Source organism: Engystomops pustulosus, chromosome 3 (genome assembly GCF_040894005.1).
Source record: "Engystomops pustulosus chromosome 3, aEngPut4.maternal, whole genome shotgun sequence".
Classification (NCBI taxonomy): domain Eukaryota; kingdom Metazoa; phylum Chordata; class Amphibia; order Anura; family Leptodactylidae; genus Engystomops; species Engystomops pustulosus.
The window spans coordinates 188,853,001-188,994,030 of record NC_092413.1 but is presented as its reverse complement, the minus strand read 5'-3'; the positions used below and the strand labels follow the sequence as shown (position 1 = coordinate 188,994,030).

General features: G+C 42.9%; 4 protein-coding genes and 1 long non-coding RNA gene across 9 annotated transcripts; 4 read left to right on the top strand and 1 right to left on the bottom strand.

The window, feature by feature from the left end:
- Window positions 1-26,015: 26,015 nt before the first annotated feature.
- On the top strand, window positions 26,016-50,026 carry LOC140122490 (apolipoprotein L2-like). 3 transcript variants are annotated; one of them, XM_072143417.1, is made up of 6 exons: window positions 26,016-26,201; window positions 44,372-44,425; window positions 47,819-47,885; window positions 47,993-48,025; window positions 48,383-48,475; window positions 48,973-50,026. In XM_072143417.1, exons 3-6 carry the CDS (start codon window positions 47,883-47,885, stop codon window positions 49,741-49,743), a joined length of 900 nt encoding a protein of 299 aa, XP_071999518.1. In that variant the 5' UTR covers window positions 26,016-26,201; window positions 44,372-44,425; window positions 47,819-47,882; the 3' UTR covers window positions 49,744-50,026. The 3 variants fall into 3 exon arrangements, with proteins under 3 accessions (XP_071999518.1, XP_071999517.1, XP_071999519.1); XM_072143416.1 differs by having other exon boundaries at window positions 26,016-26,303; XM_072143418.1 differs by lacking the exons at window positions 26,016-26,201; window positions 44,372-44,425 and adding an exon at window positions 44,561-44,842.
- A 16,371-nt stretch (window positions 50,027-66,397) lies between these two features.
- Window positions 66,398-72,890, top strand: LOC140120670 (uncharacterized). Its single transcript, XR_011853936.1, has 3 exons — window positions 66,398-66,438; window positions 70,972-71,039; window positions 72,101-72,890. It is a non-coding gene; the product is annotated as an uncharacterized lncRNA (long non-coding RNA).
- Window positions 72,891-75,433: 2,543 nt separating this feature from the next.
- WDR53 (WD repeat domain 53) lies at window positions 75,434-81,391 on the bottom strand. 2 transcript variants are annotated; one of them, XM_072143414.1, is made up of 4 exons: window positions 81,257-81,391; window positions 78,936-79,000; window positions 77,523-78,016; window positions 75,434-76,767 (listed from the first exon to the last, which is right to left on the bottom strand). In XM_072143414.1, exons 3-4 carry the CDS (start codon window positions 78,000-78,002, stop codon window positions 76,198-76,200), a joined length of 1,050 nt encoding a protein of 349 aa, XP_071999515.1. In that variant the 5' UTR covers window positions 78,003-78,016; window positions 78,936-79,000; window positions 81,257-81,391; the 3' UTR covers window positions 75,434-76,197. The 2 variants fall into 2 exon arrangements, with proteins under 2 accessions (XP_071999515.1, XP_071999514.1); XM_072143413.1 differs by lacking the exon at window positions 81,257-81,391 and adding an exon at window positions 80,691-80,857.
- On the top strand, window positions 80,915-86,456 carry FBXO45 (F-box protein 45). Its single transcript, XM_072143415.1, has 3 exons — window positions 80,915-81,424; window positions 82,677-83,033; window positions 83,837-86,456. Exons 1-3 carry the CDS (start codon window positions 81,140-81,142, stop codon window positions 84,020-84,022), a joined length of 828 nt encoding a protein of 275 aa, XP_071999516.1. The 5' UTR covers window positions 80,915-81,139; the 3' UTR covers window positions 84,023-86,456.
- An 8,472-nt stretch (window positions 86,457-94,928) lies between these two features.
- On the top strand, window positions 94,929-115,901 carry NRROS (negative regulator of reactive oxygen species). Of its 2 annotated transcripts, XM_072143411.1 has the most exons (4): window positions 94,929-95,013; window positions 106,978-107,119; window positions 110,293-110,419; window positions 113,492-115,901. In XM_072143411.1, exons 3-4 carry the CDS (start codon window positions 110,312-110,314, stop codon window positions 115,430-115,432), a joined length of 2,049 nt encoding a protein of 682 aa, XP_071999512.1. In that variant the 5' UTR covers window positions 94,929-95,013; window positions 106,978-107,119; window positions 110,293-110,311; the 3' UTR covers window positions 115,433-115,901. The 2 variants fall into 2 exon arrangements, with proteins under 2 accessions (XP_071999512.1, XP_071999511.1); XM_072143410.1 differs by lacking the exon at window positions 94,929-95,013 and having other exon boundaries at window positions 106,799-107,119; window positions 110,296-110,419.
- The last annotated feature ends 25,129 nt before the right edge of the window (window positions 115,902-141,030 follow it).

Sequence of the window (141,030 nt, the reverse complement as noted above, 5' to 3'; positions counted from 1 at the left end):
TTTAGAATTTTCACAGTCAGATCCCTCTCTATATATATCAGTGAATCCTGGTCTTGTTAAGTAGCTGGACACTGTTTACATCTTCTCCTTGCCAAATTCCAAGATTATGGTGCATATTGATTTATGAATAACAATAAAGATAGAAGTGGTTATTAACCCCTTAACCATTCGGCCTGAAAAGGCTTTAATGACTGGGGCATTTTTAGCACATTTTTGTATGTGGCGGCTTAAGGATCATAACTTCTTTTTTTAGAGTGCTACCTTTTGCTGTGTTTTTTTCCCACATACGGCTAGGTAAACATAACAAAAGTTTAACGGAAACTTACCACCACGGATCTACCGATCCGGTGGCAGGTTCCTCTATTGTAGAGTTGTATAGCCCTTTTTAGGGCTATTTCTTTTGTGGTCAATAACTTTTGAAATGTTAATTCCCCTAATATTTCTAAAGAGGCCACTGGGGCATGGAGTAGCGGGAGCTGAGGCTACACGGCGCGGCTACTCCACGCCCCAGTAGCCTCTTGCGTTCCGCCTACCCTGACATCTTCAGCGTGCAACTCCTGGTAGCTGCCCACACTTGTCTGAAAAGCTGGGTTCTGCGCATGCGCAGAACATAGGCTGCAGGTTGCGTAGTCACAGCTCTGAAGCTGAACCCAGCTTCACAGACAAGCTATAATAGGTAGATCCATGGTGGTAGTTCTCCTTTAAAGGGTTTTTTTTTTTAATACTTAGTTTTATTTTGGGTTAAAAGTGTTTTTATGTAATTTATAGTATATATATTTTTTTTTTCAACTTTCAAATTACCTCAAAAAGTTAAATCCTGCACTCAGTCCGCATCATACGGAACATCCGACGGCCCGCCCCACAACTTGTGTTGCATGGAAAGCAGCGCAACTGCGCCAAAATCTGATCACGTGCCACACAATCCCAGCGCAAACACCTGTCAGACACCAATCTCCAAAAGCGGCGCACAGTCCAACAAAAGAGCGATCCGCGACCTTTAGTAAATAAGCCCCAATATGTATAGTCTCAGGCAAACAGAGCAACTATGGCGATGTTTATTGTAGTGTAGCGGGGATTTCTTTTTCAGTATATTGGGAAATGTGAATGTATTTTTCTGAATATTTATTAACCCCTTAAGGACGCAGCCTGTTTGCAGGTTAAGGCTCGCAACTTTTTTTTGAAATTTGACCAGTGTCTCTTCCTGTGGTAATAACTTTTCAACGCTTTAAGATATCTCTGTGATTTTGAGATTGTTTTCTCGTGAGACATTGTAGTTTATGTTAGTAGTGTCATTTTGGTGATCCGTTCCTTTTTTGGGGGGTAAAAATTCAAAAATTTAGGAAAAATTTGAAAAAAATGACTATTTTCAAAGTTTCAAATGTACGGCAATACCAGACATGTGGATGTCAGCTGCTGTTTCCCCGCACAGCGATGTCCAGAACAGAGTTAGCGATACTGGGAATTTGGAAGGCCAATTTGGCTGCAAATATTTTGTGGTGCCACAGTGTAATTGAAGAGCCCCTGAAGTAAAAGTACAATAGAAAACCCCCCAAAATGTCACCATTTCGGAAACTAGACCCCTCAAAGAATTTATCGGTGGTTGTGGTGAGCATTTTAACCCCCGACACGCTGGTCAAAATTTAATGCAAAGTAAATGGTGCAGAGTAAAAATTGCGTTTTTATCTCAAAAAAGTCATTTTAGTGCCTCATATACTGTGCCCAACCCATGCCACTTTAGACAAACACCCCAAAAATCATTCTGCGGGTTGTCCCGAGTACAGCAATACCACACATGTGCCAATAATTTACAGACTGGGCACACAGAAGGGATGAGAACGGAAGGAGTGAAATTTTGATTTTCCATCTCCGTTTTCACACGTTTGGATTTGGAGTGCCATGTCATGTTGGCAGGGCCCGTGAGGTGCCAGTGCAATAGAAACCCCCAATAAATGATACCATTACGGAAACTAGACCCCTCAAAGAATTTATCGGTGGTTGTGGTGAGCATTTTAACCCCCGACACGCTGGTCAAAATTGAATGCAAATTAAATGGTGCAGAGTAAAAATTGCGTTTTTATCTCAAAAATGTCATTTTAGTGCCTCATATACTGTGCCCAACCCATGCCACTTCAGACAAACACCCCAAAAATCATTCTGCGGGTTGTCCCGAGTACGGCAATACCACACATGTGCCAATAATTTACAGGCTGGGCACACAGAAGGGATGAGAACAGAAGGAGTGAAATTTTGATTTTCCAGCTCCGTTTTCACACGTTTGGATTTGGAGTGCCATGTCATGTTGGCAGGGCCCGTGAGGTGCCAGTGCAATAGAAACCCCCAATAAATTATACCATTACGGAAACTAGACCCCTCAAAGAATTTATCGGTGGTTGTGGTGAGCATTTTAACCCCCGACACGCTGGTCAAAATTTTATGCAAAGTAAATGGTGCAGAGTAAAAATTGCGTTTTTATCTCAAAAATGTCATTTTAGTGCCTCATATACTGTGCCCAACCCATGCCACTTTAGACAAACACCCCAAAAATCATTCTGCGGGTTGTCCCGAGTACGGCAATACCACACATGTGCCAATAATTTACAGGCTGGGCACACGGCAGGGGTCAGGAAGAAAGAAGCACAATTTAGGTTTTCAAGCTTCGTTTTCACTAGATTGGTAATGGGGGGTACCCCCGAGGTACCAGTACAATAGAAACCCCCAAGTAGTGAACCCATTTTGGAAAGGGCACCCCTCAAAGAATGTATGTAGGCTTGTATGAGCATTTTAACCCCCAACACGCTGGTCAAAATTGAATGCAAAGTAAATGGTGCAGAGTAAAAATTGCATTTTTATCTCAAAAAAGTCATTATAGTGCCTCATATACTGTGCCCAACCCATGCCACTTTAGACAAACAACCCAAAAATCATTCTGGGGGTTGTCCTGAGTACGGCAATACCACACATGTGCCAATAATTTACAGGCTGGGCACACGGCAGGGGTCAGGAAGAAAGAAGCACAATTTAGGTTTTCAAGCTTCGTTTTCACTAGATTGGTAATGGGGGGTACCCCCGAGGTACCAGTACAATAGAAACCCCCAAGTAGTGAACCCATTTTGGAAAGGGCACCCCTCAAAGAATGTATGTAGGCTTGTATGAGCATTTTAACCCCCAACACGCTGGTCAAAATTGAATGCAAAGTAAATGGTGCAGAGTAAAAATTGTGTTTTTATCTCAAAAAAGTCATTTTTGTGCCTCATATACTGTGCCCAACCCATGCCACTTTAGACAAACCCCCCAAAAATCATTCTGGGGGTTGTCCTGAGTACGGCAATACCACACATGTGCCAATAATTTACAGGCTGGGCACACGGCAGGGGTCAGGAAGAAAGAAGCACAATTTAGGTTTTCAAGCTTCGTTTTCACTAGATTGGTAATGGGGGGTACTCCCGAGGTACCAATACAATAGAAACCCCCAAGTAGTGAACCCATTTTGGAAAGGGCACCCCTCAAAGAATGTATGTAGGCTTGTATGAGCATTTTAACCCCTAAGGTGCTGGCTCAAATGTAATACAAAGTGAGTAGTGCAGAGAAACAATTGTATTGCAATTTATCAAATATGCCATTGAAGTGACAAAAGTATTTTGCCCAACTCATGCCACTGGGGAAAAACACATCAAAAATCATTCTGCGGGTTACCGCGGTTAGGGCAATACCCCATAGGAGGCAATAATCTGTAGGATGGTGACACGGCAGGGCTCAAAAGGGAATAACTTGTTGGAGCACAGACATTGTACATTTTTTTTTATTTTTGGCATCATGAAAGATTTGTAGATGCCAATAGGGGCCAGTACAGTAGAAATCCCTAAGAACTGATCCTATTTTGGAAACTACACCCCTCCATGAATTAATCTAGGGGTATAGTTAGCATTTTAACCCCACAGGTGGACCCCTGAAAAAGTGCAGAATGGATAGTGCATAGTAAAAAATATCTATTATGTCATTTTGTGCCCAGCTGCTGCCATGGGAGACAAACACCCTAAAAATCATGATGCATGTTTTCCCGGGTAAAGCATACGGGACAGTAATCTACAGGCTGGGCACATGGCAGGGCTTAGAAGGGAAGGTGCGGCATGATGTATAAGCTGTGCGTCAGGGTAACAACAGGGTACTCTAAAAATCCAGGGATGTATGATAAATTCGGAAGCAATCTTTCATACATAACCCTGGTTTTTCTGGGCATGTCTCACAGTGATGAATGGTGTCCTTCCGAATGCCATTTTTGGAGCACACCCTGCACCTCTTTTGTGACCTTCCCTTGCTGGCTGTTTGGGGAACTACTCCTGGAAAATGCTGCCCTGGTACAATACGTGATGGGGCCTCACTTCCAGATGTGCTAGCACTCCCCCCTTCCTGGTCTCCAAAAAGAAAGTACTTTATTACCATCTCTTGAAATTCCAGGAAAGTTCCCCTTTGGCCGGCATATCGATGCAGCACATAAGCATTATACAATGCCATCTGCATGATGTGCACGGCCAGCTTCTTGTACCACACCCTCGACTTCCGCATGGCATTGTACGGCTGAAGCACCTGGTCAGACAAGTCCACCCCTCCCATGTATTTGTTATAATCTAAAATACAGTCTGGCTTGGGGGTTTCTGTACTGGCACCTCGTACTGGGACAGGGGTGGTGGTGTGCTCATGTATTGTGGTTAATACAAGGACCTCTCTCTTGTCCTTGTACTTAACACACAATACAGAGTCGCTGCATAGTGCCCTGCTTTCGTGCCTTTTAAGTTTTTGCCCAAGCAGCGACTTAGGGAGACCTCTCTGATTTCTGCGTACAGTGCCGCATGCTGCAGTATTTCTGGAAGTGAGGCACTTGAACAGGGTGGTGCTGGTGTAGAAATTGTCCAGGTACAGGTGGTAGCCCTGGTCCAGCAGTGGGTGCACTAAATCCCACACTATCTTCCCTGTAACACCCAGGAAGGGGGGGCATTCTGGGGGCACTATAGTGGAGTCCTTCCCTTCATATACCCTGAACTTGTATGTGTACCCTGATGAACTTTCGCACAGCTTATACATTTTCACACCATATCTTGCCCTCTTATTGGGCAGGTACTGGCGGAATTGAAGTCTCCCTTTGAATTGTACCAGGGACTCGTCTATGCTCACATGTTTGGCGGGAGTATATGCCTGGGCAAACTTGGCACTAAAATGATCTAATATGGGCCTGACCTTAAATAACCGATCATAACTGGGGTGGGCACTGTGTGTTGTCAGTGTAGTGCAAAAACTTATGGATGGCTTCAAAGCGCATCCTGCTCATTGCCATGCGGAACATGGGGGTGTGGTACAGAATGTCTGTGCTCCAGGAGTCCCTGATTGAAGGCTTCTTTACTATCCCCATAAGGAGTATTATGCCCCAATACTTGTGCATCTCTGCTGCAGTGACAGGGGTCCACCTGTAGGGTTGTGCATAAAAGGACGTGGGGTTTTGGGCAATATGTTGTGCAGCGTAGAGATTTGTCTGAAATATAATAATATTTAGCAGCTCCTCATCAAAAAAAAACTTAAAAAAGTCTACAGCTCCAAGCCCTGTCGTGTCAAAGTTAATGCCAGGATGGCCCAAAAAGTCAGGGACCTGAGGGGTATAATTATCTGGGGCTACCCATGTGGGGTCAGTGGAAGCCCCAGACGCTTCTCCTGCAGAAGTCCCAGAAACTTCTCCTGCAGAAGTCCCAGGCACTTCTCCTGCAGAAGTCCCAGGCACTTCTCCTGCAGAAGTCCCAGGCACTTCTCCTGCAGAAGTCCCAGGCACTTCAATTGCAGAAGTCCCTGGAACCCTACGGCGCCTTCTTGGGGGTCCTTCCAGGTCACTGGAAGATGAGCAGGAGGATGATGATAGGTAAAAGGGACCATCATCCCCACTAGCTGACTCGGTGTCAGAGGCAAGCATGTTATATGCCTCCAACACGGTGTACGTCTTCTGAGACATTGCACACAAAAAAAATAGAGAACAAGAAAAATTAGATAATGTGCACCAAACTACACGGATAAACCGTCTAGCAGGCACACAAAAAAAAAAATATAATGCACACCAAACTACATGGACCAGCCGCACAGATAGCACACAAAAAATAGCTAAGTACGGGTACACCTACGGCGTTCTGGAAAAAAATATTACCAGGCACCGAAAAAAAACCTATGTGCACCGCGCAAAAAGGCGCTACAAATGCACCTAGCTTACCCTAAGACAAACTAACTACCGCTAAGACTGCTAAAGATTCTGTGCAGTGCTATTCACACGGCGCACTGAAAAGTGCGTCCAGTGCAGAACAACGCTAACACCTCGCACTAAAAAGTGCGTTTGGGTTCAGAAGGGACAGACAGGGAAAAACGGAAGACACGTGGGATCACACAAGGCGATCACACAGGGAACACACAGGACACAGGAAAAAACAGATAGGGATGGGAATTTGTAGGGAACAATAGGGATCAGATAAGGATCAGAACACTATTTATAGTGTAAAAGTGTATTTTGGTGCACACAGTAACGCTCTTTCCTCTCTCCAGCGATACCAAACCAAAATGGTGCCGCTGGAGGAAGAGGAAAGTGCTAAAAGCACGTTTTTTAGCCTAAAATCGATGTGACTGGCCAATCACGGCGATCGGCGGGCGGGACCGATTTGATTGGTCGGGTGACGGAGACAGGAACTCCTCCTGCCTCTGTCACCCAAATCTCGCGACGTGGTGACAATTCTAAAATAGTATGCGCTCGCGCAGTAGCTGTACTGCGCTGAGCGCCAATAGTGGGAAGCTGCGCAGTACAGCTACGGCGCGGAGCGCTAAGGGGTTAATATTTTTTTGTGTGTGTTTTTAATTTATATATCCCCCATGATGTCATAAATGAACCCTGGGGAACATTTTCACTATAAGTGAGCCCCAGTTACAGGGGGAAACAACCCCCTGTGACTGCTGATGTTGATCGGATCAGTACTGGGTCTGATCAAACCCAGCAGCACTGGTTAACCCCTCAAGATCTGGTGGTCACTTGGCCTCCGGGTCTATAGAATCGGCAGTGGCGCCATCTCTGCTCTTCTCTGCATCACACTACCTCTCTACATCATTCCTGCTACTGAGACTATTGGGAGAGCAACATTGGCGATGTCACATCCGCATCATGCTCTCACCACAACCATTGGCTGTGACCTGTATAAGACTGACTGAACTGGAGAAATGGACCAAGTATTGTGGTTAAAGAGGACCTGTCACCCTGAAAAACGGCACCAGGAACTTCTTACTAAGGTAAGCAGCTCCTAGTGCTAAAACAAAAGCAGCAGAGTTATACTGTTATACCTCCGATAACGCTAACAAACACTGCTGCGCTGTACACTAGAAACGGCGGACCTCTCTCAAAGCGGTCTGGCATATTCATGAGGGGTTGGGATTAGGGGCGGTGACTGCCGCATGGCGCGCGTCAGTCATCGTTGGTCTATGGAGTGAGCGGGGCGATCCGGAGGTCCATTTTTCAGGATGACAGGTCCTCTTTAAGTATAGCATTCTGGCACTGTGGGGCACATTTACTAAGGGCTTTGCTCTGCACTTTTGTTGGACTTTGCACATTCTTTCAGGCTAAAACGACTTCCACAGGTTTCTAAAGAAGTGTCCAGCCTCCATGTGATGCAAATTAGTGGGCGTTGCGGCGCTTGGCCTGAGTTACACCGTGTGCCATATTTAACATGTAAATTGTTGCACGCTCAATGTTAAAGATAAACCAAAAAAAAGATGATGAACTTTGTCAGGCCAGTGCAGAGAAGCAACAGATTCATGATTTCTGGCACACGATCTTAGTGAATCGGAGCACCCAGCATTATAGACAGAAATGCCACTTGTATACCACTTCTTGAAGCTCTCTGCTGTCCCTGCTGTGACCAGAGCCTGAGGCAGGCTATTCCACAGTTCTCATAGTAATAAAGCCCTGACGCCTCTGGTGATTAAACCTTGTTTTCTCCAGATGCAGACAGTTCCCCTTTGATGTCCACTTGATGGTATACAGTATATTAGCAAAGTATTAGCATTGAATCAATTATTATTTCTTTATTATTTTAAACTACCTGGGGCCCATTGAATTAAAAATTACCAAAACTGTACATCCTTTTTAAGCTTAGGGTCTCTACTTATGCAGATCAACGCTTTAACCAGAGGGGGATAATTTATGACTATGTTAATGGTCAGCCATTAACTTACAGAGTAAAAGCTGCCTGCACATGAGACATGTAAAATATCAGGCTGAGAGGTCAGCGCACGTGCTGAGAACAATGGAAGAGGACTACCCAACCCAACAGCAAGTATAGCTAGCCTTGACCAACACTAAAACAGTTGCTGTGTTGTAAAAAATGACAATGAATGGTACTAATAAAAGAACCAATTACAATGTTTGGTGCTGCTGTTTAGCGGAGTAGAAGTAATATACATAACTTGGATGTAGTAGCACCCTGGGTGACAGAGCCTCAGTGGGTCCCTTTGCAATGAACTCAAGTGGCAGCATTCAAAATTGAGAAACTTAAACAGTCTCCTGTTCCCCAAAATATTCTGTAGTTTATCTTCCCAAACAGCTCCCTCATGTTTATTTTATGTAAGCCCCTCTCGCGCTCATGGATTCCTTATTTATATAGCCTTATGTGGGCCCTCAAGCAGCTCTGGGCCCCAGCACTTGACCAGGTATGCCCAGTGCTGATGCCGGACCTGGTCCTCGGCTTTAGAAATCAGGTGCAGTACAAGGTTTTGAAACCGAATATGCGATACATAAATGGCTGCAGCTGTGCCATGTGCATTCCACTGCTCGTATTCAATATAATGTGAGTCGTGTGAGTATAATAAGAAAATAAAATATTATACTTTTTAGATCCTTATACTTTTTAGATCCTGGTTTATTCTAGTATAAATTTCTGTCTTGACACTGTAATCTATTGTCAGGCACCAGGGTTAGTGGATTTACCGGACCACCGTGGATGATGACGTAAGTTGATACCTGGGAGTAGAGGTATTGGAGGCAAAGCAGGTTGGACTTGCTGCGGCGTGGTACTACTAGGTCACTCCACAAGCGCAACTTTGTCCGCAATGGCGGCCAAGGCAAAGTACAAAGTCGTATAGCAGAATCATAGCCGGAGACAGGCAGGAGGTCAGGACAGGCAGCACAGGATCGGAGTCAGGGACGTAGCTGCAGCTCAGGACAGTCAGAACGGGATTGAAGTCAGGGATGTAGCGGAAGCTCAGGAGAGGCAGCATGGGATCGAAGTCAATAACGAAACGGGGGTCACAACAGGAAATCGCAATATCAGCACAGGGCATAGGAAACACACTTTCTCAATGGCAACGAGGCACAAAGATATAATGATTTAGAATGACCTGTGATTAACCCTATGGTCCCTTTGCCTCTGAATAGGCTCCATAGGTTATTTGCCAGAGCAATGTTGTAGGTAAACTGCCATAAATAGTCTGTCCTGAATGATGTGAAATAAATGCCCCTTTTAAAAAAAAAAAAAAAACATTAAAAAATAATGTAGATTAAAACACTGTGTGAAGTAGGCCTAACTTCGACGTGAAGATTTTCTAGTAGATCGCAGACTTCAGCTGCTCTTTGAACCTTTGTTTGCATTGGCTTACTCAAACAGACAGCGCTGGCAGAGAATTCAGTCCAGAAATGTCAACTGGACATGTGTATGCAGGTGTTACAGAGAGAAGCCATTGACCTGCCTAGATATGACCTTTGCTTAGATAAACCTTTGATTTTTTTTTTCTTCTTTTTATAATTATTGTTGCAAAAATAATGTGTATTTATTACCAGTAATGTCAGGATATTCATCAACATTCTTCATGTGATGTGTGATAATAGTACAGAAACATTGCCATATTTTATTGCTTGTTGTTCGCCTTTCTCTCCTTAATTCCTATCCTTATTTACAAATCATAAATTACTTTTTAGATCCCTCTACTTGCCACCACCTATAAGTGGTAAGTGGATATAACTTCGGAACGCTTTAACATATTTTTGAAACTGTTTTCTCGGGACACTTTGTACTGCATATTAGGGCTCATTCACATGGCCGTCTGCGGAGACGTACATGCGGCCGCAAATTTGCAGCCGCATGTACGTCCCCATAGACGGCAATAGCGGCGCGGCGCAGCTTGCTCTATCTTTCGGCGTGTGTGGCCCTGGTCCGCTATTCTCTATGGAGGGAGGAGGGGACACCTCCTCCTCACATCCAGCACACGGCGGGCATACCGCGTGTGAATGGACCCTTAGTTGAAACATTTTGGTGGCATGTTTTGCATTTATTTATGAGAAAATCAGATATTTGGTGAAAATTTGGACTAATTCTCGATTTGTGAAATTCAAAATGTTCTACTTTTTCCACACATAGTCATAACAGCAAAAAAACTAACATTCACTGAATGTCTACATTATGTGGACATGGTTTTTTACACATTGGTGCACATTCAATTACCCAGTCCCTGCGAGATCCCCGATCCGGACTGTCCGACGAGGATGAACTCTGCCGCGATTCATGAAGATTGTGCGCCCGATATCCTACATGTGTCACTTCCACGATCAGGTCAGACAGAGTTCACCTTCTTCTTCCTGGTGTATGTAAGTGAATGGCTTGGGACATAATTTTTAAGTTAAATTCTGCGGTTTGTCCGAATCCGTCGGATCGTCCGACGGGCCACCCCTGATTTGCATGAAAGCCGGCGCTATTGCGCCAAAATCCGATCGCATGCGCCAAAAGCCCCTTTTAAATACCTGTCCCAGCGGCGCAAAACGGAAATCGTTGGGATGTCCGATGAAATTGCGGTCCGCTCACATTTCAAGTACAATTGAGAGTCCCCATAAATTACCCTCCATAAACTACCCCTCAATGTCCGTCAAACAACAAGTTTTTTAATCCTTTAATTGTTTTACAAGGGTTAAAACTAAATCGGATGCAATATTGAAATTAACATTTTTTGGGCTAAATGAGTGTGTTTTTCATAAAATGTACAAATTCTCAGTCAATAAAATACCAAAATGCTCCACAAAGTTTTATCCCCAATCTCTCCCGAGTATAACAATACCCCATATGTGGTGGTAACCTGCTGTATGGGCGCACACCAGGGCATCGGAGGGAAGCTGCGCCATTCACAGCAGATCATGCATTGTCACTTTTTCTTATACAATCTTTATATTTTTGGCATATAAGGGCTTATTTTTTGCGACATGAGATGCACTTTACAAATACTTCATTTTAGTGGGTCATTAGCTTATTGATGAGATTTTATTAAATCTTGAATGTATGGAGGAAAAGAAAATTGTCAATTTTGGTTTCTTTTATTTTTGTATATTTTGGGGGCCGTACACCGTTCACTAAAAATACTATATTATCTTTATTCTAAAGATCACTACGATTACGGTGATACATTATTTATATAGTTTTATATATATCTTTACAATTTTACTGGGAAAAAAATAATATAAAGAAAATCTAATTTGTTTTTGTATCACCATCTTTTTGGAGATAAAACTTTAATATTTTTTTGGTTGACAGAGCTGGTTTAGGGCTTATTTTTTACGTGTTTAGTTGTCCTGTTCAGTGGAATCATTTTCGGCGTGCATAACTTTTTTTGATCACTATTTGGAACATGTTTGTGAAGGGATTTTATGAAAAATTTAAATTTTTGGTGAGTTTTTCAGGTTTTGTTTTTATGCCGTTCACCGGGCGGGTCCAATAATGAGTTATTGTACAGATTGTTACGGATGCGGCAATACCAAATATGTAGGGTTTTTTGGTATTTTTGTGGTATTTTTACTTTATAAGATGTGTATAGTGAATGTTTGTGTTTAGGGGACTTTTAAGTGTTTTAAACTTTTATTTTTTACATTTTTTAACAGGTTGACTTGAACAAGCAATGCCGCGGGGGGGGGGGGGAGGGAGATTAGGGGGTTGGTCTGATTCAATTGAGATGCCCCTTACATGTCGCAGTCAAGCGTGACCGTGGCGTGTAAAGGGGTTAACACCTGCGATCAGAGGAATCTCTGATTGCGGGTGTTAGAGGCGGGTGTTGGCTATAATACACAGGAGCCTGCGCTACAAGCTTGACATAATAGTCCTGCAAAATCCAGAAACGCATCTCCCGCCATGCAGTACTATTACGTCACATGTTAGGAAGGGGTTAATAACATGCAATTGAAAAAATGTTTATATATGGCAGACGAATTCAATTACATATATATTCACAGATGAGAATTACCCTTTAACTTATTTACTAAGAAGGGCTAGGGGCCTATCAACATACGTTCCTATACAATATGATAACCCCAAATACAGTTAAGGCAATTGGTTACAAGATAAGAAGAAATTAATACTAGTTCTCTTAGTTCTTTAAGGTTTGTTAGAGACTTATTAAAGATTCAATACACATTCGTATTAAATTGCAGACAAAAGGTACAGTTGTCAGATAAAAAAATTATTACAAAAAATATGTAAACAATACAGATACAACATTTTTATGAAGTAAAAGGGGAAAAAACAAACAGCCTTACTAGATAGTAGTAGCTGTTCATGTTGTGGGGTTTCAGCAGAAAAGCCTCTCCGTGTGATACTGAATTCCCCAAAAGACTTGCATGGTGTGTTCTGCCCACTAATTTATGCCCGGTGGGCTTCCACCCGCTGGCTCGTGAAAATTGTGAAATTGATCTACTGTGCTGGTCCAGTTGATCATTATGTCATGTATGTACCAGAGCCATTCCTTAGAAAACAAGGTTCGGACCGGCACCCCACAGAAGAAGTTCACGGTTGTACTTGTGCCAAAGACAAATCTTCTTTATTGAGTTAAAATGCTTGAACAAACACAAAGAGACAAACTGGTTAACGCGTTTCGACGGCAAGCGTATTACTCATAACCTGATTTGTCTTTGATTTGTCTTTGGCACAAGTACAACCGTGAACGTGCAAACCTTATTTTCTACATGCACCTGACGGCTGTGGATGGAGCCTTTTCTGTGTACCATAAGATGGCTGGAGAATGTGCAGCCTAGAGTGATCCTAGAGTGATCTCAGTGGCGTAACTAGAAGCTGATGGCCCCAATGCAAAGTCTGTGCAAAGTCTGGTAGTTAGCAATATTTATAGGGAATCAACTGGGATCAGTGCAACTTGGATTTTGAACTCAAGTTCCTAGGGTCCCCGTAGTCCCCTCAAATCAGTGTAATGCAGATACCAAATACAAACTGCAGCCCAACTTCATATTCATTTCCATTTAAAGCAGTAACCTATCGGTAAGCAGCACCTGGTGTTTTGCATTGTTTACATTATTGATCATTATCAATCGTAAGCGTTTAAATGGAAGCGCATATGCGGTTGTGCCAAGCCCCTCCTTGTGGCATTTGTATTGTGCTTCTAGATGCAATGCAAAGGCCCCGAGTGACTCTGGGCTAACAAAGCCTATGTATTAAGGTCAAAACACAATGCAAACACTTGTGAACGCAGTGGTCAATAATTGCTACTACTGCGTTTACACGTGTGTTTTTTTTCTCAGTGTGTGAATGAGATTAATTCCATTTTCTATGCTGAGACCATAAAACACCATAGGTTAGGAGATTTCTCCAGATCTCTGGTGTGCGTACATTGCTCCATTATCATTATGATCTGATCCTATGTGGGGTAATGATTATTTATCAGCATCCATTAAAAAAAGTTTCAATATTAAATTAATAATTTATTGCTGATCTTTTTAGTGAGAGGGACTTTAAGAGAAAGAGGCACAGTGGGAGATGCCATTAGGAAGGGCAGAAAGAGTCAGAAAGATGAGATGAGATGCACAAAACATGTTACATGGCCGACCTGCATCAGTCTGGTATCTGCTTTTCCTGGATCTTCAAACACAGTCAGAGTGATCTGTGAAAAATGATTCTGACTAGGACATGCTCCACTTCGTGTTGGATTTCACAGTCTGTTCAAAAAATAGCTGTCAACATTGATCCATTTCAAAGTATTGCACATAGTGCAGCCACATGCTGGACCACATTGTATGCATCTAGCTGATGTGTGTAGTATGAAGTTCTGCAGCAGATGAGGTGGGTATTGGGATGGTCTGCTGCAGATGAGCAGTGTATTAGGAAGTTCAACAGATATGACGTTTAGTGTCAGCTGAGGTGTGTATTATGAGGTTCTGCAGTAGCTAGGGTGTGTGTTGGGATGTTTAGTAATATAAACAAAATATATAAAACAACATAAATAATGTCTGGTTTGACTACTTTGTTCTTCACGTTTTACTTGCATAAAATGGAACACTGCGCGTGTCACAATGCAACTCCCTGGCAACCAGAACCATGACATCATAAAGGGCGGGGCTCTGCTGGCAGCCATGATGGTCTCACTTCTCTGGCAGGAGATGGTTGGTGCTGCCCCTGTTATCTCAGGGTTCATGGAAACCCCAGGAGGGGTAATGGGTCATGTCAGTAACCGTGATGTAAGAAAACCTACAGGACAACATTATGCTAAAAGCCCAAAAGTCACGTCCTATTATCTGCCTGTGAGAGGACGACCATCAGACTGCGGTCAGTGTTTCCCTTGATCCAACCCCTTTATATTATATAACAAGGAGTTTTTGAGTCTATTTCCGGCAGCACAAGTCACAATCTTCAGCCCAACTCAAGGTAATCCCCGTCAGCCTGAGCTTCTCGCTGCTAAACACTAGTCTTTATTAAAGTGCCGGCTCTGTGTATTCCCCAGTACTAGAAAGTGGCCGTCTCTTAAGTGTTCCTAGACCTACTTAGTGCCCGGCTCTGGGGAGTCCCCAGCACTACAACAATTATCACAAAAATGGCCTCACTAAGAGCCATTGGTCAAGAAAGAACGATTGTGTGTATTACAATGAATATCTTTATTTGTATATTTTTAAAAAAAATGAGCTGATAGGAGTAACACTACACAAGAATTGTTATAACTCTACAGTCAGTAGAGCCCCTAGTATACAGGTTACTTAGTAAAGGTATCCAGTCGTGGCCAGAGTCATGTGTATTGTACTGGTTTGTTATTCACTTACACCTTATCAGCGTTTGACTGGACTGAATTAATCAAGGAAACTATGTCACACGGACACATATAACTACTTGGAGTTTGTTTGTTCCAGTATTGGGAGTCTGTTCTGGATTAATAGTATCAGCTAAGAAGTGATCCGGTGTTTATTTATTTCCATTCAGCATATCCATTCACATTAAGCTGAGTGAGGTGCACTAGTAAATGCACTAACTAGTACTGGGGTGACAACTAGGATGACTACTGCTATCAGCACTTACTAGTACTGAGTAGCCCCTCAGTACTAGTAAAATGCAATAACTAGTACTGGGGTGCCTAACTAGTACTGGGTGCCTAGTACTACTACTACTGGGTGACTAACTAGCACTGGGTAGCCCAACAGTACTAGTTAATGCACTAACTAGTACTGGGGGGACTAACTAGTACTGGGTTGACTAACTAGTACTGGGTAGTCCCTCAGTATGAGTAAAATGCACTAACTAGTACTGGGGGGGGGGGGGGACAACTACTAGTACTGGGGCGACAAGTACTGGGGACCCCTGCTAATGAACCAACTAGACCTGGGGTGACTACTACTAGTAGTGGGTAGCCCAACAGTTAATGCACTAACTAGTACTGGGGTTACTATTGCTAGTACTGGAGTGACTACAACTAGTACTGGGGTGATTACTACTAGTACTGGGTGACTAACTAGTCCATCAGTGCTAGTAAAATGCACTAACTAGTAATGCAGTGACTAACTAGTACTGGGGTGACTAACTAGTACTGGGGTGACTAAGTAGTACTGGTTGCCTAGTACTACTACTACTACTACTACTACTGGGTGACTAACAAGCACTGGGTAGCCCAATCGTACTATTTAATGCACTAACTAGTACTGGGGTGACTAACTAGTACTGGGTTGACCAGTACTAGTACTGGGGTGACTAACTAGTACTGGGTAGTTTCTCAGTATGAGTAAAATGCACTAACTAGTACTGGGGTGACTAACTAGTACTGGGTTGACCAGTACTAGTACTGGGGGTGATTACTACTAGTAATGGGTGACTAACTAGTCCATCAGTGTTATTAAAATGCACTAACTAGTAATACGGTGACTAACTAGTTCTGGGGTGACTAACTAGTACTGGGATGACTACTTCTAGTAATGCGGTGACCAACTTGTACTGGTGTGACTAACTAGTACTGGTATTACTACTACTAGTACTAGGGTGACTAACTAGTACTGGGGTGACTACTACTAGTAATGCGGTGACTAACTAGTACTGGGATGACTACTTCTAGTAATGCGGTGACCAACTTGTACTGGTTAGCCCCTCGGTACTAGTTAATGCACTAACTAGTACTGGGGTTACTACTAGTAGTACCGGGGTGACCAACTTGTACTGGAGTTACTACTACTAGTACTGGGGTGACTAACAAGTACTCAGTAGCCCCTCAGTACTAGTTAATGCAGTAACATGGGTGTGTATCATATGTTCTGCAGCTGCTGTGGTGTTAAAAGAAGTTTAAAGATTAAAAACAATATAAATGATGTCTGGTTTAACTAGTTTGTCCTTCACGTTTTACTTGGTAGGAAAAGGTGAGTCTAATTTGCATAAACACACACAATATTATCACCTACAAAGTGATATGGTGTTTATTTGATATTTCCATTCAGCATATCCATTCACAGTAAGCTGAGGGGGATGCACTATATAATTTGGACACTAGGCGTCAGTAATGAATAGTTACTTGTAGTTCTTAGAATTGATACAAAGTTGCTTTCTTCACTGGTGTTTACTAAATAGATGACACTAAGTATGTATCCATCCGGTATAGTGGTGGTCCCCAACAGACTTGTTCTGTATCTAGATAGATAGAACTTTCTCATGTGCCGGAGCACATACCAGTCTCCCATACACACACACTCACACATATTTTTGCACTCGTAATAACCTACTCTTATTCAATTCATTGGGCTCTATGACTGTTAAATAAAACTGAAACACTACGGCCCCCCCCCCCCCCCCCCCCGCCTCCGACATATTTCACCACCTCCGTGGCTTCCTCAGGGGTGCCGGGGCTAAGTGTGAGCAAAGCTGTTTAGCACACCACAGTTTCTTTCTTGACCAATGGGTCTTAGTGAGGCCCTTTTTTGTGATAATTGTTGAAGTTGAATGAGGACCCAGTCAAACACTCATCCACGATTTTACCCTTTATTAATATTCCTCAGTACTAGAAAGTGCCCGTCTCTTAAGAGTTCCTGGTACTAGTTAGTGGCCAGCTCTGGGGAGTGCCCAGTACTGGTAAGTGGCTGCTTATGGGGAGTTCCTAGTACTAACTAGTTAGTGCAGGGCTTTAGGTAGTCTCTGGGGTGCCCCCTACTACTTAGGAGCCCCAGTATAAGTTAAATGCACTAACTACTACTGTGGTGACTACTACTAGCACTACTTGTTCCAGGGTGACTACTGCTACCAGCACTAACTAGCACTGAGTAGCACCTCAGTATTAGTAAAATGCACTAACTAGTACTGGGGAGACCAACTAGTACTTGGAAGACGCTCAGTAATAATTAATTGCACTAACTTGGGAGCCCCAGTATTAGTAAAATGCACTAACTAATATTGGGGTGGCTAACGAGTACTGGGATGACTACTACTAGTACTGGGGTGACTAACTAGTACTGGGGTGACCACTACTCGTAAAGCGGTGACTAACTAGTACTGGGGTGACTAACTAGTACTGGGATTACTACTACTAGTACTAGGGTGACTAACTAGTACTGGGGTTACTAACTAGTACTGGGGTGAATACTACTAGTAATGCGTTGACTAACTAGTACTGGGGTGACTAACTAGTACTGGGGTGACTAACTAGTACTGGGGTGAATACTAACAGTAATACGGTGACTAACTAGTACTGGGTAGCCACTTGGTACTAGTTCATGCACTAACTAGTACTGGGGTTACTACTAGTTGTATTGGGGGACCAACTTGTACTGGAGTGACTACTACTAGTACTGGGGTGACTAACAAGTACTCAGTAGCCCCTCAGTACTAGTTAATGCAGTAACATGGGTGTGTATCATATGTTCTGCAGCTGCTGTGGTGTTAAAAGAAGTTTAAAGATTAAAAACAATATAAATAATGTCTGGTTTAACTAGTTTGTTCTTCACATTTTACTTGGTAGGAAAAGGTGAGTCTAATTTGCATAAAATAGAACACTGCGCGTGTCACAATGCAACCCCCTGGCAACCAGAACCATGACATCATAAAGGGCGAGGCTCTGCTGGCAGCCATGATGGTCTCACTTCTCTGGCAGGAGATGGTTGGTGCTGCCCCTGTTATCTCAGGGTTCATGGAAACCCCAGGAGGGGTAATGGGTCATGTCAGTAACCGTGATGTAAGAAAACCTACAGGACAACATTATGCTAAAACCCCAAAAGTCACGTCCTATTATCTGCCTGTGAGAGGACGACCATCAGACTGCGGTCAGTGTTTCCCTTGATCCAACCCCTTTATATTATATAACAAGGAGTTTTTGAGTCGTATATTTCCGGCAGCACAAGTCACAATCTTCAGCCCAACTCAAGGTAATCCCCATCAGCCTGAGCTTCTCGCTGCTAAACACTAGTCTTTATTAAAGTGCCGGCTCTGTGTATTCCCCAGTACTAGAAAGTGGCCGTCTCTTAAGTGTTCCTAGACCTACTTAGTGCCCGGCTCTGGGGAGTCCCCAGCACTACAACAATTATCACAAAAATGGCCTCACTAAGAGCCATTGGTCAAGAAAGAACGATTGTGTGTATTACAATGAATATCTTTATTTCTATATTTTTATAAAGAAATGAGCTGATAGGAGTAACACTACACAAGAATTGTTATAACTCTACAGTCAGTAGAGCCCCTAGTATACAGGTTACTTAGTAAAGGTATCCAGTCGTGGCCAGAGTCATGTGTATTGTACTGGTTTGTTATTCGCTTACACCTTATCAGCGTTTGACTGGACTGAATTAATCAAGGAAACTATGTCACACGGACACATATAACTACTTGGAGTTTGTTTGTTCCAGTATTGGGAGTCTGTTCTGGATTAATAGAATCAGCTAAGAAGTGATCCGGTGTTTATTTGTTATTTCCATTCAGCATATCCATTCACAGTAAGCTGAGTGAGGTGCACTAGTAAATGCACTAACTAGTACTGGGGTGACAACTAGGGTGACTACTGCTATCAGCACTAACTAGTACTGAGTAGCCCCTCAGTACTAGTAAAACGCAATAACTAGTACTGGGGTGCCTAGTACTACTACTACTACTGGGTGACTAACTAGCACTGGGTAGCCCAACAGTACTAGTTAATGCACTAACTAGTACTGGGTTGACTAACAAGTACTGGGTAGTCCCTCAGTATGAGTAAAATGCACTAACTAGTACTGGGGGGGGGGACAACTACTAGTACTGGGGCGACAAGTACTGTGGACCCCCTGCAACTAAACCTGGGGTGACTTCTACTAGTAGTGGGTAGCCCAACAGTTAATGCACTAACTAGTACTGGGGTTACTACTACTAGTACTGGAGTGACTACAACTAGTAGTGGGGTGATTACTACTAGTACTGGGTGACTAACTAGTCCATCAGTGCTAGTAAAATGCACTAACTAGTAATGCGGTGACTAACTAGTACTGGGTGCCTAGTACTACTACTACTACTGGGTGACTAACAAGCACCGGGTAGCCCAACAGTACTAGTTAATGCACTAACTAGTACTGGGGTGACTAACTAGTACTGGGTTGACCAGTACTAGTACTGGGGCGACTAACTAAAACTGGGTAGTTTCTCAGTATGAGTAAAATGCACTAACTAGTACTGGGGGGACAACTACTAGTACTGGGGTGACTACAACTAGTACTGGGGTGATTACTACTAGTACTGGGTGACTAACTAGTCCATCAGTGTTAGTAAAATTCACTAACTAGTAATGCGGTGACTAACCAGTACTGGGGTGACTAACTAGTACTGGGATGACTACTACTAGTTATGCGGTGACTAACTAGTACTGGTTAGCCCCTCGGTACTAGTTAATGCACTTACTAGTACTGGGGTTACTACTAGTAGTACCGGGATGACCAACTTGTACTGGAGTTACTACTACTACTACTGGGGTGACTAACAAGTACTCAGTAGCCCCTCAGTACTAGTTAATGCAGTAACATGGGTGTGTATCATATGTTCTGCAGCTGCTGTAGTGTTAAAAGAAGTTTAAAGATTAAAAACAATATAAATGATGTCTGGTTTAACTAGTTTGTCCTTCACGTTTTACTTGGTAGGAAAAAGTGAGTCTAATTTGCATAAACACACACAATATTATCACCTACAAAGTGATATGGTGTTTATTTGATATTTCCATTCAGCATATCCATTCACAGTAAGCTGAGGGGGATGCACTATATAATTTGGACACTAGGTGTCAGTAATGAATAGTTACTTGTAGTTCTTAGAATTGATACAAAGTAGCTTTCTTCACTGGTGTTTACTAAATAGATGACACTAAGTATGTATCCATCCGGTATAGTGGTGGTCCCCAACAGACTTGTTCTGTATCTAGATAGATAGAACTTTGCTCATGTGCCGGAGCACATACCAGTCTCCCATACACACACACTCACACGTATTTTTGCACTCGTAATAACCTACTCTTATTCAATTCATTGGGCTCTCTGACTGCTAAATAAAACTGAAACACTACAGCCCCCCCACTCCGACATATTTCACCACCTCAGTGGCTTCCTCAGGGGTGCCGGGGCTAAGTGTGAGCAAAAGCTGTTTAGCACACCACAGTTTCTTTCTTGACCAATGGGTCTTAGTGAGGCCCTTTTTTGTGATAATTGTTGAAGTTGAATGAGGACCCAGTCAAACACTCATCCACGATTTTACCCTTTGGTAATATTCCTCAGTACTAGAAAGTGCCCGTCTCTTAAGAGTTTCTGGTACTAGTTAGTGGCCAGCTCTGGGGAGTACCCAGTACTGGTAAGTGGCAGCTTATGGGGAGTTCCTAGTACTAACTAGTTAGTGCAGGGCTTTAGGTAGTCTCTGGGGGGCCCCATACTACTTAGGAGCCCCAGTACAAGTTAAATGCACTAACTACTACTGTGGTGACTACTACTAGCACTACTTGTTCCAGGGTGACTACTGCTTCCAGCACTAACTAGCACTGAGTAGCACCTCAGTACTTTTAAAATGCACTAACTAGTACTGGGGAGACCAACTAGTACTTGGAAGACGCTCAGTAATAATTAATTGCACTAACTTGGGAGCCCCAGTATTAGTAAAATGCACTAACTAATATTGGGGTGGCTAACGAGTACTGGGGTGACTACTACTAGTACTGGGGTGACTAACTAGTACTGGGGTGACCACTACTAGTAAAGCGGTGACTAACTAGTACTAGGGTGACTAACTAGTACTAGTAGTACTACTAGTAGTACTAGGGTGACTAATTAGTACTGGGGTGACTACTGCTAGTAATGCGGTGACTAACTAGTACTGGGGTGAATACTAACAGTAATGCGGGGACTGACTAGTACTGGGTAGCCACACGGTACTAGTTAATGCACTAACTAGTACTGGGTAGCCCCTCAGTACTTGTTAATGCACTAACTAGTACTGGGGTTACTACTAGTTGTATTGGGGGACCAACTTGTACTGGAGTGACTACTACTAGTACTGGGGTGACTAACAAGTACTCAGTAGCCACTCAGTACTAGTTAATGCAGTAACATGGGTGTGTCTTATGATGTTCTGCAGCTGCTGTGGTGTTAAAAGAAGTTTAAAGATTAAAAACAATATAAATAATGTCTGGTTTAACTAGTTTGTTCTTCACATTTTACTTGGTAGGAAAAGGTGAGTCTAATTTGCATAAAATAGAACACTGCGCGTGTCACAATGCAACCCCCTGGCAACCAGAACCATGACATCATAAAGGGCGAGGCTCTGCTGGCAGCCATGATGGTCTCACTTCTCTGGCAGGAGATGGTTGGTGCTGCCCCTGTTATCTCAGGGTTCATGGAAACCCCAGGAGGGGTAATGGGTCATGTCAGTAACCGTGATGTAAGAAAACCTACAGGACAACATTATGCTAAAACCCCAAAAGTCACATCCTATTATCTGCCTGTGAGAGGACGACCATCAGACTGCGGTCAGTGTTTCCCTTGATCCAACCCCTTTATATTATATAACAAGGAGTTTTTGAGTCGTATATTTCCGGCAGCACAAGTCACAATCTTCAGCCCAACTCAAGGTAATCCCCATCAGCCTGAGCTTCTCGCTGCTAAACACTAGTCTTTATTAAAGTGCCGGCTCTGTGTATTCCCCAGTACTAGAAAGTGGCCGTCTCTTAAGTGTTCCTAGACCTACTTAGTGCCCGGCTCTGGGGAGTCCCCAGCACTACAACAATTATCACAAAAATGGCCTCACTAAGAGCCATTGGTCAAGAAAGAACGATTGTGTGTATTACAATGAATATCTTTATTTCTATATTTTTATAAAGAAATGAGCTGATAGGAGTAACACTACACAAGAATTGTTATAACTCTACAGTCAGTAGAGCCCCTAGTATACAGGTTACTTAGTAAAGGTATCCAGTCGTGGCCAGAGTCATGTGTATTGTACTGGTTTGTTATTCGCTTACACCTTATCAGCGTTTGACTGGACTGAATTAATCAAGGAAACTATGTCACACGGACACATATAACTACTTGGAGTTTGTTTGTTCCAGTATTGGGAGTCTGTTCTGGATTAATAGAATCAGCTAAGAAGTGATCCGGTGTTTATTTGTTATTTCCATTCAGCATATCCATTCACAGTAAGCTGAGTGAGGTGCACTAGTAAATGCACTAACTAGTACTGGGGTGACAACTAGGGTGACTACTGCTATCAGCACTAACTAGTACTGAGTAGCCCCTCAGTACTAGTAAAACGCAATAACTAGTACTGGGGTGCCTAGTACTACTACTACTACTGGGTGACTAACTAGCACTGGGTAGCCCAACAGTACTAGTTAATGCACTAACTAGTACTGGGTTGACTAACAAGTACTGGGTAGTCCCTCAGTATGAGTAAAATGCACTAACTAGTACTGGGGGGGGGGACAACTACTAGTACTGGGGCGACAAGTACTGTGGACCCCCTGCAACTAAACCTGGGGTGACTTCTACTAGTAGTGGGTAGCCCAACAGTTAATGCACTAACTAGTACTGGGGTTACTACTACTAGTACTGGAGTGACTACAACTAGTAGTGGGGTGATTACTACTAGTACTGGGTGACTAACTAGTCCATCAGTGCTAGTAAAATGCACTAACTAGTAATGCGGTGACTAACTAGTACTGGGTGCCTAGTACTACTACTACTACTGGGTGACTAACAAGCACCGGGTAGCCCAACAGTACTAGTTAATGCACTAACTAGTACTGGGGTGACTAACTAGTACTGGGTTGACCAGTACTAGTACTGGGGTGACTAACTAAAACTGGGTAGTTTCTCAGTATGAGTAAAATGCACTAACTAGTACTGGGGGGACAACTACTAGTACTGGGGTGACTACAACTAGTACTGGGGTGATTACTACTAGTACTGGGTGACTAACTAGTCCATCAGTGTTAGTAAAATTCACTAACTAGTAATGCGGTGACTAACCAGTACTGGGGTGACTAACTAGTACTGGGATGACTACTACTAGTAATGCGGTGACTAACTAGTACTGGTTAGCCCCTCGGTACTAGTTAATGCACTAACTAGTACTGGGGTTACTACTAGTAGTACCGGGATGACCAACTTGTACTGGAGTTACTACTACTACTACTGGGGTGACTAACAAGTACTCAGTAGCCCCTCAGTACTAGTTAATGCAGTAACATGGGTGTGTATCATATGTTCTGCAGCTGCTGTGGTGTTAAAAAAAGTTTAAAGATTAAAAACAATATAAATGATGTCTGGTTTAACTAGTTTGTCCTTCACGTTTTACTTGGTAGGAAAAAGTGAGTCTAATTTGCATAAACACACACAATATTATCACCTACAAAGTGATATGGTGTTTATTTGATATTTCCATTCAGCATATCCATTCACAGTAAGCTGAGGGGGATGCACTATATAATTTGGACACTAGGTGTCAGTAATGAATAGTTACTTGTAGTTCTTAGAATTGATACAAAGTAGCTTTCTTCACTGGTGCTTACTAAATAGATGACACTAAGTATGTATCCATCCGGTATAGTGGTGGTCCCCAACAGACTCGTTCTGTATCTAGATAGATAGAACTTTCTCATGTGCCGGAGCACATACCAGTCTCCCATACACACACACTCACACGTATTTTTGCACTCGTAATAACCTACTCTTATTCAATTCATTGGGCTCTCTGACTGCTAAATAAAACTGAAACACTACAGCCCCCCCACTCCGACATATTTCACCACCTCAGTGGCTTCCTCAGGGGTGCCGGGGCTAAGTGTGAGCATAAGCTGTTTAGCACACCACAGTTTCTTTCTTGACCAATGGGTCTTAGTGAGGCCCTTTTTTGTGATAATTGTTGAAGTTGAATGAGGACCCAGTCAAACACTCATCCACGATTTTACCCTTTATTAATATTCCTCAGTACTAGAAAGTGCCCGTCTCTTAAGAGTTCCTGGTACTAGTTAGTGGCCAGCTCTGGGGAGTGCCCAGTACTGGTAAGTGGCTGCTTATGGGGAGTTCCTAGTACTAACTAGTTAGTGCAGGGCTTTAGGTAGTCTCTGGGGGGCCCCATACTACTTAGGAGCCCCAGTACATGTTAAATGCACTAACTACTACTGTGGTGACTACTACTAGCACTACTTGTTCTAGGGTGACTACTGCTACCAGCACTAACTAGCACTGAGTAGCACCTCAGTACTAGTAAAATGCAGTAAACTAGTAAAACTAGTACTGGGGAGACCAACTAGTACTTGGAAGTCGCTCAGTAATAATTAATTGCTAACTTGGGAGCCCCAGTATTAGTAAAATGCACTAACTAATATTGGGGTGGCTAACGAGTACTGGGGTGACTACTACTAGTACTGGGGTGACTAACTAGTACTGGGGTGACCACTACTAGTAATGCGGTGACTAACTAGTACTGGGGTGACTAACAAGTACTGGGGTGACTAACTAGTACTGGGTGACCACTACTAGTAATGCGGTGACTAACTAGTACTGGGGTGACTAACTAGTACTGGTATTATTAATACTACTAGTACTAGGGTGACTAACTAGTACTGGGGTGACCACTACTAGTAATGCGGTGACTAACTAGTACTGGTGTGACTAACTAGTACTGGTATTACTACTACTAGTACTAGGGTGACTAACTAGTACTGGGGTGACTACTACTAGTAATGTGGTGACTAACTAGTACTGGGGTGACTAACTAGTACTGGGGTGACCACTACTAGTAAAGCGGTGACTAACTAGTACTAGGGTGACTAACTAGTACTAGTAGTACTAGTCACCCTACTGTAGTACTAGGGTGACTAATTAGTACTGGGGTGACTACTACTAGTAATGCGGATAGCCCCTCAGTACTAGTTAATGCACTAACTAGCACTGGGTTTACTACTAGTTGTATTGGGGGACCAACTTGTACTGGAGTGACTACTACTAGTACTGGGGTGACTAACAAGTACTCAGTAGCCCCTCAGTACTAGTTAATGCAGTAACATGGGTGTGTCTTATGATGTTCTGCAGCTGCTGTGGTGTTAAAAGAAGTTTAAAGATTAAAAACAATATAAATAATGTCTGGTTTAACTAGTTTGTTCTTCACATTTTACTTGGTAGGAAAAGGTGAGTGTAATTTGCATAAAACAGAACAGTGCGCGTGTCACAATGCAACTCCCTGGCAACCAGAACCATGACATCATAAAGGGCGGGGCTCTGCTGGCAGCCATGATGGTCTCACTTCTCTGGCAGGAGATGGTTGGTGCTGCCCCTGTTATCTCAGGGTTCATGGAAACCCCAGGAGGGGTAATGGGTCATGTCAGTAACCGTGATGTAAGAAAACCTACAGGACAACATTATGCTAAAAGCCCAAAAGTCACGTCCTATTATCTGCCTGTGAGAGGACGACCATCAGACTGCGGTCAGTGTTTCCCTTGATCCAACCCCTTTATATTATATAACAAGGAGTTTTTGAGTCGTATATTTCCGGCAGCACAAGTCACAATCTTCAGCCCAACTCAAGGTAATCCCCATCAGCCTGAGCTTCTCGCTGCTAAACACTAGTCTTTATTAAAGTGCCGGCTCTGTGTATTCCCCAGTACTAGAAAGTGGCCGTCTCTTAAGTGTTCCTAGACCTACTTAGTGCCCGGCTCTGGGGAGTCCCCAGTACTACAACAATTATCACAAAAATGGCCTCACTAAGAGCCATTGGTCAAGAAAGAACGATTGTGGGTAGCCCAGTACTAGTTACTGCACTAACAAGTACTGGGGTTACTACTACTACTGGGGTGTGTAACTAGTACTGGGTTTACTACTACTAGTACTGGGGTGACTAATTAGAACTTGGTTGACTACTACTCGTACAGGGGTGACTAACTAGTACTGGGTAGTCCGTCAGTACAATTACATTGCACTAACTAGTACTGGGGTTGCAAGTACTGGGGACTAGTTAATCTGGGGTCCCTACTACTAGCACTAACTTGGAAGCTCCAGTAATAGTTAAATGCACTAACTAGTAATGGAGTGACTACTACTAATGTTGCATTAACATTGTATGTTCTCTATTTATTTGTGTGGTTCTCCTCCTAGTCCTCCGGTTTCCTCCCACACTCCAAAACTTACTGGTAGGATGATTAGATTGCGCTCTATAAATAAAGGAATGATTATTATTTTGAAATTTCATGTAGGCTACTAGTACTGGGGTAACTAACTAGTACTGAGTTGACTAGTTAAATGCACTAACTAGTACTGGAGTGACTACTAGTACTGGGGTGACTAACTAGTACTGGTGTGACTACTACTAGTACTGGGTGACTAACTAGTACTGGGGTGACTGACTAGTACTTGGTAGCACCTCAGTACTAGTAAAATTCACTAATAATGGGATGACTTCAACAAGTACTGGGGTAACTAGTACTGGGTAACCCCACAACTAGTTAAATGCACTAACTAGTACAGGGGTGACTACTTCTAGTACTGGTGTGACTACTACTAGTACTGGGGTAACTAACTAGTACTGGGGTGACTAACTAATACTGGTGTGACTAGTACCCCAGTACTAGTAGTAGTCACACAAGTATTAGTTAGTCACCCCAGTACCCCCAGTACTGGGTTGACTGACTAGTACTTGGTAATACCTCAGTACTAGTAAAATTCACTAATACAGGGGTGACTACTACTAGTACTGGGGTTTTAACTAGTACTGGGTAACCCCACAACTAGTTAAATGCACTAACTAGTAATGGGGTGACTACTACTAATACTACTTGTTGCATTAACATTGTATGTTCTCTCTTTGTTTGTGTGGGTTTCCTCCCATTCCTCCGGTTTCCTCCCACACTCCAAAACATACTGGTAGGATGATTAGATTGTGAGCCCCATTGGGGACAGGGACTGATCTGGCAAGTTCTGCGTAGTACTTCGTAATCTGTGTGCACTATATAAATAAAGGAATGATTATTATTTTGAAATTTCATCTAGGCTACTAGTACTGGGGTCAAAAACCACATCTTCATTTTGCTACATAGTGGGACCAGGCGTCAAGCCCTCCACCCTCAAATTACGGAATTGCTCCCAAACACATTAAATACCACAGGAAAAAATAAGGAGTCTCTCAATTCTCCAATAAAAATACATAACGTTTTTATTTCATTAATACATTAAAAATTAATTAATTACAATGGATGTTAAATGGAGGATATCCAAAAATATTGGTCTGAGCTAATTGCCCACCACACTAACAAAAGGGTATGTTCACCATAAATCTAACACAATTATTGCATGTTTCCCCAGTAGATAAGTAAAGTGCATGTGTGCCTGGAGAACACTTTCTTATATACAATATTTTAGCCTTGGTGAAACTTTAAATATAAGAGCAGTGTCTTACCCATGATGTAGTGTAAGTAGGAGCAATGCCCAGACGCCCCAACGCGCGTTTCGCCCACGCTTCTTCAGGGGGTACGAAACAGACGCTGGGGAGCCGAATTTTATATGTTTTGCTTAACCGGATGAACTGAGTTGCGCATGCGCCTCGAACCAATCCCCGGCGTGCTAACATGCCCCACTTCCGGTGTCAGGGAGCTGGTGCGCATGCTCGGAACCCGACAGCGCTATCGGACTTCCGGTCATGCGCAATGCGCCCAAGGCAACGGGGGATGCCAGCCCGCCGGAGATGTCTACTGCGCATGCGCCGTCATCCGGATTAGAATCAGTCAGGGGTAAGAGAACAATACATATAGAACAAAATACATCAATCGTGAGAAATCATTAATGATCAGAACAAACTAAGAATAACAATATGCATGCATATATCTCAAAAATGGGACGTCCTGGAAGGTATAGATTACCCTATAGTGAAATTTCAATTGTGGTATAACTTATATTATATATACCTATTGTGAACATTGTATCACAAAAGTAAAGTGCCCAACATGAATCAAAAATATACAATATCTCTCAGTGGTCTACAGTAATATATAAAGTGCAGATTATTAATATATAAATTGCCAATTTTAAAGTGCTATGTGCAATTTTGTAAAATATACAAACACCTATCAGAAATTTTATAAACTAACAATTTTTAGAAAAATATATACTTTCCCCATATCCTAATATTTATATCACCTTAAAAGAAGAAGAGGGGGGATGATAATATTCCCCCTATCTTTTCCAGAAAAAAGTGCTAATTATAGTGCAACCAATTAACTATTACCTTCCATTTTTTAATCCTCTGGAGTTGGGTGTTTTTTCTTTAAAAGACTATTCTGTTTACAATAAAGTGTCACATCTTTAGAAATATATACAAAAACACACTCCCCTCCACTCATAGTTTTTTCTTTCTTAAATATACAAAGCATATTATTCATAAAAAGCATATTGCAACTTCATTCCAACAACTTCTTATATTTTGTTCCATTATTTTCGTTCCGCAGTATGTAAAATATCTTCTATTGGATCATTAGTCCTTCTCCCATCTTGTTTCATTATAAAATCCAGCTCCTCCCAGCATGTAACCTTTCTACTCAATATAAGAGAAAATATAGTTAAAATCACATGAACGGATACAGACAGTTTTCCCACTTTATTTAACTCACAGAAATGGAGCAAAGCTCAAGGCTTCGTTAAGACCTACTGGGGACAAGGTGCCAAGTTGCACAATCCACCTACATTCCTTCTGGGCTAAAATTCTTTTCAGATTGCCCCCTCTGACTCCACAATGCACCACTTCTATGCCCCTTACCTGAAATCCCTTGGGGTCGCATCCATGGTGGTGGCGAAAATGGCGCGGCACCGGTTTTAGTTCCCTTATATTGGTCACACTTTTCGCCTTCATTATGTCCCTTACGTGTTCCCTCGCTCTTGTACCTAGATCTCTCGAGGTTAGTCCCACATAAATTTTTGGGCACTCACATGTCGCGTAATATATTACCCCCGTGGTGTTACATGAGATGTACTCCCTGATTTCATATGTCCTACTTCCATCTGCCGCATCAAAAGAGTGGGCGCGTTGTATGTTTTGACAGGATATAGAATAGAATAGAATAGAATAGAATAGAATGCTTTATTGTCCCCATAGGGGAAATTGACTTTGTCACAACGACAACAGCAACACCTCCATTCATGATCACAATTACACATATATACAAAACAGTGAGATACAACATACATATACATATAAATAATAACAATTATTATAAAAGAGTCAATAAAAAGTTAAAAAGGAGAAAAACACAATGGTTACAGATATTAATTACTAATTACTTGCCCATGTTAACTAATACAATTGCCCTAGGTATAAAGGAGTTTTTAAAACGATTCGTTCTACATTTCATATGCAGAAACCGGTCACTAAATGCGCTACGTTGACCCATCAGTGTGTTATGTAATGGGTTTTTCTCATTACATACAATGGACTTAAATTTGGAGAGCATACGTGCACACAAGATTGACTCCCAATCCTCTGTCTTAGTGCCAACAATTGAGTTCACCTTCCTAATCAGTTTCTTAAATTTGTTCAGGTCAGTCGTGCGAGCATTATTTCCCCAATAAAACACTTCCAATTACAGACTGGTAAAAGGACAGCAACATCCTACGGTCCACATCAAAAGACCTAAGCGATCTTAAAAAGTACAGTCTCCCAGACGCCTTTTTATACAATTTCTCTGAATTTATATGCCACAATAACTTATCATCCAGATAAACACCCAGATACTTATAGTTTGTGACGCGTTCCACTGCGACACCCCTAATCTTTGTAGGCTCACCATCAGTATCACGTTCTTTTCGGAAACTGATTACCATTTCCTTGGTCTTAGATAGATTCAATTCCAAGCCATTTGTGTCGCACCATTCCGAGAACAGGTCAATGGTCGACCTATACATTTGCCACACGGAAAACTACCTACCTTTTTTGTCCTCTGTCCGAAGGGATATTCTATCTTGGGGACATAATGACTTTGTACCAATAGGTCTTTTAGGTTTTTACTTCTCCTTGCCGTAAGCAATGGTCTCTCCGTCAGCAGTGTTCTCAATGTAGCATCTGTTTTCAAAACGGACCAGTGTTTACTAAGAATATCTCTCAAATTGTCCCATTGTTTGTTGTAAGTTGATATGAATCGGATATTGCGGTCGCTTTTTATTTCCTTTTTTGACTGTAATAGTTCCATTCGTCCTTTCTTTTTAGCATTACAGTACCCAATTTTGATACAGCGTCTGCTATATCCCCTGTTTTTGAATCTTTCCTCAAGGTCTCTGGCCTGATGTTCGAATTTTCCATCTGTGGAACAGATACGACGGGCTCTTAAAAATTGACCTCCAGGTATGGAACGTATGGTGGAAGGGGGGTGAGCCGAGGAAGCGTGCAGGAGAGCATTCACCGAGGTGGGCTTTCTGTACATATCGGTCTGCAAATATCCTTCATCATCAACCTCAATCGTGATGTCCAGAAAGTCCACCCTGGTCCTGCTGTACGAGTATGTAAGATGAATATTAAATCTATTATCATTAAGCTCTCGCATGAATTCAATCAGCTCTCCCTCCGTCCCTTGCCACACAACCAGCACGTCGTCCATATATCTAAGCCAGCACTGCACATGGGGGGACCCCCTGGCACCGTCATCGCCAAAGATGGTTCTCTCCCAGTAACCTAGGAATAAGTTGGCATAAGACGGTGCACAGGCGGCCCCCATGGCAGTGCCCTGCTTTTGCACATAAAACTGGTCTTTAAAAGTAAAAAAATTATGAGTTAAAATAAAGGACAACAGTTCCAATATCAGTGACCGGAGTTCCAGATCTAATGTGCTGTTTGAGAGGAAAAATCTTACCGCTTCTAACCCATCACGATGTCTAATACACGTGTATAGGCTCTCCACGTCAATTGCTACCAACAACATATCTGATTCAATACAGATCCCGTCGACCCTCAACAGTGCGTCCATACTGTCCCTAACATATGAGGGCAAAATTTCAACCAAAGGTTTTAAATAAAAGTCAATAAATTTGCAACTAGGGTCACAAGGGCCCCCAATGCCAGAGACTATAGGACGCCCCGGAGGGTCGACAGGGTCCTTGTGTATCTTCGGGAGAAGATAAAACGTCGGGACCTTAGGCTCCTTTACCACCAGTCCATCAAATACTTTTTTTGGGATCACTCCCGATTCCACTGCTGAATCCAGAATGGAAATAATTAGACCATTATATCCACGTATGGGATTAAAGGGGAGCTTCTCATAGGTGTCTTTTTTGCGTAATTGTCGTAGGGCCTCCTTCTCATATTTGTCTTTTGGCCACACTACGACGTTCCCCCCCTTGTCCGCCGCCTTGTAGACGACATCATCGAAGGACTGTAATTCCCTCAAGGCTGTCCGCTCCTGTGCTGTTAGGTTATCATTCCTCCTACCTCTCAGGTCTGATAGAGCTTTCAAATCCTCAGCCACAAGTCTAGTGAAGATCTCTATTTGGGGGCATAATGACAGGGAGGGGAACGTCCTAGATCTAGGCATTTCTTCCAGATCCCTCTCTGACGCACAATGTAGTCTACTAAGTAGGGGTTTGAATTTCTCCCCAAGTAACAATCTCGATTACTTTACAGCCTTAAAAGATCTACATCTGTTTTCAAGAAAATTACTTTTGGGGAAACTCCATGGTGGTGGCGAAGCAAGATTGGAGATTGATAATGAAAGAGAAAGGGAGGCACTACAAGCACTGGAGGAACTCCAACAAGAACAATCTATAGAAATTCAAGGTAGGTTCCCTCAAGCTAATATGCCTAGATCTAGGACGTTCCCCTCCCTGTCATTATGCCCCCAAATAGAGATCTTCACTAGACTTGTGGCTGAGGATTTGAAAGCTCTATCAGACCTGAGAGGTAGGAGGAATGATAACCTAACAGCACAGGAGCGGACAGCCTTGAGGGAATTACAGTCCTTCGATGATGTCGTCTACAAGGCGGCGGACAAGGGGGGGAACGTCGTAGTGTGGCCAAAAGACAAATATGAGAAGGAGGCCCTACAACAATTACGCAAAAAAGACACCTATGAGAAGCTCCCCTTTAATCCCATACGTGGATATAATGGTCTAATTATTTCCATTCTGGATTCAGCAGTGGAATCGGGAGTGATCCCAAAAAAAGTATTTGATGGACTGGTGGTAAAGGAGCCTAAGGTCCCGACGTTTTATCTTCTCCCGAAGATACACAAGGACCCTGTCGACCCTCCGGGGCGTCCTATAGTCTCTGGCATTGGGGGCCCTTGTGACCCTAGTTGCAAATTTATTGACTTTTATTTAAAACCTTTGGTTGAAATTTTGCCCTCATATGTTAGGGACAGTATGGACGCACTGTTGAGGGTCGACGGGATCTGTATTGAATCAGATATGTTGTTGGTAGCAATTGACGTGGAGAGCCTATACACGTGTATTAGACATCGTGATGGGTTAGAAGCGGTAAGATTTTTCCTCTCAAACAGCACATTAGATCTGGAACTCCGGTCACTGATATTGGAACTGTTGTCCTTTATTTTAACTCATAATTTTTTTACTTTTAAAGACCAGTTTTATGTGCAAAAGCAGGGCACTGCCATGGGGGCCGCCTGTGCACCGTCTTATGCCAACTTATTCCTAGGTTACTGGGAGAGAACCATCTTTGGCGATGACGGTGCCAGGGGGTCCCCCCATGTGCAGTGCTGGCTTAGATATATGGACGACGTGCTGGTTGTGTGGCAAGGGACGGAGGGAGAGCTGATTGAATTCATGCGAGAGCTTAATGATAATAGATTTAATATTCATCTTACATACTCGTACAGCAGGACCAGGGTGGACTTTCTGGACATCACGATTGAGGTTGATGATGAAGGATATTTGCAGACCGATATGTACAGAAAGCCCACCTCGGTGAATGCTCTCCTGCACGCTTCCTCGGCTCACCCCCCTTCCACCATACGTTCCATACCTGGAGGTCAATTTTTAAGAGCCCGTCGTATCTGTTCCACAGATGGAAAATTCGAACATCAGGCCAGAGACCTTGAGGAAAGATTCAAAAACAGGGGATATAGCAGACGCTGTATCAAAATTGGGTACTGTAATGCTAAAAAGAAAGGACGAATGGAACTATTACAGTCAAAAAAGGAAATAAAAAGCGACCGCAATATCCGATTCATATCAACTTACAACAAACAATGGGACAATTTGAGAGATATTCTTAGTAAACACTGGTCCGTTTTGAAAACAGATGCTACATTGAGAACACTGCTGACGGAGAGACCATTGCTTACGGCAAGGAGAAGTAAAAACCTAAAAGACCTATTGGTACAAAGTCATTATGTCCCCAAGATAGAATATCCCTTCGGACAGAGGACAAAAAAGGTAGGTAGTTTTCCGTGTGGCAAATGTATATCCTGTCAAAACATACAACGCGCCCACTCTTTTGATGCGGCAGATGGAAGTAGGACATATGAAATCAGGGAGTACATCTCATGTAACACCACGGGGGTAATATATTACGCGACATGTGAGTGCCCAAAAATTTATGTGGGACTAACCTCGAGAGATCTAGGTACAAGAGTGAGGGAACACGTAAGGGACATAATGAAGGCGAAAAGTGTGACCAATATAAGGGAACTAAAACCGGTGCCGCGCCATTTTCGCCACCACCATGGATGCGACCCCAAGGGATTTCAGGTAAGGGGCATAGAAGTGGTGCATTGTGGAGTCAGGGGGGGCAATCTGAAAAGAATTTTAGCCCAGAAGGAATGTAGGTGGATTGTGCAACTTGGCACCTTGTCCCCAGTAGGTCTTAACGAAGCCTTGAGCTTTGCTCCATTTCTGTGAGTTAAATAAAGTGGGAAAACTGTCTGTATCCGTTCATGTGATTTTAACTATATTTTCTCTTATATTGAGTAGAAAGGTTACATGCTGGGCGGAGCTGGATTTTATAATGAAACAAGATGGGAGAAGGACTAATGATCCAATAGAAGATATTTTACATACTGCGGAACGAAAATAATGGAACAAAATATAAGAAGTTGTTGGAATGAAGTTGCAATATGCTTTTTATGAATAATATGCTTTGTATATTTAAGAAAGAAAAAACTATGAGTGGAGGGGAGTGTGTTTTTGTATATATTTCTAAAGATGTGACACTTTATTGTAAACAGAATAGTCTTTTAAAGAAAAAACACCCAACTCCAGAGGATTAAAAAATGGAAGGTAATAGTTAATTGGTTGCACTATAATTAGCACTTTTTTCTGGAAAAGATAGGGGGAATATTATCATCCCCCCTCTTCTTCTTTTAAGGTGATATAAATATTAGGATATGGGGAAAGTATATATTTTTCTAAAAATTGTTAGTTTATAAAATTTCTGATAGGTGTTTGTATATTTTACAAAATTGCACATAGCACTTTAAAATTGGCAATTTATATATTAATAATCTGCACTTTATATATTACTGTAGACCACTGAGAGATATTGTATATTTTTGATTCATGTTGGGCACTTTACTTTTGTGATACAATGTTCACAATAGGTATATATAATATAAGTTATACCACAATTGAAATTTCACTATAGGGTAATCTATACCTTCCAGGACGTCCCATTTTTGAGATATATGCATGCATATTGTTATTCTTAGTTTGTTCTGATCATTAATGATTTCTCACGATTGATGTATTTTGTTCTATATGTATTGTTCTCTTACCCCTGACTGATTCTAATCCGGATGACGGCGCATGCGCAGTAGACATCTCCGGCGGGCTGGCATCCCCCGTTGCCTTGGGCGCATTGCGCATGACCGGAAGTCCGATAGCGCTGTCGGGTTCCGAGCATGCGCACCAGCTCCCTGACACCGGAAGTGGGGCATGTTAGCACGCCGGGGATTGGTTCGAGGCGCATGCGCAACTCAGTTCATCCGGTTAAGCAAAACATATAAAATTCGGCTCCCCAGCGTCTGTTTCGTACCCCCTGAAGAAGCGTGGGCGAAACGCGCGTTGGGGCGTCTGGGCATTGCTCCTACTTACACTACATCATGGGTAAGACACTGCTCTTATATTTAAAGTTTCACCAAGGCTAAAATATTGTATATAAGAAAGTGTTCTCCAGGCACACATGCACTTTACTTATCTACTGGGGAAACATGCAATAATTGTGTTAGATTTATGGTGAACATACCCTTTTGTTAGTGTGGTGGGCAATTAGCTCAGACCAATATTTTTGGATATCCTCCATTTAACATCCATTGTAATTAATTAATTTTTAATGTATTAATGAAATAAAAACGTTATGTATTTTTATTGGAGAATTGAGAGACTCCTTATTTTTTCCTGTGGTATTTACTAGTACTGGGGTAACTAACTAGTACTGGGGTGACTAGTTAAATGCACTAACTAGTACTGGAGTGACTACTAGTACTGAGGTGACTAACTAGTACTGGTGTGACTACTACTAGTACTGGGTGACTAACTAGTACTGGGGTGACTGACTAGTACTTGGTAGCACCTCAGTACTAGTAAAATTCACTAATACTGGGGTGACTTCAACTAGTACTGAGGTAACTAACTAGTACTGGGTAACTCCACAACTAGTGGAGTGACTACTGGGGTGACTACTTCTAGTACTGGTGTGACTACTACTAGTACTCGGGTGACTAACTTGTACTGGGTTGACTGACTAGTACTTGGTAATACCTCAGTACTAGTAAAATTCACTAATACAGGGGTGACAACTACTAGTACTGGGGTTCTAACTAGTACTGGGTAACCCCACAACTAGTTAAATGCACTAACTAGTACTGGAGTGACTACTACTCGTTCTGGGGTAACTAACTAGTACTGGGGTGACTAGTTAAATGCACTAACTGGAGTGACTACTGGAGTGACTACTAGTACTGGGGTGTCTAACTAGTACTGGTGTGACTACTACTAGTACTGGGGTGATTAACTAGTTAAATGCACTAACTAGTACTGGAGTGACTACTACTAGTACTGGGGTGACTTACTAGTACTGGGTAACCCCAGAACTAGTTAAATGCACTAACTAGTACTGTAGTGACTACTCTTAGTATTGGTGTAACTAACTAGTATTGGTGTAACTAACTAGTACTGTGGTAACTAACTAGTAATGGGGTGACTAGTTAAATGCACTAACTAGTACTGGACTGACTACTAGTAATGGGATGACTTACTAGTAGTACTGGTGTGACTACTGCTAGTACTGGGGTGACTAACTAGTACTGGGGTGACTGACTAGTACTTGGTAGCACCTCAGTACTTGTCAAATGCACTAACTAGTACTGGTGTGGCAACTACTAATACTGGGTTGACTAACTAGTTCTGAGGAATTCCTTATTTATTTGAACTAACTAGTACTGGGGTGACTGACTAGTACTTGGTAGCCCCTCAGTATTATTTACATGCACTAACGAGTACTGGTGTGACTACTACTAGTACTGGTGTGACTACTACTAGTACTGGGGTGAGTAGTACTGGGGAGCTCCCATTTATTTGAACTAACAAGTACTGGGGTGACTGACTAGTACTTGGTAGCCCCTCAGTACCTAGTAAAAGTACTAGGGTGACTACTACTAGTACTGGGTTGACTAACCAGTACTAGTTAAATGCACTCACTAGTACTGGAGTGACTAGTACTGGAGCTCCCCAGTACAAGCCAATTGCATTAACATCAGCAAAGAGCTTGTATGTTTTCTCAGTGTTTGTGTGGGTTTCCTCTGGGTCTTTCGGTTTCCTCCCACACTGCAAAACATCCTGGAAAGTTGATTAGACTGTGAGCCCCATGAGTCAGGGACTGATTTGGCAGCTCTGTGCAGCACTGTGTAATCCGTGTGCGCTATATAAAAAAAAGGAATTATAATTATTATTTTGAAATTTCATGTAGGCTATGTGGAGGGGAGCACACAGACGCTAGTCAAGAGCTTTCCTATATAAACCTAAGCAGCAGCTCAGTGCAATGTATGATGGGTTATGATGGGCTGCAGGAGAGGATCACATACTATTACATTTAATTGTACATGAACAAAACTTTAACCCTTCCTTCACACGAAGATCACACTTCAGCTGTAATACCACAAATACACACTAGGTGGTAGCATAGCATAAGGGATTATTGCATTACCAATATCTGAAATTACCTAGATTGATTTAAAGGAGATTTACCATCAATTTTACTGATTGTAGACGTGTCCTACTAAGAAGTTCCTGAGGAAGAATGTTCTTCAGGACTTCTTTTAGTACAACTTTATATGCCCGCTATATAGAGTTGTAAAAATGAAGCAAATTAGTCTGGGGCGATCCGGCTACATCACTGGAGTGCCTCAAAGCACCTCATCTTTGAATTTTTTCACTACCCCATAATTCCTGTCTGGTCCCCCCACATTTGTAGCATCATTCCCTTGGTACCCCAGCATCGCCATCTTGTTTGTATTTTAATCATTCTCATGATTTATATGGTGCATCATATTCCACAGCCCTTTACAATTCATGGAGGACATATACAAATAAATTAAGACAATACAGTTAAAAATATTGTCATATGGAAACAATAGGAGTGAGGGTTCTGCTCACAAGAGCTAACAGCTTTAGGGTCATTATATATTTTTTTGTATTGAGTATTTTATAGTTTTTCTCTCCCATGTGTGGCTCTGTCTTTCATATGGAGTATATTTGGGAAATGGCATGAGGTGGGGGAGAGCCACCTCAATTGAACAGCTCTTCATATCATGTTGCTTAAGAATCAAATGCTGTCTCTTCTCTATGTGACAGTAAAAATGATTGTAATTAGGAATATTCTAGCCAAGAAATCCTAATGTCTAGATCAGTGATGGCGAGTGCCCAAACTAGCACCAAAATCCACGTATTCACCGCTAAGTGGCAATGTGACATTTTAAGCAGTAACTATTGCTGCCTGTTCTTCCTCATCTTTCAATCGTATTAACCCCCTGAGGTCACCAATACAGTTGAAAGAAGGATGGCAAATGCAGACTCTGGTTGTAGCTTCTCTCTGTAGAGGAAGAATGAAGGGTCCAGCAGGATGACCTCCAAATACATTGCAGTTCTGTCAATGCCTTCTCACTTTTCCCGCAGTTTCAAACAGCCAATGAAATATCGCTTTAAAACAGCGCTGAGAGCAGCATCTCTTAAATTGCCTGGGTTGCAGGTGTATTTGGTCCTATTTGGTGAACTCTGTCCTGGAGCGATGGTCTGAGTGCCCACAGAAATGGCTCTAGGTGCCACCACTGGCGCCCATGCCATAGGTTCACCACCATTGGTCTAGATGTTGGGAGGCTAAAGTTTCAAAAGATGGAAGGGATCCACAATCAGGTATGGTGCCCATGAGGGGGTCCTCTGAGAGTCGCCATCCTAGGAAAGAATCTGTTAAACCCCGGGATTCTTTCCTAAGAGGTGTTTGTGTTCTTTTTTAATATTGAACTTGAAACCCAGTCACTCTTCTTAAAACTAGGTCAACCCTTCAAAGTATATAGGAATACAAATGAACTACCCAGTTTCTGTTTTACCTAGAATTAATCACTACTTTAGTCATCAAGATAACTCACCAGTCAGGGAGAGGTTAATCACATGTATTAAAGTGTTTGCATAAGTGTTTCCTTGTTGACAGAGAAAATTGTATCCACTTTTTCCAAGCATCTAGTGCAAACAACTAAGTAAAAGTGAAAGGAAAAAATATGGATATTCCTTGCATTTTATTTTAAATTTGGAATTTCCCAAAACATTACTTTATTGCATAAAAATGTTTTAAAGCTTCAAGAAAGGCTCATAAGAAAGAAACATACAATGTTTTCTGGCAGAGGAGGCATGGAAGTCTCCCCATCTCCACTATCTCCAGGGATTATTGTCCCCGGACACCGCTTTGGCCTTATTGGGGAGTGGGGTGGTCAGCGGCATGAATGACCTCTCTCATTTACTCTAGTCATTGCCTGAAAACCGAGGTGGAAGTTTGTGGCCTTGATTCATTGGGGCAGATTTACTTACCTGGTCCTGTTGCAATCCAGCGGCACATTCTCTGTGGAGGATTCGGGTCTTACGGCGATTCACTAAGGTAGTGTGCCAGATGTCCACAAGGTGTCGCTGCTGCGCTGAAGTCCGTCGGAGTTCACTGGAGTTCACGATCCATTGTTGGGTGCAGATAAGTGTGTGTCAAGCGACACTTTTTTGAAAAAAATACGCCGGTTTTTCCGAATCCGTTGGGTTTTCTTCAGCCACGCCCCCCGAATTTCGTCGCATGCATGCCGACGCCGATGCGCCACAATCTCATCGCGTGCACCAAAAACCCGGGGCAATTCAGGGAAAATCGGCGCAAAATGGTAATATTCAGGCAACCCGATGGAAAAATGCAATTTGGGCCCTTAGTAAATGACCCCCATTGTTTTTTTACATCCTTAATATGTTGTATTGACTAGCAATAATTATAATTATATGCACTTTTACTGATAGCTTTGAATTGGTCCTAACTGCTTTGATCACTTTTCCAAAGCGAAAAAGTAAAATTATGTGGTAACTAGTACTTTTTAAGTGCCTTCTTCAGACTGGGTACCAAATGCACCAAAACTTTACTATGGTGTCATAAATCTAAACTGCTCAACTATGTCAACACTAGAAGCTTGAGGTTCAAGGCACAAAGCTCCACATTCAGTACACCTTCCTCCACTGACAACAGACAGTACACCCTCCTCCACTGACAACAGACAGTACACCCTCCTCCACTGACAACAGACACGATACCCTCCTCCACTGACAACAAACACACACTCCTCCCTCCTCCACTGACTACAGACACTAGACCCTCCTCCACTGACTACACACACTACTCCCTCCTCCACTGACTACAGATGCTGCACCCTCCTCTACTGACTACACACACTACTCCCTCTTCCACTAACAACAGACAGGGCACCCTCCATTGCCGACAACAGACGATTCTTCACTTACAACACACACTAAACCCTCGCCCACTGACAACTATGTCAACACTAGAAGTTTGACGTTCAAGGCACGAAGCTCCACATTCAGTATACCCTCCTCCACTGACAACAGACAGTACACCCTCCTCCACTGACAACACACACTCCTCCCTCCTCCACTGACTACAGACACTACACCCTCCTTCACTGACAACACACACTCTCCCCTCCTCCACTGACTACAGACGCTGCACCCTCCTCCACTGACTACACACACTACTCCCTCCTCCACTGACTACAGACGCTGCACCCTCCTCCACTGACTACACACACTACTCCCTCCTCCACTGACTACTGATGCTGCACCCTCCTCCACTGACTACACACTACTCCCTCCTCCACTGACTACAGACGCTGCACCCTCCTCCACTGACAACACACACTACACCCTCCTCCACTGACAACAGACAGTACACCCTCCTCCACTGACAACAGACAGTACACCCTCCTCCACTGACAACAAACAGTACAACCTCCTCCACTGACAACAGACAGTACACCCTCCTCCACTGACCAAAAACACACACTTCTCCCTCCTCCACTGACTACAGACACTACACCTTCCTTCACTGACAACAAACACTCTCCCCTCCTCCACTGACTACAGACGCTGCACGCTCCTCCACTGACTACAGACACTGCACCCTCCTCCACTGACTACACACACTACTCCCTCCTCCACCAACAACAGACAGTACACCCTCCTCCACTGACAACGCACACTACACCCTCCTCCGCTGACAACAGACACTATACCCTCCTCCACTGACAACAAACACACATTCCTCCCTCCTCCACTGACTACAGACACTACACCCTCCTCCACTGACTACAGACGCTGCAACCTCCTCCACTGACTACACACACTCCTCCCTCCTCCACTGACTACAGACGCTGCACCCTCCTCTACTGACTACACACACTACTCCCTCTTCCACTAACAACAGACAGGGCACCCTCCATTGCCGACAACAGACGATTCTTCACTTACAACACACACTAAACCCTCGCCCACTGACAACTATGTCAACACTAAAAAGCTTGACGTTCAAGGCACAAAGCTCCACATTCAGTACACCCTCCTCCACTGACAACAGACAGTACACCCTCCTCCACTGACAAAAAACACACACTCCTCCCTCCTCCACTGACTACAGACACTACACCCTTTTTCACTGACATCACACACTCCCCCCTCCTCCACTGACTACAGACGCTGCACACTCCTCCACTGACTACACACACTACTCCCTCCTCCACTGACTACTGATGCTGCACCCTCCTCCACTGACTACACACTACTCCCTCCTCCACTGACTACAGACACTGCACCCTCCTCCACTGACAACACACACTACACCCTCCTCCACTGACAACAGACAGTACACCCTCCTCCACTGACAACAGACAGTACACCCTCCTCCACTGACAACAAAGAGTACACCCTCCTCCACTGACAACAAACAGTACAACCTCCTCCACTGACAACAGACAATACACCCTCCTCCACTGACCAAAAACACACACTTCTCCCTCCTCCACTGACTACAGACGCTGCACCCTCCTCCACTGCCTACACACACTACTCCCTCCTCCACTGACTACAGACGCTGCACCCTTCTCCACTGACTACACACACTACACCCTCCTCCACCAACAACAGACAGTACACCCTCCTCCACTAACAACAAACACACATTCCTCCCTCCTCCACTGACTACATACACTACACCCTCCTCCACTGACTACAGACGCTGCACCCTCCTCTACTGACTACACACACTACTCCCTCTTCCACTAACAACAGACAGGGCACCCTCCATCGCCGACAACAGACGATTCTTCACTTACAACACACACTAAACCCTCGCCCACTGACAACTATGTCAACACTAGAAGCTTGACGTGCAAGGCACAAAGCTCCACATTCAGTACACCCTCCTCCACTGACAACAGACAGTACACCCTCCTCCACTGACAACAGACAGTACACCCTCCTCCACTGACAAAAAATACACACTCCTCCCTCCTCCACTGACTACAGACACTACACCCTCCACTGACAACAGACAGTACACCCTCCTCCACTTACAACAAACAGTACACCCTCCTCCACTGACAACAGACAGTACACCCTCCTCCACTGACAAAAAACACACACTCCTCCCTCCTCCACTGACTACAGACGCTGCACCATTCTCCACTGACTACGGACGCTGCACCATCCTCCACTGACTACAGACGCTGCACCCTCCTCCACTGACTACAGACGCTGCACCCTCCTCCACTGACTACAGACGCTGCACCCTCCTCCACTGACTACACACACTACTCCCTCCTCCACTGACTACAGACGCTGCACCCTCCTACACTGACAACACACACTACACCCTCCTCCACTGACAACAGACAGTACACCCTCCTCCACTGACAACAGACAGTACACCCTACTCCACTGACAAAAAACACACACTCCTCCCTCCTCCACTGACTACAGACACTACACCTTCCTTCACTGACTACAGACGCTGCACCCTCCTCTACTGACTACACACCCTACTCCCTCTTCCACTAACAACAGACAGGGCACCCTCCATCGCCGACAACAGACGATTCTTCACTTACAACACACACTAAACCCTTGCCCACTGACAACACACACTAAACGGTCCCCCCACTTATAACACATACAGCACCTTCCTCCCATGACACACATACTAGCTTATTGACTACACATACACCCCTTCCCCCACTGACAACAGGCCAGCTCCCACTGACTTCCACTTCTCCCACTGACTACTCACACAATCCCTCCTCTAGAACACTAACCCACTCCCCCCTACCCCATTGACAGCACACACTCTCCTCTCCCTACCTGAAGCCACTTACCTCATGTTCAGTCGCCATGATGTCTGTCCCCATTAGCAGCCCAAGCTGTGTGGGTGCAGGGTCACAATTAGCTGGAGGACATTTGGCTTTTTCTACAGTTCTAGAGTCTGATGTAGCCACTAAAAGAGAGAGGTCAGGGGCAGCACCAACTCAGCAGAGAAAAAAATCAGTTTGTCTTTTCTGCTCATAGTTGATTTAACTTGTGCTGCCCTAGCCAGAGCAGAGGTGGCTCCCTAGGTGATTGCCTACCTCTGCCTACCCCATGCCTTATCCCTATGGGTAGTTATCACATACAACCCCTTGAATGACATCATACAAAAATAAGGATCATTACAATCCAACAAAGTTGGTCATTATGTTGGCCCTAGCCAAGTAGTTGGTTAAAGTCAAGAAATCCAGACCTAGTGCATTGGACCAAACTTGGCAGCATGGAAAAGCCCTAGTGCAAAGATAGATATGTCCATAGATGTTTGCTGCCTCCTGCCCTCCATGACTATCTTCAATCTATCACTTTTCAAAAAACCCAAAGTTTTAGTATTATGAGGGTACCAGTGATTGGACCTCTTCTCATCAGACTGCCCTGCTGTATACCAGACTACCCCTTTAATTATTATGCCGGACCTGGATAATCAGACAAGTCATTTTTATCAGTTACCAAAGAAAGGTGGAGTATTATAGTTTCATGTTACAGAAATGTTTTCCTTTCGCTTCACAGTTCACTTGGAGGTACTGCCCCGAGCAGCACGGATCTGTCTCTGACCAGGACTCAGTAAGTATTGTATATTCTACATGTTCTACTTCATAAATCAATGTCAGTCCCTTGCATGTCATGCTTGTTTATGAGTTATTTGTGTATATGAATTGTTACCATAGAGCAAAATTACTTACCTTCTGGTAACCTGGGTAGACACATAACACTGAGATATTTTCTCAACTCATCACATCACAACAAAGGTTCCCACTTCCCTAATTTTTTTTATTTAATTTTATCTGGTCTGGGAGACTAAACTGCCTTCTATAACTGTATTGGGCCCCTGTGATCTCCACATCTATCAGATAGCCACCAATCTGAGATTTACGACTTATCCAAAAGGACTTGACCTCCGTATGAGTTGTGTTTCTGCTTTGAACCAAAAAGGCTATGCCAGGTCTCCAGGAAGAAAACCAACCTAGCCACATCCTGGAGGTATTGTAAAATGTATTTATATAGTACTACACCAGAGAAATAAGGAATACAGTCTGGGTTACGTACAGGATAGATTCTGTAGGTTTGCTTTTAAGTTGAATTTGTATGTAAGTCGGAACTGTATATTTTATAATTGTAACCCCAGCCAAATTCTTTTTGGTCTCTCTGACAATTGGATTTTAAAAATGTTGGATCGTCATCAAAACCAGGATTAACAATAAAGCTTCATTGCAGACACCTTTGCTAACTTTTGTAGTTTTTTTAATTGTAGTCTAGGTCTAAAGTACAGTAAATTACCAACATAAAGTGGTCCGTTTGTAACTAGGGGTTGTCTCTAAGCCAGGTGTTCTTAAGTAGGGAACTGCCTGTATAATAAACATACAACAATTACCGAATGCTAATAAATAAAAAGTAAGACAACGTATGTATAAATCAATAATCATTTATTACATATTTCATCAAAGTTTGTACAAAATACATGTAGCTTGGATGACATAAAATTAATACATTTGGACAGTATTATTCAATCCTAAAGATACTTATAATTAACCATACATAGATTCTGGTCCACTATTCATAAGTTGTAAAACTGTATATACCGGTAACACATAAAGTATTATATATACTAAAAAGGACAATGATGTTGTTGCAAGTGTAACATACCATATTAGAAGCCTTAGATGACTTAGAAGACTTAGATGTTGTTGGTTATAAATTTTATTAAATTATGTGCTGCAGAGGAGGGCATTAACCAATGCCATTTTGGCTAATAAAAAGGTGCAAAGCATGGATGTACGTCTTTTTCTGCTCAATTTGCGCAAAAAGCTTTTCAGTTTATGCCATCCTCCCCAAATTCTGAAAAGTTAGTGTGGTGAGGGAAGGGAAGGGACCAGATTTACTATTATTATGCCAGTTTTCTAACATGATACGTTACAGGGGGACATAGATCATAATTTTTTAGATTGTTTTTACACTATTTTTTGGAGCAGTTATTAGTTACATTTATAAAGTGCATATAATCCAGCTCAAAGACACTCCGGTTGTGGATAAAAACATAATGGGGCAGATTTACTTACCCGGTCCATTCGCGATCCAGCGGCGCGTTCTCTGCCCTGGATTCGGGTCCGGTCGGGATTTACTAAGGTAGTTCATCCGCCATCCACCAGGTGGCGCTGCTGCGCTGGAAAGCATCAGAACGCGCTGGAGTTCACCGACTCAGGCTGAGTGAAGGTAAGTGCAAGCTCCGCAACAGATTTTTTGTTTTAAAAGCGGCGGTTTTTCCGCATCCGTTGGGTCTTCGTTCAACCACGCCCCCTGATTTCCGTCGCGTGCATGCCAGCGCCGATGCGTCACAAACCGATCGCGTGCGCCAAAATCTCAAGGGCAATTCAGGGGAAATCGGTGCAAATCGGAAATATTCGGGTAACACGTCGGGAAAATGTGAATCGGGCCCTTAGTAAATGACCCCCTATGATTAATGTCACCCACAATCTATTCTCCTGCTCCCGAAGTGCACAGGCAGATATGCTTGTCACTCCTTTGATGTTGCAGCAGTGGAGATTTTTAACTAAATGAATGTTTTGGATGGCCATGGACCCCCCAGAACTCTAGGACCCCAGGTGGCAACCCATAACAGACCTATGAAGATCCAACAGTTACATGACGCTTGTGTGTCGCCCACAATAACCCAGCTAATTCCAGCTAGAAGAGGCACACACATCATCAAAATGTGCCAACTGCGAATGTGGTGACAACCTATTCCACAGCCAACCAGACCCAGCGCGGATGAGAATGTGCTCTTAAAGAGGAGAAGTTAATTCTGTTGAGTTCGCTCTCTAGTCTCCTACAACCAGCACATTGCAGATCCATTAGCATAATTTTAAAAATGGATTTTAGAAGGAAAGAGGCCATGGATAACAAATATAAGAAGATTACCACAGTCACGGGGCCTGGATCTATGTGTACGTGCCCCTGGATTATCATGATTTGATGGTAAACTTCCTTTAAATTAAGGGACATATATTTATTGCAAATATAGTCCTGTACCTTTAAGGCCCAAGTCCAATGCTGCTACACTTATGATAAGTATCGTAGTCTGTATACAAACATGGGCCTGGCCTTTATGCTGGGACCTCCTATTGTATTGAGAGCAGCCCTGAATCCAGGAGGTGAGAATAATAATATATTTGTTAACCAACCCTATGTTTTTCCTTTCTTTGTGTTTCGGATCCATGTATGTGGTGGGTCGTGGTAGACTACATCAATAGGTAAACAGGGCATTTTTCAGAGTTTTTATTTTAATGAAAAAAATACCCCCTTGATTTAAGGCTGCTGCTTTGCGGTACCACAAAGAAAAAGAGGGGGAGCACAATGAGTGGGGGAGCAGCATTTATATTGTACGGAATTGTCCCCAGCTCTTCCTATCACCCATAGTGGTGGTGAGTGCCAGGGTAATGGTAAGGGCGTTAGGAGAAGATTTAGGAAAGGAGGGGATTTATTTATTTTTAGGTCTGCTCAGGGATCTCCAGTATTTTAAGATTTATGCTTTGGGGGTCTCCAGTAATTTATGCCTGCAATGGGGTCTCCAGTATTATCTGCTATATGGTCTTTGGTATTATTTGTCTGCTGTGGAGATCTCCATTGCTATTATTATCTGCTCTGGGGTCTGCACTATGATTGTCTGCTCTGAATGCAGTATTTGGTTGCTGAGGTATTAATAATATTTGAGGGTGGGGGTGGACATTTAGTGCTGTTGGTGCATCTAGGATGCTGGTTACTGATGTGGCCCCTAAAGTTGAGCAGTCCAATTTTGCCCTTGGACCAATAAATGTTGCTCACTCCTGGCCAAATCCTTGTGTTCCTTACCAGAAATGGAACACAAATTTAACGGAAATTTTGTAACTTTTATAATTTATTATATGTTTGTGGAGTCGGAGTCGGTCCATTTTATCAGATCTCTGATTTTCTCTCTTATAGACCCGTTACAGACAATTTTCTGCATACAACTCTATTGATATAAAATCGAGTATTAGGATCAGCCATGGTACGTAGAATTGTTGTGTCCATTTCTTTTTTATCCTAATACAAATTATATATTTATATATACACCATAAAATGTCTCAAAATATTTTATTCATTGTTTTTTATTAGGACTCAGAAAAATCAAATTTGATCCCATTTGAGGTAAGAAATAACTTGTGCGTAAGTACAGGCCTTGATAAATCCCCCCCCCCCCCCCCCCGATGACTCTATCATAGATAAGTCATGCATATGACTTTGCACAATGTTGCACTGGCAGTAGTTCTATTTTTACACCAGATTATTAAAGAGGTGGAAAAATCCCTGTGACACTTTTTCCCAGCGAAGAGTCTCTAAAAACCTCAATGTGACTTTTTTGAGACTTTATTACCACCAAAAAGCCCAGGAAAACCAATGATAAATAACCCCCGTAGTCTATATCTTTCCAAATGTTTCCGAAAACTCTCTAGATGAATGGTTTATGAATGTTGTCTAATGCTGCTGCGTTTTTGCTGTTAACAGCCCAAATCCTCAGATGACGATTCCACGATTCCAGAGACTGGCTTGACTACTCATGGCATCCTAAAACCTAAAGATCTGGAACTATTGCTTAAGGTATTTTCATAATGCAATTGGCCCAACGTGTTGTATGATGTCAACTTTTTTAAAGGAAATCTACCATCAAAATCAAGCATGATAAACCAGGGACACTTACTCATAGATCCAGGCACCGTGACTTTGGGCGTGTTATGAAAGCCCTTATGTGCTACAGATTCACATGCTGTTACACTGTGCTGTAGCACTACCCCCCTCCCACTGTGTGCTCATTGCTACTGAGATTACAGGATGTGTAGGGGGAGGGGGGAGACTGATGTAACAACAGTGAATCCAGAGAACAGAGGGGTTTGTAATATGCCCATAGTCCTTCTGGCTCATTAGCATAATTTTACACGTTGAAGGAAGGAGGCCATGGATTACAAATATAAGATGATGACCACAGTCACGGTGCCTGGATCTATGAGTAAGTGTCCCTGATTCATCATGCTTGATTTGGATGGTAAATCTTCTTTTTATTTTTACTAAATATTATTTCTTTTAATCCTTGTGAGCAGATAAGAGAATATCTTCAAGATTTTATAAACACAGTGCGATTTTTGATTGAAACCATTCCTGGCATCATCACGGATATGACTACGATTGCAGATGATTTGGACAAGTTCCACAGAGGAGCCACCATTGCCAGTGTAACGGGAAGTACATTTGGGATTGCTGGCGGCATCACCACTATCGTCGGATTGGCATTGGCCCCTTTTACACTTGGTGCATCATTGATTGTTAGTGCCGTGGGTGTGGGGGTCGCTGTAGCTGGAGGAGTCACAGGGGCAGGGGCTTCTATAGCCGATACTGTCAATGTTAGGAAAAAATGTAACACGGTACGAGAGTTTGTGTCTCAAATTAATGATATGATCGAGAGGCTGAAAGAGGTTTCTGACAATATTAATTCTGTAGTAGAAATCATACAGCATTGGTCCACAGGAGATCAATTTCTTGATGTGTCCAGATTGTTTGGACGAGGTGCATTTTCTGCACTAGAGTTAGGCAGAATGGTTCAGCTGAGCAAATTGACAACGGTGGCATCTCGAGGGGCGCAGTTAGCCACCCGAGGGGTTCAGGCAGCTGCGGCTGTTTCTGGAGTCCTAGCAGCTCTGTTTATTATAATTGATGCCATTTTTATTGTTAGAGGAGCAATGGACCTGCACAAGGGCGCCAAGTCCGAGGAAGCTGCAAAGATCCGAAAATGTGCTGCCGAGCTGGAAACAATACATCTGGATTTGCAGGAGGTCGAAAATACATTCTGTAATGATTTGAGAATTTTTTTGTAATGCTGTGCAATGTTTTTGGTTCAGTTTCTCAGTAGAGCTGAGCAAATTGATTCATTGGTTTGTAGATTCGGTCTTTCCTGATTCACTTCGGCTGAATATTTCAAATTGGTGACTAACTACTGATGTCATTCATCCCAGAGCCTAGGTAATACGAGAAAGATTTCAGGAAATATATTCATCGCTAATTTCAAAAAATACATCACAGAAAGGTTGATGGTATCACAGGATTAAACATTAGAATTAAACCTTTATTAATGGTTGCTTTTAAAAGATAGTCTTCTAATTTCTGGCATTATAGAATCAGCTCCCCCTACAATATTACTGATGTCAGAGTAGAGTATCCGAAAATAATGTGACCGTTTAGTATGGACAGTTGTAAAAAAATTACTCTCAGTTATACAAATAGAAGTAACCGAAATCTTTCAAACTTCACTGAATGCAATACACAGATCCAATACAAATCTTTATTAAGTCTTAAAGGACATAGTTGAACATAGCCAACAGTAAAAAGTAGATTGAAACAGGTGGGTATCACAGTAAATGTTATCCAGTACCCTATCCTTAAAATATAATGCTAAATAGTCGTATAGTAGATCAAAATTCCACATATCCAGACAGGCATAGATATAAAGCATTAGGCATAGGAGTAAGTTTAAAGGGGTATTCCGGGAATATGAATGTCTGACACAAAAACCTATGATGATATAAATAAATGAACACAACAATACTCAATGTCATTAGTCACAAAATGGAGCATAAATAGTTTGATTTTATGATTCACAACATTTTATGTCCTCTCTAAAGTAGGTGGAGTTATCACCAAGATGGCCGCCACTGGAAAATACAAGTCCCATGATCCTTTAGTTCTCAGTAACTCCTCCTCCCTCCCAGTGATGAAGTAACAGGTTTTCTTGCTCTGTTACCATAGTAATGATGTGTAACTGCCATCACCACAACACTGGCCATACTGGATGCACTGCAACCAACCCACTACAGCCAAACATAGTGGTGATCACATGACCTGCCCAGGCAGGTGCAGGACATGTGATGTGGACATGTGACCAGCGGCCATCTTCTGTTCTGCGACGGACCGCGCAGAGGAAATCAACGGACTGATTAAAGGGCCAGTAGCATTTTAATTCTTTTTTACAGTCTATGTCATCAGCATTTTTCTGCTAAGGGGAGCAAAATTTTAAATAACAACTAATTACATATAAGCTTATATTTTGAGTATGCATTTACATATGAATTATGCTGATTCCTGGAATACCCCTTTAAAGAAATACACGGGTTATACCAAACCAAACAGATGGACACCACACTACATGACCCCTAATGATGTCAGAGTAGACTTAATAGGGACCCAAGGGAATGGGTGAGATGGACCGCGGTATGGGACAATGTGTACGCCGGAGGAGGTAAATATAGGTTTGTTTATTTTAAAAGCCCTCCCCAGCCCGCCTGCTAAATTTTTCTAATAGTTGGACAACCCCCTTTCAGTTTTAATGTTAAGTCCTGTGATACCATCCCCATTCTGTGACATAATTTCAGAGCTTTGGGAGGAGGATGGAAGAGGAAAATTTAAAAGATTCTTAAAATATAAGCAAAGCCATATAGGAGCTTTTTATTAAAAATCTATTTTTTAGAGGACTAGACAGGGTTTTATTCCAACTTCCAGGGCACTTGGACAGCTCTTTTGAAACCAAATAGATTCAGACACAAACCAAATATTTACAAAAATTCCACTAAGCTTCTATGAATCAAATCTTGGATTATTTGATCATCTCGAATTAAGAGCCAGGTATATTTATAGTTCGTTTTGGAGGCTAAGACGAGTTTATTGTTTGCAAATAATCTTTATATGCTTATTAATCAACGTCTAGGGCTAAAATACATAAGACTCTAATTGCAAATGTATTTACTATTAGTCTTCAGCATGTAAAGAAAGGTCTGTGTTGAACACATTTGCATGAAATAGGCGAGAACACATTGGCATTATCACACGTGCAGATCTATATATTCTACATGGTACAAAAGGAATCAGGCAGTGCTCCAGCTTCTTAAGAAAAGCAAAAGAAAGCACTTTGGTTAGGGCTTAACTAATGCGAGTGGAAAATTGCAGCAAATTTCAAATAACGTAACCACTAATGGAACCCATCACAAATCCATTGAAATCAATAGACATTTTATTGGATCCATAAAGCTTCAACCACAGAGAGTCTCCAGGTTATGTACACAATAGGCTCTGTATGTCTGTTCTTAAGTTGAATTTGTATGTAAATCATTCTAACTCCAGGCAAATTATTTTTTGGTCCCTGTGACTACTATGACAACTGTCAATGTTACCATCAATGATGTATAGTAAACTATGTGAATGATAGGAAAATAAACTGTGAGCCAGCCTCTGGTTCACCACTTTCCAAAAGTGTAAATTTGGTGGGGAAAAAAAGGATTTAGTCAGCCACCATTTGTGCAGGTTCTCCCACTTAAAAAGATGAGAGAGGCCTGTCTTTAACATTATAGGTAAACCTCAACTATGAGAGACAAAATGAGAAAAAGAATCCAGAAAATCACATTGTCTGATTTTTAAAGAATTTATTTGCAAATTAGTTTTGGCTCTGTATCTTGCAACACAGGCTTTCAACACCCTCCAAAGGTTTTCTATGGGGTTGAGATCTGGAGAAAGGCCTCTCCAGGACCTTCAAATGCTTCTTTCAAAGCCACTCCTTCATTGCCCTGGCGTGTGGCTTGGGATCATTGCCAAGCTGAAAGACCCAGTCACATTTAATATTCAATGCCCTTGCTTATGGAAGGAGGTTTTAACTTAAAATCTCACTATACATGGCCACATTCATTCTTTCATGTACACGGATCTGTCATCCGGGTTCCTTTGCAGAGAAACGGCTTTCTGCAGATCATTCACTAGGTCCTCATGTGGTTCTGGGATTTTTGCTCAACGTTTTTGTGACCATTTTGACCCCACGGGGTGAGATCTTGTGCGGAACCTCTGATCTGGGGAGACTATCAGTGGTCTTGTATGTCTTCCATTTTCTAATTATTGCTCTGACAGTTGATTTCTTCACACCAAGCTGTTTGCCTATTGCAGATTCAGGGGCAGATTTACTTACCCAGCCCATTCGCGATCCAGTGGTGCGTTCTCTGCGCTGGATTCGGGTCCGGCCCGGGATTTATTAAGGCAGTTCCTCCGACGTCCACCAGGTGGCGCTGCTGCGCTGAAGTTCCCCGGAACGCACTGGAATACACCGAGCCGGGCTGAGTGAAGGTAAGTGCAAACTCTACAAAAAATGCGGTGGTTTTTCCGAATCCGTCGGGTTTTCATTTGGCCACGCCCCCCAATTTCTGACGCGTGAATGCCAGCGCCAATGCGCCACAATCCGATCGCGTGCGCCAAAATCCCGGGGCAATTCAGGGAAAATCGGCGCAAATCAGAAATATTCGGGTAACACGTCGGGAAAACGCGAATCGGGCCCTTAGTAAATGACCCCCTCAGTCTTCCCAGCCTGATTCATATCTACAATTTTGGTGTCCTTTGTCAGCTCTTTGGTCTTCATAATGGAGTTTGGAGTGTGACTGTTTTAGGTGTCTTTTTTACTAATTAGTTCAAACAGGAGCCATTACTACAGGTAATAAGTGGAGAACAGAAAAGCCTTCTAAAGAAGAAGCTATAGGCATGTGGGAGCCAGAAATCTTGCTTGCTTGAGGTGACCAAATACTTATTTTCCACAATAATTTTCAAATAAATTCTTAAAAAATTGGACAATGTGAATTTCTGGATTTGTTATCACATTTTGTCTCTGATAGTTGAGGTTCTACCTATAAAGTCACTTACTTGCGTGTCTGACTTTTTCCCGCACTGTACATTGTTTGATTCATCTTGTATTAATTCTGAGTTTTATATCCATTTGTCAACCAATTCTATTGCCTCAACCAACATTCTGTGCTAATGGGGGGAGATTTATCACACAACAACGCTCTGCGCGTATGATAAAGCCCAGCCACACGACTGCAACAGCGGATACATCACGAGGCTTAGACCATTCGTTAGCCATGGTGGCTGGTCAAAAAAATTATACCAGGTCCGACCTGGTGCAGTTGAAGTAAAATTCTACAAACATTCAGCAGTGAATGTTCGAAGACTTTTCTAAAGTGCGTAGGCACGTGGCAGGACCACTCAGTCGGCGTCTGTGCCCCTTCACGTCCCCTCTATGCCCACATGGCGTGAAGGTGGTAAAGTTGCCAGAATGATCACAGTTTTTTGCAGTGTATAAGAAATTTCTTTATTTTCAGTGCCTTTACACCAAAAAATTGACATAAAAGAACTCATAAATCTCCCCCTTTATGGTCTATACTGCATTGCATTCTGACATTTCCAAAATACACCTCTAACCAGTTTTTGCACTTTATGCTGTAGATTTTTACAAATGATAAAAACATGTACAATTCAGATATTCTGCTCATGTCAGTGTATTGTGTAGAAGAGTTTTTTTATGTCAATTATAATGTGTCCCTTGTTGCACCAATATACGGTTAATATTTGTTTCTAACATAGATTCATCACAGGAAAATGACCTGATTATTTTCAGCAGCCAATAAAATTCATATCTATGACAAAATGCTTTAAGCGTAACTGTAAAGTTTCTTGACAAAAATACTTTTATTACAGCTAAAGAGAGCCTCTGATAACAATTCCAACGATACCTATATCATGCTTCTAACTTCTTCCTATCCATAGATATAGGGCTAATAGACATATGAGGCTATCAGTAAAACACTCTCACTTTTCTTGAAGTGGGCGGGACTTCCTGGTTTTGACATCAGCTAAGTGCAATGATGCCAATAGTGCTCAGGGCATTCACATGAATGTGCACAAACCACTCAGCCAATCAGGATACAGAATCAGTGTTACTGCTTGTACAGAGAAGAAACAAAGCACTGGACCTCTGCATCATACAGCAATCTACTATATCACAAAGAAAAAGATATATTAAAGCATGTCCACCTACAATATAAAACATCTACATAGGAATAAAAAGATGAACACATGGCAGCATCACAGTATGTGTACATACATACATTAGAACTGATAGTGAGCCTGAGTTTTTTCTTTATTTGTGCATTCACACTTTCAAACATACACATTTCTACTAAAGTCAAACTTTCCAACACAAAAAGCTCTGCTATACACTATTTCTGGCATGTAATTGGAAGACCTGAAGTCACATGTTTATAACTCACTGCAGGCCCTGGAGATTTTCACATGTTGCCGGGACTCCTCCTGCATCCACCAGCTACTGATCATGAGCGTGCTAGTAACCCCTCCCAACAACATCAACCCACCCTCCTCTCCATCTAGCTATGGATTCACATGGCAACCAAACAAACAAAGACAGTCTAGAAGACACGGTAACTGCTAGCTTCTGAGAGTCTCATAGCTACAATCAGAGCCAGATTAAGTGTCTCAGCGGTATGGAGCACCTCATTTAGAATGGGCCCTCCTCCAGCTGTGCACACAATGCGGGGGGTCCCTACCACATCAACATAAAGAAAATACCAACATATTGATAATGAACACAAGAATCCAACAATAATTTACCCAACATACCTATATTGTTATTATAGAAACACCACCGAGCAAAGGACAATATCACTAATGATATCTTTGTACAAGGCCCAAATAATAACATTACATCATGACAAGAGATGAGCGAACACACTCGTCCGAGCAACGAGCAGTTTCGAGTACGCTAATGCTCGAATGAGCATCAAGCTCGGACGAGTATTTTGCCAGCTCGAGAAAATGGCATCTCCCGCCGTTGGGATTTTTGGCAGCCAGAAACAGAGCCAATCACAAGCCAGTAGATTCTGCACTCCACCCAGCATGACGTGGTACCCTTACACGTCGATAGCAGTGGTTGGCTGGCCTGATCAGGTGACCCTGGAATAAACTAGCCCCTGCCCGCGCTGCTCGGATCATTCTCTGTCTTTATGCCTCTAGGGAGAGAGCTGCTGCTGGTCAGGGAAAGCGTTAGGCTGTTCTATTAGAATAGTGTTAGGCAGGAGTGATTCTACAAGAACCCAACAGCCCTTCTTAGGGCTACAATAACGTTATATATTTACTTTTTTTTGGTTTTCTTGTGGCTGGGCTTGCTGCCACTAGTAGTGCAGCTAGTACCATATTGTGAGGAATTTGCAGGGAGACTTGTGTTTAACTCTTAGTGACACACATATCCACCTCAAACACCGAAGTGGGACAATTTATTAGGGGTTTGATTTGAATTAGGCACAGTCTGCTGATTTATTTATTTTTTACGTTTATTTACTTTTATAACTCAAAGTCATCAGGCACAGCACAAAATCCAGTTGTGTGCTGTCAGTGTAGGTTAGAAACTAGCCATAGCAATAGGATAGCATCGTTTTGTTTAAAAAATTAAAAAAAACACAAAAAAAAAAAGAAAAAAAAATTTACAGTGTACACTTTAATTTTGAAAATGTTTAACCCGAGGGCTAGGGGTAGAGGATGTGGGCGTGGACGTGGGCGTCCAACTACTGCAGGGGTCAGAGGCCGTGGTCCTGGGTGGGGTGAGACACCACCTACTGATGAGGGAGCAGGGGAACGCCGCAGAGCTACACTCCCTAGGTTCATCATGTCTCAAGTTACTGGGACTCGTGGTAGAGCACTGTTGAGGCCAGAACAGTACAAAGAGGTGATGTTGTGGATTGCGGACAATGCTTCTAGCCATTTGTCCACCAGTCAGTCTTCCACGCAGTCCACCCATGTCACCGAAATCAGCACTCCTCCAGCTCCTCCACCTCAGCCTCCTCCCCCCCAGTCTGCCCCCTCCCAGCAAAATTTGGCAATTGAACCGGCATACTCTGAGGAACTGTTTTCTGGACCCTTCCCACAGTCACAAACCACTTGTCCGGTTGCTGCTGATCTATTTTCCGATGCCCAGGTTTTCCACCGGTCGCAGTCTGTGGGTGATGATGACATTATTGACGTAGTGGAAGAAGTGTGTAAAGAGGTGTCGGACGATGAGGAGACACGGTTGTCAGACAGTGGTGAAGTTGTTGTCAGGGCAGGAAGTCCGAGGGGGGAGCAGACTGAGGGATCGGAGGATGATGAGGTGACAGACCCAAGCTGGGTTGATAGGCCGGGTGAACACAGTGTTTCTGAGACGGAGGCGAGTCCTATAGCATAACAGGTTGGAAGAGGCAGTGGTGGGGCCAGACGGAGAGGCAGGGCCAGAGCTGGTGCATCAGCGCCAAATGTTTCACGTAGTCAAGCTCCCGTGGCGAGGGCTAGATTTTCAGAAGTCTGGAGGTTCTTTAAAGAAACACCGGATGACCGACGGACTGTGGATCAGCAGGGGTTCCACCACTACTAGCTTAACTACCACCAGTATGCGCAGGCATATGAATGCTAAACACCCCACTCAATGGCACCAAGCCCGTTCACCTCCGGCCGGGCACACCACTGCTCCTTCCCCTCTGTAATCTGCTAGTCAGCCCCCTGCTCAGGACCCCGGCCCAAACACCTCCAGTGCGAAAACCTCATCTTCGCCTCCATGATCCTCCACAGCATCCACCAGCGTTCAGCCCTCCATACCCCAGACGCTGGAGCGCAAAAGGAAGTATAGTGCAACCCACCCACACGCCCATGCCCTCAACGTCCACATCTCCAAACTGCTTAGGATGGAGATGCTGCCCTATAGGCTGGTAGAGACCGAGGCCTTTCGAAACTTCATGGCGGCGGCTGCCCCTCGGTATTTGGTTCCCACTACTTTTCCCGATGTACTGTCCCAGCCTTGCACAAGCACATGTCAGACAACATCATCCGTGCCCTGACCAACGCCGTTTCTGACAAGGTCCACCTGACCACGGACACGTGGACGAGTGCTGTCCGGCAGGGCCACTATATATCTCTGACGGCACATTGGGTTAACTTGGTGGAGGCTGGGACTGAGTCTGACCCTGGGGCTGGTCATATACTGCCGACGCCGAGGATTGCGGGGCCTACCTCGGTCCAGGTCTCAAAGGCCTACTATGCCTCCTCCACCTCCTCCTCCGAATTACCATCCGTGGGCATGGCGCCATCAGTCGGTAGCTCTAGGCACAGCAGCAGTGCCATCGCTAAGTGACAGCAGGCGGTGCTCAAACTGCAGAGCCTAGGCGATAAAAGGCACACCGCCCAAGAGCTATTACAGGGCATCATGGCGCAGACTGATCTGTGGCTGGCACCGCTGAACCTGAAGCCAGGCATGGTTGTGTCTGACAACGGCCGTAACCTGGTGGCGGCTCTGTAACTCGGCAGACTGACACATGTGCCATGCCTGGCCCATGTGTTAAATCTCATAGTTCAGCGTTTCCTCAAGACATACCCCAATCTGTCTGATTTGCTCACGAAGGTGCGCCGCATCTGTGCGCATTTCAGGAAGTCCAGCACAGATGCTGCCACTCTCAGGGCAGCGCAGCGCCGCCTCCAACTGCCCGCTCACCGACTGTTGTGCGACGTGCCCATGAGGTGGAATTCAACATTAACCATGTTATCCAGAGTTTACCAGCAGCGCAGAGCGATTGTATACTGCCAGATGTCAACTTCCACCAGAACTGGTAGTCAGGTCAGTCAGCTTCCTCAAGTCTACAATGAGGAGTGGACGTGGATGTCTAATATCTGTCAGGTGCTGAGTAACTTTGAGGAGTCAACACAGATGGTCAGTGGCGATGCCGCCATCATCAGCCTCACCATCCCGCTGCTTGGCCTGTTGAAAAACTCTCTGGTCAGCATGAAGTCGGAAGCATTTGCGCTCGTCACAAGAGACGGGGGAAGAAGATTCCCTTGTTGATAGCCAAAGCACCCTCAGGTCTGTTTCTCAGCGCATATCGGAGGAGGTGGAGGAGGATAAGGAGGAAGAGGAGGAGAATGTTGGCGAGACAGAAGAGGGGACCATTGTTCAGTCCTTCACTGTTCAGCGTGTATAGGCAGAAGAAGAGGAGTTGGAGGAGGAGGAAATGGACAGTCTGGCCAGTGAGGGGAGTGAATTCTTGCGCGTTGGGACTCTGGCGCATATGGCAGATTTCATGCTAGGCTGCCTATCCTGTGACCCTCGCGTTCAAAGAATTTATTCCAGCACCGATTACTGGGTATTCACTCTCCTGGACCCACGGTACAAGCAAAATCTTTCCACTCTCATCCCTGGAGAGGAAAGGAGTGTGAGAATGCATGAATACCAGCAGGCCCTGGTGCACAAACTGAAACAGTATTTCCCTTCTGACAGCGCTAGCGGCAGAGGGCATACTTGTGCGGGACAAGCAGCGAGGGAGAGTAGGCAAGCAGGCAGCTTATCCAGCAATGGAAGGGGTACGCTTTACAAGGCCTTTGCCAGTTTTATGTCACCCCAGCAAGACACTGTCCCCAGTCTCGGCAGAGTAGGGCTGATTTTTACAGAAAGATGGTGAGGGAGTACGTAGCTGACCATACCATCGTCCTAAATGATCACACAGCTCCCTACAACTACTGGGTTTCAAAGCTGGACATTTGGCACGAACTGGCGCTGTACGCCTTGGAGGTTCTTGCCTGCCCTGCCGCTAGCGTGTTGTCCGAGCGGGTTTTCAGTGCAGCTGGTGGCATCATCACCGATAAGCGTACACGCCTGTCGACTGACAGCGCTGACAGGCTGACGCTTATCAAGATGAATAAAGCCTGGATTTCTCAGGATTTCCATTCTCCACCAGGTGAAAAAAGCTCAACCTGAATAATGTATGCACTCCTCCTCCTCATTGTCCTCCTTCTCCTCTTCTTTGTACTCTAAAGCAGAGGAAACTAGCTATTTTTTGCCAGGGCCAACTGGCTCTAGCTATAGTACTCTATGTATTTAATTTTTCTGGAGGGCCACCTACCCGGTCCTCTGTTTTAAACAATTTTTGGGAGTGCCACATACAGGCACTCAATCTATTTAATTTTTCTGGAGGACCACCTACCTGCTCCTCTGGTTTGAAAACTTTTTTGGACTGCCACATACAGGCACTCAATTTATTTAATTTTTCTGGAGGACCACCTACCTGCTCCTCTGGTTTGAAAACTTTTTTGGACTGCCACATACAGGCACTATCCAAATTAAATTGTCTCCATAGCAGCCTCCACACATCATCTTTGTAGCTGCCTCCACACGTTGTCTCCATTGCTACCTCCACATGTCATCGCCATAGCTGTCTCCAAAAGTCGTCCATATAGCTGCCTCCATACATCGTCCCCTTATCAAACGAGCTGTGTCAGGCAGAATTTTGGGTTGTTTTCATGGCTTCCACATCAAACTTGTTAACTTTGTCACCACCCTGCTGTGTAATCCACAAAATATACTGGCAAACTTTTATCATTTACCGATGTTATTTCACCGCTTCTTGCGCATCTGTTTAAATTCCCCTCACCCGCCATAACCCAAACTTATAAGAACACTACTACACTTGATCTTATACAAAAGGTTCTTAGAAGTGCTGTTTGGGGAGTAGCTGAGAGACAGGGGCTTGGATTGGCGAAAGCTCGCCTGGCAGCGGAATGCCAGCTCCATCCCAAGATCCAACTAACATAGTTTTAACTGCAGCACCTTTAATCTACTACTAGTTCACTGCCTCCATACATCGTCCCCCTTATCAAACGAGCTGTGTCAGGCAGAATTTTGGGTTGTTTTCATGGCTTCCACATCAAACTTGTTAACTTTGTCGCCACCCTGCTGTGTAATCCACAAAATATACTGGCAAACTTTTATCATTTACCGATATTATTTCAGCGCTTCTTGCGCATCTGTTTACATTCCCCACACCCGCCATAACCCAAACTTATAAGAACACTACTACACTTGATCTTATACAAAAGGTTCTTAGAAGTGCTGTTTGGGGAGTAGCCGAGAGACAGGGGCTTGGATTGGCGAAAGCTCGCCTGGCAGCGGAGTGCCAGCTCCATCCCAAGATCCAACTAACATCGTTTTAACTGCAGCACCTTTAATCTACTACTAGTTCACTGCCTCCATACATCGTCCCTTTATCAAACGAGCTGTGTCAGGAAGAATTTTGGGTTGTTTTCATGGCTTCCACATCAATTTTGTTAACTTTGTCGCCACCCTGCTGTGTAATCCACAAAATATACTGGCAAACATTTATCATTTACTGATATTATTTCAGCGCTTCTTGCGCATCTGTTTACATTCCCCGCACCCGCCATAACCCAAACTTATAAGAACACTACTACACTTGATCTTATACAAAAGGTTCTTAGAAGTGCTGTTTGGGGAGTAACCGAGAGACAGGGGCTTGGATTGGCGAAAGCTCGCCTGGCAGCGGAGCGCCAGCTCCACCCCAAGATCCAACTAACATAGTTTTAACTGCAGCACCTTTAATCTACTACTAGTTCACTGCCTCCATACATGGTCCCCTTATCAAACGAGCTGTGTCAGGCAGAATTTTCAGGTGTTTCACCAGATACATAGTGGAACTCGGCCCATCTGTCGCCACCATGCTGGAGACCTGAAGTTGCAATCATAGCAGCGCAATATGGATGCCCCATACTGTCGCTCTTAATCATGGAACCATTTCCGAAAAAACAATTAAAAATAGAACCACTATGCTATTCCATTATTCCTAGGTGAAATATTCAAACGACCCGGCCTGCTTTGAAAATGATAATTTTTTCAAAGTAAACGCTTCTGGCCCCCAGGCCGATTTTGGGTGGGGAGGAGCCGAGAGACAGGGGCTTGGACAGGCGAAAGCTCACCTGGCAGTAGACCGCCAGCTCCATCCCAAGATTAGGCAGCCTCAGAGGCATCCATGCATGCTGCCCCTGCTATTTCCTGTCCATTTTGCCTCCACGATCCTCCACAGCGTCCACCAATGTCTCCATGCGCAACTTTCAACTCTCTATACCCCAGACACTGGAGCACGAGAGGATATGCAGCACATCATCCCCTTATCAAATGAGCTGTGTCAGGCAGAATTTTCAGGTGTTTCACCAGATACATAGTGGAACTCGGCCCATCTGTCGCCACCATGCTGGAGACCTGAAGTTGCAATCATAGCAGCGCTATATGGATGACCCATACTGTCGCTCTTAATCATGGAAGTCGTCTCCATGGCTGCCTCGACATGTCGTCCCCTTATCAAAAGAGCTGTGTCAGGCTCATTTTTCGGGTGTTTCACCAGATACGTTATGGAACTTGGTCACTATGTCGCCACCATGCTGTGTTATCGACTAAATATACCGTCAACCTTTTGTTCACATAGGAAATCATTTCAGCGCTTCTTGCTCACCTCCTTTGGTGAAGCCTGAGTCCATTTAGGGTATGTCGCCATGAGACTCTCTAGCCTGCCACTGCTGCCGCTGCCTCTGCATGCCGTCCCCTATAGTGTCAGGGTCAATTATTGCATGTTTTAGATGCTATCTAGCCTCAATCGGTCACTCTGTCATGGCCATGCTGTTGCCCATAATTTTGGCATAATGGTGCGATTAAGCAGCCTCAGAGGCATCCATGCATGCTGCCCCTGCTGTTTCCTGTCCATTTCCGTGGTGTTTCCATCCTTTTCTGAGGTTCCCAGGTGTTTGGCCAAGCTTCCCTGTGCAGAGCCTTGGTCCCATTGAAAAATGCTTGAGTCTCCCATTGACTCCAATGGGGCTCGTTATTCGAGACGAGCACTCGAGCATCGGGAAAAGTTCGTCTCGAATAACGAGCACCCGAGCATTTTAGTGCTCGCTCATCTCTAATCATGACCATTACCATTAAATAATGACTAAATAATACTGCAATACTAAATGATAACCTATACAAACAGACCAGTATTTACCACCACATAGTAGTAGATACCAGTCCTGCACAGAGGCTGCAGTGTAATCCAATGACTTACAGTTGACGTCCCCTTAGTCTGATCTTTCAGGTGATTTTTTTCCAGCCATGACACATCTCTGCGGGTTTATAAAACAGACAAGGTAAGCATCATCTTATACACTCCTCACACTTGACCCTCACATATATCATATATACCCCTCACACCACAACTGACCACACTGTGTACCCAAATTTATAATATATATCCCTCACACCACAACTGACCACACTGTGCACCTAAATTTATCATATACACTCAACGTCCACTTTACTAGGTACACCATGCTAGTAACGAGTTGGACTCCCTTTTGCCTTCAGAACTGCCTCAATTCTTCGTGGCATAGATTCAACAAGGTGCTGGAAGCATTCCTCAGAGATTTTGGTCCATATTGACATGATGGCATCACACAGTTGCTGCAGATTTGTCGGCTGCACATCCATGATGCGAATCTCCCGTTCCACCACATCCCAAAGATGCTCTATTGGATTGAGATCTGGTGACTGTGGAGGCCATTTGAGTACAGTGAACTCATTGTCATGTTCAAGAAACCAGTCTGAGATGATTCCAGCTTTATGACATGGCGCATTATCCTGCTGAAAGTAGCCATCAAATGTTGGGTACATTGTGGTCATGAAGGGATGGACATGGTCAGTAACAATACTCAGGTAGGCTGTGGCGTTGCAACGATGCTCAATTGTTACCAAGGGGCCCAAAGAGTGCCAAGAAAATATTCCCCACACCATGACACCACCACCACCAGCCTGAACCGTTGATACAAGGCAGGATGGATCCATGCTTTCATGTTGTTGACGCCAAATTCTGACCCTACCTTCCGAATGTTGCAGCAGAAATCGAGACTCATCAGACCAGGAAACGTTTTTCCAATCTTCTACTGTCCAATTTCGATGAGCTTGTGCAAATTGTAGCCTCAGTTTCCTGTTCTTAGCTGAAAGGAGTGGCACCCGGTGTGGTCTTCTGCTGCTGTAGCCCATCTGCCTCAAAGTTCGACGTACTGTGCATTCAGAGATGCTCTTCTGCCTACCTTGGTTGTAACGGGTGGCGATTTGAGTCACTGTTGCCTTTCTATCAGCTGAAGCAGTCTGCCCATTCTCCTCTGACCTCTGGCATCAACAAGGCATTTCCGCCCACAGAACTGCCGCTCACTGGATGTTTTTTTCTTTTTCGGACCATTCTCTGTAAACCCTAGAGATGGTTGTCCGTGAAAATCCTCAGAAATACTCGGACCAGCCCTTCTGGCACCAACAACCATGCCACGTTCAAAGGCACTCAAATCACCTTTCTTCCCCATACTGATGCTCGGTTTGAACTGCAAGAGATTGTCTTGACCATGTCTACATGCCTAAATGAGTTGCCGCCATGTGATTGGCTGATTAGAAATTAAGTGTTAACGAGCAGTTGGACAGGTGTACCTAATAAAGTGGCCGGTGAGTGTATATTCCTCACACAACAACTGACCAAACTGTGACACCTATATACCATATATACAGCTCACACCACTATGATTAATGTCCCCCCATGCACTCACGTACCCAATGGAGTAGATTGTCACCTGAAAGTTGGGACATTGATATGTATATCATATGCTTCATCCTAAATTGTAATGCACAGGCTTGTTAAAGGGGGTGGGGGCTCATAGTGGTATTGGTGCAGGTATTGCTGCAGTTGGAGTTAATGGGAGATGGGCTTCTATTGCTGATACTGTCAATGTTAAAATGCAATAGGAGAAATTAGTACAGAAAGTGCATGAAATAAGTAAAAATATGAAAGTAAATTCAAATGCTATAAATTTAACAAGTTGTTTGGATATTGATAGGTAGAAGAACACTAACTACTGTTAAAATTGGCAGAATAATAATAATAATTCTTTATTTATATAGTGCACACAGATTACGCAGCGCTAAACAAAGCATATCAAATTGGTCCCTGTCCCCATGGGGCTCACAATCTAAACCAGTGGTGGCGAACCTATGGCACGGGTGCCAGAGGTGGCACTCTGAGCCCTTTCTGTGGGCACCCAGCACAGAATTTACCAGATAGTACTCATGGCTTCCTCCTGCAGTCCAAGACCAAGGGCTCGCCACACTCAGTACTATTTTAAAGAGAGACCTATTTGGCTGCCAGGACTACAGGAGGAGCGAGAAGGTCTGGGCAGAGATGGATTATCATTGGACCTCCTGCTCTGGGTCCCCTGATCCTTCCTCTTCAGGAGACCATAGAGGGAAGCTACAATCCAAATGTCTCCTGCTTTCTATTGTATTGATGTCCTCAGGACGCCAATACGATTGAAACTTGTGATACAGCAGAGATCAATAAGTTACTGTTCAAATTGTCATGTTGGCACTTTGTGACATAAAACTAAGTTTTGGTTGTAGTTTGGACACTCTGTATCTAAAAGGTTCGCCTTTATTGATCTAAACCTACCAGTATGTTTTGGAGTGTGGGAGGAAACCGGAGGACCCGGAGGAAACCGACACAAACACAGAGAGAACATTCAAACTCTTTGCAGATGTTGACCTGGGTGGGATTTGAAACCAGGACCCCAGTGCTGCAAGGCAGAAGTGCTACCCACTCAGCCACTAGACTGGTCTAGTGTGAAAAATCAATTGCAGTAGCCGCTGAATTTGCACAGTTAGGGTGTATACACACACATAAAAGTATGCTCACTCCTCCCTTCTCCATAGAAAATAAAGCCAAACAGCCGAAGATGGATCATGTTCTATCTTTTTTGCAGGCACAGCACAGTACAGTGAGGATACATTGTGCTGACGGAGCCCGGGCGCCCTGAAATTCATGTAAATACACACTTAGCTACCAGGGGGGCCTGGGAGTTGTAGCACTTTCAGAGTTGAGGAACGTTGGTTATTGCAATTGATGAAGTTTTTATTTTCAAAGTAGCAGTAGATGTGCAAACTGAAGGTAAGAACACATGACCATATACAGGTGGTTCCCTACTTAAAGGGATATTCCCACATAGACAAGTTTCTTATATGTACTCAGGATAAAAAAAATAACACATTCTCTTATTCAATAATATTAACAAAAATACAGCATTTCACAGATATAAGTCCAATCTGTCTCTATCAGTTCTGCTGTGCACAACTTCAGTTGCCCCTAGACATGACCCTGTAACTTCTGACTTAGGGTCGGGCCACCATCTTGAATTTCTGTGTGACAGCCGTGCTGCTGAGTTTCTATCTCTCTCTGCTGTGTGGCTGCAGCTCCGCCCCCTGCACGGAGCTCAGAGACACAGACACTGATTCACTTCCTGCCAGGAGATCGTGAGCAGTTTTATTCTGTTCCAATTACCCTGAAAATTATACCATTAGAAATACCCTGTACCGTAAAAGTCCTCATATGCCTATGTCAGATGAAAAATATAGAAATGTTCCATCTTGTGAAATTTGAGCATGAAAAAAATTAAACAGATGGTGTCCTTAATTTGTTAATTTAGGATGTTACACACTTCGCATAGTGTCCCATCTAGTTTTTTGGATTTACTCTCAATATAACAAATTCACCTTTACGTTTATTATTACTTTTTTACTTGCACCCCCAAAAAACTATTAAAGGCTCCTTAATCCTTCGAATTAAAGGCTGTTTAATGTTACTTACTGGAGAAGTGGGAAACCCCAACCAAGGAATACAGAATGAGGGAGTGGTATGAGAAACATAAGATTTGAATAAATTATATTACATATACAAAATATTTGGGTGGAGTTTTACTGCTTAAGATACTGTAGATGACATCCTTTACCTCAGTTCATTCAACATAACTAGGCACCGGTAAGTGTTTTACATTATGCTCTCTAAAAAATCTATGATGGTATTTATATTTACCCACATTTATTTACCAGTCTATGCCATTTTTTGCCCTAAAACGTCACAAAGCATGATATAGAATTTGGCACAAAAATTTTCTTTATAAGGGTCAGATTAGAAAGGTGATCAGAAAATTGGTTTGATTTTTATAGCGTGTGTTTAGTGTTATTTTATAGAGATTTTATTATTTTTTACAAAAAATGCAATATTTTGTACACAAAAATTTTCCTGTACACTGTAAGTTTTCATTGATACTATTTTAGGGATTATGTGACCGTTTAATTACTATTTCTTTAAAGGGGAAATATGCTCAAAGAGTATAATGGGGAAAATAACGGGACACTAAAAAAGTGTTTCAAAGCACAACTAAATACATACATACATATATATAGTAAATTAAGTGGAATGTGATTTAAACAGGGAATTATACATATATACCGTGAAAATGGTAAAAAAAATGGAAGTTAGGTTGAAATGCTTGATATGCAAGTAAATTATAATATACAATTCATACACATATAAGAATTAGTACAGAGGCGAATGCATAATAACTTCTCTGGGACATTCCAGGCATTCCAGGAACGCTACTGGGAAAGTCCATGGGTAGCCAGTTAAAACAATGAAGGCCGATCCCCATAGCATAACATGTTTTGGATTATGGATAATAACTGGACTGACTAGAATTATACAATTATGCAAATTGTTACAAAACATATAAGGAAGTAGCACAGGTAACAGGAATAAAAGCATTCAACACTCTAAACAGTAATTAATGAAGGTGCATAAAACAATGGGGCACATTTACTTACCCGGTCCAGACGCGATCCAGCGGCGGGTTCTCCGACGCTGATTCAGGTCCGGCCGGGATTCACTAAGGTCTGTGCGCCACTAGGTGTCGCTGCTGTGCCGAAGTCCGCTGAAGTTCACTGGAGTTCACGTTCTATTTCTTGGTGCAGGTAAGTGCGCGATACTTTTTTAAAAAAAATACTGCGATTTTTCCGTATCCGTCGAGTTTTCAGAAGGCCACGTCCCCCAGATATCCGTCGCATGCATGCCCGCGCCAAAGCGCCACAATCCTATCGCGTGCGCCAAAAACCTGGAAAAATTCAGGAAGCCCGAAGAAAAAAAGCGATTCCACCCTTTTCTCTTCCTTGACACAATCCTAAAATTCTATTTTTATCACATGTTTTCCAATAGCAAGTTACCACGTCTTGTAGGCATCTTAAGATGGAGCTTGGGTTACATTTCAATGATTCTTTTGAAAGACAAAATCTCCTATTTCTTGAGTAAAGGTCATTTCTTTGTGGAATGATTTTCTGGTTCCTGACACATACTTTAAAGATATAGTAAAAAGTTTCCATCAAAAAAGAAAGGATTCAGCAAAAATGGCTCTACGTAATAAATCACAATAGAATTGAGGAAGAGGTAGCAATCAGGACAGTTTCTAAGTCCTTTTAGAAAACATAACCTAACATAAAACATAACCTTACACTTATAAATAATAATACTTTTATATACATCATAAATAATGTCTGTCATGGGTGCTTCATGTCGCAGGTGCACCTGTGCCCTGCTCCGGTTTCCAGTGTCCCCCAGGGCTGTCTTACCTGTCCACACTCCTGCTGTGTCTCCGGTGTGCGCGTCCCTGCCTCCTGACCCTCGGAGATTTAAAGAGCCAGCACATTGGTTCTGACCACCTGGTACTTAATAAATAGCTAGCCTCTTCCCTTATACCCCGCCGGATCTTTGTGCCTTGTGCCTGAGAGAAAGCTTTATCCCTATGCATGGTGACTGTCTGCTGAATTCCCGTTGTGAGCCGTCGCTCCTCTGCCGCCTGCTCTGACCTTCTGCTCCGCTACTGACTACGATGCCATGCTGCCTGTCCTGACCTCCTGCCTGTCCCCGACTACGATTCTGCCCTACAAAACTGTACTACGCCACACCTGTAGAGCGACATGGTGGTACCACGCTGCAACAAGTCCAACCTGCGGTGTGGCGGGCTCTGGTGAAAACCGGATGCCACTAAGACTCCAGTCCCAAGTGTCAGCTTACGTCATCGTATGTAGTGGTACAGTGTGTCCACCACCCCTGATAATATCCCTATATAACTTATATGACAATAAATCATCTACACAAAACAAGTACAAAATCATTGACAGAATTATATACACACACACTGTACACCCATATTATCACACTCATCCATTGCTAGTTACAAATATAGACTCTCATACTATGGCAACGTGATAACATATGACACAGGGGTACATTGTACAGTAGTCAGTGTACAGTTTGTATGACAATGTGAATAATTCATCACGCAAATATTGTCTAAACTGCTAGCAACACTTTCTTGGTTATTGAGTTCACTAGATCTTTACAGTTTACAGTCCTTTATGTCTGGGAAATCTCTGGAGAGTTACATGAAATATTCCCCCTGCTCCTCGCCAGTTGTACATGACACAGGGAAATGAGAATTTGATAAGTGGCGCTGGTCCAGCGCCAAAACACGTTGTTCATTTATCTCAATCATCATGGAGGTGTGTTTAAGGCAGTTCTCAGATTGGATACTGCCTTGTGGTAAAGTTTTCAAAGTGAGAGAATCATGCTCAATATGTCACAGTACATTCATGGCTCCCTCAATGAATTATAGCTCCCCGCAGCCGTCAGTGCTCCTGCAGCCCTAAAAATTGACACTCCTAGCACTATACTTCACTGTTCTCGCCTAAATGCTGCCACATAAACTTGTTCTTACACTATTTTTGCTGCAAAACCAGCACAAACATAGCACAAACATTTGACACCAGTTTGATTTGATTTGCTTAATGTGTGTGGGCTTGCTGACCTTTTGAACTTTACAATTTTGTTAATATCCTCAAAACAAAAGCAGCACAAAAAAAAAATTGAGCAGAACAAACCAGCACAAAAGTAGCACAATTGATTGGCGTCAGGTTTTTTGGGGGGGAATGTGAGGGGGGGGGGGGGCTGGTTGACCTCTGGAAACTTTTGTTAATATCTTAAAAACGATAGGCGCACAAATGAAAAATTTTGCTGCACAAAGCAGCACAAAGGATTGACACCGAGTTTGCTTGATGAACACACATAGGGTTTAGGTCTGGAGATATGCTTGACCAGGCCAGCACCTGTTCCCTCAGTTTCCCAGAGCTGGCAGCACTCATAAACCATGCTTGACTGTTTGCTGCCACATATCTTTGACCCCATCTAAAGGAAAAAAATAGCTTGCCTTGGTCTCATCAGACTACAGATCATTGTTTCAGTAATCCATGTCCTTAGTCTGCGTGTCTTCAGAAAACTGTTTCTAGGCTTTCTTGTGCATCATCTTTAGGAGAGGCTTCCTTTTAAGACAAATGACATGTATACCAATGTGGTGCAGTGTACAGCATACAGTCTGAGCACTGACAGGTTGAACCCCTCCACCTAACCCTTCAGCCTCTACAGCAATGCTGGCACCACACATGCTCTACTTTTATTTTTTAAAGATAACATGACAGTGGATATGACACTGAGAATGTGCATTCAGCTTCTTTGGTCAACTTTCTTTGACAAGGTATGTTCTGAGTGGAACTTATCTTGTTTAACCATTGTATTGTCATATCTGTGGTGCTGCATCTAAGTTACAGGGTGTCATCTTTATGTAGAGTAACAATAAAGTGCCATGTTGAGTTTCCAGTGAACAGCATGACAGAGTGTGAGAGCGATAACATCATGACATTTTACAGAACATGCTAGCAAAGGTTGTATATAGAGACTAGCTTTGCAACTTTCTACACATGGAGGAACATGAAGCATGTAATAAATAGTAGAAACCAGCAGTGGAATAGTTACATGAAGTGTATAGTCTGTGCTGTGTGAGCAATAATGGTTAATAACTTCTCTGATGTGCAGACAGTGTCTGGACAGCAGAAAGTGGGGGAAGGGATTCATAACACAGCATAAGGTTCAGAGAGAGACACAGAATGTCCTGTAGACTGTGATGAGAGTGAACTGAGACTGAGAGTGAACAAGTGGACATTTTCCTCACTCTTCTGTGTAGGAGACTTATGCATCCAGTGATGTACATACATGAGCACCCCTTCCTTTCTCCTCTGTGAGCAGAAGCCACTCCCCCTCTGTGACACCATCCTATGAACTCACAGGCATAATCAACATAGGCAGGGGAAATGGCTACTTCAGGAATAGGCTAATCTAAGGAGGACAGCAAAGAAACTGCTACACATACAATATGTAATTAAAATAAAAGGCAAAGTTGTTCTACATCTCAAGAGTTATTGATTTGTGGGAAAAAAATGCTGGCGCTGCGCTTTAACTATATGCCCTTAGTAATATAATAGATGGTGCATTAAGTCAAAAAAGACCTTTAAACACCCTCCCCCCAAAAAATAACTTGTCTTTCCTTCATCCAAACTAAATTATTAGTGCACCAAACTAAATACTCTGCCCAAAAAACTTACCATGTGTCCTGTATTTCTCTTACAGAGCTATAGTAATCATTAACTTTCTACCCAAGATTTTTCACATGCATGTAAAACTGAAGTTCTAAAATGGTAAGTGAAAATATTTTCAGTTTTACTTTTTAAACACTTGTATTTAAAGGAAATCTGTCCTCAAGTTTGACTATGCTAAACAGCAAACAGTGTTAGACTGCACTTCAAGGGATCTCTGTAAACATCCCTTTATATTTGTTGTTAGTAGCAGCAGGACTGTGAAAAAAGTATTTATATTCCAGAATTGTAAAAAATGTAAATCAACCAGAGGTGCTCAGGCCTACATCACCGGAACGTATTCTGTCTCCAGTTGCTCATGAATTATGCACGCCCCCATTCGCTATATTCATTCCTAGTGCCACCCGCAACTGCTGCAGACAGACGGTGAGCTCACAAGTCTTGCGCATTGGGGCACATTTACTAAGGGTCAGCTGACCACATTTCCATCGGGTTTCCTTACTATTTCCAATTTGCCCTGCATTTAAAAGGGGTTTTTGGCGCACACAAATGGTTTTTGGCGCAATTGCGCCGTCTTTCATGTGACACAAATTGGTGGGTGTGTCCGGCGGACAACCTGACTGATTCGGACTAAGCGCAGAATTTAAAATTCAATTGTGTTGCAAGACATTCACTTACATACACCAGGAAGAAATAGGTGAACTCCGGGGGACCTCAGTGGGGAAGCAACACATGCAGGATATCGGGCACACGATCTTGGTGAATTGCGCCGGACTTCATCCTCGTCGGACAGTCCGGATCGGGGATCGTGACAGGGCTGAGAAAGTAAATGTGCCCCATTATCTCATGCAGCCGGCTGTCTGGAGCACTTGCGGGTAGCAGTAGGGATGAATATAGACAACAGGGGTGTGCATAAATGATGAGCGGCCGGAGCACCTCTGGCTGATTTCCGTATTTTTATAAAACTGCTTGAGAATAAGAAAACAAGTGCCAGGACACCCCTACGGTAACAGGTATGACACTGTGGGTAGTCTACTATCAGTACATCTGGTGGTAGATGTCCTTTAACACTTCTGTTTTCTCCAGGTCTTCAGGTAAAACTAAATAGCAAGTCTATCACTTCAAAATCTTCCGCTTGAATTACTGTTTTTATATTTTATTAGCTAAAAGAATCTACGGAAGAACTGAGAAACCTTTACACCAGTGTCCTGAGTGTCACAGCCAATGGTATAACAGAACTGAAAGCAATCACTGATGACTGGAACAAGTCCCACTGTCGAGCTGCCAAGTCTGTTTCCGATGGATTTTCAGTTGGGATTGTTGGATTACTTCTGACCCTTGTGGCCTTACCTTTGACCTCATTTACTTTTGGACAAACCTTTGTTGTAGTCGGCCTATTTTTTGCTGTAATTGGAGGAGTCCAATGGGCAGTGGCTTCTTTATCCGATACTGTAAAAAGGAAAACCAATTGGAGCAGAATAGTTGATTCGGTAACATCAGTTGTTGGATCGGTAAAACATTTTAAAAACTCTTTAAACAGTTTGAATTCTTTGTTAAAAACCTTAAAATATGAAGAAAATAGAAGTGAGGTTCCCCATGAAGCCGGAGTTATTGGGACCACTGTAGTTGGGGCTTCAGAAAGTGGCAGAATGATTGCACCGGGCTACTTGTCCAAAGTAGCGGCTGAAGCGGCAGAGTTAGAATCCCAGGTTACATTCATGTCACAGTTTTTTACAGCAATGTTTTTATCCATCATTCCTGATTTTTTTGTTGATGGAAAGAAGCAGCATCACAAAGCTGGTGTGACCGAGATGTCTGCACTGATAGCCAAACTGGATGAGAAAGCAAACCAGTTACATCAAAATCTATTCAGCCTCGATTAAGATTTGATGCAGAATAAGTACAGGCAGCCACCGGGTTATGTACAAGATAGGTTCTTTAGGTTTGTTCTTAAGTGAATTTGTATGCAAGTCAGAACTGGTATACTCGAGTATATACTTTAAGCCTAGTTTTTCAGCACAAAAAATGTGCTGAAACCCCAAACTCGGCTTATACTCGAGTAAAAAAAATATATCAAAACTCACCTTTCTGGCTTCCCCCGCTGCTGGCTATATACTAGGGGGAAATGGGATGGCAGGCTATATACTGGGGGGCAGGTGCTGGCTATATACTATGGGGCAGGGTCCGGCAGGCTATATAATGGGGAGGCTGTGACCAATACATTTCCCAACCTCAGCTTATACTCGAGTCAAAAGGTTTTCCCAGATTTTTATGGTAAAATTAGGGGCTTCGGCTTATACATGGGTCGGAGTATATACAGTATTTTATAATTGTAGCTCCAGACAAAAAAAATTCTTGTCCCAGTGACAATTGGATTTTAAAAAAAATGTTTTGCTGTCATGCAAACAAGGATCAATAAAGCTTTATTACAGAGATCTTTGAGAACTCTTACAGTTAATCATTGCAGCATCCAGAGAACCTCACCAGAGGTCACAGTGGGCTAAGAGGTCCCTCTGTAAGTCGGGTGTTTAATCGTGAACTGTCTGTATATTTGGGGAATGGTGTAATATAATGAACAAAATGAAAGATTATGAGAAAATATATAGTAGTAATAGTAGTGGATTGATAGAAAAGTGGGGTAAGAAATGGCTTATTGCGGAAATGAGCTTCTGAATTTGGTGAGCAAGGATGGACCACCCCTGGATATTTTTATATATTTCTATTTGTGGGGTTTTGTTTTTTTCCTCCCTGAGATCAAGCACTCCCTTGGTAGTGGGTATCAAGGAGGAATTATGGTGGGGTAATGTGTAAGAAGACAACTGTATATTGAGATTAAAAATAAAAATATAAAAAAACCAAAACAATTATAAGATCTTTAATAATATATAATATAATAATTCTTTATTTATATAGTGCCTACAGATTACGCAGCGCTGCACAAAGTTAAGGGCGGAGGATGATACAGACCGTCCTAATTAGCGGATCGTGAATGCATTAGGACGATCTATATCGTCCTGCTGACAGCGCCAGTACGATCCTGCCTGGCAGAGTGATCTGTGGGTAGGGGATAACTGGTTTACTTGGTACAACCTATTTAAGGGCCACCTAAAATGATTGAGAAACATGGGGGAGATTTATCAAGACTTGTACGCCAGTGTTTTGGTGTACAAGCCCTGAAATAATCACAATTACTGGGAATTTATTATGCCCTTTATGCCATCGTCAAGTGGACATGGGGCCCTGTGCCATAGCTGAAAGGTTTCAGGCTGCGGTGTAGTTCTACAATAGTCAGAGCCGGACGTAGGACTGTACGACAACATCAGGAGGTTGAACACTCTTAATCTCCACCCATGGTCCGTGTTTCATCCATATGCCTGCACAAAACACTGTGCCAGGAGCAGTATACCCGGCCTATGATGCAAGGAGTCCCTGACACAGGACCACGGTCTATTTGCTGAAAGCATGATTCCAGTCCAGGTCAGTCATTCTGCAATGTCTAGTTCAGAATATATGCTATAATTATTTATACCATGTTTTTGAACCAAACATGGTGATATGCAATGGCAACCATCACAAATTGTAAGCCTGCGTGTCGTGGGATCGCGATGGCACCTGTAAAGTCATTGTAAAAGTAGCAAGCGACAGACAATTTCTACGAGTTTTCTGCTCTCTTCAAGTTTGATGACTTTCTAAAGACATGCTGATATAGACACAATAAAAATGTAAGCAGATCAGGAATATTCTCTTTGTGTCTTACGTGCCTCAGACTTGAATGTATCCACGAACCAGATGCCCAAAAACTGCTTTTAAAAAGTATTGACTTTATTTTAATAGAATTTTCTGGAAGAAGACACCCTTAAAACATAGCATTCCACATATGCACTATAATATACATCTTTGTATCATTATATTTCAATTTCCATAAATTTTCTCTAACTAAAGAACATTCATTACAGCGCTGCAAATAAAGAGTGCAAAATAGCGGCGGAAAACAAGGCAAATATTTATTGCATCCATTCAGCGCATTAAGAGGCAGTTATTAAAGAAAAAAAAAACCTTGGACCCCCGCCACCTTTAAAAAAATATCTTTTAATACATACCGCATTTTTCGGACTACAGTATATCAAAGGTGCGCCTTCTATATGAACCGTACTGTACGTTTAAAAGTATTTAAGAGCTCCACACCAGCAAAATCCTGCAACAGCTTACACTGTACAAGGCAGAGGGAGAGAGCTTAACCCCTACAGCACCCTTGCAACATTAACCCCCAACAGCCCAAACCTCTTGAGATCGGAGCTCTGTGACATGTTGGAGACACGTTTCCCTGGAACTGCAGCTGCCTTGAACTGTGCACAGGTCTGCCACCTGCTGGTCATTTATTGCGCTGAGACTTATAATCAGGTGCGCCTTATATATGAATCTAGATGTTTTAGCAGGTATTTATTGATGGTGCACCTTATAGTCTGAAAAATATGGTACTTAATTTTTTGTACAACTTCTCTTTAAGCACCAGAATCAATATAAACTTTATATAGCCGGAGCGCTCTCCTAGAAGCATCACCTCTATGTATCATACTACTTGATAAGGCACTGCATACAAATCTTTGTCATCCATATTTCAGTCAATCGGCATAAGGCTACATCCACATCTCATTTTGTGAACAAGTTCAACATGTACACCAGGAAATGACGTACACGTGAAGGTGTAAGGGCCCTCACTCCTAGTGTTATATTGCTTATATTTTGTAATGTATTATTTTATTTCCATATGTCCCCTATCATTTGTAAAGAGCTACGGAATATGATGGGGCTATATAAATAAAGATTATTACTAAGGTGGAGGTATTCTTTTTGCCCTGTATACATAAAGGACACAATAGCGTAGTAGACTATGCTATTGCACCCTGCTTTTGCAAAAAAAAAAAAAAAGTATACTTTTAGGAGAGGCTGTGATAGTCCATGGGATATGGATTCCACTGAATGGCATCCATCCCCGGCCTCCGCTAGAGGGATACCTTAGGTGTTCCCTGAGTGATGTAAGTATAAAAATGGAGACACCCTGAACTTCAATAGCATAAGATTGCAATGCTAATGCACGGGCATACAGCGTGGGCACACAGCGCGGGCACACAGCGCAGGCACACGTTGTAATTATACATTGGGAATCCTATACTAGGTCTACTCGCAATGTGAAAAATGAGATGTGAACTCAGCCTTACACAGTTGTGCACGTCCATTGCTATCGCACAGTCTCATCAATCTATAGCTCACCAAGCTGATAGACAGATATGACATTACTGGGGTCTGCAACCAGAACCACTTTCGATCCCTGAAGTTCAGCTCCGAGAATCCAGTTCACTTTCTCTCCATGTTCAATGCACAGACTTGAACCAACACTTGGAGCGGTCTTGGCTTTAGCTTTGGAGGCTGACTTCTTTGGGTGGTGATGTTTTTGGGATTTCTGAGGTTGTACAGCGTCTTTTCCGAGATTCCAGAGACATATCCTGCCGTCATTCCCTCCAGAAAGTAACAAAGTCTGCCCAGGGTCTTGTTCTAGAAAACGGACTTGTGAGACGCCTTGAGTATGAGCCTTAAAACACACTTCTTCCTCAAAACGAGTTCCCGTTATCCGAAATGAACGGATTTTACCATCCTCAGCACCGCAGCAAAACACATTCCCGCAGCTGGATACGGAAAGTGAATGAGCCAGTGGGGGATTGAAGAGCTGACCTGGCGACTGATGGAGATCCAGATCTTCTTCATCTTGAGCCAAGTGCTGCAGATTTGTAAGCCACAAGGGTCGCGCTTTCTGCACGTGCCAGAGCATCACCTGCCATTCAGAGAAGACAAGGAACGTGATAATGAATAGGATGTCCTCTCACCATTCACAGGAACTATATCAGTAAACATTCACGAATTGATGCTGAATAATCTTGAAGGGATTTAATACTAGATTACTGCTGTATAACATGCTGTCTGCGGATAGCACCCTATATACTATCTGCTCAGATCCTCCTGCTCTATAACCTGCTGTCTGCGGATAGGACACTTTATACAATCTGCTCATCTCCTCTGCTCTATAACATACTGCCTGCGGATAGCACACTATATATAATCTGCTCAGCTCCTCCTGCTCTATAACATGCTGCCTGCGGAAAGGACACTATATCCAATCTCCTCAGCTCCTCCTGCTCTATAATATGCTGCTTGCATATAGGACACTATGTACAACCTGCTCAGCTCCTCCTGCTCTATAACATGCTGCCTGTGGATAGGCCAATATATACAATCTGCACAACTGTGCCTGCTCTATAACATACTGCCTGCAGATAGGACACTATGTACAAGCTGCTTAGCTTCTTCTGCACTATAACATCCTGCCTGCAGATAGGACCCTATGTACAATCTTCTCAGCGCCTGTTTAATTATGACATGCTGCCTGCAGATAGGACACTATGTTTAATCTGCTCAGCTCCTCCTGCTCTATAACATGCTGCCTGCAGATAAGACACTATGTAGCATCTGCTGGTAATAACTGTGAATGAAAGTTCAAAGAGTGATCCAGAAGGGCTGGTAATAACTTACCTGCATATCAAGTCCACATGAAACAAGACTTTGTGGGCGATGAGGTCTGAAAGCCACCGCTGAGCATATATTAGTATGTCTCTGTAGGGTTCTGCAGACCTTCTTGCTCTGTAGGTCTAAGACTTTCACAGTCCCAGAGTCATCCGCTGCTGCGAGGAGACTGTCCGTCTCATTGACAGAGAGGCAGTTGATCTCTTCTTTGTTGATGCTGAACGTCTCTCGAGGTTCTTCCAACGCTCTGATGTCCAGGACAGCGACAGTCTCTCCATGAGCAGCATAAAGTTTATAGTGAGAAACGGGGGAAAATGTGACCCCAGTTACATCCTCTTCGCCCTTCAGATGTAACTTGCTTATCGGAGATCCTTGCTCACTCCAGATGGTTAGCTCTCCACTTTCAGCACCAGAAGCGATCACCCTTTCCTTACTAATCGCGAGGCACAACACAGGATTGGCGTGACCAGTGTCCCACTTTGTAGCCATTCTTATACTCACAGCTAGGGCAGAAAAATAAAACTTGATTAATACATATAGCATCACTAAGTTTTGCTAGAAAATTGTGTGAAAAAAATTATTTTTGTCTTTCATATTCTGGGCACAGTTTCCACATCTATTGTCTGGAGACAATGTATCAGGTGCTTCTATGACATAGTTACAATAGGATCTCACAGCTAAGCCTCCCTGACTGTTTACTTATTGTATGAAGGATGTAGATGGAGAGGATAGTGAAAGGCAACACCCAGATAATAAACATGGTTCAGCCTCAAAATGGCCCCACAAGGACTGAAAGCGACACCTGTAAATTAATGGCTACTAAGCTTCTATTCTATTCTGCCTCCATTTAGTGCTACTTATGGAATTATTCGTTAACATATACCCCAAATTGCTTGCTGTCTGCTGAGTTGGGATGAGTAGGGGTTTTTGTTGCTATGTACAAGTATTATCATGTTTTTGTCTTATTTTCGGACTATAAGGCGCACCATCAATAAATGCCTGCTAAAACTTCTAGGTTCATATATAAGGCGCACCTGATTAATATAAATGACCAGCAGGTGGTAGACCTGTGCACAGCTCAAGGCAGCTGTTGTCTGTAACTGCGGTTCATATATAAGGCGCACTGGACTATTATAGTCTGAAATATACGGTATGTGAAAAATGAAAAAACTTTTAATAAAAAAAAAATACAGAAGACAGAAGGAGAGGAAGCAGTAGGGAGAATCTGAACATCAGGGTAGGGAGAGGCTGCACTACGTAAAGGATAACTAAAAGAAGTGCAGATCGTTTCCCTACTTTTATTTCTATCACAATGTTGAAAAATATAAGACCCCATTTTCATGATTGGTGGGGATCTTGACAGGTGGACACTCACCAATCAGTTATCCCCTTCACTTTCAAAACAAACTGAATCTATTTTACCTGAACCAGGATCAGTATCAGTCTTTACAGCAAGTACAGAAATCCATCCAAATAATTCATTAGAGCTGAGAAAAGAAGAAAAAGAATGGACATTCAGAAAGTGACAATGACTTAAAGGGAACCTGTCACCAGGAGACCCATTTTTAGCACTCCCCCAGTCCCCACAGAGCATAGTACATACACTGCCAAAGTGTTTTTGTATAAAAAATAGGTTTTACAGAAAAAAAGATATGTTATATTGTACCTCTCATTAGCATATGCTGTGTGACTAGGCAGTTGCCAATTGGGAGGGTCTGGAAAGGAGCAGTTCCCCCCCCACCCTTGGGAAACATGTGACCTTTTCAAATATATGAATAACTCCCCACACTCAAGATTGGCTGTAGAGGAGCAGGGGGCGTAGCTAAGTCCAGTGATGGGTGTTTTCATATATTTGAAAAGGTCACATGGAGTAGCTGTTCCCCAAGGGTGGGGGGCTGCTCCTTTCCAGTCCCTCCCATTTGGCAACTGCCTAGTCACACAGCAGATGCTAATGAAAGGTACAATATAACATATCTTTTTTTCTGTAAAACCAATTTTTAATACAAAAACACTTTGTCAGTGTATGTACTATGCTTTGTGGGGACTGGGGGAGTGCTAAAAATGGGTCTCCTGGTGACAGGTTCCCTTTAAAGGGAACCCGTCAGCAGAAATTGAATGAATTTTTTTTACGGCGTTCACCATGCGTGTCCAATAATGATTCTTTTTTTATTATACGGATTGTTATGGACGCAGCAATACCAAATATGTATATTGTATATAGTATACCTTATTAAGCGTTTGTAATGGAATGTGTCATTTTAAGAGCTTGCGTTTTATTTATTTATTGTGTTTATTTATTTATTTTTTTTTTAATTATCTTTTCCTTTTTTTTTTATTTCCGATACTCTGATCGCTACATACTAATGTATTGTAGTGCAGTGTAAACTGTGTGGCATGTAGATGCATGCACAGACATCGGGCAGCTACAGGGCGCTTGGCAGGACTCGGGCTGCCCTGAAAAAGATCGGATTCCTTGGTAAGCGGCACGGGGGTCCGATACCTAGGGAAGGGGGAGACTTTTATAGGCCCCGGCAGAAGGTGTAATAACTGATACTAACAGACATTTCCATTCAATGGAAGGGGGGGGCAAATCTGTAATTTATCCATTAATACCTTCAGGCTGTGTTCACACGATGCGTCACATTTTTTGATGCGTTTCTGATGTCTTCCAAAGGCTTCAGCCTAGATCACATGATGAGGTAACATTGCGTTTCCACTGCATCTGCTAAAACACATTGTAACCTCAGCATGTGACCCAGGCTGAAGCCTTTGGAAGACGTCAAAAACACATAAAAAAACCATGATGCAACGCATTGTGTGAACGCGCCCTCTGTGCCTATACAGGTGCGAGTTGTTTTAGAATAGGAAGTGGACCTTACAGGTATAGTCATAAAATGCGGTATATGATCACTGATTGGCTGCCGCGTGTGATCACCTGGGGGAGAACCAGAACATGTGTGCTGGATCCGCAGGAGATTAAAGGGGTCCTCTGAAGAATTTTTTGGCACCTAGTTCAAGCTGCCAGCTAAATATGACATGATACAGCACGACTGTGCTCCAGCCTGGTATATACAGAGTATATATGACATCTCTGAAGACAGTGAAAACTACAAGTCCCAGCATGCACTGCCCCCAAGCACTGTATCACTGCAATCCCTCCATACATTGATCACACACCTGGCTCTCCAGAGCTAATGGCGTCCTCTCCCTCTGACACATGTGCTGCTCAATGCAATTGGTCACATTGTTTCTGCAGAAGTGAAAAGCACACGCCGATTGGTTTACGGGCCGTAAGGCAAGGTCGTAAAGGCGTGGCCACCCATGCGAGACGCGTGCGCAGAACACCTTTGTGCTGATTGGCTCAAGCACTGTCATAAGGAGGCCGGATCTATCGCTGATTGGTCGCCGTGCTGTGCCGCTGAGGTATGCAGGGTGGAGACACAACAGGAAGCCTCCCGGAGCCCGGATAGTATGCGGCGTCTGATTGGATCAGACCCTATTTATTTTTGTAAGCGCCGGTGCTGATTGGCTGCTGATTACGTGATGCAGCAGGATGTTGCTCGGCGCTGGGTGATGAGGGAGTGTGGAGGGGTTTGAGTCGCCGGTAACCGGGAACTAGGGAGGGGATGGCGGCTGCGGCGGCTGCCGCTCCCTCTGCGGCTCCCGCTGTGCCTCCTCCCCCGCCTCCAGCCTCGGGCTCCGGGAGATTACCGAGCCGTGTGCTGGAGCTGGTCTTCTCCTACCTGGAGCTGTCAGACCTCCGGAGCTGCGGCCTGGTGTGTAAGCACTGGCACCGCTGCCTGCACGGGGACGAGAACAACGACGTGTGGAGGAGTCTGTGCCTGAGGACGGTCAGCGAGGAGGCGATGCGCACAGACGTGCTCTGCAACCTGCCCACATACAAGGCCAAGGTAGCCAATCACAGCACAGCTCTTATCCTCTGAGGACACTGAGGGGGGATCTAAACTGCAGTGTGATTGGTTGTTCTCTCATTCTTCCTATCCCCATAGCATCAGCTGGATGAGGCCTCTCTCCATTCATTCATTCACCTTTTCCTGGAGCTTCTGTCTGTTATACTATACACAGTGATGGCTGATAACTGAGGACAATAGATCTCATCCAACTGTGCTGTAAATGTCACTAGATTAAGGAGGTTTCCACTAGTCTTTGTTCACAAGCGCCATTATGGGATCAGTCATGATGACCGTATGTATCTGTCACATGACACGCGGTGACTGATGAGGTCATTGCTGACGCCAGTAATTGTTCGTATGTCATAAGTAGCTCTCAGGGAGTCCAGGATTGATCATGGGAATATTGCTTAGTTTATAATTATAAAACTGTAAACCATAGAATGAGGTCAGTGATCCTTCTCATCACTTGCTAATAAGAGCAGTGCCTTATGTTGTACAGAGGCAGAGCTTGGTATTGCACCTGTAGGCTTGGTGTGGAAACCATTGTCGTTCTGTAATTTACCACCTGTCCTCATGATGGCTCAATGTGGCACCGAAGGTGTAGAAATTAACCTTCAAACTTGTTTACCCACTTTCTGGCTGCACCAGGTAGAAGGTTAAAGGCTCTAGGGACACCTGTGGTCATTCTCTTTCCTTATAGTTGATGTTGTGTTATTGTACATGTAACCGGCCAAGTTTAGTGAGCAGATACCTTTCTAACCCAGCCGGATATAAGGGGGTGCAAGAAGAGGGCATCACCCACAGTGACATGACTCTTCTTACACGTCTGACTATTGACTGCAGAGGTTACAGGTCTCTGATCTGTTTGGGAGCTGATGGACGGAACGGTGCTCCAAGGGTGGATGAATGTTGCGTAGTCTTGACTTGTTCATAGCTAAAGGCGCAACTTGCTTGGCTTGTTGTGCTGGCGGGAGTTCCTGGAATAAACACGGTGCAGAGAACTGGGCTCAGAATATCAGTGACACATGGAGTCCCTGCAAATTATCAGTGCTGACACTGTAATTGTGAGTACAGTGGAGGAATAAGGGACTCGTGTATCACGGTGATGCTTGGAGTCCCGTACCCCGCAGTGCAGTTGGTTCATGAAATCAAGCCATCAGACAATGTCTGTCCTGTTGGCTAATTACACCAGGTACAATCTTAAAATTTGGAAGAGGCTAAGCATCTGTCTCCCTCTCTTTCTCTGCAGATGAGAGCTTTCCAGCATGGCTTCAGCTCCAACGACTGCTCCAGAAACGTGTATATTAAGAAGAATGGTTTTACCCTCCATCGGAATCCAATCGCTCAGAGCACCGATGGGGCACGCACCAAAATTGGCTTCAGTGAGGGGCGTCACGCCTGGGAAGTATGGTGGGAAGGGCCGCTGGGCACGGTGGCGGTCATTGGCATTGCAACAAAACGGGCTCCCATGCAGTGTCAGGGTTATGTAGCGCTGCTTGGAAGCGATGATCAGAGTTGGGGATGGAACCTAGTCGATAATAATCTGTTGCACAATGGAGAAGTCAATGGAAGTTTTCCACAGTGCAATAACGCACCCAAGTATCAGGTAAGTGATGGCTAACCTCTTTCTTATAGCTTTCCCTAGTCGTTTCTACCCACATGTCAGGAAAAATTACAAAACCTTTCCTCCTATAGTCTCCAGGTGGATTTGCCCGTGGAGCAGCGTGTTCTTGGCTTCTGCAAGGTCACGTCCACACCCTCAGTATTTTGCCCTTAAGTGCTGGCAGAATTCACTGAGCTTCTACACTTAATTTTTTTAACCTGTGTTAACTGTTGTAGAACACATTTTGTGCAAAATATTACATTTTAAAATTCATAGGAAATCGCCCCTACTGCATTTTTCTTTGTGCGACTTTTCACAGTTTGCAACTCTTTAGGTGCAGAATCGAGCAGCGTACCAAATTTATCTGCCTCAAGGATTAGGTGTAGTGGCCGTATTTACCTTTGTGGGGCCACTACAGATGTTTGTTAAATTGTGCGACTCTTGGGCTTTGAAATTGTTTCCTTCTTGCGCCTAATAAGTCACTAAAAAATCATTCTAGACCCAGACTTACTTTTGGAGCTACTATGTGGGACGAAAGTTGCAAAAGTGAGACTAAACAGGCAACTCCTCGCATGTATCACAAAGGGAAATAGTTGCACGGGAAATAGATTGCAATGATTATGTAGGCCAACCTCAGGAAACTTGGCAGCTGAAAAGTTGTGCTACATGTGCCCCATAGTGTTATTGCTCTCCTGAGGTCGCTGTCTGGTCACTAGGGGGCAGAAACAGACAAGGAAACCCCTTCTGATGGGCCACACATGTAGTGGTGACCTGATGCTAAGAATATATTTTTCTCTCTATTGCAGATAGGTGAAAGGATCCGAGTCATCCTGGATATGGAAGACAAGACCTTGGCCTTTGAGCGTGGCTATGAGTTTTTAGGAGTGGCATTTAGGGGACTTCCAAAGACCTGTCTATATCCAGCTGTGTCTGCGGTGTATGGGAACACAGAAGTGACTTTGGTTTACTTAGGAAAGCCTCTGGATGGATAAGGCATCTGCAGAAGACGGCTGTGGCCTGACAGGAGGGGCTGTGCATGCAATGGAGCAGACAGCGTGACCTGCTCTGCGGGCTCCCACAGGACAGAAGTGATCAGGGGATCCTCCTTCCTTCCACAAGACCCGGAAAGCTTTCCACCTCCTCTCCGTGTGATCCCTGGACGCCTGTGGGTTGTTGCTGTGTGTATGGCGATTATGGGTTTTATTTTTTATCCCAGTTGTTGACAGTCTGTTATTGTGTCGGTTTGGTGATTGTGCAATGGAAACCAGTGTCTTTAGCTAATGGATGCGGGGATGAGGAGAGCGGGGCGTATCGCCCCATCTTTCCAGGGAGGGTCTCTTGTATTGTGTTTTTTTTTTTTTTTTTTTAACCTCTTCATATGAAATACCCGAGCTGGAACACCTGACATTGGGTTATACAATGGTTTTTATCCATGCCGCTGTGTTTAAGACTCCATTTTAAGTGGCATCTTTAGAGTACTTTTTTGTTTTTTACACAATTAGAGCCTCCAGATGGCTCACTCAGGTCTGGTTTTGTTAAAGGGAAAGGGAAGCTATAACTTAAGAATTTTATCATGAATTTTCTTTTTAAATTTTAATGAAGGATGCCCTTTTAAAGGAATACTTCAGGCAAAACTCTCACTGTGTTATGTCCAAAGCAGGGTCCTAGGGTGGTAAATCAGAGGTTTAACACAATGATCCACATTCACTAATGTGGCAGATTGAGAATTCCGGTTTATTTTGTGCCAAAATCTGGCATATTTTTGGAACACTCTTTATTAAAACAGATTTAGCATATCAGTGTGCAGGGAAAAAAAAAGTTCACCTAATTAGGTTTTTACTTAAAAGTACCGCAACGTGTGCATGTCAGTCTGCAAGTGGTAAGACTGGCCTACAACACGAGCAGGAATAGGTCCTGCTGCATTATTTGCGGCCCGGCCTGTTGGCGCATATGCAGGGCTACGGGAGCCATGGCCTTGTTCATGTGCCCATACAAAATGATGGGGCCTGCTGTTTCAACCCAAAAGCGATGGTCGTGTGCATGAGCCCTAAATGTGAATCTGACCCTGAAGGAAGAGATGGAGCAGTGGTTTGCCATTTGATAATGTTATTATATTGCAGCTAAATTTTGAAAGGGAAAATTGGACATGAATGAAGCCAACAAAAAAAAATGTATATGTAATAATAAAAAACTAGTTAACGCTCTCCTCTTCCCATCCCCACTACTCTGCACTTCCTGCTCCATAGTAAATGTTAGGAGAAGTTGCTTGGCCAGTCCCTGATGGAGGTTGATCTCCACACCAACAAGCGTTTGGCTTTTCCAGCAACTCCCCAGGTATTGGGTGATGAACGAATATTTGCACTGTTGCAGGGACCTGGAAGGGGCACAGTTTACACTTTACGGGCCCCTGTACATCCTATTTAGTATGATGCCTCTTTATACTGCCAGGCCTACATATTATATCGGATTAGATAACCTGCTCTACCCTGCATGTTCATTTAATGCATGCCATATGTGAAGTGCAACTTGAGTCAATTGAACTATGTAATGGGTTTCAAACTTTTATGTTGGGATTTTTTAATTTTTTTTTGTCACAAGATCAGACAGGACTTTGACAAACCAAAGTAATGATAACTTTCCGGACTTGACTTAGTAGCAGAAAATAATATTTGCTTGAAGGGGTTTTCTTGGATAAAAATACTAATGAACCATTGGCTGTTCTTGATGTAATAGCTCCACTCTCTTTATAGTGGCCAGACCTGGGTACTGCAGATCAGCTCCCACTCATCTTGAATGGGAGCTCAGGTGCAATGACCATAAATAATAATCCCTTTATATAGCGCCCACAGATTACACAGCGCTGCACAGAGCTTGCCAAATCGGTCCCTGTCCCCAATGGGGCTCACAATCCAATCAACCTACTAGTATGTGGAGTGTGGGAGGAAACCGGAGGACCCAGAGGAAACACAGAGAGAACATACAAACTCTTTGCAGATGTTGACTTGGATGGGATTTGAACCCAGGACCTCAGTGCAGCAAGGCTGTAGTGCTAACCACAGAGCCACCGTGCTGAGAAAAGTTTATTTGGCAGGGTGCCTGACACCAAACAATCTGTTATTGATTCAGTATTTTTAGCCAGGAAAACCAATTTAAGCAACCCAAACCACTGCCTTTAGTAATCTTACAAACCTGTAGCAAAATCATTAACTTCTCCTGACTGCTATTCTACCATGAAGACTGTTTTGATACCATCAGTTTTTTTTTTTTTTAATTTACCAGTGTATGCTAAGATTTGGAGGGGGGGGGGGGGTGTTGAAGATGATTGAAGAATTGCTGCTGTGAGCATTTCATCTGTGCCTCGCATGTTGCTGTAGTCTTATGTTGGTATTATCAGCCTAATCTTCTTAATATATGGCATTATGCAGATACGTAGATTTATATAAAGTCTTTTTTGCCTCTTCCGTTTAAAAAAATATATATATATATACATTTTTAAAGGTGGTATTACACCTTTAGACTAATGTTGGCACAACTGGCCATACCAGCCATCTAATATAAGAGTATCAACTTTCCCCCTCAATGGCAGATGTCAAGAGAAAGACGGACAGGTATGTTTTGATATCAATATGCCCATTCCTTCCCAGAAGCTGTTGCTGGAGGGGTATTGGCTCTTTTCGGGCAGTGAGAGGTCAGTGTTATTTAGGCACTGTTTATTTTTATGCTCAGGTGTAGAGCATTTAGAGAAGTTGGCGTATAAGGTGACTGCTAATAGAAAGCTCGCTGAGCTCTGAACTTCCAGCTGCATAAGCAGATTTTGATGAAATTTTGAAGTTGACCTTCTGACCCCCACAAACTGCATATCTTTAATAGATGCCACTTCACTGCTCAGGAGCAGTAGGAAATACCAGCTACACCAGAAACATTCAGGACCTCCCACCTGACAATCTTGCTCCACCGATTTGACAGTAGGGATATGAAAATTTTGACAGTGATTGTGACTAGTAATAGTGACTATGCTGGGGTCTGTAGAGTAAACAAATTGGGGTTGGTTGAGGTGGTTAAAGGTAGTCTTAAAAAACGTTGCAACAGGAACCTGTCCAGGAATACACATATAGAATGAAAAGCTACAATTTATTTTTTTTCCATTGTGGCTTTCCTGTTTTGAAATTTTCGATTTTGCCTTGGGCATGTGACATTAGCATTCCTGCTCCACAAGTAATTGTTCATTCATAGCCATTGGGGAGCTGCACGCCCTGTTTCATGGTAATAAGTATCTAAAAGAGAACGACCAGAAGTTGTTCATTAAACAAACCTAAAATGTGAAATGCTTGTCGTGCATTATCGGATATAGAATTTACACACACCGTGGGTCCAAGTGTATTCGCTGTGTCTCTGCAGCCATCACTGTACTCCGGTGACTTATCCTGCTATGAGAATGCTTCATCTTTCCCTTCTATTACCAAGTCGCTAACTTGTAAGATGCATGAACAAAATCTATACACATGTAAACTTCCCGTGTCCAGACTAAACACACCACTATATGAATATTATCAAAACAAGAAACCTTTTTTTAAAATTCCTTTTAGTGTAAATTTGCTGTTTTTAAGGTAAAAAAAAACTATATAACATGATATTTAACGTTTTATACACCTCCAAGAAAAAAAACTCCTCCCACCCTGTATAGCATCTCCAGGATTCAATCTTGCAGTTCTGCCTCCCCTCTCCCAGCAGTAAGGGACAGCACTAAGCAAGTGATGTACACTATTCAGCGACTTATTATATATTCATTTAGCTGCTTGACAACCTCCTTTTGCAAATGGATAAGTCCCCGAGTCCACATTGTATTGTTTGTTGGCTATCGGTCAGGGATTATATATTGATCATTGTATAGATCGTAAAATATTTAAAGTGAAGAGTTATGACATTTTTGTGCAAAGTATATAGCGGTATCTAGAAAGGTGTGCTGGTGGACACACATGCTCAGTCCATCCCCATAGCCAGGTCTCTGCATAGTTACTCTCTCTCTCTCTCACTGTAAGTCGGCCAATAGAAATATTCATTTTCCCTTATGTTGGAAGGAGCAGAGCCTTTGCGGTAGCAGAGAGGATTCCTTTTGCAAGGAAAGTAAATTATATAGTCGGCTGCCAGAATGAGAAGTAGACTGATTCAGTGCCTGCTTCAGCAGCACCAAGGATAAGTTTCAAGAACTTAAACTGCTATTTGGTCAGAATTTTTTTTTTTTTATAGCAAAAGTCTAATCTGAGCTTCTGACTTGGTAAAATGATTTCTATGGGATGGTCGGCGTACCTGACTCTCCTCCTAGTGCTTTCCCATCATATATAACAAATTGTCAACTATATAATGTAGACCTGTTGATGGTTAGAATGTACAGTATTCTATATGTAGGTCGTAATCGATTAGACCTTTATGAAATGGAACTCCAGCTAATCCTCCACATTATGCACGGCTGCCCAGTCATTGTGTTGAGACATATCTACTATAATTTTTAATGGTGTTAAATGGCGCTTTGTAAGCAATGGTGTGGATCCATTTACCGTCGTAGAAGTATAGTATGGACTGTGCCATGGTAAATGTCAGGCTGTGAATGTACCAGACTGATTCGTGTTTGAATTTTTTTTTTTTTTTTTCTTTCCCATAGCACTTTTATTTAGCAGTTGTATACTACTTGCTATATGTTGTAGGAGAACAAAATACTCCTAATTCTGGAAGGGGAAACTGATTATCCATTCTTAATCTACCCCTAGTTACATTCAATCTGCAGCTGGAGAGACCCGCAAAATCATTATACATTCCTGCCCATTGTTGTCCTCCACTTATCAGACCATTCCGGGACATCAGCTTTTACAATCAAGAGTTTTGACAATCTTCATAGCTGTACTGCGCGTGTCAACTGGTATGGACCATACACGCTTTGACATGGACCAGAATAATCTAAGATAGGCTTGTGCTCCATGACTTGGTGTTAGATATGGTCATCTGCCAATGGGCTCTTATGTCAAAGGACTTCCACAGAAGAGCCTAAAAGGAAGGGTTTCTCACGGTTTGTTGTAAACCTCTGATGTCACCAGCTTGATGAAACTTTTTTTTTTTTCCACCTCGCAATGGGTCAACAAATCAAAAAACAGCCACCAAGAAGTGAGATCCTATAGTAAGTGTCGACCCTTCTACTTTAAGGTTTGGCATGCTAGCCAAATTTCTCTTGAATATTGTTGGGTATATTGTAAGTTCTAGTGTTCTGTAACGTAGGAGTTTTAGCCATTTTCCTTTGGAAAGACAAACAATAACCTTCTCTTGGATCCCCGTCCATTGAGGTCCATGCTCGTCTCCTGTCTGTCTTGCTGTGATGATGAGATGTTCCCAGGGTTGTAAGTTTAGGGCCATAGTCTGGTTTTTATTTTTTTTTTTTTTTAAGTACAGAAGCTGCTGTGGCGGCATTGGACGTTACGTTTACATTCAAGACCATGGAGTATTTCCTATAACTCGCTGCTGTTAGTCGGAGGATTAGTTATAACCAATGAACTGCGGTTGTGGTACTTACCGCACTTTGCAGATGTCATGAATTTGGCTTTTGATCTTTACGTTGCAGCAGTCATTCATTACAGCGATGACCTCTGTATAGAGATATGTGTATGTGTGTATATATATTTATTATTTATACAGTGTCTTTTAAAGGGAATTTTTGAAAAGCCAAGCAAAAGCTTTTAGACTGGAAAGTAACAATTCAAAGTGCTCTTTTAGATGAAATTAGGTTCTTCCCTTTTATTATCCACCCCTTCCCCAATCATTTTATGTAGTATTAATTATATGTCAGAGTATGTTCATATTATTTTATGTTGTGCTATATTCCTGCAATCAGATTTTGAACTGCATCTTGTCTCAATTTAAACTCTCTTGTGGCTAATCTTGGACAGGATGCACTTGTCCTTTTTCGGTAGTTTTTCGAATAGCTAGGACCCCATCGATCTAAAGGAGGTTGAATATTACAGCGGTCATGATTAGCGATGAGCAGACTTGTTGGTTCGGCAGCCTGACAAGGACATATTGGCAGCAATTAGTCATGGCTATGATTGGCCGGGGGGAAACCCCTTGACCAATCATAACATTGCTAGGGGCGTCAATTTGCCAGATTGGCTGTTCGGCCGGCAATATTTCCGGGTCAGGCAGTTATACTCAACCATCGGGTCCGCTGCTCTCTGGTCACAAACACTTCCCTCAAAGTCATGAGGACTGAAGAAGATTGTCTGTCTCTATAGAGTAGGAGAACACGTGCAAGACAATGGACTATTGTGATCATTGGGAACCCTTGGGATCAGACACATGGCGATTGATGTAATGGGTAACCTGTTAATGGTCTGTGCAGGCACAATTTATACAGAAAATTTAAATTTTTGCAACTTATTTTGTGTACAGTACTGCAGCATGCCCTCAGTAGTATGTTCTACTCTACTACGGTCAACGGGATTATTACTTTCTCTCCTTTGTCCTCTCCTCCTCACGAGCAATGTATTTGATGTTCATCTCGCTGTAACAAAATGTACTATATTATAAATACATTGGCGCATTTTACTGTATTTATCAAAGACAGACTTTTACAGAAAAATTGTGACTATTCTAGTTGGCGGGACTTTAAAGGATTGTCAACGTTCTCCCGATGTTAAGGAGTTTATTATTAGAACATGTAAAAGCCATGAAAGAAAACTACTGCCCATGAAGAGGAAATCTGGGCAATGAATACTCATGTGGATATTGTCCTTTGTGACCTTACTTTGGCTGAGCTGCTGTGAACTGGTGAATTGAGGAACTAGTCAAGCTCAAAATATGCTTTCATATTGAAAATAAAGGGATGCGTCTTAAAGGGAATTGGGTCTGGTTTGTTTTCAGGCATTCATTCTCCTACGAGGAATGGTATGAACTAACGACTTGGGGACTTGTTGTAGGGTGGGATCGCACGTGCCTGATGGTGTAGGTTTAAGAACAAACCTTAGAAAATTTGTTAGACCCAGTTCACATATCAGTTAGATCTTTAGTTATTGTGTGCCAAAATCACGTGTGGTTGAAAACACAGAAAAGGTGCTAGTTTTTTTGGGACAACTACACGGAAGTAACTTATAATGAAAAGACCTGTTCTGTGTACAGGCAGTCCCCGGGTTACTTACAAGATGAGTTTGTTCTTAAAGGAAACCTACCACTTGTAGTGGCAGGTTTCTGATGGAAATATCGGGCACCAGCACAGGGTGAGCTGGTGCCGGAGCTTATTTTTGTTAGTGTTTTAAACCGCGGTATCGCGGTTTAAAACCCTTTTTAAACTGTATAGCCGGCGCAGGCAGGTACGCGATCGGCGCTTACCATGCGCGTGGCTACAAGTGGTAGGTTTCCTTTAAGTTGAATTTGTATGTAAGTTGTAACTATATATTTTATCATTGTAACCCCAGACAAAATGTTTTGGTCTGTGTGACAATTTAAAATATTTAGGTTGTCATAAGAACCCTGATTAACAATAAAGCTTCACTGCTGACACCTTTGATAACTGTTACAGCTGATCATTGTAGCCTAGGACTAAAGTACAATAAATTACCAATATCCAGAGGTCCGTTTGTAACTAGGGGTCGTATGTAAGTCGGGTGTTCTTTAGTAGGGGACTGTCTGTAGTAAGAAAAGTAGAGTAGTCAGCTCGCCTGAGCACTGCTCATGCTATCCCCGCTGTGTGTCCTGATATGCGAAAACTCCAGCTTGCAAGCACACATCCAATACAAGAAAAGGAGAAAATCCAGCTCGAAAGAACCGCCGGTTGAGGGAAGTAAAAATGTCAATCTTTCTTTATTCGATAATAATAAAAACATGGAGTGCCGGGATATACAGATGGCAGGAATCAGAGGAAAAAAAACGACACGTTTTGGATATAAACTATCCTTATTCATGGCTAAAGCTTTCGAGCTGTATATATATATTTTTTCCCCCCCTTTTTCCCTTGTTCTGTGTATTCAATCACACCTGGTTTTGGCTCGAAATAACTGGAGACCTAACAAAGATGTGAACTGAGCCTTAACTTGTCCTTACTGGTGGCTCCACTCTTCTCTTACCATGTGATTCCAGCTTCCAACTCCTAATGGTCTGTACCCTGTGTAGCCATTTTCTCGCCTCCTCTGCTATTGTCTGGTTTCCAGTGACGATGGACAGCCTTTTACTCAATTTCTCAATGAACTTTGTATTTGTTTTGGTAAGACATAACTACTGTTACATTGTCTTTAATAAACTGAGCTGAATCTGTGTCTGAGTTTAGGTAACCGCTGCCTTGATGGCAGAGACTATAACCAGGTCACGGTACACAACAATGACCTCTTTTAAACATTACATGAAACAGTGTGAACATTTATTTTTTTTTTAGACAAATCTTCATGCACAAACAACAGGGACAAGACTAAGGCCGGCGGCATATGTGGCGCTTTGAAACCGTTTTTGGCCATTTTTTTTTTAACGGACTGCTTAAAAACGGCCCAAAAGACACGTTAAAAACGCTACGTATGCTGCCGGCCTAACTATTCAAGGTCGTCAACCTTTATTGACTCGTTCACAAATTCTGAAGATATTGTTCCAGGAGCCGGTGACTGCATGGATGCAGTGCTTCTAAATCGTACCTACATGCTGCCTTAAAAAACAGGATAAGTGATTCTTTTTGCTTCTCATAACTTTGTTTTTGAGAAAACCGACTTTTAATGCTATGCAAGTTAGCCACTGGGGCTCCTGACTATGTTGAGGAAGCTAATTCTGACTCATTGGGGCTTATTTACTAAGGGTCCACGGCCGCACTTTCGGAATTGTGCCACTGAGACGGGTATTTAACTGGGGATTATGTCGCACATGATCGGATTGTGGCGCAGCTGCGCTGGCTTTCATGCGACAGAAATCAGGGGAGTGCCGTCGGACGATTCGGACTGAGCGCAGGATCAAGCACTTACATGCCCCACAAAGAAGAAGGTGAACTCCGTCGCACCTGAGCGGAGAAGTGACACATGCAGGATATCGAGCACATAATCGTAGTGAATCACGGCAGAATGCATTTCGGTTAGACCATGCACTTTCAGGTAACGTGTTAGGACGGGTAAGTAAATGTGCCCCATTGTTCTGCAAATTATTAGGGTCATTATTCGGGTCTCTGACTGGAGTGGGCGGAGGTCGACAGAAAAGGAGAATGGAGGTTTGAATAATTAGCGGATGGCAGAGCTATAATAATAATCTGTAATGTAGCCAGAAGCCCCTAAGGCTCATTTGCATAATTTTAAAAATAACTTTGTTGGCTAGTCGTGTCAAAGGTGCCTTAGACAAATAAAGTCAGCTGATATCAGCATTCAGGCTTCATTTCCAGAGGTAGTTCATCACAGACTACCCTGAGAAGAATTTTAGTTTTTTTTCATTGTGTAGCTCATCTAAGCCTTTGGCAGAAGTCTAGTTCGGACAGTGCAGGATGTGAGTTTTTATAGGTTTCATTGCTTTCCATTCTGGTAAATTCTCCCAGGCACTACAAGGGTTGCTGTGGCTTTGGTTGCACTACTGGGTGAGCAGCAGGCAATTGGTACAGCCAATTATGGCAATAAATTCCATTGTCTTGTATGCCGAGTAAAATGCAGTGTAATGAGTAGGACTTTGGTCCAATTTAATGTCGAATAGGAGATACTGTTGGAAAAGTCTTCTGCAGAAATGAAATCGTTGGCCCCCTTCCAAAAAAGTCACTGACGTTACTTAAAGTAAACCTACCACTTAGAATGGCAGGGGTAAGCTGTAAGTACCGAGCACCAGCTCAGGGTGAGCTGGTGCCGGTACTTACTTTCGTTAGTGTTATAAACCGCGGTTTTAACACTTCTAAAACTTTAGAGCAGAAGGGGCTTTGGCGCTGCGTGCGCACGATCTGCCCCTTCTGCTCTAAAGATGTTACGCGCGCACGATCGTGCGCACGCAGCGCCGAAGCCCCTTCTGCTCTAAAGTTTAAAAAGTGTTAAAACCGCGATACCGTGGTTTATAACCCTAACGAAAGTAAGTACCGGCACCAGCTCACCCTGAGCTGGTGCTCGGTACTTACAGCTTACCCCTGCCATTCTAAATGGTAGGTTTCCTTTAAACCTAATGATAAACGCCTGTACAAAAATGATGGAACCCATTGAAAATAATTTGACCATAGGAACATTTCACACTTTGGTGGATCCTGTTATCAGCAGCACAAGGGTCTTCACTCTTGTTATCAGTCACAATGCCTATTTATAGGATGAGAGGTAGTCACTGTGCTGTTCATTATGATGTTCTGTATCACTATAAACATGGACCAGTAAAAGCTAAGAGCGTTCTCCCACAAGACGAATAAGAAAATTATAAACATGTTAAAGCTCACCTGTTGACCGGTTCCAATAACCTTTATTAGCATTGTAAATCATTTCAGTGCTTTATAAAACTTTATTTCACATTACCTGGTTCCCTGCTAGCAGCTTGCGGTGAGTCCAGTGAGGGCAGATGTATCAGTCTGTGTGCGCACAAATGGAGTAACAGGATACCACTCTATTCAATTACTGAGAAAGGGGACCTTTGTTTTTGTCAACAGGGGTCCGTTCTCATCATCCGTAAGAGACACAGCATTCGGGCCCTAACAGATGAGATTATTTTCCCCTATGCTGGCGATGGGGGATAACAATAATACTTGGGATGACCCCTTTAATGCACCTGACTCACAATTTAGCATTCCCAGTGGAGGAAACAACTCTTTTTGTGCCCCTTAGGTTACTCGCAGTGATGCCTTGTAGTTGCTCCCCTTACATATTGCAGAATATGAATGAGCTATATTATGATGTAACAGCAGAGGGCAGTCCATACAAACATTGAAGATTCCACAATGTGGAAAGTGGGGTGAAGCCCACAACATGTATCAGACCAAGACTAGTGGGAAAATAAGAACTGAAATTTATTCCACCTAAACCAGGTTGGTGACAGGGAAGGATAAGGAAATAACTCTTTTAAAAAGAGGTTGCCATCCAAAAAATTGTGTAATATAGCTTTATAAACTAGTTAAATAAATGGGACGGGTATCCAGGATAATATGGGAAAAGAAATCAAACTGCTCCTTACCTATCCACAGAATGGGGCCCATTTACAGTGCAGTGTGTAATAGGTGCAGTTTATCTGTGTAAAAAAGTGCAGCCGCGCTACAAAACTGTTGCGTGCGACACAAATGTGTCTCGGGCCTTTCTTTAATACATGGGCAAGCAGTTTGCACAAGAAAGAACATGCAAAGTATTACAGAAAACTGGTGCAAGCACAGAGGCGTAACTTGAGGGGGGGTTCAGAGGTTGCCGTCGCACCAGGGCCCAAGAGGCTTAGGGGGCCCTTATGGTGTCACTTTCCCATATGAGAAGACTATAAACCAGAGGTCCCCAACCTTTTTTGCACCAGGGACCGGCTTTAAGCTAGACAAGTTTTCCATGGCCCTGTGGGGGCGGGGCTTTGGTCATATGGGGTGGTGTTATGGAGGGGTGGAGCTTATAATATAAGATATCAGGGAGTGTCCGGACCAGATCCATCATATTGGTTTGGTGTAAAAATAAAGCAATGCAAAATGCATACAGCGTATCGCCATGTAGTATAAAATGCATACAGGGTATCGCCATGTAGTATAAAATGCATACAGCGTATCGCCATGTAGTATAAAATGCATACAGCGTATCGCCATGTAGTATAAAATGCATACAGCGTATCGCCATGTAGTATAAAATGCATACAGCGTATCGCCATGTAGTATAAAATGCATACAGCGTATCGCCATGTAGTATAAAATGCATACAGGGTATCGCCATGTAGTATAAAATGCATACAGGGTATCGCCATGTAGTATAAAATGCATACAGCGTATCGCCATGTAGTATAAAATGCATACAGCGTATCGCCATGTAGTATAAAATGCATACAGGGTATCGCCATGTAGTATAAAATGCATACAGGGTATCGCCATGTAGTATAAAATGCGTACAGCGTATCGCCATGTAGTATAAAATGCGTACAGGGTATCGCCATGTAGTATAAAATGCGTACAGCGTATCGCCATGTAGTATAAAATGCGTACAGGGTATCGCCATGTAGTATAAAATGCGTACAGGGTATCGCCATGTAGTATAAAATGCGTACAGGGTATCGCCATGTAGTATAAAATGCGTACAGCGTATCGCCATGTAGTATAAAATGCGTACAGCGTATCACCATGTAGTATAAAATGCGTACAGCGTATCACCATGTAGTATAAAATGCGTACAGCGTATCACCATGTAGTATAAAATGCATACAGAATACCGCCATGTAGTATAAAATGCATACAGAATACCGCCATGTAGTATAAAATGCATACAGAATACCCCCATGTAGTATAAAATGCATACAGCGTATCGCCATGTAGTATAAAATGCATCCAGCGTATCACCATGTAGTACAAAATAGAAACTCTGATAAATATCACAAATACTACATATACATACAGCATATATACACACATATACAAACAGTATATACAGCATATGCACACACTGCACATACATATACAGAATATACATAAACACTCATACAGCATATGCACTTATGCACACACACACACACATACACATATACACACATATATACATACACGAACACATAAATATATACATGCACAGATAAAGTTACATTACCTTTTTTTATGGTCCTGACAGGTATGCGAGGAGTGGAAGAGCCGGGCACCCGGTGCTGTCCAGTGGGCTGCCGCAGCATGGTGCCAGGAGCTCGGTGCCAGGTGGTCGGCGGGTGGAAGATCGGTGCATGCCGGCCAGGCACTTGAGAGCTCGTCGTGCCGGTCTGCAGGCGGTCGCATGGTCATGGCCGACGGCGGGTTACATGGTGCGCGCGGGTGTTAGCTCGGTGCCTGGGGGCGGGCAGCTTGGTTTCGGCAGGCAGGGACCAGAGCGCGGACGGGAGAATGATGATGGCCGGAGGGCGTGCAAACGGGAGCTCGGTTCCGGGCGGCCAGCGGGAACTCGTCGCTTTCCGGCCGGCAGAAGGGGCAGGCGGCAGCTCAATGCCGGCTGGCGCAGGGAGCCTCTTGCCGGCTGGAGTGCGGGCCGGAGGGCGGGTGGGAGTAGGATGCAGGCCGGCTGGCGGGAGCACGGTGCCGCCCCCTCGTACAGCAGGAGGCGCTCGCCCCTGCGCGGACCGGCTGATAGACTCCAACGGCCCGGTCCTGGTCCGCGGACCGGCGGTTGGGGACCTCTGCTATAAACCATACATTATAGTCGGGGCCTGGCACAGACTTTGCACTGGGGCCCATCAGCTTCTAGTTATGCCACTGCGCAAGCACCTTAGTAAATGTGCCGCAATGTGTTTGCTATTGCAGCTCAGCCATCACTAGTGTTTCTATATAACCATCTATACATACAAAAAGAGGAAAGCACCAAATTAGCGCACGCCGGAAACCTTCATGCAAAAGATGTATGACCAAACTTTATTTCGCAAGAAAGCAAGGGAAGCAACAAAAAATGTTACATTGTCTTACTAGTATAAGGCTGGATTCACACTACCGTTGCCCGTCGTACAGTAGCACGGCGGGCACACGGCACCGTGCGGGGAGAGCCCCTCTCCATAGGGATGTATGGCGCACGGTGCTGTATGCCGTGAAAAGATAGGACACCGTACCGCTACCCGTACAGGGCCGTGCGCCCATTGCCATCTATGGGGGACGTATATTGGCTGTATATACGTCCCCCATGCGGCAGTGTGAATGAGGCCTAAACCTGTATCCACTGATCTGTGTAAGGGTGAGTTCACATGTTCAGTTTTCGATGTCCAAACTCGATGTGGAGTGAAAAAAAGAGGGGGAGCAACTGTCTGTAATGTTTTCACCCACTATGTTCCACACCTGCTTTTGGCTTTGAAAAGTGCATCTGTAAAAACTGAATGTGTGAACGCAGCCTCAGGCCGTATGAGGGACGTATATACAGCTGACGTATATACGGCCCCCATAAACAGCAATGATTGCACGGCGCCATATGGGAGCGGTACAGTGCACCACACATGCGGTACCGCCCCGTTCCGTAGCCGGGAGAAAGATGGGACATGTCTTATCTTTTCCCGAAATACGGCCCTTGCCCCATGTTTCTCTATGGAGAGGGGAGGGGGTAGCTCCTCTCCCCGCGCCGATGTGTGCCCACTGTACTAAGATATACGGCGGGCACACATTAGTGTGAATATAGCCTTAAACATATGTATTAAAAATACTAAAGGGATTCTGTCAGCATCTTTGACTACCCAAAACGGTGCTAGGTAGTTGTGTTTTTGGGTCGCCCCATACACATTACAGTTTCCCTTACACCATCTTACATCATATGACCTATATAACTATTGGGCCAAAGTCTTCCCTCAGACAAAAATGAGTCTATAAGGTTTCCATAACCAAGTCATTTTATATTACTAGACGAAAATCTTTTCAGCAGATTTGCTACAGAGGTTTTAACATGGTCCCGAAAATAAGATAACATACTGTGGGGTCAGGGACTCGCTGCTGATCACAGGCAGCTAACGCGTTTTACAGTGGCAGTGTAATGGATACGATTATTACACATCTAATCCACACGTTGCAGAAAATAAAGAAATTTATTTGTGCATTGGGATTAAAGGGAGGTTGAAATCCATAAGTGGGGGTGGTTTGGGCTGCTGGTGTGTCTATGGTGGGATGTCGGTTATGGACAACTTGTACTGGAAGTGTCCTGTGTGGCCTAAAACAATCCCAAGAAACTGGCACAGACATCACGTGTGAGGCCGTCATAAGTGTAAATGAGTTGTAGCCGCCGTCTCCTCTCTCGGTGATAACCAGGGTCGTCTGAGTGAATTCCTTCCCGGTGATGATTCTTCTCCAATACGTACAGAATTTGCCCCTGAATGACATCAGCTCTGTGCATGAGCACTTCCCCCTCGCACTGTGTGAGATTACAGAAGGCAGAAGGAGTGTCCTCTTGTGGGATAAGGTAACAATAAAAGTTAAAAGAAACAATATAGTCTGTTGAAAAAAGTTAGAATGAAAACAGCAACACACAAAAAATGGCCACAAAGTAAAATAAAAGCACAAAGATATTGGGGCACATTTCCTAAGGGCTTTGCGCCGCTTTGCGACACACTTCGGATGGTCCATCTGATTTGGACTGAGCACGGGATTTAACTTTCAGATTGTGTCACACGACCTGTGTCGGACCTGAGCGGGGAGGCGACACATGCAGGATTTCGGGCGCATGATCTTGGTGAATTCGTCAGACGATGCACTTGCTGTGAACTACGGTGTCCGGGTAAGTAAATGTGCCAGTATTTATCTTGGACAACAAACAAAATTAACTTTTTTAAAGAAATTTTTAAAGCATAATAAAAAAGCTTTATGAACCCAAGGCTGTACTCATGAAAAACTACAGTTACTCACCATACAGCTACTGTACATTTCGAAATTTATGACTATGCAAATGAAAACCATTTAAAAAAAAAAAACCTATCTGTGTATTCATATTGCAAAATGTTTTTTGTTTTTTAGGTTCCATGATAAATGCAGCAAATTTTTATTAGATTTCTTCCTTTTTTTAAATACAAGCGGTCCCCTACTTAAGAACACTCGACTTACATACGACCCCTAGTTACAAACGGACAACTGGATATTGGTATTTTATTGTACTTTAGTCCTAGGCTACAATGATCAGCTGTAACAGTTATCACAGGCGTCTGTAATGAAGATTTAGTGTTAATATTGATTCTTAAGACAACCCAACATTTTTGAAATGCAATTGTCACAGAGACCAAAAAAGTTCTGGCTGGGGTTACAATGATAAAATATACAGTTCCGAATTACATACAAACTCAACTTAAGAACAAACCTACAGACCCTATCTCGTATGTAACGCGGGGACTGCCTGTATACTGCACAGAAATGGTTGATAAAGGTTCAACAGGAGGAAACACAAGATTGAAAAAAACACAAAATAGCCTGGTCATTAAGGTGAAAAACATTTATAGGGGTAAATCTTGTGGTGCAAATAGTGGTTAACAAAAATAAAAGTCTTTTTAAGACTTTAAACTCTATGGTAGCTAATACAATATTTTTGTGGAGGCCTCAGTATGGAAGGGTGCTGGGTGCCTCAATTATTTCATACAGGTTTCTTACTGACATATTCTTTACTAACAGAGACCAATTAATAACTTCTCGAACATGAGGAAAGTATACAGGCGGTCCCCTACTTAAGAACACCCGACTTACATACGACCCCTAGTTACAAACGGACCTCTGGTAATGGGTAATTTACTGTACTTTAGCCTTAGGCTACAATAATCAGCTATAACAGTCAGGGCCGGTTCTAGACAAAGTGGGGCCCTGGGCAAAACTAAAAGTGGGGCCCCAAAATAAAACTATTTTATGACCAGTCACAGTCAGCAAGAGGCTCCTTTAGTATGGTAAAACAAACTATAATATGGGAGAATTTTATGGGAGATAGATAGATGATAGGGAGATTTATGGGCAGCATGGTGGCTCCGTGATTAGCACTACAGCCTTGCAGCGCTGGTCAACATCTGCAAATATTTTGTATGTTCTCTCTGTGTCTGCGTGGGTTTCCTCCGGGTCCTCCGGTTTAGACTGTGAGGCCCATTGAGGAGGGGGACCGATATTTTCTGAAAGCAGACACTTGCCCCATTTTCAAAATTGCATCAAAGATTTTATAGACATAGGCGCCTTCATGCAATTTTGATTCAAATTGAAACATTTTATTAAAAATACTTAAAATTTGACTTTGATGGCAAAAAATTTGATCCAGACAGACAATGTTTATCCCTCACATCTCCTAAATGTAATAGATGGACATGTGTAGAGTTCACAAATGTGCCCTATTGATATGTTCACATGAATAAATCCACTTAATATCACTAAAACTGTAATAACTAGATATCTGCTTTTCAGCTAGACATTTTTAGACAGTCACAACCTGCAAAATATATCAATAAAACAGAATAAAAAGTAAAGGCACCATAAAACCTATAGAATTTTGAAAGCAGACAACCGGGCGATGCATTTGGCAATTAACATTCAAAATTTCCTCTAAAATATGTACAAATCCAGATACTTATATAAAGAAAATCTACTTTCCTAAAACAGATGTGAGGAGAGCATACATACCCCACACCTATATATTTACCAAAATATGCAGCAAAGGGAACTGCAGAAAATTCACACAGATCTATCATTGTCTGTTCCTTACACAATGGTAACCCAAATAAATAACTATATATCCATAAACCAAGCTAATGAGATAATAAAAGTCACGTTTAGATGTCGCCATTGTATTATCACAATAACAGAACCCTCCGCGCTTCATAAGAATGAGAGTGAGAACGTCATAACATAGGAGTAAATAATGGAGGATGATGGGAAATAAAAACTTTATTCCAGGACATGTGTGTGTTTTTGGTGTTACATATAACTTTATGGACATGTTCTGGTCGCGGTGTAGTCACATTAGGCGAAGAGGATTGAATGTTCATTGTGCAACATCCCCCACCGGGGCCTACCCCTTGAGGTGAGGCCTGGAGACAGCCGGGGCCCGCGGTACCAGAGTGGCTGGCGGTTGCGGCCTAAGCACGCTATTGTCACGGTGCTTGGTACGGGGGATCCGGAGGGCTGTCTTACAGCCTGGCAGGTCTCCAGCAGGGTGATGTTGGCAAGAAATGATGAGGGAGAGGCTGCTATAGCGGATCTCCCTGGGGCAACCCCTTAATGTCCCGAGTGTGAGTCTCTGTGTGATGGACAGGGTGCCGGTATTGAAGGCAGCCGTATTAGCAGGGACCAGACGGAGACAGAAGTTGAAGAAAACAACTTACAGTTCTTTATTTGAACCGGCAGGAACCGCAGCAACGTGCCTTTAACAGGTAGATGGAGTGCTGAGATGCTTTTGGAGGGAGCCTCAGGAGATAGTTCACCAGCCTGGATGTAGAGGGCAGGCTGGGAGGCAGCTGTGTCCTGGTAGGAAGCTTCAACTGGTCCTGTAGGGCTTCAGGTATCACCTTTAAAGGTAAGATGATACCCCTTTTCCTCACTACACTAACTCTAGTCTTAGACTCCACTCTTCAGAGGCAGGGGCTAGGCTCTTCCTGCTCTGGTATGGGCTAGACAGAGATTGCTCACTCACTCCCTGATCTCTAGGATTCTCCTACACTGGAATCTCTCTGAAAGAACTCTAGAACATTCCTGGCCAGGGGTTTTATTACCTCCCTTTGGTCAGGTGGTGGCTGCTCCTCCAATCACATCTCAGCTTACAAAGGACAGGATGTAACACAGATCATTGGACAATAGCATCTTGCATCATACAAAATACTTAACTTCTGCCTTGCCAGGCAGGATTCACCACTGCAATACCCCTATGTCCTATCAGGACCATGTAGTGTGATGTGATTACATGCAGGTGGGACGTATTCGCAAACACTCCCTCGCCATTGCATCGGCGAGGGTGTTGCAATTGTATCAGTCAATTTTCCCAACAAAAATAACTATCACAAAATAAAAGGGAATAAGAGAGAAAGGGCCACATTTATCACTTTTGTGCGCCTAAGTGTAGTAGTTGCGCCTAAATTCTGGTGCACTGTTTTCCAGAATTATCACAAGCTACAACCAACTGTGATAAGTATATTTCCTGCCTCTTATTAATCACTTTACTTTAACACAGTTTAGGCGTAATTTTGGCGCAGTTAAGGCATAATGTTAGATTCAGGCAGTTACATGTGATCCTGCTACAAGCTCCTCTCTGCTTCTCCCACAGCCCAGAATGAAGATAACACTCACAGCAGCACCCAGGTGTGTGACACCCAGCACCCTGCAGTGACCTCCTCAGCAGCACCCAGGTGTGTGACACCCTGCACCCAGTGACCTCCTCAGCAGTGGCTTCTCCTGGAGGGGATCCCCCAGTGCTGGTCTCCTTCTGCACCCCTGTAATTCTGCACAGTATCCCCCTCAGAAACACTGGTGATACTGTGCAGAATTACATGGGGGACACTTGTCTATACTATGTGCAACATTCTGTAACGTTCTCTTCTCTCTTGCTTTGAGCTCAGGATTCTGCAGAATGTTTTGTAAATAGAAGGTGATGAACTGTAAATAGAGTCTGCAGCTCCTGTCTGCAGAGTATCTAATGACTGTATTAACTGTACTAGTGTCTGCAGAGTATCTCATGTCTGTATGATCTGTTCTAGTGTCTGCAGTGTCTGGATGAGCTTTTCTGCTAGAAATGAGCTGTTCTGCAAAGGGGCTCAGTGCTTTCTTCTCAGTTAACGGCAGCTCCGGGCTGGAGTGTTTTTGCGCCCGTTTTTGCGCCTAAATGAAAAGTCGCAAGTGATGAATATCATTAGGAGCATCAAAACATCTGGATTGCTAGGATAAATGAGGGAAAGCTGGTTATTTTTGCTGCGCAGCTAGTTTGGCGTTTAGTTGCAAAAATGGCACAAAAAATGGTGCGCCTGAATGAAAAGGCGCAAAAACAACAGAAAAAAACGATTGATACATGTGGCCCAAAGTGTGTTCTTAGATTTGCATAGAGAAGGGTTAAAAACATGAATATTAGTTGATATTATCCCTTCTCAAAATGTAGTACTAGTAACATATAAAGTGAATATTTCCATTATCTGTGAGGTGCAGCAGCTCCTGTGTGCAGCTAATTCTCCCTGCAGCCTAATGGCTAAGAATCTGGAGATGGGGAGACACTTCAGGGGGCTGTATCTCTGGCTCTGTGACTCATAGAACCTCACTTCTTTTTCCTATGAAAGAAGAGAGTCTCCTCTTTTATATGAATCTAAATTTGTGTTTCTAAAATGCAGAAAAACGGAGATATTAACTGTTAAACTGCCGTCGGAAGTGATATTTATATATAAAAATGGCACCTGATATTCTCACTTTAAACCTGAATATCTCTGGATCCATGGCACCTAGAAACACAATTCAAGATTCATTTGAAAGAAGAGATTCTCCCCTTTCTCCCTGGGGGCCCTGGGCAATTGCCACCTTTGCCTACCCATAGCGCCGGCCCTGATAACAGTTATCAAAGGTTCTTATGACAACCCAACATTTTTAAATTCCAATTGTCACAGAAACAAAAAAAAATTTGGCTGGGGTTACAATTATAAAATATACAGTTCCAACTTACATACAAATTCAATTTAAGAACAAACCTACAGACCCTATCCTGTACGTAACCTGGGGACTGCCTGTACTCTGCAAACACAGTGTGAAATTAACCTAATAGTACCATGTGCAAAACCCACATGCTCTATAAAGTCATGTCCTTTGTGGCTTTCAGAGCTTTTCCTGTAATGATCTACTTATCTCAGATATGCAAATTGTTGACAAAGTTTTAAGAAGCAGAACATGTTTCAAACTTCTTAAGAAGAAACTATTGTAACCGTTTCAGTGATCAATGGGTCATACAGATCTATACATTTAGCATTGACTATTGTCAGTAGCACATAAGTGATTATTGTATATACAGGCAGTCCCCGGGTTATGTACAAGATAGGGTCCATAGGTTTGTTCTTAAGGTTAATGTATGTAAGTCAAAACTGTATATTTTATAATTGTAGATCTAGACAAAAAATATTTTTTGTCCCAGTGACAATCGGAGTTTCAAAATTTTTTGCTGTAATGGGAACAAGGATTATCAATAAAGCTTCATTACAGACACCTTACAGACAGTGGGCAGAGGGGTCCGTCTGTAACTAGGGGTCGAAACTGTAAGTCGGGTGTCCTTAAGTAGGGAACCGCCTGTAGTTTGATTAATTCTTCTGTTATTGTTAAAGGGATTTGTCATCTTATTTATAATGACAACCTATCTGTAAGTCATCAACATCAGTTAATTGGGGGGTCCTGAAATCTAGACCCCTAGTGACTAGCCGTTGGAGCCAAAATCAACACAGAGAACCAAACCAGAAAAATTTGTACCATTTGTAATTTAGGGGCTGACCAGGGTAAATGTAGTTCAGCCCCCATTCAAGGAAATGGTAAAACATGGAACCCCTTGACTGCTTCTAACCTTAGTGTCAGTTCCAGGACTAGAATTGAAGGGAGTCCCAGGTTTTAGATTCTAATCAATCAGATATTAAATGGATCAGTTTCTCAGAACAAACAAAGTAAGAGACCTAAACCTCCAAATTCTCCTAAGATTTAGATCTCTCATTTACTCAACAAATGAAAATGGTACCACACAGCTCTCAATATTTTAAAGTATATGTCAATCTTGTCAATAGCAATCAAAGGATTTACGTATGCTACTGTTGATAGCCCACCACACTTGAACATTACAGGACCCATCGGCCCCAACTAACTTAACAGTGTACAGTATCGACAAACCCAGCTGCAACATATGTGGTCAAATGTGGCACAGGATACCGGAAACTAGAATCTAGAGATAATGGAATCTAGATGCCCAAGCATTTCTCCTCTTGTATCCAGGTTAAAGGAGCCCAACAGGGTACTAGAGCCACCTTACGCTCTAGTGCTGTAATCACTTAGGCTGCATTCACACTACCGTATGGGGGACGTATGTTCAGCCACAAGCTTTCGGCCGTACATACGTCCCCCATAGATGCCAATGACCACATAGAGCAATACGTACTGCTCCGCACACGGGAAAAAGATAAGACATGTCCTATCTTTCCCTGTGTTATGGCCCATACTAAGTTCATTACTATGGATAGGGGAGGGGTAGCCACTCCCCTCCATAGTGCTGGAAGTATGCCCACCCGGCGGGCATACATTTGTGTGAATGCAACCTTACATATATCTTCATTACAATCACACAGATTTTCCAACATTTCGAGTTTTGCGCTGCTGTGACAGGTATTTAACAGTGGATTGTGTCGCATGCGATCAGATTTTGGCACAGCTGCCCTGGCTTTCATGCGACAGAATTCGGGGGGGGGGGGCGTCAGACAATCCAACCGATTCGGACTGAGCACGGGATTTAACATTCAAATTGTGTTGCAAGACAATGCACTTACATGCACCACGAAAAAGAAGGTGAACTCTGTCAGACCTGAGGGGGGAAGCGACACATGCAGAATATAGGGAGCACGATCGTCGGACAATGCACTTTCTGTGAGCTCCATTGGACGGGTAAATAAATGTGTCCCAGAAAGTTGCATTTGATTCCATCATCATGGTATGCTACTTTTAAATTTTTGGTAAAGCAATTTCTTTATATATGGCTCTGTCTAAAAACATCTAAAATATATTTTTAAAACTCTACACTTTGTATATCCCATTAGGGGATATTTCTATTGACATTTTGCCCACATTTCATAAACTTAATCTAAATGGGGTTGTTTTTCAAAAGTCGCATTTGGATATTTTTGTAACACATCTGCCACTTGTGAATTCAAACCCTGAATGTTGTTTGTTCATGCGAGAAGACAATATCCAATCGTGACACCATAGCGCTATAACCAACTCACCCCAAACCTCCTCTTCAAGCTCATATAACCAGAAAAGCCTCTGAAAGTTACTGAAAGACTTCAATTAAAACCAGAAGAAAAAGAAGAACTATATGTTGGTGACGCATGGCCTGGTGACTGCTCTCATACTTTTTTTTCTGCTTCACAGCAGTTCATGTGACTTTGGTTTCCGTTATTTCCTTCCGCAAGATCTAAAATAACCTCAAGAAGTAAGAAATGTGCAGTTCTGCTTCAGAATGTGCCATGCTGACCACATTACTTACCCCGCGCTTCAGCTAAGTGGCCAACCCCCTGCTACATCCTACAGATGCCCACATTGACACTTCACCTCCTCCTTGTCTTGCTGATCTTGCATGGGTGAAGCAGTGGGATTTTTCACTAATTATCTGTGGAAACATTTCTAATGTTATAGGTCAGTTTTGTGGGTTTTTGAAGCTGAGCTCCAGTTCTAAATCCAAAGATCGTTCACTGCAATGACTCTGCTTCTTCCTTCATTCCTGTGGCCCCGAGTAGCTCAAGTGGAACCCAAGATGGTATGCTCTCAGTTATGTGCGGTAAGTGACTCTCTTTTTGTGCTTTTGGGGTTTCCTAGACCACAAGCAAATTAGTGAATGAATCAAACGAGTTGCATTATTAAACTATACAGAATACATTCTATCTTATCATGTAGGACAGCAGGTTGCACTTGTAAGAGTGTAACCCTAAAAATAATTCTGATGAGATATGCTGTTAAAATTCTGATAGCAAAGTTCTGACTCTCTCTAGCAATGCAACATGTATAGGGGAGGTGTTCAACCTATACACCAACATTTTTCAAATGACCAAGCCTCGGTTTTACACATGCCCTATGGTTTAGTAACCCACACACTCGGCTAAGTAACCCACACATTATTTCTTCTTATTTCGTCTTTGTATATTCTTCCTCTATTAGGTTGTTAACATCATATAACTGTTTGCCATTATATTATTAAAAAAGAAACATAAAGTGCCTACAAAACATTGAGCAAAATGTGTCAAAAGATGGCAGGTGTAATATGCATCCAAAAAAATGACTTGTGACATATTTATCTGTATTTATCTGACCTGTAATAAAAGTGGTGTTGCTAAATTGCATCAAAAATGTGTAAAATTTTAAACTTTTATGGTGCAGAATATGGCAACTTATAGGTATAAGTACTAGACTGTCTAGTCTACATTTATATTATCTGACATCTAGACATTTTTGGTATACCTGCCGACTGCATATTTTTTGTGCATGTGTGTTTTCGATTTATTAGCAGGTATTGATGCCATAAAGAACGTGCATCCTCTCTGCATCTTGGTATAAGGCACAGCGAACCACATGTGGGTCTATCCTGTCAATGTATTACACTCAGGACCATTCGTCTGCAGCCAAAATGAAAGAGAGGGGTCTGTAGTGAAAATTTGTCTTTATTCAGGAAGACTCGGTGATGGCCCATGTAAAAGCTTTAATAGCAACTACTCTGGCTATTACTCAGCCTTCCTAGAAGCAGATAGAACTGAACAAACAACAAATGGCGTAGATTGCATATAAATGCATGTGAAAACTGGTTGCACATGAATCTATGAAGTGTCTGCGCTAGTTTTGTGTGCACGTCGCGACACAATACTGTGCACAGAAAGGGGAGTTGCAGTGCACATTTGCACCGGCCGTCACATTTATGTTGCAAGTCCGACAGAAGTGTGGCTTACGCTCTTTAAACTGAGTGCGTCAGAAAAAAACTGGTAAACTATGTTCATTCACTTTGGCTGCATGCAGCATGCGCCACGTGCACATTAGTGAGGCAAACTGCACGTAAAACCCGAGCCGACACAAAATTCTGCGTTCTGGTTAACCGTTGGACCATGCGACACATCTATCATGCAGTTTCCAGAATTGTGTTTGACACTTTGGGGCACATTTACTTACCCCATCCCTGCATGATCCCCGCTCCGAAATGTCTGAAGAGGATGAACTCTGCCGTAATTCACGTAGATCGTGCGCCCGATATCCAGTATGTGCCGCTTCCCCGCTCAGGTCCGCCGGAGTTCTCCTTTTTTTCCCGGTGCATGTAAGTTCTTGGCTTCAACACAATTTCAAATTTAAATCCCGCATTTAGTTCGAATCAGTTGGATCGTCCGACGGCCCAACACCCCAACCCCAGCCCCCCTCCCCCCCGATTTGTGTTGCATGAAATTCACCAAAATCCAATCGCGTGCGCCAAAATCCTCTGGTAAATGCGGTGCGGATCGAAAATCTTTGGACTATCCGACCAAAGTGCGCCCGTGGGACCCTTAGTAAATGAGCCCTTTTATGTTCAATGTGCATCAAAAAAAGTTGTACAGGCATCACAAATCCTGAATCTGGCGCCCCCTGCACACTTGGAACACAATGGGGCAGATTTACTTACCCGGTCCAATCGCGATCCAGTGGCGCATTCTCTGCGGTGGATTTGGGTCCGGCAGGGATTCACTAAGGTAGTTTCTCAGACGTCTACCAGATGTCGCTGCTGCGCAGAAGTTCCTCGGAGTGCACTGATCTTCACCAAGCCGGACCGAGTGAAGGTAAGCATGAGTCCCGCGACACTTTTTTTTAAAAAATGCAGCGTTTTTTCTGAATCCGTCGGGTTTTCGTTCGGCCATGCCCCCCGATTTCCGTCGCGAGCATGCCAGTGCCAATGCGCCACAATCCAATCGCATGCGCCAAAATCCCCGGGCAATTCAGGGGAAATCGGTGCAAATCGGTAATATTCGGGTAACACGTCGGGAAACCACGAATCGGGTCCTTAGTAAATGACCCCCAATGGCTCACATTTATCAAAACTAGTGCAGTCTGTACTATGTGCAGTTTTCCTTTGGAGAGTGCAGGGGGCGCCAGATTCATGAAAACTAGCACATGGTCTTCATAAATATGGTCTCAGGAAGTGTGCAACATTTTTTGGGGAGACACTTTGTTAATGTTGCAGAATTGTGGCACACGTCAGTAATGAATGTGACACTCTTTTTAACCCACCCCAACTCGGCCATCCAAGGGGGTTTTTTATACCATCGGACAACCCCTTTAATTACTTTATCTGCAAGGTAAAGAGATGGAGGAGGGTGATTATTATATGTCAGTTTTCTGTCATACAATTGTCCGAAAATTGTCTCAACTGCTGATTGGCAGAGAAATTTTCACCAAATGCCACATATATCAAGAAGTCTAAACCACTCAGACAGTTTAAAAACCTGGAGTAAGGAGCCTGCTTAAGGATTACGTTTTGAAAGGGACGACCAAAGATGTGTCAAGTTTAATAAAATTTCTTATCCTGTGTGAAAAATGTGGCACCTGTTCTGCTCCTTTTCCAGTTGACATCACCTGGTGGTATGTATGGAAGATGGATAGACCATGTCCGCTTCACACCCAACCTCATCCCCCGTGTCTTGTTATGTGTAAAACCTGTGATAAATGCTTTGTCAGCCATGTAGGCCTCTGTTTGATGCTTGATGCATTTAGCTCAGTAAATCTTACTATTATCTACAATATATAGAAGAGGAAACACACATAGAGGGAGCTGTGGTCAGTTTGTCATGTATAAAGTCACCACTGCTTGTTTCACTTTTTGTCATGTCAGTAGATCCTCTTGTCACTCTTTTATGTACACGTACAGTATAGTTCACCCTATCATTGGGCATGTGCACCATATTGGTTATTGATCCAGAATCACAATTGATTTCGTTTCTTTAGCAGGACATCTACTGATGATATGGCCATTGTGTCCTTTTGGTGTTTATTGATGTACATGTATGTCTTATCACACTGGAGGAATATTGCCGATGGGGCAAGACATTTCTCGCCGAGTGGCTGCCAGCTGGTACGTACATATATCTTATACAGGTAGGAGGTATTTATTTAATGTAAAGCTCTATCTATTTAGTCTATACATCCACATGAAAGGGGGTTTGTAGTCCCAAATTCATTATTGATACTGATGATCTATCCCTAGGTTCAGTGATCAGTTATCTACATCAGATTGGTGGGAGCCCCACATCTGGGCCCTGTATTGATCAGCTGTTACAGACTCCCTATGATGACAGAACTATTCAGTGGACACAAGGGGATGCCTCTGTGTTGTGGCCATGTGGAGGTAATGCAGCATGGTTCCTATAGGAGTGAAAGAGAGCTCAGCTGTAGTACCTCTGCATGTCCACTATTCAGTGGATGGAACTATCTCTTTCTATCTCCATCCACTATATAGTTTCAACACCAGAAGCTGCTTGGAACATCTGCTTGAAGGGACTGTGTCACCTGCTTTTACCCCATTGGAGATATCAGTGGGTATGAAATGTCCTTTTTGAAATTCCCTCTTTTATGGTAAAACTTGCCTGTTAACCTACTTAGATTACTGCATATACTCAAGTATAAGCCAACCCAAATATAACCTCATTTTACCACAAAGAAACTGGGAAAACCTATTGACTTGAGTATAAGCCTGGGATGGAAAATGCATTGGTGCTAGCCCATGCCCCCAGTATTTAGCCAGCGAGTCCCCTGTATATAGCCCGCCAGTCCCCTGTATATAGCCAGCCAGCCCTATCTTATTACTTGCGGCATGTCCATAAGTGGTGGCCGCGCATACACTATGACGTCAGCCACTGCCGACATCATAGTGTGTGCACTGACAGTGATACCGCCACACATAGTATGATGTCAGTGGCAGCTGACGTCATGGTGTGTGCAAAGCCAGCGTGCACGGAAGTACTGCTGTCACTATTTTATGTACACGTACAGTACAGTATAGTTCACCCTATCATTGGGCATGTGCACCATATTGGTTATTGATTTGACTTCTGACCCAATATAATCATGTGCCAGAAACTACCGTGCCTACAAGGCTCTGTTTCATTGAGGCAAGTGAAATGCGACTGTCGGCTATTCAGGATTGTAAGAGATTGATGTGCCACACATGAGGTGGTGTGTACAACTCTATCTCAATTCTTGTGCCTTCCGAAACCCGCGCTCCCAAGGTGTGCCTATGAAAAACAATAACTAATTGACCTTGCATACCCAGGGGGTCTGGAACATCAAAGAACCACAAGCCCGATGTGGTCTGATATATTCTTATCTTTAATATGACACCAAAAATGGTTCTAAGTATTATAGAACCAAAGATCTGTGCATCTGATGGCCTCCACCTTCTTCTCAGGTTATTTTTGTTTAGGTCAACATTCAAGATTTAACATAAAACAGGGAAGTCAAGAAAGGATATTTCAATAGTAATTCAATTGTGTAAACCTGGTAATAGGTTCTCTTGTAATAATGCATTACAAAGGGTTAAACAAAATTTAAAACAAAAATAAAAACTGTTAGTGGATATCATATTCTATTTTGTGCTTTTAAATCCTGCACTGACAATTTTGTCTTTATGAATTAATCCTGTACATAGGATGATAGTGATTGTGATAATCTCTTATTAAAAGAAATCTACCATTTAATTTCATGCATTATGAAGCAAACATACCTTGAGAATGCTGTAGCTACACTGATGCAGAAACTGTTTAACCCCTTAACGCTCTGTGCCGTAGCTCTACGGCGCAGAGGTATAAGGGATGTATGAAGAGGGCTCACGGGCTGAGTCCTCTTCATACAAAGGTGGGGGTTTTTGCATTTTGCATAAAACCCCCACCGCTAATAACCGCGGTCGGTGCTTGTACCGATCGTGGCTATTAACCCTCGCCGCCATCTTTATTACGATCGCCGCGCCCCCGAACGATTGGTTGCCATGGTAGCCTCGGGTCTTCGTTTGGCCCGAGGCTACATGGCTTCTGCAGATTCGTTACAATGAGCCAGTGGCTCATTGTAATGAATGTGCTGCAAAAATGCCATATATTGCAATACAGAAGTATTGCAGTATATGGTAGGAGTGATCTGACCATCTAGGGTTAATGTACCCTAGATGGTCTAAAAAATAGTGAAAAAAAAAAAGTTTAAAAAATAAAAAAAATTAATAAAATATTAAAAATTCAAATCACCCCCCTTTCCCTAGAACGGATATAAAACATAATAAACAGTAAAAATCACAAACATATTAGGTGACCTCCGAGGCAGGAAATGGCGCCCAAATGTCCGAAATGCGACTTTTACACCTTTTTACATAACATAAAAAATGAAATAAAAAATGATCAAAGTATGAAAGAGTTATTAATTTTTTGTTTAATTTTTGAAAATGTATTAAAACACAATAAAACCTTTATAAATTTGGTATCACCGCGATCGCACCGAACCAAAGAATACAGTAGGCGTGTTATTTGGAGCGAAGAGTGAAAGTCGTAAAAACTGAGCCCACAAGAACGTGCGGTTTTTTTTCAATTTTTCCACATTTGGAATTTTTTTTCACCTTCGTAGTACATGGCATGTTAAAATAAATAACATTACGGGAAAGTAAAATTTGTTACGCACAAAATAAGCCCTCACACAGCTCTGTACACGTAAAAATGAAAATGTTATGGATTTTTGAAGTTGGAGAGCGAAAAAAGAGCCAAAAAACCCTGCGTCCTTAAGGGGTTAATCCCTTCTTCTACATTTCATAACAGCTACAGTACATCCTAGACATTTTTTTAGTTGGTCAGTTTGGTTGCAAGAAAGTTGTGGCTAAGTCTTTATAGTTAGGTGAAGAAAAAGTATGTTGTTACAGATACAGTAGGTGACTGAAATTATTAGAGTCAGTTCACACGGAATTATTTAAGCCAACTTTTCTGCCTGACAATGCCAGTCAAATACTGAATCAAAATCCACCGGCTGGTGTTTTTCGAAACAGAGTGGTCCTATATTTTGACAAGGATATTGTGCATTTTTCTATTTTATACACAGATTTAAAGTAATTAATATTACTTTAATTTTTTAATTGTCTTGCATACATCATATAACATGTTTGTCTCTGGCTTAGGTTTCCAAAGTGGCTCATTGCAGATATTTACGGCTTGCAACGATTCCTCAAGACCTTCCATCTGATATCCAAGAACTGCTTCTAGATCACAACAATGTCAAAAGTCTAGATGAAGATAGTTTGCAGCGATATCCTAATCTTAACAACTTGAGTTTAAAATCTAACAGAGTGGGTCGTATAGACTTGAATGCTTTTCGGAACACTTCAAAACTGGAGTCACTATCACTACAGGACAACACTATTTTTACAAAATATATTTCGGTTTCCTCAGGATTGAAAGCTGCCTTATCCCTCCGGTGGCTGGATCTTTCTAGGAATGCTCTAAATGAAGACATGGTGACTACACTTCTTACAAATTTGACATCCCTGGAATATCTGAATTTGGACAATAATGTTATCATGCGTTTGGATAGATCCTTCTTCGAAGGTCTAAGGAATCTAAAAGAGTTGAGTCTTCAGAGGAATTACATTTATGATATTGAAATAAGGACATTCGACGATCTTGTGAATCTGAAGACTCTGAATCTTGCTTTTAACCTACTTCCATGTATCGTTGACTTTGGCCTAACACAGCTCCAAACACTTAACCTTAGCTACAACCATATTGAATGGTTCTTCTCACGGGAAGTTGACATTGAGTTTCAGCTGGAGAAATTAGACATTTCCCACAACCAGTTATTATTTTTCCCATTTTTGCCAAAGAGCCACCACTTACACACGTTGCTGCTGTCCGACAACAGAATGAAGTTTTATAACAAACACTTTGATGAAAACTCATCTTTCGCGGATTTCCTAATACTGGAAAATAACAGATCCAGCATCACCACAGTCTCCCTATTTCCAGATACCATCCCAAGTAATCTCTCAACCCTAAACATTGTAGATATCAGTAGAAACCAATTTGATTATTTGCCCGAGGACTTTCTTGCTGGAATGTCTTCAATGTCTTTTCTGAAACTAAACTGGAACTGCTTAAACACATTTGATTTTTCAAGGAAGCAGATCACAAGTGATCTTCACTTTCTGGATCTCAGTAATAATATACTGTCAGAGATAAGTTTTGAAGACGGAAACTCTAACCTTGACCATCTTGGATACCTTAACCTTAGCTATAATAGACTACAGGAGATGCCAAAACACATTTTCAGCTCCATGAAGAGTCTGAGCACCCTAGATCTGAGTCGTAATCTAATCTCCCTTTGTTCTATGTCAACCAATATTGGTGTTGACCAGGGCTGTGTAGACCTTCTGAATATACCATCTCTTCAGCACCTCCGCTTGTCAGGATGTGACTTAATATTGGACAAAGAGGACATTTTCCATGGAACTTTGATAAAACATCTAGATGTTTCATACAACCAACTTATGAGCCTAGACTTTTTGCAATACACCAACAAAATGCTAAAATCACTTTCCCTCCGAAGCAGCTTACACTTTGTGGATAACATTGACTTCTCTGACTTCCAGAGCTTGACTTCCCTTGATATATCAGAAAATAACCTCACTACATTTCCTGTGTCGTTAGTGGATCTTAATCTTCAGTGTTTAGATGTTCATGAGAACAGGTTAACTTCCATACCCATCTCCAGTGCCTACCAAACTTTAACAAAGAGCCTCCATACAATTTACCTTAGTATAAACCCATTTGACTGCTGTAAATTAAGCTGGTATGACATCCTTACAAAATCCAGCGCCATCAACATCCCTGATCTCAATCAGATAACTTGCAATTACTCCAACAACTATATGTTTGTACAGGAGCTTCCTGAGGACGTCATTCATGGTTGCCATTGGAGAAATGGAGGCAGTTTGTTGTCTCTCGTCCTTTCGCTTCCTACTTCTGTGACCTTGCTAGTGGCTTTATTCTTGTTATACCGAATATTTAAACAACCTCTTCTTAAAATGTTCAAAAAACATTTTCGGACTTCCTCGAGCTACTAAGATTTAACAGCAGTTGCCAAAAATGTATCCCTAACTATTCCAGAAAGGTGGCAGATTTTACTGGTATTGTTTGATTGCTATCAGGAAAAATGGGACACGTAGTGCTTTTATGTAGTGGAGATCAGTGGAGTACAAAAAAAGATTGTACCGTGTTAGACCATTGAAGAAATTCCTGTTGCTTTTAAAAGGCCAAGTAAAATTACCCTCTTGTAACATCTTCTATTTCAATTAACCATTAACCCCTTAAAGGAAACCCACCATAAGGATTTTACTATCAGACGTAGATCTGATGGTAGATGCCTCCTGCCTGCCTCTGCCCTAATCTGTAATTAAAAAATCCTGGAACCTAACTTGTTAAAATCTTTATTTTAGTGATATGTAAATTAACTGCAGAGGCCACTGAGGCGTGTACTAGCCTGGCCGGGCACTGGAGCTAAGGCCACTCCCAGCCCCAGTAGTCTCTGCAGGTAATTTCCATATTAGTAAAAAAAATTTAACAAGTTAGATTCCAGGATTATTAAATGCAGCCTTTTTTTTGTTGTTTTTTGAGTTTCCAATTTTCTCTCACCATCTTCAAAAAAAATTTTTTTTTTACCATATACAGATCTTTATGAAGGCTTGTTTTGTGTGTAAAAATTGTACTTCCTAGTGATGGTATTTAATATTCCATGACGTGTACTCTAAGCTGGAAAACAATTCTAAATGCAGTGAAATTGATGAAAAAAAGACCTATGTAAGGTGTAATTTTTTTACAGGTTGAGATGATGTTTTCATTGTTCCAAATTTTAAGTTTTTTAACCATAGTGGGTGTAATCGTTAGTATTGAAATATATGGTGGATTTACTGATGATCTGTGCCAAGATAGTGGCACCCATGTGCCGCTAGGATTAAAATACCTCGGGCGGCTTGCCAGCGGCATAATGAAGTGAACACCCAGTCTGTATTAAGAGTCATTGGGGGTCATTTACTAAGGGCCCGATTCGCGTTTTCCCGACGTGTTACCCGAATATTTCCGATTTGCGCCGATTGTACCTGAATTGCCCCGGGATTTTGGCGCACGCGATCGGATTGTGGCGCATCGGCGCCGGCATGCGCGCGACAGAAATCGGGGGGCGTGGCTGAACGAAAACCCGACGTATTCGGAAAAACCGCCGCATTTAAAAAACGAAAAAGTGTCGCTTAGGAAGCGCTTACCTTCACCTGGTCCGAGGTGGTGGATTCCGGCGCGTTGAGATGATTTTCAGCGCAGCAGCGCCACCTGGTGGACGGCGGAGGAACTACCTTCATAAGTCCCGGCCGGACTCGAATCCTGTGCAGAGAACGCGCCGCTGGATCGCGAATGGGCCGGGTAAGTAAATCTGCCCCATTGAGTACTCTTTATACTTCCCCGTGACATGCAGATACGTCATCAAGGAGCATTAAGAAGTTAAAGGGTTTCACAATCTAAAGAAGGTTATTTTATTTGACCATTTAAAAGCAACAGGAATTTCTGCATCATACTGTTACTCACAGCAGTAGTTGGAGAGTGCCAGACACATCTCCAACAGGTAACAACCATAAATCCCTAGGAAGAGTAAGACAAGAAACAACAAAACACAGAATTATAAATAAATATATTTCAGAATTATTATTTCATGGGAAATACATGTATTTACTTATATAGGTCTTTTTGTAGTTTTGGCAGAACTTCCGGAGCTAATTTTTGGGCAGCGTAATGGACTTTATGCACCAGCCTGATAATGTAGTTACAACCAGTAGTGTTGTTCTTTGACTCACCTGTGACTTAAAGGGGTTGTCCAATTCAAACATACTACTGGCAGAGTGCAACAAAGTGTTTTGAGTAAATATAAAGAGGTTAAAGGGCAGGAGTTGCAAATAGAAAATGCACACAATGATGACTGTTTCAAACACCTAGTACATGTCCCCATTTATTTTAACTAGGCTGTGGATTCCACGGCTTGGTGCATGAGCCACCTGCCAGAGCCTTAGAAGAAACCCTATTCAGGCCCGTATTGCAGCCATGCAGTGTTTTACAGTTCTCATCGGCACATGAGCACAGGACCTTGGGACCATTGTTTGCTTCCATTATAACTGCACTTGTGTGCAGGTAGCGTTACATACACTGCTCCGGGGTCCCATTCCATGCCAGTACTACCAGTATTTGTCACAGTCTGGCAGTGTGGGGGAGGGATAACAGGACCTGTTACGGCCAATCTATGGCCTCATCGAACACAGAACATCACTTATGATATCAGAGGAAGTAAGGATAACACAGCACTTAAAGACTGGCACCGGACCCTAAGACCAAAAGTACCAGTGTGGAGAAACCTGAAGTTGGAGTAATTTTTTCCCCTGCTTCTTATACATCTGTTTCCGAGAGGTCCCCTTGCAGTCACTCCTGCCGCTCTGGGTTTTTCTGGTCCTAACACAGGACCATCTCAGTGCAGGTCACCATTTGGGCCAATCTCTGGCTTCATTGGTGACCTCTATACAAACGGCACCTCACGGACTAAGCTCACCAATGATTGTGTGGAGGTGACCACTGGGGCCAGTGATTGCTGTAGCAGTATAATAAAAGCTATAATTTTGAGTTGGATGACCCCTTACTTTTGGGCATTTACAGTTAACAACCCTATAGTGTGGTCACATCTGAATTACAATAAATTGGATATTTCTGTTGGAGAGCATCATCAATATCAAAGTAATGTGAGGACCTTGGGATCTACCAGCCTGTTCATAAGCTTCAAACTTAAAGGGGTTTCCCACAAAGAAAAGTTAGGCCACATCCACAAAATAGGGCCTAACTTGCTGATCAGTCGGGGTCTCAGTGCTGAGACCCCCACAGATCACGAAAAAAACCCTCATCGCTCCTTCAGATTAATTGAGCAGACAGCTGTGCATGACCGTTCTGCTCTATTTTAATTTATGGAGCTGACAGAGATCACCGCGAGCCACGCTCTCTGGCCACGCATGACCATTAATCTGACAGAGTGACGAGGGTCCTTGTTTTTGGAGATCTGTGGCGGTCTCAGCACTGAGACCCCCACTGATCAGAAAGTTAGGCCCTATCCCATGGATAGGGCCTAACTTTTTTTTGTGGGAAAACCCCTTTAAGTATCAAAGTGCCATCAGGAGAAAACACCATAAAGGTCATAGATATTCTCATCTGCTATACATGTGGTTTAAAGAAAAGTAAGAGAGGATGGTAAAAGAGGTGAAAACTGTCATTTTCACATTAACACTTAATAAAATCATAAAATAATATCTTGTGTTTAATCTGTAGCACTGAACAATAAAATCATTCATTTATACTTTTTTATATTATAAATATGTATATATTGTGTTATATATTTTATAGACTGGACTTATTTTTACATGTGTTAGAAAAGATCACATTTTGAGAAGTTTTTGTATCATCAAATAAAAAAGTAGACCCCCCACCCTGTTTAAGCAAGAGCACTTACAGGGTTGGCCCAAATAAGGCACCGGCCCACTCCGCCACCGGCCTCGCCTCCCCATTTAGAGTGGAGGTGGCGTAAAAGGTACTGGCGGATCGCTAGCATTTGCGGCAGTTTTCTGCCATAGCATCCCTGATAAATGACCCCACTGTCTATGAGACAGGGAATCCAGTAGAGAATGGACATGATATGCATGCAAGACATTAGGGCAGATTTATCATTACTCCAGTTTTTAGAGTGTCATAGAAGCCTATTAGATGTCTTTTGCACATCAGATTTATGTACTGGCTTAGACAGATTGATAAATGTGGCACATAAGGATGAAGTTATCTGAAGTAAAATGTTGATTAGGGTGACTCACACAAAAATTAGGCACAAATCGGCAAATGCGATAATCATATGACATTTTGAAGACAGTGAAGCATCCCCCATCGCTTCCACCTTGTGACCGCTCCAACCTTTGCATAATGATTTGTTAATTTTTTTTTTTTTATCAACAGGATATTTGCTCATGTACAGATGTGTCCATCCTTAACTTACAGTACCTCTAATCTGTAAACAACTTTATTTATGTAGCGCACACAGAGCTTGCCAAATTGGTCCCTGTCCCCATTGGGCTCACAATCTAATCAACCTAACAGTATGTTTTGGAGTGTAGGAGGAAACTGGAGGATCCGGAGGAACCCCATGTAAACACAGGGAGAAAATATTAACTCTTTGCAGATGTTGACCCTGGGACTGGAACCCAGGTCCCCAGCGCTGCAAGGCTGTAATGCTAACCACTAAGCCACCGTCCTTATTACGTAAATCTAATATAACATTGTGGCTTGCCAAAAAAAATTCTGACAAGGTGCAATTAAAGGTAGTCTACCAGGAGTTTTGACCAAACAAAGTTGAAAAAGTGTTAGGTATTGGCCCTGGAGATCTGTGTAACTATACATTGTGTGTGTTGTTACTAGCAGCAGGACTGTAAAAATCATGATTGTAGCTGGGCTTCATGCTCTGGTGTGTGAGATCTCATAGTTGAAAACAGCCCCTCCACCCTTAGTAACTGCTGTAGGATTCAGACAGAACCCTGCTACAGCAGTGACTCATAGTAGAAGGGAGGGCTATGCTGTGTTCCATGAAGAGATCTCATAAACCATACAGGGCACAACTACAAGCCTTGGCTCATTTGTCACATACTAGTAATTGTTGGTTAGAAACCAATTCATAATCTTCTTTCTACAATGAACAACTACCTCTGTAAAATTATGCCCGTGTCTACATTCTCATCCTATGTGTCAAAACACTTGTTATGCATGTACAATAATGTATACGTGTGTCTCTGCTCATTGGCAGCATCACGCGTCAATGGTTTTATGAGAAAAACAAGATATTAGATTTCAACATCATATGACCGAGTGATAAACAGGCAACATCACCATCAACAGTGTTAGGAAACTAACTAATTCAAAAAGAGGAACTCTTCATGTATTAAAGAAAATTTCTCCAATATACAATAATACCATATATAGACAAAACACATAGATGCCAAAACAAAAGTGACGGAAGTGGAAGGCAAATTCTGGTCTAACACGGCAAAATGCAAGCTGGTACATTTGGCCAATGCACAGACTTAGTTTCCTTGTCAGAGCCAAAGCCTAAGGTCAAATACATTGGACGTGGAGAGATAGCGGGAACTACTGGATGCCAAAGCCTGAGGATGCCCCATACCCTCCGTGCCATATAAGGGGTTTGGAGGGTCTCAGTTATTAGGAAAGATTAAAACAACTAGATTTATTTAGTCTGGAAAAGAGACGACTACGAGGGGACATGATTAATTTATAGAAATATATGAATGGTTCATTCAATAAATATGGCAGTAAGTTGTTTCAGATTAAATCAAAGACAAGGGGGCACTGTCTCCGTCTGGAGAAAACAAGAACTAATTACCAGAGACTTCTTTACTATGAGAACTGTCAATCTGTGGAATAGCCTGCCTCAGGCGCTGGTCACAGCAGGGACAGCAGAGAGCTTCTAGAAGGGTCTAGATGCCTTTTTACACCTAAATAATATTGATGGCTATGTTATATAGAATTTTTTCCCATAAATCCATTTCTCATCCACTCCCTTCTTTTGTTGAACTTGATGGACATGTGTCTTTTTGTTTTCAACCGTATAGACTATATAATAGTATGATATAAGACACCAGTATTATAAATGGAATCACTTATAATATAATAAATAATCCAGCTCACCAGTTTCTTTATTGCACAATCTATTCAAAATTACATTACAACAATATATCTGACTAAAAATACCCCATTAAAAAGGACTTTAAAAGCACAGTGTGTGCATTCATGGAGAGGCAACATATAAGTAAGAAGAAATTATGTCACAGGCGCTGGCAAAAAGATTTGCATAAATTAGTAGTCCGGTTTGTGTATGTAAGTATCAGCACTCAATTCAATCATTACGTGATGTGTCATTTTTTACTTTCATTTATGCTGCCTTGTCTGTCATGGGTGCTCCTGCGACCCATGTCCCTGGTTGCAGGCGCACCTGTGTCCCTCTCTGCTCCCCGGGACCCCCGCAGCTGTTTCTCTTACCTTTCCTCAATCCACCAATGATCTCCTCACTCCAGCGTGCTTGTCCACGCCTCCAAGGAAGCGCACGCTGGCGTTCTGAGATATAAAGGACCAGCGCACCATTAATTGGTGCTGGCCAGCTGCCCTTCTTGTTTAAATCCCGGCCCTTTCCTGTGTCCCCTGCCTGATCTTTGTGCCTCGTGCCTTTGTGAAAGCTTTGCTCCTGATGCCATGTGCTTGTGTTGTGAATTCATATTGTGACCCCAGTTCCGTCGTTGACTTCACTACTTTGCTGCCTGACCTTCCGCTTCGTCCCTGACTCTGATCCTGTGCTACCTGTCCTGACCTCCTGCCTGTCCCCCATGACGATTCTGCTAAACGACTCTGTACTCCGCCTTGGCTGACAAAGTTGCGCCTGTAAAAAGACCTGGTGGTACCACGCTGCAAAAAGTCCAACCTGCTTTTTGGCGAGCTCTGGTGAAAAACGGGTACCACTTAAACGCTGCTCCCAGGTGTCGGCTTATGTCATCATCTGCGGTGGTACAAAGGATATACTACCACTGATCCTATCAGATACATCAGGGAGCTTCTGTCTTTCTTGCTAGAAAGATGGAATTTAGAAGTGATTTCCAAATGAGAAGCAAAGTAGGAAGGAGTGAAAATTATAACATCCATTATAAGGGTAAAAATGTAAATTTTTAAATAAAATATATTACAAAGTTTCTTGTAATATTGATTTGTGCAAAGTCTGTGACCATTTAAGTTACAGCTCTGGAGTCTGGAGCAACACTCAGCATCCATGTTGATCATCTGGGTGATGACACAAGATGATGACACAAGACACCTGGGACTGGAATCTAAGTGACACCCGGTTTTCACCAGAGCCCGACGCAAAGCGGCATGGTATTGGACTTGCATTGGACTTGCTGCGGCATGGTACCACCAGGTCGTTTCACAGGTGCGACCTTGTCCGCGATGGCTAATTTATTAAACAAAAAGAAATGAAATATCACATGGTGATAAGTATTCAGCCCCTTTGCTCAGTATTGAGTAGAAGCAGCTTTGGAGCTAGTACAGCCAGGAGTCTTCTTGGGAAGATGCAACAAGTTTTTCACACCTGGATTTGTGGATCCTCTGACATTTTTCTTTGCTGATCCTTTCCAGTTCCCTTGGGTTGGATGATGAATGTTGGTGGAAGCCATTGTTAAGTCTCTCCAGAGATTCTCAGTTGGGTTCAAGGTCAGGGCCCCGGCTGGACCAGTCAAGAATGGTCACAGAGTTGTTCTGAAGCCTTGTAATTTTGTAATTTTAAGCTGTGTGCTTAGGGTTATTGTCTTGTTGGAAGGGGAACCTTCAGTCCAGTCTGAGGTCCAGAGCACTCTGGGAGAGATTTTTACCTAGGATATCTCTGTACTTGTCCACATTCATCTTTCCTTCAATTGCAAACAGTGGTCCTGTCCCTGCAACTAAAAAACACATCCATAGCATGATGCTGCCACCACCATGTGAAGGGAATCTTATTTCTAATAGTCTAGAAGACCTTCATGTGTTTTTTGCACACTGTATGCGGCTTTCATATGTCTTGCACTGAGGAGAGGCTTCTGTCGACACACTCTGCCATAAAGCCCTGACTAGTGGAGGCTGCAGTGATTATTGTTTTTGTGTCCCATCTCCATACTGTATCTTTTGAGCTCAGTCACAGTGATCTTTGGGCTCTTCTACAATGGTTGCTTAGTTTGGCTGAATGGTCAGATTGAGGAAGAGTTTTTGTAGTCCAAACTTCTTCCATTTAAGGATTATGCAGGCCCCTGTGCTCTTAGGAACCTTAAGTACTGCAGAAATTCTTTTGTAACCTCGACCAGAACTGTGCCTTGCAACAAGTCTCTGGGCAGTTCCTTAGACCTCATGATTCTCATGTGCACTGTGAGGTGTGAGGTCTTATATAGACAGGTGTTTGCTTTTCCTTATCAAGTCTTATCAGTTTAATAAAACACATCTGGACTCCAATGAAGGAGTAAAACAATCTCAAGAAGGATCAGAAGGAAATGGACAGCATGTGAATTAAATATGATGTCACAGCAAAGAGTCTGAATTCTTACAAATTAGCAAAAATATCTACATTAATAAGCAAAAAAAAAAAAAAATTATCATCTTACCAATAGGCTGCAGCAAAACAAAGAGTGAAAAATGTAAAGGTGTCTGAATACTTTCTGTACCCACTGTAGAAAATCCATGCAAAAGAATTCTGTAATATTGCTTTCTTTTTTTTATAATTAGTGAATGAAGATGTTTTTGATTAAGATTGAACACTTCCCTGAAGCTTTTTACACATAATAGGACTACTATATCGGGGAGTTAAACATAAAACTCCCCAAAAATTCTACTTATAGGTCAGAGATGAAGTGTCAAGCATAGAATGAACTCAGGTTTCTCAGCATCTGATATATCTTTACTATGAAGTTTCAGTTCTTTGAGTGATCAGTGGGTGTTCATCTGAGAAACTGAGCAGGAAACCACACGAAAACTATAACTATCTCTGAATCTCTCTCACCTATGTACCAGCTCATGAATATGGATGTCGTTATAGTTAACTCTTTCCAGCAGAGGCTATATTAATGGATAGGTTTTAATGTTTTAGCTGCCAATAGCATACCCTCAAGGTCAGTGGCCGGCATGGAAGTGAGGCCATGTTTTGTGGGTATTTGTAGCATAACTGTGCTTTGGAATCTTTTGAATACCACTAACTGAAATGGGGGCATCTGTTGCTTGCACTATGTCCAGTTGGAATTATTGTGGCATCTGTAGCAGTTAATCTAGGAAGAGTAGTGGGTGGGTATCCGAAACCCTCCAGAGGTAAAAGAAAGTTCAAAAAAGAAATATAATTAAGTTTCTTAGTACAGACAGTCCCCGGGTTACGTACAATTGGATTTTAAAAATGTTGGATTGTCATAAGAACCAGGATTAACAATAAAGCTTAGTTGCAGACACCTGTGATAACTGTTTTTGGAGTGGATTATTATAGCCTGGGATTAAAGTACAGTAAATTACCAACATCCAGAGGTCCGTTTGTAACTAGGGGTCGTCTGTAAGTCGGGTGTTCTTAAGTAGGGGATTGCCTGTACTATGGTGGGTTGTATGTACAGTACATTCACAGCTGTAACTATTGATGGCAGATAAAATGTAAATCTGTATAAATCTGTAATGTTTGTCATCACAGAAGCAGGTTCTAGAGATGCAGGGTGGAAAAACTAAAAGTACAAGAGGAGACAAAAACTAAACCTAGAGGCAAGGATAAGGACAAGGTCAGGATCTATTTACACTCAATGGGAAGTATATACCACTATTCTGTCCAGCCTGTTGGTTGTCTTTTTGGGACTTTTCAGATGCATGCCTCTCCCATGCAACTATTTAGGAGCATTGTACTGAGATTCTTGGGACTATAAAACTGCTTGGTGGTGGCTTGCACCTGTGGTCACGCAGTAGTGGAGTGCGTCTGAAAAGGTGCATTTCACTGCACCTGAAATATCACAAAAAGACAACCAGCAAGCCAGAAAGAAAAGCTGTCACTGTCAGGGGTGTCCCTACGATCCACATCTCGGATCGCAGGCACACCAGTGCACCTCTCAGCGGCGGCCCCCCAATTCCGGACTCACTTACCTCTCCACTTTCCTGCTCCCGTCCCGGCTGACCCTGACCACGAGACTGCCTAGTGATTCTGCACTACACCTTGGCTGCCACCACGGGCTAGTCGCGCCTGTGGAACGACCTGGTGGCACCATGCCGCAGCAAGACCAATCTGCTTTGCAGTGGGCTCTGGAGAAGACCAGGTGGCACTTAGACTCTGTTCCAAGTGTCGGCTTATGTCATCATCCGTGGTGGTCCAGGGGTTCACAACCCCAGAAGCCTGACAATTAAACTCAAAACAAAGTTGTCAGGCCATCATCCTCCTTAATCTTCCCTACAGAAGACCTTTTCTCTTTTTCACATTTTGTTTTTTGCTCCCAAAGGCCAACACTATTCTATTTTTCTATGAGGGCTTTTTTCTGTGAGATAAATTTCACTTCCTAATGTAAAGTTGCTCCATGTAATATTCTCTTCAAAGACAGAGAAGAACTGATTTGAACGAATCTTTATAAGCCACACAATTTGTATACAATATTGTTTTTATGCAATTCATTTATTATGTAAAAATTGCACCCCTTTATTTTTTGGAACAGTCTGATTAAATAGATACCAAATTAATTATGTTTTTTTTATTGTGAAATGTAAATAGCATAAAAAAGAAAGACTTTGATTGAAAAAAATCTTCATATCACAATATTCTGGCATCTGTAACATATTGTCAGGATCAGTGGTAGTGTACCCACTGGACCAGCGCGGACGATGACGTAAGCCGACACCTAGGACCGAAGTCGAGCACCTGGTTTTCACCATAGCCCGTTGCAAAGCGGGTTGGACTTGCTGGGGTAGCATATCAGGTCATTCCACAGGCGTGAATTTGTCCGCATTGGCAGGAGGTCAGGATGGGCAGCACAGGATCAGAGTCGGGGATGAAGCAGAAGGTCAGGGCAGGCAGCAGAGGAGTGTAGTCAGGAGCTGAACCAGGGTCACAACGGGAATTCAGAATACAAGCATAGGGCATCAGGAACAAAGTTTTCTCAAAGGCACAAGGCATAAAAATCCAGCAGGGTGGCAGGGCGAGGCTGGATTATAAGGAATTCTGGGACACCCGCACGCCCTAGGAGACCCATGCAACATATATGACATTTATCGTGTCATTTTGTTGCAGTTAAGAGGTTTACACATATATGGAATAAATATTTTTAATATGTTAAAGGAAAGCTACAATCAGGGTTCAACCTTATAATGCAGATCCGATTGCAGGTTGCTTTTTATTTCAAAACCTTGAGTGGCCGTTATTTTGATAAAAAGTTTATCTTGTATATATGCAGATTACATGAAGAGGATACTGGGGCGTGGAGTAGCAGCATCATGGAGCGGAACTCCATGCCTCAGTATCCCTCCTACCCTATCTCCAGCACGCTGCTCACTGGAGCGGCGTGCACTCGCCTGAAAATTTGATTGGTCTGCACATACACAGAGCACACGCTCAAGGTTGCGTGGCCTCGGCTCCAAAGCTACTGCGCATGCGCAGACCTATCAGCTTAGTGGACGTGGAGCTGGAGCTGCACAATGATCCTATACCATGGTTACCCTCAGAAGAGGCTTGGGAAAAAATGTTTACTTATATTATGAAGTGACTAAAGATATATATCTCTATACCATATACAGGATGGTGGTAAGAGTTTAATCACTGAGGGTTCAAAAGATGAGATAGATCCTTTGTGATCATGAAAAATGTGATCAACATGTGAATGGAGCCATTATTTGGTGTTATCTTTGTTATAGATTTTAATCTAGGGCTCCAACGACCCTTTACAGTTGTAAGGTGACTTTCAAATGAACTGCTATAACCAAAATGGCTACCGGTACCTGGATGAGAGCAAAAACCAAGACACACACTCCAGTCTCTTAGAAAATGCAGACTTACAATCTTTATTAGCATGCAGCCGCATATATAAAATCTACATAGGGGCGTGAAAAGGTGATAAAATACTTCAATGCTATAGGCTAGCCTGAATATACCAGAACATCCCCTTTAAAGATGTTTAAAGATGCTATAGCATATGACACATAACATACTTGATGTCCTATCAACGGACAAGCAGTCCCGCTTATTCATTAGGGGGCGGTCCAGGCACTCCTCTACTCCACAGGCCGCCACTCCCCTGTGCTCTAATCGTCACGCTGCGCATGCGCAGTAAGTGCCGAGAGCATGAAGACTGCAGCACTGCAGACTGCCGGCATCTAGTGCATAGGAAAAGAACTGGTACCCGGGGGAGTGGTGGCCTGTGGAGAAGAGGAGTGCCTGGACGGCCCCCTAATGAATAAGCCCGCCCGTCGATCGGACATCATGTATGTTATGTGTCATATGCTATAGCGCCGATTACTAAAGTTTGATTAATGCCAGGACTTTGAAATGGGCAGCATTAGAAAGGGGCCGGGGAGTAGATTCAGTAGGTATGTTTGGATGGGGGCACTAATTTGGGATGACAGGTCCTCTTTAAGCCATTCTCCCAAATTGTTGATGCTTCTCTTAGAGACTTTGTTGTCATATAAACAGAAAGTTTATATTATCCCAGCTACAAAATAGACTGAGAATGGCTCCAAAGGCTCCTTGGTAACCATAATAAGATAAGGAGAAGAAAACAGGCTTAAAGGGCACCTACCACCCCGATTCTACCTATAAAGGTAGAAGGTTTGGTAGGTGGATGGATGGGACGTGAGGATAGCCCTTTTTTGGACATGAGGCTACTAGTCGCGGCTACTCCACGCCCCAGTAGCCACGTTACTCGCCTACCAGATAATCTTCGGCGCGGAGCTACCAGGAGCGCAGAACGCAGGCCTTCGGCTGCGCAGCCGCGGCTTCGGGGCCGGAACTACTGCGCATGCGCAGTAGACGGGGGACTCGGACGAGGGCGCGCAGCTACCAGGAGCTGCGCGCCGAAGATTATCTGGTAGGCGGAGTAACGTGGCTACTGGGGCGTGGAGTAGCCGCGACTAGTAGCCTCATGTCCGGCTACTCCACGCCCCAGTAGCCGCATAAAAAAATTAGCATATAGCTACAATAAAGTTTTCTAAAAGACACCCGGGACGTGAGGACTAGCCCAAAAAAGGGCTATCCTCACGTCCCATCCATCCACCTACCACCCGTTCTACCTTTATAGGTAGAATCGGGGTGGTAGGTTCCTTTTAAGGACAAAATGGCGGCTGGATTAATAATATGGCGTCTGGAGAGAAATATGATATCTCTCACACTTTGGTGCTATTTCATTTTGGTGGATTCTGACTGACATGGGCCCTAAGCGGTATAAGTTTGTTTCCCTTTTAAACATAAACTTACCATTTAATTAATTGATACATTATGATACAAAAATATATAGATTAGTAAAGATTAGGATTTCTAAAAATGACAAAATAAATCTGAAATTAAATAGTTTTCTTGGTAACTGTGTGAATTTTAAAATTGTATCTTCAATTGACCCCAGAACTTTTGGCAGTCGTGCATTGCAATAGTAAGAAGAGAGTTTTCAAAGGGGAAGTGTCAGTGTTGTAATTACCATGTGTTACAAATAAGATGATAAAACATCACTGCGGAATTTTATGGGGTTTTAGCGGTGACCTTGTGCTCATTCTGTGGAAATCTCTAATAAAGTCATAAGATTTTGCACACATACTGGGGCAGATTTATCAAGCTGTCTGAAAGTCAGAATATTTCTAGTTGCCCATGGCAACCAATCACAGCTCCCCTTTAAAATATTCATGAGCATTGGTAAAATGAAAGCTGAGCTGTGACTGGTTGTCATGGGCAACTAGAAATATTCTGCCTTTCAGACAGCTTGATAAATCTTGTTAAACGACAAATCTTTCTACTTGAGCTTTTGTACAGATTAAATAATTTTTTTTTAGACAGGTTTATGTCCTCCCATATGGTGGTGACAGATTTATCTTTAGTCCTTGTAAAATGGATTGGCCATGTTAGGTTTTTAGTGTTAGTTGTTTTTCTTTTCTTTAAATCAGCAGCTTTATATCTCCTCTGATTTGTACAGAATATTCTGTATGGCGAGATTACAGTATTTTTAGGACTATAAGGCGCACCATCAATAAATGCCTGCCAAAACGTCTAGGTTCATATATAAGGCGCACCGGATTATAAGGCGCACCTGATTATAAGGATGAATGACCAGCAGGTGGCAGACCTGTGCACAGTTTAAGGCAGCTGTTGTCTGTTGTCAGTATGGTTCATAAATAAGGCGCACTGGACTATAAGGCGCACCTTTGATTTCTGAGAAAATCAAAGGATTTTTTGTGCGCTTTATTGTCCGAAAAATAAGGTAAAGGGATTATAATCTCTAGTCATCACTTGATTGAGACAGGAATCTCAGTTTTTGTAGAGGACCCGCTCTGATCCATAGAATAGATGTCTAAAAGAAGTGTAGAAGAGTAGAATGTAGATGTTAATCACGTCCACACGTCCCCGTTTGATGTGTGACTTTATAGTAGTACAGTAGAACCTTGGATTACAAGTAACTTGTTCTGTAAGCATTTTGCATTTTACAAATATTGTCACTTGGTTTACAAGCAAAATTTCATAATACAAACATTATGCAGCCCTCCCCACCCTCTACTGCTTTCTACTTCCCTCTCTTACAAAATTGTATAACACAATATTGAAGAAGTAGAAGAAATAAAGGGGCTACACATGACTAAATATTTTTGGGGTGTGAAATGAATTGTCTGGAACCAATCATCTGGGTCTCAATCATTTCCTATAGGTAAACTTATTTTGATAAACAAGTTTTTTTAGATTACAAGCATGTTGCTGGAATGAAGCAGACTCGTAGTCCAAGGTTGCAGTGTACAGTGGGTAGGGAAGGTATTCAGACCCCTTTAAATTTTTCATTATTTTTTTCATTGCAGCCAATTGTTAAAGGGAACCTACCACCCCGTTTCTACCTATAAAGGTAGAAGGGGTGGTAGGTGGATGAATGGGACTTGAGGATAATCCTTTTTTGGGCTAATCCTCACGTCCCGGGTGTCTTTTAGAAAACTTTATTTCTGGCATATGTAAATTTTTTATGCGGCTACTGGGGCGCGGAGTAGCTGGACATGAGGCTACTAGTCACGGCTACTCCACGCCCCAGTAGCCACGTTACTCCGCCTACCATTTAATCTTCGGTGCGCAGACCGAAACGTTGCATTAATTTTGGATTGCCGGTTCACTATAATAAAATATGCAAATCAAGTATCACAGGAGTGCCAAGTTTTTTTCAATATGTATAAAATCATGTAGGTGGAGAGTTCAGCACTGAAGTCAAGCTCTCCCGGCCCCATAAGATGTAATTGATAACTGTGTACTCATGGATACCACTAACCTTCTGTACTGAAGTCTGGTGCATGATGTCAATCACAGAAGATGGGGCAATTTGAGGTGGGGAGAGCTTGACTTCGGTTTAGAACTCTCCACCTCTGTGACTTTATACAACCAATTTACATCTTGCTTCACGGTTGATGATGCATCCACACTGGGCCATGAAAAACATAATTTTGAAGTTATTAATCTGCAACACATCATGCTGGTATTGGTGTATTGGGCAAATTTCTGCTGACATGATCCCTTTAAGACTTAGTGGTTTCTCCTGCAGAACACCATTAAATATAGTAAAAATTTCACCACAAATATGGGAAGTCTAAACGGAACAAAAGCATTTGACAGTTGGCAGGGACTTTAAGTAGAGGGGTCTTTGTACCCATTCACTTCCCCTTTTAGTTCTCCAAGCTGTGCACGTTTCATTAGAGGAAATTAGTTGCTGAAGGATAAGAAAAACGAAGGCCTGCATAGCAGCCGCTTCCTGCTCACAACTTCTTCTTTCTCAAGGGAAAACAAGTGTTCACGGTGATACATATTTCTCAAGAAGACCCAATCCAGAAGAATCTGCACAAATACATTCATACTTTAGAACACATATTTATGTTCCTCTGCTGGTTATTCAACACAACTTTGGCTTATGCCGATATATGTAAATCAATGTATTGACATTTTTGTAATACCTGACCTGACCACTATGTGCATGTTGCAAAAGATGTTTCTTCTATGACACTTTTTATAGGCCATCAGTTGACTGAGCTCATATTATTTTTTTTCAAAGTGACTGATTGCTTTCTAATTACTGTTAGATGTCAGCTGGTGCCATGACTTTCCAAGGCATTTTACTCCTCTCTTACTTCGTGTGTACATTACTTTTTTACTGTGTCATTTCTCATTATGACACTTAATTTATGGACGTGTATGGCTTGATTTCTTTGCCCGTTTGGTCTGAGTGGGATGTTACCGACATCTGGCGAGAATTCCATGTGAATAGCACCGTTAAAAATATATTTAAGTACACAACAACAATGTCATTACAGTTCCATAGAGAGGCAGAACATATTTCCATATAAGAAAACGAGTGGAAGTCCAAGTCCAACAAAGGCCAAAAACACACTTTAATAAAGTGCAGACTACAACTAGGAATCATCCCGATTTGAAAAGCGTCAGCTTCCGACAGTTTTTTTCACGGCACCTTGATCATATTTTTAATCTTTCTTTATTAAAGTGTGTTTTTAACCTTTGTTTCACTCTTATGGACTTTGCCGTTGCTGGCCTTCTACTCGTTTTCTACTGTGATTCCTTGACTCCGACTGAGCTTGTCCGTGCACGAGGCAATCAGAGGCTTTTGAATTGGGTGAGCTGAACAAACGTTTTTCTTTCTATTTTAGAACATATTTCCAACAGGAAACAAAGATATCTGACATGTTGCATCAGTTACTGTACTAATTGCACCATAGCTACATTATGACCCCCTGTCTTTAACGTGATTGGTCAGCATACGCCATTTTTATGTGATTGCAGATGACCATTACTTGGTCCTTGCACTGATCAGCAGTTCGGATTGTAAGATTCAGAGAACATGGACCCGGAATCCTTTAGCTGAGTGCTCTCTGAAATGTCTAAAAACAACATTCACAGCTCTAACTGCATTAAATAAAACAGGTTTGATGGTAAAAATACACAATAAGCTAAAATGAACAGGGCTAAGGGTGCAGTCACATGTTCCGCTTGCAATGCATTTGAATCGGAATGGGGAGGGGGTTGTGCAGATCACATCTGCAGATGTGATTGATGCAAGCCCCAAAATGCATTGCAAAACATGTGACTGCCCCCTAAGCTCCAATACCACCATATGCTACAAAAATAAAGGGCAACTAGTGCACTAAATGGCGGTCACTGAGCTATAGTAACGCCTAGTACTACTTAATATGTATTAATTAGAAGCTAAAAGAGAGATAATAACAAAAGAGACAATCCCAACAATTCTATGCTGTGCATATAACTATGGCCACAACATGAAATTACAGAGGCTTCAAGACTATGAAAAAAGTTGGTGTTTTTTTAGAGAAACTATGACTTTTTTAAATACATTTTTTGTGTATCATGAGTTCTAAATAGAATAATACCCTCTTGTGACCGCAAGGCCAACACGTGTCTTGTGCCCCAGGGAAGAGATAGGGAGCTCCTGTCCCAGCAGTAGGGATTTCTTTAATTCTCTTCCTGAACGTTGCAGGTCATTGTGAGAGAATTGGCTCCCTGCTAGCAGCGTTTAGTGAGTCCTAGGGAAGGGGGGCAGTTCAAATGGCACAATTCGTCTTCTCCTCAATCCCTCCATCCCTCTCAGGAAGCAGGGGAGAGGCTGAGGGAGGGGGAGGGCGGGCCATGAGTAAGGAGGAGGGATTGAAAAGAAGAAGACTCAATTAAAAAGCAGCGGATTTATTCATACATGACAGGTTCTCTTTACGATAAACCATCACACTTAGTAGGCTGGACTGCCAGTAACGCTGATATTTAACTGGTGTTATACAGGCTTACGACATCTGAGCTATTGTTTTGCAATGTGTGAATTTTGATTTTTTTTTGAGTGGCATGAACTATTTTTATACAAAGGCAGTATTTACCTAATTGGAGTTGTCTAATTTCTTATAGTAAAGGACAAGTAAAATGTGTGTAGCTTAGACTCAATCCGTACCAGGACCAGAATGGCCACCTGGCGGTTTGGTTGAATGCCAGATGGTAATAGGGCTGCTTTCATGATATTTCTCTGAAATAGCTTTGACCTGTATAAGTGTCCTTAGGTTACCGATACAGTTAAAAGCACAGAGGGAGATGCATTCTGTGGAGTCTCTTGATCTACAGGACCCCACACCAGAGTGTTATTATGTGCAACACCAACTCTCCTGTACAAATTGGATGTTTAATCTGGATGGGGACAAACACTCTAAAAGTCATTTAATCCAATCCAATACAAATGGTCCATGTGGATTCATTCAACACACACCAATGTTCACTACATTATGGATCAGTACTTGTTATTGCAAGATTATCAAGCCATGTAAATCGGCCATGAATACATCACTCGGCAATCTTTGATAGTGACAAGTTCGACCAGTCTTTCATCCAATACCATAAATTACATTTTCATCAGCAGTATGTGCAGGGGCGTAACCAGTAGAGGCTGGGGCCCCATGGCAGACTTCTGAATGGGGCCCCTCTTCCCCTTAAAAAACTTATATATTTATACTTGAATGTGTGAGTTACTATCACACACATTTATACACTCATTTATCTAACATATAAAGCTGTATGTATGTGTGTATGTATGTATGTCCGCTAAATGAATCAGCACCGTCGCGTTTACAATCAGACAGAGACACTCGGAGACAGAAATGGTCACAGAGACAGTCGGACACAGTCAGAGAGATACATACATATAAAAATTTTTTTGTTAACCTATTCTATTTTGTTATAGCTAAGGGCAGTTATTTAGATATGTACATATACATACATACTGTATAAACATACAGACAGCATATACACTCACCGGCCACTTTATTAGGTACACCTGTCCAACTGCTCGTTAACACTTAATTTCTAATCAGCCAATCACATGGCGGCAACTCAGTGCATTTAGGCATGTAGACATGGTCAAGACAATCTCCTGCAGTTCAAACCGAGCATCAGTATGGGGAAGAAAGGTGATTTGAGTGCCTTTGAACGTGGCATGGTTGTTGGTGCCAGAAGGGCTGGTCTGAGTATTTCAGAAACTGCTGATCTACTGGGATTTTCACGCACAACCATCTCTAGGGTTTACAGAGAATGGTCCGAAAAAGAAAAAACATCCAGTGAGCGGCAGTTCTGTGGGCGGAAATGCCTTGTTGATGCCAGAGGTCAGAGGAGAATGGGCAGACTGGTTTGAGCTGATAGAAAGGCAACAGTGACTCAAATCGCCACCCGTTACAACCAAGGTAGGCAGAAGAGCATCTCTGAACGCACAGTACGTCGAACTTTGTGGCAGATGGGCTACAGCAGCAGAAGACCACACCGGGTGCCACTCCTTTCAGCTAAGAACAGGAAACTGAGGCTACAATTTGCACAAGCTCATCAAAATTGGACAGTAGAAGATTGGAAAAACGTTGCCTGGTCTGATCTGACCCAACATCTGATGGCTACTTTCAGCAGGATAATGCGCCATGTCATAAAGCTGGAATCATCTCAGACTGGTTTCTTGAACATGACAATGAGGTCACTGTACACAAATGGCCTCCACAGTCACCAGATCTCAATCCAATAGAGCATCTTTGGGATGTGGTGGAACGGGAGATTCGCATCATGGATGTGCAGCCGACAAATCTGCGGCAACTGTGTGATGCCATCATGTCAATATGGACCAAAATCTCTGAGGAATGCTTCCAGCACCTTGTTGTATCTATGCCACGAAGAATTGAGGCAGTTCTGAAGGCAAAAGGGGGTCCAACCCGTTACTAGCATGGTGTACCTAATAAAGTGGCCGGTGAGTGTATACAATACCATATACACCCATGCAGCATATACACATCACATATGCACAAACATATAGAGCATATGCACATAATGGGGCAGATTTACTTACCCGGCCCATTCGCGATCCAGCGGCGCGTTCTCTGCGGTGGATTCGGGTCTTCCAGAGATTCAACAAAAGGTAGTTCCTCCGCCATCCACCAGATGTCGCTGCTGCGCTGAAGAGCATCGGAACGCACTGGAGTACACGGAGCCGTGCTGAGTGAAGGTAAGTGCGTGCCGAGCGACAATTTTTTTTTACGAATCTGTCAGGTTTTTGTTTGGCCACGCCCCCCGATTTCCGTCGCGTGCATGTCGGTGCCGATGCGCCACAATCCGATCGCGTGCGCCAAAAACCCGGGGCAATACAGGGAAAATCGGCGCAAATTGGAAATATTCGGATAACACGTCGGGAAAAAACCCTTAGTAAATGACCCCCAATGAGTTAGACGTTATGTGGTACAAGTTCCTTTGTTTGGCTTTGTGCTCGTAGCTTTTTAAAAAATGTTTCTGCTTTCCTTTTGCCTTTTTAATATGTCCAAAATTTTGTGACAAAAGTCGCAAACAGCTTTTCTACGCCTGACAACAGAAGATATGGCTGCAGGTTGTCTTATGTGCAAAAAAAAAGTTGCAAAAGTGTACATGCACCAGAAAAATGGCAAAAAAAGAAGAAAAAGCCAAGCCAAAACAAAATGTGACATTATGACTTTGATTTATCTGCACGTATGCAGTTATCTTGTTTATCCATGTAGTAATCTTGGTTATGGTACCATATCTATGTAGTAAGCTTGGTTCTGCTGCTGTATGTATGTAATCTGCATGGTTCTGGTAATGTATCTTTGTAGCAGTTCAATTGTGATAATGTATATAGATGTTTGTATGTGTGGCCCCTTAAGACATATTTAGCTTTCATTTTTTAAATTTTTACAGAAACACAACTTATCCTTACCTGCATATTGGGGAAATATTTCTTCCGACATCCCATTTTCTAATTAAAAGTTGAAAATAGACTGCAGTTTTTTTTTGCAGACTCATTGGGGGACTTTTATAAGGACTTGTATCCCAATTGACTGGTGTACAATCCCTGAAATAATCAACAAGCAAGGATGACCTAGCACAGCCCAGTCAAATTACACCACTGCCGACACACCATAAACATGAATGTACAAACCACGAGCAAAAACCGGTGTGTCACACGGCAAAGTACAAAAAAGTAAACAATCTTTATTGGATTACCACATATGATATACAAGACAAACTCACAATTAAAATCAATTAAAACGTACAAAGTACATACAAAAATGCCACATTGGTTACACGGGTAAGTATATACCAACAACCCCCCTCACACATTGAATGTAATATTCCTGAGGATAACTAATAAACACCTGGCTGTGTGCTAGCTAGTCCCATCAGTGGACCAAAAAATAAATAAAGTTAAAGTGCATGATATGCAAAGGTAACTGAGTTCTACATAAGGCCTAAATACATTACGCTGCACATGGAACAGGTAATGTTCCAATAGGTGAAAAAGAACAAGTTGCTGAGTGAGGTCTCGGAATAAGGTGGAGGGGGTAGAGGGCTCCCCACGCGTTTCGTCTCCTGCTAGGAGACTTCCTCAGGGGCAGAAGTGCCCCCTAGAGTGCCAAACTTATATGCCTCCATCCTACCTGCCTCCGGGTGCACCTGAGTCCAACCATAATCAGCGCGGTACGTGCGCCGGAAGTGTCGCACGCGGAAGTGTCCAAACAAGTATCGCGATATCTGGTTGCCAAGCAATCAGTGTAAACATCTAGGTTTACCGGTGTAAGAAAAGGCGCCTGCAATCGTATCCTTAGGTGCTGGATGACAACGAGATGAAAGATATGGATATAGGTAAGTATCGTTCCAAGTTATAAATGGACAGCACAATACATGATTAATCCTGTCATAGGTGTTTGGCATCGTTTTCACGTGAATTGTGATTCAACAGATGAAAAACTATAGAAGGATATAGGTAAATATAAATAACAGTTGTTGGTAACCGCGTCAGGGGCGTAACTGCAGTGGTAGCAGCCATACCAGCTGCTATGGGGCCCACAGTGTCAAGTGGCCCCGGTATTCATCCTGATACACTAAAGAGTGGAGTATGTGCACCATTATATAGATAATATATATATATATATATATATATATATATATATATATATAACATATATGTGATGTAGAATCAAAAAAAGTAGAGCAGCCCTATATGAAATTAATGGGTCGGGTGCAGGTCCTCTTATAGGCTCCGACTTGAACCTCACGAATCTGTAGCACAACGGTGAAGCAGCACTCTTTTACTACTCAGAGTGCTGCTTCATCGCTACATATATGTGATGTATATATGCTGTATATGTATAGTGTGTATATGCTGTATGTGTGTACACTCACCGGCCACTTTATTAGGTACACCATGATAGTAACGGGTCGGACCCCCTTTTGCCTTCAGAACTGCCTCAATTCTTCGTGGCATAGATTCAACAAGGTGCTAGAAGAATTCCTCAGAGATTTTGGTCCATATTGACATGATGGCATCACACAGTTGCCACAGATTTGTCGGCTGCACATCCATGATGCGAATCTCCTGTTCCACCACATCCCAAAGATGCTCTATTGGATTGAGATCTGGTGACTGTGGAGGCCATTTGAGTACAGTGACCTCATTGTCATGTTCAAGAAACCAGTCTGAGATGATTCCAGCTTTATGACATGGCGCATTATCCTGCTGAAAGTAGCCATCAGATGTTGGGTACATTGTGGTCATAAAGGGATGGACATGGTCAGCAACAAAACTCAGGTAGGCTGTGGCGTTGCTATGATGCTCAATTGGTACCAAGGGGCCGAAAGAGTGCCAAGAAAATATTCCCCCCACCATGACACCACCAGCACCAGCCTGAACCGTTGATACAAGGCAGGATGGATCCATGCTTTCATGTTGTTGACGCCAAATTCTGACCCTACCATCCGAATGTCACAGCAGAAATCGAGACTCATCAGACCAGGCAACGTTTTTCCAATCTTCTACTGTCCAATTTCGATGAGCTTGTGCAAATTGTAGCCTCAGTTTCCTGTTCTTAGCTGAAAGGAGTGGCACCCGGTGTGGTCTTCTGCTGCTGTAGCCCATCTGCCTCAAAGTTGGACGTACTGTGCGTTCAGAGATGCTCTTCTGCCTACCTTGGTTGTAACGGGTGGCGATTTGAGTCACTGTTGCCTTTCTATCAGCTCGAACCAGTCTACTCATTCTCCTCTGACCTCTGGCATCAACAAGGCATTTCCGCCCACACAACTGCCGCTCACTGGATGTTTTTTTCTTTTTCGGACCATTCTCTGTAAACCCTAGAGATGGTTGTGCGTGAAAATCCCAGTAGATCAGCAGTTTCTGAAATACTCAGACCAGCCCTTCTGGCACCAACAACCATGCCACGTTCAAAGGCATCAAATCACCTTTCTTCCCCATACTGATGCTCGGTTTGAACTGCAGGAGATTGTCTTGACCATGTCTACATGCCTAAATGCACTGAGTTGCCGCCATGTGATTGGCTGATTAGAAATTAAGTGTTAACGAGCAGTTGGACAGGTGTACCTAATAAAGTGGCCGGTGAGTGTATGTGTGCTGTACGTTTGTATATGGCTGTGAATATGCTATATATGCGCATGAGTGTATAAATGGGTGACTCGGATATGAGAGTGTACAAATTTGTATATTTTTTTTAAGCGGAAAGGGGAGCCCCATTCAGAAGCCTACTATGGGGCCCTGCCTTGCCTAGTTACACCCCTGAACAGCACAATTGCCAGGCAGGGTCTGGTGTAGAATTATACTCCAGCGCAGCAAGGCACCAGAGTCTCCTGATGTAGCCAGAGGCGCCGAGGTAGCAGGGCATTCATCATATGCCGGCGCACAATGCGTCCCCCATATTTTTTTATTGTTGTCCATGTAAAAATGCACTTGTGCCACAATTCTGGTGCTTTTGCACCTAAAACAATGTCTAAAATGCCTTGCACCACAGTTATCAAGGCTTTTAGACCATTTTTTGGCAGTTTTCCAACTTGTCCAAATAAGGGTTGTAGCCTTCTGGAAATGGTCGTGGCTTATGGAAAATCGGCTGTGCGACCAAAAATCTGGCGCACAATTTAGACCAGCTAAAAGTAGGTCTAAAATAGGAACCGACAGTCTTAACCTGCACCAGGATTCATCATCACAGTGATAAATCTGGCGCAGCAAAAGACTAGTGTTTTACAGCTAGAAACTGGCGTAACCCGAGACACATTGGGGCACATTTACTTACCCGGTCCTGTTGCGATCCAGCGGCGCGTTCTCCGACGAGGATTCGGGTCTTCCGTCGATTCAGTAAGCTCGTGCTTCCAACTTACTGCAGGTGTCACTGCTGCGCCGAGGTCCGCCGGAGTTCACCATCTTCTCCCCGAAGCATGTGAATGCTTGATTTTGCGTCACACTTCTTTTTTAAATTCTGCGGTTCTTCCGAATCCGTTGGGTTTTCCGACGGCCACGCCCCCCGATTTCTGTTGTGTGAAAGCCACTGAAATCCAATTGCGTGCGCCAAAATCCCGGCGGAATTCAGCGCAAAACGGAAAAAGTTGGGAAACCTGACGAAAGTGCGGCCGCGGAGCCCTTAGTAAATTTCCCCCATTGAGTACAAGGTATTACTGTTCCTATTAAAAGTAGCCCTATAGAGTCAGACGCTGTCAGTACTGATCCTGCCCTGGGGAAACAAGAACGGTATTTGCTAAAATGTCAGATCTTTCTGAAGTGGTGATTTAGGCAGCGTCATGTTCTGTTACCTCCAGCAATCTCAAGACTACAAGTGCAGACAAATGTCTAACTGTGGTCGGTGTGACAGGAAGATATATCCACCCAGCCACACTAACATACCGGGGCTCATTTACTAAGGGTCTCCGGCTGCACTTTAGTTGGACTGTGCACGTTCTTAATGGCTAAAACTCCTTGCACAGGTATTTAACAAGTGTCTGGCTGGGATTGTGTCGCACGTGATCCTTTTGTTGCACAGCTGCGCTGCTTCTATGCGACACAAATCGGGGGGCGTGCTCTCGGACAGTCCGACTGATTTGCACTGATTTACCTTTCAAATTATGTCGCAAGCCCAAGCAGTTACATGCACCAGGAAGAAGTTAAACTCTGCCGGACCTGAGCGGGAAAGCGACACATTCATGATTTCAGACGCACGATCTTAGTGAATAGCCGCACCCAGCATTATAGACGGACAATGCACTTTCTGTGAACTCTGGTGACTTTGTAAGTAAATTCCCCCTGAGAGTTTGGTTCTTCTGCTTGTGGTTCGTGCAGGCGAATCTTACCAACAAATCGACTGAGATTAACACAGCGCCCCCTAGAGGCTGCATTTAGCTGTAGATCTCTTATAGTTCTCTAGGCTGTGAATTGGGAATGAATCACACTGCCAAAGCAATATGAGGGGCCTAGCAGTGAGACCCCTACGTGTTACAAAGTTATGGTATGTTCTAGCAACCTTAGCTGTGTATAAAAGTAAAATGCAGTAAAAGTTGGTTCGGCCTTGGGAAAGACAACTCTGTAGTGCAATGACTGCCTCTTTATGCAGCCTGTCCCATCTATGTCATCTTATTTGAATGGGTTTTCCACGCAATGTCCATCAACAGGAAGGTTAATTGTTTACATCTAATGGATATAAATCTGTCCCTGGTCATGTGATGTCGCACAGGTTCCCGGCTCATTAATTCACAGATTGTAATTAAAGAAAATCTACCATTTGATTTGATGCATTATGAAGCAAACATACTGTGAGAATGCTGTAGCTACACTGATGCAGGAACATATCTTGCTTAATCCCTGAACTAAGTGGTTTTGATCAAAAAACATTATAAAATTATGATGAGGCTCTGTCGCTCCTGTACGTGCCCCGGCGCTTCTCCTCACGCTAATTATGTACTGCTCCAGAGAATGATGTAATCCCTGTGTTGTGTTTCTGCATCAGTGTAGCTACAGCATTCTCAATGTATGTT

Coding starts and splice junctions, on each gene's coding strand:
- LOC140122490 (XM_072143417.1), top strand. Junction 48,026..48,382: donor CAAATTTGATCCCATTTGAG/GTAAGAAATAAC, acceptor TGCTGTTAACAG/CCCAAATCCTCAGATGACGA. Junction 48,476..48,972: donor ATCTGGAACTATTGCTTAAG/GTATTTTCATAA, acceptor CCTTGTGAGCAG/ATAAGAGAATATCTTCAAGA.
- WDR53 (XM_072143414.1), bottom strand. CDS start 78,002: ATGGCTACAAAGTGGGACACTGGTCACGCCAATCCTGTGTTGTGCCTC. Junction 76,768..77,522: donor CATGTGGACTTGATATGCAG/GTAAGTTATTAC, acceptor TCTGAATGGCAG/GTGATGCTCTGGCACGTGCA.
- FBXO45 (XM_072143415.1), top strand. CDS start 81,140: ATGGCGGCTGCGGCGGCTGCCGCTCCCTCTGCGGCTCCCGCTGTGCCT. Junction 81,425..82,676: donor TGCCCACATACAAGGCCAAG/GTAGCCAATCAC, acceptor CTTTCTCTGCAG/ATGAGAGCTTTCCAGCATGG. Junction 83,034..83,836: donor ATAACGCACCCAAGTATCAG/GTAAGTGATGGC, acceptor TCTCTATTGCAG/ATAGGTGAAAGGATCCGAGT.
- NRROS (XM_072143411.1), top strand. CDS start 110,312: ATGGCCATTGTGTCCTTTTGGTGTTTATTGATGTACATGTATGTCTTA. Junction 110,420..113,491: donor CGCCGAGTGGCTGCCAGCTG/GTACGTACATAT, acceptor TCTCTGGCTTAG/GTTTCCAAAGTGGCTCATTG.